This window comes from Gossypium hirsutum, chromosome A05, assembly GCF_007990345.1.
Source record: "Gossypium hirsutum isolate 1008001.06 chromosome A05, Gossypium_hirsutum_v2.1, whole genome shotgun sequence".
In the NCBI taxonomy this organism is placed as follows: Eukaryota; Viridiplantae; Streptophyta; class Magnoliopsida; order Malvales; family Malvaceae; genus Gossypium; species Gossypium hirsutum.
The window spans coordinates 4234059-4351977 of NC_053428.1; the positions used below are offsets into that span (position 1 = coordinate 4234059).

Consider the following 117919-nt stretch of genomic DNA (forward strand, 5'->3'; position numbering starts at 1 on the left):
ATCTTAATTTTGAGTTCTGTAGCTCAAGATAAAAATGATTTAGTGACTATGACACTGATGGACAGCTTGAATATTCACATAAGTAAATAGTGAAAATTATGGATGATGTTACTTACAAGTGTGTTATTTATACTAAGGATGTGGATGGAGAGGAGGAGGAGGAAAAGTAAATATATATATGAATGACTTGATCACATGCCCGATTATAATCGATAAATGTTGAATTAGAAATGATATAATGTTTTATTTGGAATATTTATTATGAAATTATGAATATCGTTATAATACAAAAATCGTACTTGTGAGTTTGTATAACTAAATTTTAGTGACCATTTGTTAATTTTATGAATTTCATGATGTGTTATTTTATATGTATTGATGATAAAATCGCGAATAATGTAAAAACATGAAAATTGAATAAATGATCAAATTGAGCATTACAATTTAGTGACAAGATGAATTGAAGGAAAAGACCATGGTTGGACCATGGCAACAAGTGATAAGTGATAGCTTCGGCTACACTTATCTGATCAATGACAAGTAAAAGTGATAAGTGATAGCTTCGGCTACACTTATCTGATCAAGGACAAATGAAAGTGATAAGTGATAGCTTCGGCTACACTTATCTGATCAAGGACAAATGAAAGTGATAAGTGATAGCTTCGGCTACACTTATTTGATCAAGGATAAGTGAAAGTGATAAGTGATAGCTTCGGCTACACTTATCTGATCAAGGACAAATGAAAGTGATAAGTGATAGCTTCAGCTACACTTATCTGATCAAGGACAAATGGCAAGTAAAAAGTGGTAGCTTCGGCTACCTGATCAATGAAAAGTGGTAGCTTCGGCTACCTGATCATCGGCTACTTGATTAGTGAAAAATGGTAGCTCCGGCTACCTGATCAGTGAATAGTGATAGCTTCGGCTACAAGTGACAAGTGATTTCTCTGTAAGACCATATCTGGGATAAGACATCGGTGTGATATGTGTATAAAATGTAAGACCATAGCTGAGCTATGGCATTCTAGTGAAAAGACCATAGCTATGCTATGGCATCAGTGATTGTCTGTGAAATTCAGTGCATACCGGTGCAGATCAATTCCGTAAGATGTTCACTAATTTGAAAAAGTTTGGTAAGTATTACATGGAATTATGTGACATAAGGAAATACGAGTTGATGAGACATGAGCATAAAACCCGATTAATGAATGAGTTCATTTGTGATTATATATTTCTACGCCTTGAGTGTATTATCCGTATGAATTGGTATTCCAAATGAGTTAATGAGAAAACTTCTAGTATGAAATAATCTGAGTTCGAAATGAAATATCATGAATACGTACATGAAATACATTGGTATGTCTTGTATATGCTATTTGAATTCATGAATGTGGAAAGTAAATGTATGTAGAAATAAGAGATGATGATATCTGTACATGGAATTTATTGATGAATACGTACATCCAAATTTATATGATAGATTTTAGTGTACATTGAAATTGGGCTCAATAAGTGATTTGGCAATTTAAATCGTGATTGGCAGGAAGAGTTAGTGAATTGCATATTTATGAATTGTTACACGTATTTGTCTGAAATACGAGAAAGTGATGGTAATTGATACATGTAAATTTGGGACTATGATATATATAAAAACATGGAATATGTTTGATAAATGTGTTCATTTATAACTACGGAATTATGTACCTCATGTGTGTTATTTGCATAAAGATGATATTTCAAAGACTTTAGTGAATAAAGCTTAAATACGAAATAGTATGAAATCGAGACAAGTTGTTATGAAAATGTATTTAAATTATCTATAAGTGTTTCGTGCTTCTCGGTAATACCTCGTACTCTATTCCAGCGACAGATACGGGTAGGGGTTGTTACATTTAGTGGTATCAGAGCTACGGTTTAGTCGGTTCTCGGACCGAACATAGCATACGTGAAGTCTAGAAATACATGCCATATAAATCTGTGATAGTGTGATGTGTATGATCCGGTCTAATCTTTATTTTACATATAGACAATACTTTTCAATCGAGCTATTTCATAAATTGTTGAAAGTGACACTAAGGTGTCTGAGTAAGAATGTGTTTAAGATGAGTTGAAACTTGAAAAGGTATGAAAAAGAGTTCATGATATGGATGTGATGAGGTACGAAATGAACTAGTCATAAATCGAGAAATATGGGAAAAGTGAAATGAAATGAAAGTTTATCTTGTGATGAGCGCATCTCTGTTTGTGTGACATTCATATGAGATTATGTGCCTGACTTGTTTGATTAAGTAAATGCTATGAGTGAACTTACTCAAAATTCATGGAATATATGTTTAAGTACACTTGTTTAAAAATGATAATTGAAAAGTTCATGTAACATAATTATGTATGTTAATTTGCTTGAAGTGAATTATGTAATTGTAAGGATATGATGTTGATGATAAATGCTAAATCTTATGTATGTATTTATGAGAGTCTAGTTAGAGGTTTTACGACCTCACCCCCTTATCAATGTGGTATTTTATAACGAAAATTTACGAGAATTATGTTGAATAGTTCACAAGTGTGAAACTAAAGAGTACAGTAGTGAAATAATTAATAATGCAGACGGAGTTAAAAATAGTTTGACAAGTGAATACAGTTTTGAAAAAGATATCAGATTATTCTAAAGATCATTCAGATTACGTAATGTCACGGTTAAAGAGAAAGTTAACCTTGGCTAATCGACTTATCTCGATATGATGTCTAAAGTATGTGGTTGCTGAAGTTTTTCCCGAATTGGTTTTCGTTAGTGAATGGAATGATGCAGAGTTCATGATGATAGAATTTGTCAGAGAAATGATAATTGAATAGTAAAGATGTCTCTGTGTGTGACAATTATAGTTGAAATGAATATGATGATCTTTTCTGGGTATTATATATATTCTTTTATCATCAAATATATGTGTTTGGTTGTTCAGTTTTTGATGGAGTTCTTATGTTGTGAGAATGCTAGCTAACTATGATGTTAGACAAAAGCCCTGTTGGTCTGGTCGATTTATGATCAGTATTTCTTCATCTCTTTGGAATTTTAGTCTAATATGTTGGAATGAAGTTGATGGTAAAAATTTATATGAGACTATTCTTATGTTTCTACTGATTATGATTTTATTTTATACATGCGGAAAATATATTATCTTTGTTATGATGTTTTTAGTAGGTAAGCGGTGTTTTTCTTTTGGCTTTCTCTGAGGAATTATCAAGATCTTTATTATCTTCTTGTGTATTAGATGTGCTAGTGATTGCAAGAGCGCTACATAAATATTTTTGAGTTCAAGCCGAATATCAAGAGCATTCAGGATTATTGCAGTCAGTGATAATACTAGTGTGATATGAGATAGAATGGCTATAGATTTCGAATTGGGATTGTCATTAACATCAGAAAGGAAAATGTTATTTAGTTTATGGTTAATCATTTCACAAAGAAATATCTGTATGATCATTTCAGTAGGTACAGAGTTTTTTTTTATTTGACAGATCAGCTAAGTATATGTGTTCCTAAGAGGGTAATTTAGAATTTTGACAATAAGTTCCAACATTTATTCCAGAGTTCAAAGGTGACTGGAAAAAAAAATAATATTCGAGGTTAAACCGAATTGTGATTTTGAGAAGTTAGTAAAAGTGTTTCATGAATATTGAAAGCAACTTTTTCTAATAAAATTTTCGGGGACGAAAATCCCTAAAGGGGGGGAGAGTTGTAACAGCCTAATTTTCCGTGGTGTCAGAACAGTGATTTGAGATCACTAAATCCGACAAATGAGTAGGAAATATTATTAATTTAGTGAGTATAAGTTAAATGTGAAGTTAGGAAAAAAAATTAAAATAGTGAATAGCGTACTAAAAATAAATATTAAAATAATTAGAATCGAAAAATGAGGTATTAAGACCTCGGGAATTTTAAATCGAGCCATAAATATTTTTATAAATATTTATAGAGCGTTAATAAGTTAGTATTAAAGTTTCGTCAAGAAATTTTAAAGTTCTGAGAGTTAATTGAACAAAAAGGACTAAATTGTATCAAATACAAAATTGTGAGAAATAATTAAATAGCTTAAATGATAAAAGAAAAAGGGTTTAAAAGGCAAATAGACCCAAGGTCTCTTTGGGCTGGACGGCAAGGCATGAAATCAGCAAGAAAATAAGGAGAATTAAGGGCAAAATTAGAAAATTGCAAAATTTACTTAATAAAGCTAGGACTAAAGTGGAATTATCTAGATTTTTCTTTATTTTTCTGTATTCTCATCAGAAAAAACACCATGGAAGAGTTCATTCAAGCTATTTTTTCATATTTTTACTTCAATTAAGTTCAATTCTTGATTATTTCTTGAAATTTTTGTGTTTTTGTGACTTTTACAACTAGGTCCACTTGTTGAATTCATTAGTTTTTAATTCTATGAAAGAAATTGAAAGTTTCTATGAATATGTTCTTGAACTATATGATGATTTGGCATGCAATTAGAGCTTTAAATTGTTTATATGCTGATTTTATTGAAAGAATTGAATAGAAAGTGAATGTTTAGGACCTAATTGTAAAAGAGTTTGAAGTTAAAGTTTCATGTGGAAATTCTGAATTTCAATAGTTATGAAATAACTTCAAATGTCTAGGAAAAGTATTAATTGATAAAATTATCTTAATTGAGGGGTTAATTGAGTAAGGACTGAATTGTATGAATTGTGAAATTTGGGGAAAAATAGAAATCAACACTTTGCACTAAAACTGTTTTGGACAGTAGTAGTAGTCTAACTTTTAAAAATCACCAAAAATTTTAGAAATGGAATTAGAGGATTAATAAAATATGAAATTAAAGCTTATTGAGTCTAGTTTCTTATAGAAGAAATTATGTAAGTAATGGAATTGTAAATCATGAGATATGATAAATTTTGTGAGACAAGATCAGAATGATTTCGGGTTCCCTTGTTCTGAATTTGAAAAATCATAAAAATATGGATAAAAACAATTAGGGGCTTAAATTTATATGTTTAGAATCCTGAATGAGTCTATTTTCAAGAGAAACAAACGAGGACATCATTCGAATTCCGTACGAGAAGATAATTAATTTTTAGTGAAGAAGGGTCAGAACTGTTAGACAGCAGAACAGGGGAGACTTTAATGAATAAACTGTATTAATTGGCCCAACCAAAAATTATGAAATTTTTATGGAAAGAAAACATATGAGTCTAGTTTCTGGGAAAATTTATGGATCTTAATTTCGAGTTCTGTAGCTCAAGATAAAAATGATTTAGTGACTATGACACGGATGGACAGCTTGAATATTCACATAAGTAAATAGTGAAAATTATGGATGATGTTACTTACAAGTGTGTTATTTATACTAAGGATGTGGATGGAGAGGAGGAGGAGGAAAAGTAAATATATATATATGAATGACTTGATCACATGCCCGATTATAATCGATAAATGTTGAATTAGAAATGATATAATGTTTTATTTGGAATATTTATTATGAAATTATGAATATCGTTATAATACGAAAATCGTACTTGTGAGTTTGTATAACTAAATTTTAGTGACCATTTGTTAATTTTATGAATTTCATAATGTGTTATTTTATATGTATTGATGATAAAGTCGCGAATAATGTAAAAACATGAAAATTGAATAAATGATCAAATTGAGCATTACAATTCAGTGACAAGATGAATTGAAGGAAAAGACCATGGTTGGACCATGGCAACAAGTGATAAGTGATAGCTTCGGCTACACTTATCTGATCAATGACAAGTGAAAGTGATAAGTGATAGCTTCGACTACACTTATCTGATCAAGGACAAATGAAAGTGATAAGTGATAGCTTCGGCTACACTTATTTGATCAAGGATAAGTGAAAGTGATAAGTGATAGCTTCGGCTACACTTATCTGATCAAGGACAAATGAAAGTGATAAGTGATAGCTTCAGCTACACTTATCTGATCAAGGACAAATGGCAAGTAAAAAGTGGTAGCTTCGGCTATCTGATCAATGAAAAATGGTAGCTTCGGCTACCTGATCATCGGCTACTTGATTAGTGACAAATGGTAGCTCCGGCTACCTGACCAGTGAATAGTGATAGCTTCGGCTACAAGTGACAAGTGATTTCTGTGTAAGATCATATCTGGGATAAGACATCGGTGTGATATGTGTATAAAATGTAAGACCATAGCTGAGCTATGGCATTCTAGTGAAAAGACCATAGCTATGCTATGGCATCAGTGATTGTCTGTGAAATTCAGTGCATACCGGTGCAGACCAATTCCGTAAGATGTTCACTAATTTGAAAAAGTTTGGTAAGTATTACATGGAATTATGTGACATAAGGAAATACGAGTTGATGAGACATGAGCATAAAACCCGATTGATGAATGAGTTCATTTGTGATTATATATTTCTACGCCTTGAGTGTATTATCCGTATGAATTGGTATTCCAAATGAGTTAATGAGAAAACTTCTAGTAGGAAATAATCTGAGTTCGAAATGAAATATCATGAAAACGTACCTGAAATACATTGGTATGTCTTGTATATGCTATTTGAATTCATGAATGTGGAAAGTAAATGTATGTGGAAATAAAAGATGATGATATCTGTACATGGAATTTATTGATGAATACGTACATCCAAATTTATATGATAGATTTTAGTGTACATTGAAATTGGGCTCAATAAGTGATTTGGCAATTTAAATCGTGATTGGCAGGAAGAGTTAGTGAATTGCATATTTATGAATTGTTACACGTATTTGTCTGAAATACGAGGAAGTGATGGTAATTGATACATGTAAATTTGAGACTATGATATATATATAAAAACATGGAATATGTTTGATAAATGTGTTCATTTATAACTACGGAATTATGTACCTCATGTGTGTTATTTGCATAAAGATGATATTTCAAAGACTTTAGTGAATAAAGCTTAAATATGAAATAGTATGAAATCGAGACAAGTTGCTATGAAAATGTATTTAAATTATCTATAAGTGTTTCGTGCTTCTCGGTAATGCCTCGTACTCTATTCCAGCGACAGATACGGGTAGGGGTTGTTACACAAAAAGGTTGGAGGTTGGTCGGGGCATCATCACACTATCCCTCGGCTCATTTTGGTATAAATAGTAAACTCATTTTGGTTATAATGGCATGTATAAGTTAATTAACCAAAATGTTGACATGTAAATGTTTGATATATAATAGCCATTTGTATGGTTTATGTTTGATATGTTTTGATATATATATAAGTGGATTTATCATGTTAGAAGTATTGAGCTTGATTATGCATATATGCATTTGGTTATTTAGGTAAATATGAACACTAAGTAGACATGATAATAAATTGTCGTTTGAGGTGCCTAAGAGCACATTGGTTGTGTGTGGTAATATGTTATGTTAACGCATGAATATGGCTTGATTCAAATATTTTATATTGGATTGGGAATGTGTTTAAGTGTTAATGTAAGTGGAAGACAAGTTTAGGTGAGAAATAAGGCTTGCAAATGACCTTATTTTGTCCAAACAGGCAGAGACAATGGCGTGTGTCTCGGCCGTATGTGACACACGGCCCAGTACATGGGCGTGTGTCCCTTACATATTTAAAATTTCAAAACAGAATGCTCAGGATTGAACACACGACCTGGCATATGGGCATGTGGCTTGGCCGTGTGACCCTTGCATCTACCCACGGCTTAGCACACGGTCGTGTGACTTGGCCATATGACCCAAGTCAGAGAGTTACACGGGTACAGACATAGGTTGCGACACGATCATGTGCCCCATTTGAAATGCCCACATAGCCAAAGACATGGGCGTGTCTCTTGGCCGTGTGAGCCACACGGCCTAACCACACGGGCATGTGTACCCTGCACTTAAGAAAATTTTGAAATTTTACGAAAATTTCTCTAAGTACCCAGTTTAGTCCCGACTTGTTTCTAATGTATGTTTTGGGCCTCGAGGGCTCATATAAGGGACTTTATGAATAATATCTGACTTGAATGTTAAATAATATGAAATGTTTGTATTTGATCTGTTTATTCCTGTAATGCTTCGTAACCCTGTTCCAATGGCGGATATGGGTTATGGGCGTTACAATATTAATTTCATGTAATTATTTTATTTATTAAATTACATTGTAATTAGTATTTTAATCATGTGTTTAATTGTGTAGTTCACATAGATGTTAGATATCACACCGAATGTTGCTTCCGTCATTCCTCCGTCGGCTAAAGCACATGCAACCGTGTGGTGTGTTAATGCACCTATGATCAATTTTCAAATGGTGGAGTGGTATGTCGAGGATCGTGCACTTTGTCAATTCGAGTGTCGTCAACATATTCTGGATGTTCCTATACAATTGGAAAAATATGTCTACGAAATTAACAAGAAGGGGAAAAATGCAAAGAATTGAGCATTAGAGCATTAACCATGTATTGTGTTGTAGAACATCCGGTTGGAGAGAATGCCTTATTTAGAATCATGTTTTCCCGATTTCACTCAATCGGGGGACTACTAGTAGTGGTGCATGTGAAATGGGTTGCCCTACTTATATGGTGGTCGATTGATGTTAGTCCCTCCACATATGGAATTGCGAGATCGCTTAAAAAGCCGTCCTCGTCAGAAATATCCTTCTCCACCACCCGAGTCAGAGTCGGAGCCCAAGCCCCAGCCCGAGCCGATATTTTCATTATCATACAGACACTTAACCGATAGTTCCTATCACCTAGACATAGAGGGTTGGCACTAGAGATGTGTATGGGCCGGGCGGCCCGGCCCTGCCCGAAGGCCTGCCCAAAAAATGGGGGGGTTAGGGTAAAAATATAGGCCCGAAAAATGGGCTTGGACAAAAAACGAGGCCCGTTTAGAAAACGGGCTGGGCCCCGGGTAAGATTTTTTTGGCCCGGCCCGATTTTAATATTAAATTATTTTTAAAATTTTTTTATTTTTAATTTTAAGTAACTTTAGTACTTTGAATTTACTCTTTTTGTTGTTTTTAATGTTATTTTGATATTGTAAAATTTTTGTTATTAATATAATTTGGTTCTTAATTTAGTTCTAATTTGTTTCAATTTTCCAATTTTAATATAATTACTTTTTATTATATTTTTAATTTATGTATTATTTTAAGAATTATTTTAGTCTCATTTTTATTTGTATTTTGTTTTAATATTTGTTTTTATGTTTTTAAATGTATTTGATTTATTATATTTTAAATTTTTTTATTTAATAAAAAATGTAAAAAAATAATATGGCCGGGTCGGGCTGGGCTCGGGCCTACTATTTTTTTTGGGCCGGGCTTGGACAAATTCTAGGCCCATATTTCAGGCAGGGCCGGGCCCAGGCCTTTAAAACAGGTAGAATTTTTTTATGGGCCCGACCCGAATCTGGCTTGGCCCCGCCCATGCACACCTCTAGTTGGCACCAGCCCGAGCCGACACCTTCATTATCATACACACACTCGACCGATAGTTCTTATCACCCGGATATGGGGGTTGGCTCAAGCCCAAGCCGGAACCTTTATTTTCATACACACACTCGACCGGTAGTTCCTATTACTCGAAGAAAGGAGGTTACATTTCTTATCAACAGTCGAGCTCACCAACGATATTTGACATGTTTAGCCCATTCTCACCTCAGTACTATACCCTTCCCAAGCAAACGTTTGCCACCAACAGTTTATCGAGTTTGCTTAATACACTCCGAGGATCGCCTATGGGTGATGAGAATGTCGGTTCAAGTGATATGGACATTGACCTTTGGAAGCACCCGTAACGTGAAAGAAGGCCGCCATAACAATCACCCCACGAACGACCCCGTCAAACCATAGATTTTGATGGTTTTAATTCAAATAATTCAATTTATTGTAATGTTTAGTTAATTTAATATTTGACATATTTTATTTTAAGCTAAAGTTTGCCTCATGTTAACAAAAATGTTTGAAACAAGTTCATGCAAATATACGTGCCCATCAAGTTCATCAAGTTCATGTAAATAATTAAAGTTGATACAAGAATGGAAATTTAATACAAAAAGAGATACATAACACAAATATATGTAAATAATTAAAATTGATACAAGAATAGAAATTCAATACATAATTTACATTCTAGTCAGTCGAGACGACTTTCCCAGGTGATAGTTTTGATGTGGGAATTTGCTTCGATTATGATCGTTTGGTTTACACACGCAAGAATGTTTAGTGTTAACCTTATCCTTATATCCATGTCATTTATTATTCGAGTGACATAAAGGCAACCTCTGGGCTTCCTACGGAGACTGCAGTCTGGGACCAACTCGAAAGTCGTGGGGGAACTTCCTATGTTAACACATCTCGTATTATTGGGATCTCGTTTCCCTAAATACGTAATGTGCGTTCTAATGTGAATACCTTATTGATATATTGTTAGACATTGATAGAGGTATCAACGCATGCTGCAATGACGTGTGCACACGGGTAATGAAGTGTCTAGAATTTCCCACAATCACATCGTCTGTTTAGAAGATCAACTCCGTATGACCTAAGCAAGATACCTGGTCAACAAACGACTGCTTCTATCACTCGAAACATTTCAAAATATTGAGAATATAATTGAACATTCATTGTCATCGCTTTTCGAATGTTGACCATCATTGCCATCCTAACTGCCCTAACATATATGAACGCTTGATTCATTTGATTTACTTGTCTAAGCCCTATTTTTGGCATCAATGTGGCCATTTGGTAAAAAGTAGTTGAGAATATATATGCAATTGGGAGATGTCATGTATTCTTTAATACCGTGTTAACAACCTCTGCCAAATTAGTGGTTATTTGACCATATCATGAATCGTTATCTAAACTTTGAGCCCATTGTTAGGGCTCCATACTCTCAAACCACTCATATAATGTAGTATTCGTTTGACCTTTCATATCAGCTTCGAGGTCGGTTAGTCTCCGTATGAACTGATATGGATCCAGTTCGTACCCTGAACTGTTACAACATGTTACGTGTCGTTTTACAAACTCTAAACATATGGGAAAAAATAAGACAGATAATTACCCATATTCACAACTTGTCTTTGCCAATATGTATTTTTGAATTCTTTGTGAAAGTTCACCGCAATGTGCCTGATGTAGTAGACGGATTTCCACGAAACACTCGAACACCTAATTGCTACAATTAGCCCGTTTGATCTATCAAAAATGATGCAAACGTTGTCTTGAGTGACAACATATCTCCACAAGTTCTCTAAGAAAAATTCTCACGACTCCATGTTCTCTCCTTCTACAATAGAAAAACCTATTAGTAGTAAGTTTCAATTCCCTTCTTGTGCAATCACAATAAGGAGAATCCGCATATATTTCTCGTACAGTCAAGTCTCATCTACTTGCACAAGCGGCTTATAGTAAAATGGTCCGAATGCATTGATCAAATGTCCAAAACACATATTGATAAGTTCTTTTCCCTGGATATAGTTGGTTGTCTTAGTTGTAATAAGGCAACTTCTGCAACTCAATAATAGTCCCTGGAACGTATGAGCACATTGCCGCAATCCACAATTGGAGTTTGTTGTACAACGTATCCCAATTTTTGTACAACTGATCCATGACAATCTATATAGCCAACCATACATTCCGGCATGAAACTCGTTACTGGAACTATTCTTACATTTCTATAATTAGAACCGATACAGTAATGGTGGGGGAGTCTTTAACCATTTCCAGTATGCAGTTGTGGATGATTTTTGAATCAAGCTTGCGATGGTCCTGCGTCATACGAGCAGAAGTGCATATATGAGGCCCAACATATTTTCGTATCTCCTACTGATGGGACCTCTAGATAAATGCAACTCGTACCCGCCACTTGCACTGTAACGCCCCAAACCCGAGACCGTCGCCAAAGTCGAGCACAAGGTGTTAACGGACTTAATTCATTAATTAAACAGCTCAAACAATTTATTTTAGAACTTCTAAACAAGCTGGCTAACTGCGTCATAGTAGCTTAAAAATTCATATCTCAAGTTAAGAAACTCTAAATCCAATTCCATAAATTTTCCCTAAAACTAAACTCATATATCTATCAACTGAATTTTTTCTAGAATTTTTGGTCGGGCCAACTAGTACAGTTTATTAGTTAAAGTCTCCCCTGTTTCAAGGTTCGACTACTCTGACCCCTGTGTATTACGAATTAAATACCTCCCTGTACAGAGTTTCAATTACTATGTCATTTTTTTCTTATAAAACTAGAGTCAATAAGGAATCTGTACATGTAAAGCATGACTTATAATTATCTTTGTACAATTTTTGGTGAATTTCCAAAGTCAGAACAAGGGATCCATAAATCGCTTTGGCCCTATTTCACAAAAATTTAAATATCTCATAAAATATAACTCATATACCTGTTTTGTTCCATCCATATGAAAATAGACTCATCAAGCTTTAATTCTATATCTCATTCACTATCTAAATCCATTTATACTATTTTTAGTGATTTTCTAAATTCACGTTATTATTGCTGTCCGATACTGTTTTAAAGCTAATTTCACATTTTTCATGATTTCCATGGAATAACTAGCATTAAGGCATACATAACACCAAACATGTCCTTGATTAGCCATTCCAACAGCTAATCATTATCAAGCATTTACATACCCTTCATCAGCCATATCATAAGATCATACACACAAAATGGCTACGATGTTATACATGCCATACTCAAAATGAAAAGACTAGCTATACCAAAATAATTCTCGTGATAGTGTGCCCGGACCTCCGACGTACTTTACGATCCCCAAGTTAGCTTGACAAAACTATAAAAAGAAGGAAAATAAAGGGGGTAAGCATTAAGCTTAGTAAGTTTGCATGCAAATAAATAACAACATTCATAAGAATTATCTTACTACTTGGCATGATACTATTTTAAACTTCTTCACTTACTCACTTACTTAAATACTTACTTAATCAAATTTATTAATACATTTTACTTACCTTTTTCCTTATCAAGCATACATGAACATTATGTACTTACCTTTGCTCTTCTAGCATGAACTTGTCTTACCTTTTTAGTATAACTCATCTTACCTTTCCTTACCTTGATATTCTCTTTAAATTTTCCCGTTGAACCACTTGGAATACTAAGGATACGCGGGTACCTTACCATTGCCATGACTTGTCATGGTCTTACATGGTATCCTTTTGAAACTTACCATTGCCATGTCTTGACATGGTCTTACATGGTATCCTTGCCTTATGAACTCACCAATGCCATGCCTTGGCATGGTCTTACATGGAACATTTGCCTTATAGTAACTTATCAATGCCATGTCTTGACATGGTCTTACATGATTTCCTTGCCTTAGAAACCTTACCAATTTCCATGCCTTGGCATGGTCTTACATGGTATCCTTAAACCCTAATGTCATGACATTTGTATCCTACACATTCCTAAGGTTCAATCGGGACTTTTTGAAATTACTTTTCCGTCAATTTATGCTTGAGTCTTCTTTGAATAATTTCATAAAATAAATATACACATGCTGGAAATTAACAAAATTAACATAAAATAATAGAATATTGCATTTATTTACCGCAAACTTACCTCGAAACAAAATACGATCAACTATATCGATTTAGTCCACTATCTTTTTCTTTTCCCGGTCTAACTCTGGATTTTGTTCTTCTTGATCTATAATAAAAAAATTAGCTTATTTAATACTCACATTTATTAAAACAATCCTTGACCCAAACTTTGGCAAAATTATATTTTTTCCCCTAAACTTTTACATATTTACACTTTTTCCCCAAGGCTCGGAATTTAAACTTCATCCTATTTTCTTATGTTTTATGACATGCTGATCATTTTTCCTTTCTATGACAACATCAAATTCTCACTCTAACATGTACTTATGACTATTAGGTATTTTTACCGATTAAGCCCTTTTACTCGTTTTCACTTAAAACCGAGTAGCACAAGTTGTCTAACATAATTTAAAACCTCATATTCTATCATAAAATACCAAAATACACAAATTTTACCTATGGGTATTTTTCCAAATATGAAACCGGGACTCCAAAAATGTAAAGAAAATTAAAAACGAGGCTTGGAATCACTTACTATGGAGCTTGAAAGCTTGGAACAAACCCTAGCTATGGAGAAACCTTGAAATTTCGGCCTAATGAAGAAGATTGACAAAAATTGGCTTTTAATTTTGTTTTTAATTCATTTTAATAACTAAATGACCAAAATGCCCTTAATTAAAAACTATGGTGTTTTATTTTCCTTTAGGTATTTTTGTCCAAACTAGTATAATGGTCTAATTACTATCCAAGGACCTCCACTTTAAAAACCCATTACTCACAAGTACTTAATACCTTTGTGAACTAGAACACACATTTTACAACTTTTGTAATATAGTCCTAAATATCAAATTGGACCCTCTATCGATAAAATTTCTAAACGAAAGTTTCACACAATCATGCAATCATGCCATAGACCTTAAAATGATAATAAAATAATTTTTTTTCTACCTCAAATTTGTGGTTTCGCAACCACTATTTCGTTTAGACCCTATTTCGGGATGTTACATGCACCCTTCTATCAACTTCCAACACTCACCAACATAGATTTTCGGTTTAAAGTCAGCCACCCTGTAGTCGACAGACACCTTCAACCTATAGCACTTAATAACATCAACACACTAGCCTTTGCTCGCGAATCTTTAACCCACCAACAACTCTTCTGATTCATGATCTTCTAAAATCAGGTGAACATGTATGATGTCCAGGAACTCGAGAAACCCGAAAGCATGCACTGCACCAGGATGGACAACTGACATATAGGCTCCGAGATCATTGCGTATGACGATACTATGATATCAATGACGAAGGACTTGATGATAGAAAGAACAAAAAATCTTAATAAAATAACAATAAAAAATAACCATACACAATTATAATAAAATAACTAACTATTCTTTTTTTTAAAAGGAACATCTGACTATTCTTTAAACGATAGCAAACAAAATAAATTGCAATATAAAAAATTAAAATGGAAAAATAATTACTATTAACATTTTAGCACAAATAACATACTTTAATACTAAACTTAATAAACTATTACTAAAATAATATAACCTTTAAAAAATTACAAACAAAACAGTGAAGAAGCTTAACTCCAATTTTTTTTAGGGGAAGGGGTTGTGTACCTTTAGAATTATTTTACTCACTTCAAGTTAAAAACTGATGTGTGGGGTTCGGGACCAAACCAACTCCCATTTATAATAATAAAATTAATTTTTTATGAAAAAAAACCAAACTGGTATAATAATTTTCGGGTATTGGAACTCGAGTCTATGATGGCTTGACGGTCTGCCACGGATGTGATCCGTCAATCATGGGCCCGGATTCTAGTACCCAAAAATTAAAATATTAATTTTTTCAACTTTTAAAAATATATATTTTATTATAAAACAACAGGGTATCACCTGACATATCGACGACACCAATAATTTTTTATTTTGTTATACATGTAAAAAAAATGGTGTATTTTGGGTTTGAAATACGGGTGTCGCCGATTGATAAAAAAATTTAAAAAAAGAGAGGTGTCGTCGATTGGTCAGGCGATATCAATTTTTTATTATAGAATTTGCCTAAATTCGTTAATATTAATGCCCTTATCCTATTTTGGTATTTATTTTATATTATTTACGCAAAAAAACCCTAAATTTAAGTTTTGTATTAATATTTATATTAATTATATTAATATTAAATAAAATAAAAACCGTCCCTCCCCCTCCCCCACCATTGGAACCACCCATTTTCTCCTCCATAGTCATTGGTAAAAAATAAGCAATCGAAACAACCGAGATGAGAAAACAAAACCAAAAACGGATATCATAGTCCCAAAGTTTCAATCTTGTCAAGTTTATCCACTGCCTGTCTAAGCTTTAAAATAGAACCCAGACATCTTAAAGTACAAAGACATTTTCGATTGCTTATTTTTTTAGAAGTGACAGATATAAGGGGGACGGGGACGGTTGTGACTGGTGTAGGGAGCTCCGGTGGGGAGGTGTAATACCCCGAAAATTTTTATAGTAAAATATTATCTGTGATATAGTAAAATAAGGAAATAAAGTGACAAAAAGAGAAATTTTGAGTTATGTCAATATTGGGAAGTATATTATGACATATTGATTCAAGAAAGGATTAAATTGTAAAAGTGAGAAAAGTTTTGTGGCCCAAGAGTAAATATTCAAAATTTGAAGGATTAAAGTGTAAATATAAAAAGTTGAAGGACTAATAGTGAAAATATTTTAAGGGTGGAATGATTTAGAAACCAAGGAAAATTGATGAATTAGGACCAAATTGAATAGGTGAAGAATTATGAGGGACTAAATTGCAATTTTACCAAATTAAGTGATGACTCAAGAATGGAATTTTAAAAGATCACAAAGGGCAAAATGGTCCATTGGAAAAGAGAGAAATCTAGAGACAATGATGATGTTGGAGATATTTAAGATAAATTAAATAAATAAATATTAGTTTATTAATACGTTAAAATTGATTTTTAAATGATATTTTATTATTTTATTATTATTTTATTTAATATATATATGAAAGGAAAGAATGGGGAGGATGATATGATATGATCACATTTCTCATGCAACTAACGTGAGAAGAAGAAGAAGAAAGAAAGAAAGTTTTTCTTTTCTTACAATTTAGTCCTTCCTCCAAAAATTCATTATTTTCACCTACAAATTGAAAGAATTTCCATAGCCATCAAGAGATAAAGATAGCAAGGAGATGATGGAGAGCAAGAATATCAAGTTGGATTCAAGAAATAGAAGCTGGAGCAGAGAGAAAAATCAAGTTAAAGATTGAAGTCAATAAGAAAAGGTAAGTACATCAAGATTTCAATATGTTTTTAAGTTTGTTATTATTAACAAAGCATGGAAATAATGTTATAGTAGAGTTTTCTTACATAAGGTTCTATATTCTTGATATGTTAGTGAAGAGAAAATAAGAGAAAGTGATGAGAAATGGTGTAGAAAAACAAAATAAGGGTGTTATAACATGGTAATTAATATCTTGCACTAAAACAGTTCTAGACAGCAGTAGTAGTCTAACTTTGAAAAATCACCAAAAATTTTAAAAATCGAATTATAGGATGAATAAAATATGAAATTAAATCTTATTGAGTCTAGTTTCTTATAGAAGAAACGGTGTAAGTAATGGATTTGTAAATCATGAGATATAATGAATTTTGTGAGACAAGGTCAGAATGAATTCGGGTTCCCCTGTTCTGACTTTGGAAAATCATAAAAAAATTGGATAGAAATAATTATGGGCTTAAATTTATATTTTTAGAATATTGAATTAGTATATTTTAAATAGAAATAAACAGGAATATCATTTGAATTCTGCATGAGGAGATACTTAATTTTTAGTGAAGAAGGGTTAGAACTGTCAGACAACAGAACAGGGGTAACTTTAAAGAATAAAATGTACTTATTGGCTAAACCAAAAATTCTGAAACTTTTATGGCAAGAATATATATGAGTATAGTTTCAGGGAAAATTAGCGGATCTTAATTTGGAGCTCTATAGCTCCAGATATAAATAATTTAGTGACTATGACACAGATGGACAGTTTGAATATTTATAAAAGTAAATAATAAAAATTATAGATGATGTTACTTCCAAGTGTGTTATATACATTAAGGATGTGGAATGGAGAGGAGGAGGAAGAAAATATATATGAATATTCAGATACCATGGCTAATTTGCATGTTTTAGGCTTAAGGACTAAATTGAATAAAAGTAAAACTTCAGGGGGCAATTTTGTAAAACTGTCAAAATGACCAAATTGAAGGGAATGAATTGTTTTATTATCTAAATTAATAAATTGAATGAAATTGTCAATTTAAGATCGAGTGAAAATTGGAAAAATGGTAAATTACCAAAATGTCCCTGAATCTTAATATTTTTGCAATTTCGCTAGGTAAGTTCGTGTAACTTGAATTATATTCTTAAATGCTTGATATTGTATGTTATTGATGTGAATATGATTTGAATGTTCATTGTATGGAAATTTATGAAACATTGATATATTTGATAAAAGGAGAAGAAATCCCGGTTGAATGAAAGGAAAATTCGATGGATCTCTGAAAAGGAATTGACGGTAAAAAGGATCTAGCCCGGACGGGTGATCCTATCCTGATATAGCCCTCCCGAAGAATATGTGTAAAATGGATTTAGCCCAGACGGGTAATCCGATTAGGGTCTGAATTTAGCCTGGACTGGTAATTCAGATCCAAGCTCATTAGAGTAATTGTCGTTGCAAGGGATTTAGCCTGGACTGGTAATCCCGAAAATACTCTATGAGTTTATATTACAGGGGATTTAGCCTGGACTGGTAATCCCACTGTAAGGATGAGGTTCGCGGGAGTGTGCTCTCTGATATGAAATGTGTAAGACCATGGTTGAAAGATACCATGGCAACCTGATATGAAATGTGTAAGACCATGGTTGAAAGATACCATGACAATGTGATATGAAATGAATAAGACCATGGTTGAAAGATACCATGGCAACGTGATATGAAATGAATAAGACCATGGTTGAAAGATACCATGGCAACATGACAGAAAATGAGTAAGACCATAGTTGAAAGACACTATGGCATCATGTCAAAGATAAATAAGACCGTGGATGGGAGACGCGATGACATCTATTGAACAATTGATATTCAGGTAATATGCATCAGATGACGAATGGTTATATAAAATGGTTGTGTGAAATGTTTACAATAACTGGTCATATGGAAATATATGTACAAAATAGTTGTATGAAATAATTATGAAGATAGATAAACGAAATAAGAATAAGTACATGGAATATAATTTATGTTAAGTTTGATATAAACTTTACCGGAATAAATATACATAAAATATATGGAAATGATGGAGCATGAAATATTGATATAATGAAATGATTGATATATACTTATGAAGAAACGGTAAGAGAATGATATGTTTCATGACATGTACATATATGATTATCTTTGATATGTTGATACAAGGAAATTATGTAAGTAAAGACAATTATTAAACTCAAGTGTGACATGTCGAGAAAATAAGTATATCAATGTTGAATTTATTTGAAATATTTGCAAGTATACTAACAATGATGTGGCTTGACGCTTAGACAAGTGTCAAGGTATTGATTGAATGGTAACATGTTTAATTATAAGAAGCATTGAAATAGTAAGTACTTAGATGAAAATAAAATTTAAGATTTTACGAAATTTTTTTTATGATTCCGATTTAATTTCGGTTGATTTTTAATGTATGTTTGGGGCTTCGAGGGCCCAATAAAGAGACGTTATGATTATTTTCAAAACATGAATAATAAATGACTCAGAATTATCTGAAAATGTTCAGTAAACTTCGGTAATGCCTCGTACCTATTTCGGCAATAGATACGGGTAGTGGGTGTTACATTTAGCGGTATCAGAGCTACGGTTTAGTCGGTTCTCGGACCAAACGTAGTATATGTGAAGTCTAAAAACACATGTCATTATAATATGTGATAAGTATGATATCTCCTGACTCTGATGAGATTTGTTTTACTTATAAAATGAGATGCTTTCTAACCCAAGATAATTATGATAATACTAGAAACGATACTCAAGTATATGAGTAATAGTTGATTAGAATGAATCGGAATTCATAAAGATATGAATAAATACATGTTGATGATGAATGTTATGTGTATTATAAATTATATTGCTACATGAAATATTGTGCTGATGACTAAATTGCAAAATATATAAAAGTGGTATATGAAGTACATGATAAGGATTATTAGTAAATTATGGATGAATAATGAATTTTGAAAAATATTACATGTATTAAAGGTAAAGAAGACATAAATAAATGGATTATTGGCACAAGGATTAAATTATAAAGCATGTAAAAGTATTATGCGAAAGGTGTAAAAGTGATATGCGTGCATGAAATAATTTGCCCAAGTAGACAAGATTAAAACTACTAGGATATTAAGGGACCTCAGCATGCTCTCTGATTATTAGCACATTCAGCACATTCGTACTCTCTGTATAGCACTTCAGTGTTCTCTGTTTAATAATGCATAATAATGCACCTCTGTATAAGTCCCGTATATCCGAAGTGTTCTATCTAGTCTACTAGGCATCTGCTAAGTAAAAGTAAACAATTTTCGTTATGAGGTAAATGATTATCTCTGAGTAAAAATGTTAGTTATGATGAAGCAGAACTCGTAAAAGTACGAATAAATGTTTTATAGTACTTGAGAATGATAAATGTTATATGAGTAAATATATGACAATTAAATTATGAGACTTTATGATCTATACCCCTTTACTAGTACAGTTATATGCAATGAAATTCATGAGATTTATATTGATTAAGTTCAGAAGTGGAAAGTGAAAAGTTCAATGGTAGAACAATTGATAATATAGTCAGAATTGAGAATGAGTTAATAGGCAAAGATGGGTTCTGAATAGATACATCAAAATTTTTCTGAAAACTAGCTGGGATATACAGTACCACTGTTAAATAAAGAGATTATTTATAGGAAAATCGATTTGTTCAAATATGGTATTTACAGAATGGTTAACTGAAAATTCCTTCCCAATTAGTTTCTTCAGTGAACTGGATGATGTGAAACTATTGATGACTTTACTAGTCAATGGATTGTTAAATAAATTAAATATTTGAATATAGCTGTTATAAATAGGTATATTACAGTAAATTTTTTTGGGGATTTTATACGGGTATTTTATATGTACTAATATTTTCAGAGGTATATACAACTGTTCATGTTTGGATGCTATAATCAATATATGGAACGGTTGGATAAATATGCTAATAGACAGAAATTACCACAAGTCTGATTGATTCATAAGTGGTACTACTCTATCTTTCTTTGGTTTTCCAAGCCAATATATGTGATAAAACACTTGATAATAAGATACATATGATATTATCTTCTATTTCTGTTGGTAAAAGCTCTGAGAGGCAAATATGAAATACTGAATTGAAAATAAAATTTGAGATGAAATGATAGAGAATGGATATAAATGATAAACTAGGTAAATATGTGCAAAAAGAAACTATGATGAAATGATAGAGAATGGATATAAATGATAAACTAGGTAAATATGTGCAAAAAGAAACTATAAAATTATAGAAATAATGAAATTCATGATCAAAAGAAAACAAGGAAATTTCGAGGATGAAATTTATTTTAAGGGGGAGAGAAATGTAATACCCCGAAAATTTTTATAGTAAAATATTATCCGTGATATAGTAAAATCAGGAAATAAAGTGACAAAAAAGGAAATTTTGAGTTATGTCAATATTGGGAAGTATATTATGACATATTGATTCAAGAAAGGATTAAATTGTAAAAGTGAGAAAAGTTTTGTGGCCCAAGAGTAAATACTCAAAATTTGAAGGATTAAAGTGTAAATGTGAAAAGTTGAAGGACTAATAGTGCAAATATTTTAAGGGTGGAATGATCTAGAAACCAAGGAAAATTGATGAATTAGGACCAAATTGAATATGTGAAGAATTATGAGGGACTAAATTGTAATTTTACCAAATTAAGTGATGACTCAAGAATGGAATTTTAAAAGATCACAAAGGGAAAAATGGTCTATTGGAAGAGAGAGAAATCTAGAGACAATGATGATGTTGGAGATATTTTAGATAAATTAAATAAATAAATATTAGTTTATTAATACTTTAAAATTGATTTTTAAATGATATTTTATTGTTTTATTTAATATATATATGAAAGGAAAGAAAGGGGAGGATGATATGATATGATCATCTTTCTCATGCAACTAACGTGAGAAGAAGAAAAAGAAGAAAGAAAGTTTTTCTTTTTTTACAATTTAGTCCTTCCTCCAAAAATTCATTATTTTCACCTAAAAATTGAAAGAATTTCCATAGCCATCAAGAGACAAAGATAGCAAGGAGATGATGGAGGGCAAGAATATCAAGTTGGATTCAAGAAATAGAAGCTGGAGCAGAGAGAAAAATCAAGTTAAAGATTGAAGTCAATAAGAAAAGGTAAGTACATCAAGATTTCAATATGTTTTTAAGTTTGTTATTATTAACAAAGCATGGAAATAATGTTATAGTAGAGTTTTCTTACATAAGGTTTTATATTCTTGATATGTTAGTGAAGAGAAAATAAGAGAAAGTAATGAGAAATGGTGTAGAAAAAGAAAATAAGGGTGTTATAACATGGTAATTAATATCGTGCACTAAAATAGTTCTAGACAGCAGCAGTAGTCTAACTTTGAAAAATCACCAAAAATTTTAGAAATCGAATTATAGGATGAATAAAAAATTAGATTAAATCTTATTGAGTCTAGTTTCTTATAGAAGAAACGGTGTAAGTAATAGATTTGTAAATCATGAGATATAATGAATTTTGTGAGACAAGGTCAGAATGAATTCGGGTTCCCCTGTTCTGACTTTGGAAAATCATAAAAAAATTGGATAGAAATAATTATGGGCTTAAATTTATATTTTTAGAATATTTAATTAGTCTATTTTCAATATAAATAAACAGGAATATCATTTGAATTCTGTACGAGAAGATAATTAATTTTTAGTGAAGAAGGGTCAGAACAGTCAGATAACAGAACAGGGGTAACTTTAAAGAATAAACTGTACTTATTGGCTAAACCAAAAGTTCTGAAACTTTTATGGCTAGAAGATATATGAGTATAGTTTCAGGGAAAATTAGCGGATCTTAATATGGAGCTCTATAGCTCCAGATATAAATAATTTAGTGACTATGACACAGATGGACAGTTTGAATATTTATAAAAGTAAATAATAAAAATTATAGATGATGTTACTTCCAAGTGTGTTATATACATTAAGGATGTGGAACGGAGAGGAGGAGGAAAATATATATTAATATTCAGCTACCATGGCTAATTTGCATGTTTTAGGCTTAAGGACTAAATTGAATAAAAGTAAAACTTCAAGGGGCAATTTTGTAAAAATGTCAAAATGACCAAATTGAAGGGAATGAATTGTTTTATTATCTAAATTAATAAATTGAATGAAATTTTCAATTTAAGATCGAGTGAAAATTGGGAAAATGGTAAATTACCAAAATGTCCCTGAATCTTGATATTTTTGCAATTTCGCTAGGTAAGTTCGTGTAACTTGAATTATATTCTCAAATGCTTGAAATTGTATGTTATTGATGTGAATATGATTTGAATGTTCATTGTATGGAAATTTATGAAACATTGATATATTTGATAAAAAGGGAAGAAATCCCGGTTGAATGAAAGGAAAATTCGATGGATCTCTGAAAAGGAATTGATGGTAAAAAGGATCTAGCCCGGATGGGTGATCCTATCCTGATATAGCCCTCCCGAAGAATATGTGTAAAATGGATTTAGCCCAGACAGGTGATCCGAATTAGGGTCTGAATTTAGCCTGGACTGGTAATTCAGAGCAAGGTCATTAGAGTAATTGTCGTTGCAGGGATTTAGCCTGGACTGGTAATCCCGACAATACTCTATGAGTTTATATTACAGGGGATTTAGCCTGGACTGGTAATCCCACTGTAAGGATAAGGTTCGCAGGTTGTAACAGCCTAATTTTCAGTGGTGTCGGAACAGTGATTCGAGATCACTAAATCCGACAAATGAGTAGGAAATATTATTAATTTAGTGAGTATAAGTTAAATGTGAAGTTAGGAAAAATTTTGAAATAGTGAAATGTACAAAAAATATATATATTAAAATAATTAGAATTGAAAACAAGGTATCGAGACCTCAGGAATTTTAAATCGAGCCATAAATATTTTTATAAATATTTATGGAGTGTTAATAAGTTAGTATTAAAGTTTCGTCAAGAAATTTTAAAGTACTGATAGCTAATTGAACAAAAAGGACTAAATTGTATCAAATGCAAAATTGTGAGAAATGATTAAATAGCTTAAATGATAAAAGAAAGAGGGTTTAAAAGGAAACTAGACCCAAGGTATATTTGGGCTGGACGGAAGGAGCATGAAATCACCAAGAAAATAAGGGCAAATTTGGAAAATTGCAAAATTTACTTAATAAAGCTAGGACTAAAGTGGAATTATCTAGATTTCTCTTTATTTTTCTGCATTCTCATCAGCAAAAACACCATGGAAGAGTTCCCTTAAGCTGGTTTTTTCATATTTTTACTACAAGTAAGTTCAATTCTTGATTATTTCTTGAAATTTTTGTGTTTTTGTGACTTTTACAACTAGGTCCATTTGTTGAATTCATTAGTTCTTGATTCTATGAAAGAAATTGAAAGTTTCTATGAATATGTGCTGGAAGTATATGATGATTTGATATAGAATTAGAGCTTTAAATTGTTTATATGCTGATTTTTTTGAAAGAATTGAATAGAAAGTGAATGTTTGGGACCTAAATTGTAAAAGAGTTTGAAGTTAGAGTTTTATGTGGAAATTTTAAATTTCAATAGTTATGAAATAACTTATAATGTCTAAGAAAAGTATTAATTGAGAAAATTAGTTTAATTGAGGGGTTAATTAAGTAAGGACTGAATTGTATGAACTGTGAAATTTGGGGAAAAATGAAAATCAACATTTTGCACTAAAACAATTTTGGACCGCAGCAATAGTCTAACTTTGAAAAATCTCCAAAAATTTTAGAAATCTAATTAGAGGATGAATAAAATATGAAATTAAAGCTTATTGAGTCTAGTTTCTTATAGAAGAAACGGTGTAAGCAATGGAATTGTAAATCATGAGATATAATAAGTTTTGTGAGACAATGTCAGAATGATTTCGGGTTCCCCTGTTCTGACTTTGGAAAATCATCAAAAATTGGAGAAAAATAATTAATGGATTAAATTTATATGTTTAAAATCCTTAAAGAGTCTATTTTCAATAGAAATAAGTGGAAACATCATCCGAATCTCGTACGATGAGATAATTAATTATTAGTGAAGAAGGGTCGGAACTGTCAGACAGCAGAACAGGGGCAACTTTAAAGAATAAACTGTACTTATTGGCTGAACCAAAAATTCTTAAAATTTTATGGTCATAAGATAAGTAAGTCTAGTTTCAGGGAAAATTATAGGATCTTAATTTCGAGTTCTGTAGCTTAAGAAATAAATAATTTAGTGACTATGACGCAAATGGACAGTTTTGAATATACATAAGTAAATAGTGAAATTATTGATAATGTTACTTGTTGCATGTTATATAAATTAAGGATGTGGAATGGAGAGGAGGAGGAGGAAAATATGTATGAATATTCAGCTAGCATGGCTAATTTGTATGTTTTAGGCTCATGGACTAAATTGAATAAAAGTAAAATTTTATGGGTAATTTTGTAAAAAAAAGTTAGAAATGACCAATTTGCATGAAATGAATTATTTTATTATTTAAATTACAAAATTGAATGAAATTATTAATTTAGTTCAAGATCAGGGAAAAACATGTTTTATGGATTAAATTGAAAAGTGTTGAAATTATGGAAAATTCTGACATTTTATAGAATTCATAGGTTGTTATCAATTTGTGTGAGAATAACGGCCGGAAATAAGGATTAAATTGCAATAATTTTATTTTATTTTAACCTAAGGATGAAATCGTCATTAATTAAAAGTTTAGGGGTAAAATGATAATTTTTTTAGAGCATTAGTTGAATGTATTATAACATGAAATAAATGAAAACGACGATCAAATTTCTTTATAAAGATCCGGATGACTTGAATACGAGACTTGAACGTGGAAAAGAAAAGATATCGGATTAATGAAATATCTGATAAATGAATCGGTAACTCCGGTAATGCTCCGTAACTCTATTCCGGTGACGGATTCGAGTTAGGGGCGTTACATTTATTGGTATCAGAGCTAAGGTTTAGTCAGTTCTCGGGCCAAACGTAACATATGTGAAGTCTAGAAATACATGCCATTATATAACTTGTGATAAGATAATTTAATATCTTCCAGCTCTGATGAGATTTATTTTACTTAAAGATAGAGATACTTTCCCAACCGAGCTAATTACGATAATGTTGAAAGCGATACTTAAATATGTGAGCAAAAGTAGATTATGATGAGTTGGAACTCATAAAGGTATGAATAAATGTTATATTTAAATTTATGTGTATAGTAAGTAAAATTTTAAGGAAAGTATCAATATTGAATTAAATTTGTATGGATATATGTGATTGATGTGGAAATAGAATTTTGGATATATGTTATATTTGAAAATTTTATTGATTGGGAATGTGATGAAATTGATATGAATATGTGATTAATTGAAATGTGTATTGATTGGCAACTGGAAAGTGAATTGAATACCCTATTAACTGTACCGGACTGAGTCGGATATAGTTGGCATGCCATAGGATTTTGAGAAGGGATTTGGAGATGAGATTTGGATATGCTGATGTTTATATCCTTCGGATTTATCCGAAGAGGCACTTTGTGCTATTCTGGTGTGTTTTGGATGGATTATATTATTCTGGTGTGTTTGGGAGGATTATATGATACTGGTGTGTTTTGGAGGATTATACTGGTGTGTTTTGGTTGGACATTTTGGTGTGTTTGGATGGAATCCGTGTATCCGTCAAAGTCTGAGTCTTGTTAATAGGGGTAAATATGAATATTAAGTGAAATTGAAATGAGAATTGAATTCCCTATTAACTTGTCGGACTAGTCGGATATAATTGGCATGCCATAGGAACTGGAAGTGTACGGGATTTGTCGGCTTTACTGATCAGGCACTTTATGTGTCGTATTTCAGGCACTTATGTGTCGTATTCTGATTAGGTACTATGTACCGTTTTAGGCACAATGTGCCTTACTGGTGTGTTTGGTGTATCCGTCTGAGTCCGAGTTATGTTAATAGGGTTGAGTAAATGAAATGAGAAAATCGAATGAATTTGATCGATTAAACTATAGAAAGTGTGAAAAAGTGGAATTATGAAAAGAAATGTGAATTGTGAATTGAAATAGAGATATGAGATTGAAAGCTTGAACCGAAGGTTCATGAATTGATTAAAGATAATATAGATGATATATGATGCCATTTGATGAAAGACTATTGCCGAGATATGAAATTAAAGGATAATTAACACATATGACTTATATTGTTACATGTTTGATGTCTATTATTTATTATAGTATTTATAATTTGAATTATGGTAATACCACTGAGTACAAACATACTCAACGTACGATTATATTACTATAATTCAAATTATTTATTATTAAATGTTAAATTTAAATTATGTATATGGTAAGAGAAGTATGAGTTAGTGATATTGAGATATTTGAAATGTGTTTATAATGAGAAGGAACTTAGAAATGTAAGAATAGAAGTTCATGATATGTATGTGAGAATATACGAAATGAGATAATCAAAAGTTGAGAAATGATGAAACGTGAATGAAATGAAAGTTTATATTGTGATAAACTTATTTATGTTTGTGCGGCATTCATATGATATTATGTGTCTGACTTGTTTGGTTAAGTAAATGCTATGAGTAAATTTGTGTCTGACTTGTTTGGTTAAGTAAATGCTATGAGCAAATTTACTCAAAATTCATGGAATGTATGTTTAAGTACACTAGTTTGAAATGGATAATTGAAAAGTTCGTGTAACATAATCATGTATGTTAATTTGTTTGAAGTGAATTATGTAATTGTGATGATATGATGTTGATGATAGACGCTAAGTTATATGTGTGTATTTATGAGAACTCAGTTAGAGGCTTTACGACCTCACCCTCTTACCAATGTAGTATTTTATAATGAAAATTTACAAAAAAAATGTTGAATAAGTTCACAAATGTGAAACTAATGAGTATAGTAATGGAATAATTAATAATGCAGACGGAGTTGAAAATAGTTTGACAAGTGAATACAGTTTAAAAAAAAAGATATCAGATTATTCTAAAGATCATTCAGATTACGTAATATCACGGTTAAAGAAAAAGTTAACCTCGGCTAGTCGACTTATTCAGATACAATGTCTGAAGTATGTGTTTTCTGAAATTTTTCCCGAATTGGTTTTCATTAGTGAATGGAATGATGCGGGGTTCATGATGACAGAATTAGTAAAAAAAATGATAATTGAGTAGTAAAGATGTCTGTGTGTGATAGTTACAGTTGAAACGAATATGATCATCTTTTCTGGGTATTCTATATATTCTTTTATCCTCGGAGATATGTGTGTGTGGTTATTCAGTCTTTGGTGGAGTTCTGATGTTTTGAGAATGCTAGTTAATTATGAAGTTAGACGAAAGCCCTATTGGTCTGGTCGGTTTATGATCGTCATTTCTTCATCTTCTTGGAATTCTATTTTAATATGTTGGAAATGAAGTTAATGGTAAAAATTTATGTGAGACTATTCTTATGTTTCTACTGATTATGATTTTGTTTTATACATGCGAGAAATATATTATCTCTGTTATGATGGAAGTCCAGAGTCGGTAAGCAGTGTTTTTCTTCTGGCTTTCTTTGAGAAATTATCAAGATCTTTATTATCTTCTTGTGAGTTAGATGTACTAGTGATTGCACGAGCATTACATAATATCTTTGAGTTCATGTTCAGATGTCTATTTGTTAGCAAGTAAGCCGAACATTAAGAACATTTAGGATTATTGCAGTCAATGATAATACTAGTGTGTTATGAGATAGAATGACTATAGATTTCGAATTGGGATTGTCATTAACATCGGAAAGGAAAATGTTATTTAGTTTATGGTTGTTCATTTGACAAAGAAAGATCTGTATGATCATTTCAGTAGGTACAAAGTTTTCATTTGACAGATCAGTTGAGTATATGTATCCCTGAGAGGGTAATTTAGAATTTTGACAGTATGTTCCAACATTGTGTTCTAGAGTTCAAAGGTGAATGGAAAAAGATATTCGAGGTTAAATCAAATTGTGATTCTGAGAAGTTAGTAAAGGTGTTTTATGAGTGTTGAAAGCAACTTCTTCTGGTAAGATTTTCGGGGACGAAAATCCCTAAAGGGGGGGAAAGTTGTAACAGCCTAATTTTTAGTGGTGTCGGAACAGTGATTCTAGATCACTAAATCCGACAAATGAGTAGGAAATATTATTAATTTAGTGAGTATAAGTTAAATGTGAAGTTAGGAAAAATTTTGAAATAGTGAAATGTACAAAAAATATATATATTAAAATAATTAGAATTGAAAACAAGGTATCGAGACCTCGGGAATTTTAAATTGAGCCATAAATATTTTTATAAATATTTATGGAGTGTTAATAAGTTAGTATTAAAGTTTCGTCAAGAAATTTTAAAGTACTGATAGCTAATTGAACAAAAAGGACTAAACTGTATCAAATGCAAAATTGTGAGAAATGATTAAATAGCTTAAATGATAAAAGAAAGAGGGTTTAAAAGGAAAATAGACCCAAGGTATATTTGGGCCGGACCGCAAGAGCATGAAATCACCAAGAAAATAAGGGTAAAATTGGAAAATTGCAAAATTTACTTAATAATGCTAGGACTAAAGTGGAATTATCTAGATTTCTCTTTATTTTTTCTGCATTCTCATCAGCAAAAACACCATGGAAGAGTTCCCTTAAGCTGGTTTTTTCATATTTTTACTGCAAGTAAGTTCAATTCTTGATTATTTCTTGAAATTTTTGTGTTTTTGTGACTTTTACAACTAGGTCCATTTGTTGAATTCATTAGTTCTTGATTCTATGAAAGAAATTGAAAGTTTCTATGAATATGTGCTGGAAGTATATGATGACTTGATATAGAATTAAAGCTTTAAATTGTTTATATGCTGATTTTTTTGAAAGAATTGAATAGAAAGTGAATGTTTGGGACCTAAATTGTAAAAGAGTTTGAAGTTAGATTTTTATGTGGAAATTCTGAATTTCAATAGTTATGAAATAACTTATAATGTCTAGGAAAAGTATTAATTGAGAAAATTAGTTTAATTGAGGGGTTAATTAAGTAAGGACTGAATTGTATGAACTGTGAAATTTGGGGCAAAATGAAAATCAACATTTTGCACTAAAACAATTTTGGACCGCAGCAATAGTCTAACTTTGAAAAATCTCCAAAAATTTTATAAATCTAATTAGAGGATGAATAAAATATGAAATTAAAGCTTATTGAGTCTAGTTTCTTATAGAAGAAACGGTGTAAGCAATGGAATTGTAAATCATGAGATATAATAAGTTTTGTGAGACAATGTCAGAATGATTTCGGGTTCCCCTGTTCTGACTTTGGAAAATCATCAAAAATTGGAAAAAAATAATTAATGGATTAAATTTATATGTTTAAAATCCTTAAAGAGTATATTTTCAATAGAAATAAGCGGGAACATCATCCGAATCTCGTACGATGAGATAATTAATTCTTAGTGAAGAAGGGTCGGAACTGTCAGACAGCAGAACAGGGGCAACTTTAAAGAATAAACTGTACTTATTGGCTGAACCAAAAATTCTTAAAATTTTATGGTCATAAGATAAGTAAGTCTAGTTTCAGGGAAAATTATAGGATCTTAATTTCGAGTTCTGTAGCTTAAGAAATAAATAATTTAGTGACTATGACGCAAATGGACAGTTTTGAATATACATAAGTAAATAGTGAAATTATTGATAATGTTACTTGTTGCATGTTATATAAATTAAGGATGTAGAATGGAGAGGAGGAGGAGGAAAATATGTATGAATATTCAACTAGCATGGCTAATTTGTATGTTTTAGGCTCATGGACTAAATTGAATAAAAGTAAAATTTTATGGGCAATTTTGTAAAAAAAAGTTAGAAATGACCAATTTGCATGAAATGAATTATTTTATTATTTAAATTACAAAATTGAATGAAATTATTAATTTAGCTCAAGATCAGGGAAAAACATGTTTTATGGATTAAATTGAAAAGTGTTGAAATTATGGAAAATTCTGACATTTTATAGAATTCATAGGTTGTTATCAATTTGTGTGAGAATAACGGCTAGAAATAAGGATTAAATTACAATAATTTTATTTTATTTTAACCTAAGGATGAAATCGTCATTAATTAAAAGTAGGGGTAAAATGATAATTTTGTTTAGAGCATTAGTTGAATGTGTTATAACATGAAATAAATGAAAACGACGATCAAATTTCTTTATAAAGATCCGGATGACTTGAATACGAGACTTGAATGTGGAAAAGAAAAGATATCGGATTAATGAAATATCTGATAAATGAATCGGTAACTCCGGTAATGCTCCGTAACTCTATTTCGGTGACGGATTCGGGTTAGGGGCGTTACAGCGGGAGTGTGCTCTCTGATATGAAATGTGTAAGACCATGGTTGAAAGATACCATGGCAACGTGATATGAAATGTGTAAGACCATAGTTGAAAGATACCATGGCAACGTTATATGAAATGAATAAGACCATGGTTGAAAGATACCATGGCAACATGACAGGAAATGAATAAGACCATGGTTGAAAGATACCATGGCAACGTGATATGAAATGAATAAGACCATGGTTGAAAGATACCATGGCAACATGACAGAAAATAAGTAAGACCATAGTTGAAAGACACTATGGCATCATGTCAAAGATAAATAAGACCGTGGATGGGAGACGCGATGACATTGTAACGTCCTCCTACCCGAGACCGTCGCCGGAGTCGAGCACGAGACATTACAAAACTTATCTTAGCACTTAAACAGTTTTTGTAGTAAACTATCCATCTGCGTCACGGTCGCTAAAAAAATCATATCTCGAGTTACAAAACTCAAAATATAATTCCGTAAATTTTCCCTAAAACTAGACTCATATATCTACTTACTAATTTTTTTCTAGAATTTTTGGTTAGGCCAATTAGTACATTTTATTAGAAAAAGTCTCCCCTATTTCAGGGTTTGGCTACTCTGACCCTTGTGCACTACGAATCAAATTTCTTCCTGTACAGATATCCAATGACTAAGCCATTTGTTTCAATTAAAAATGGACTCAATAAGTAATTCATACATATAAAGTGTGAGTCCTAATTCTTAATACACAATTTATGGTGAATTTCTAAAGTCAGAACAGGGAATCTAGAAATTGTTCTAACCCTGTTTCACCAAAACGTAAATATCTCATAAAATACAACTCTTTTACCTATTTTAATTCTTCCATATTAAAATAGATTCATTAATCTTCAATTACAAATTTTATTCATTATCTAATTCACTTTATACTATTTTTGGTATATTTTCAAAGTTGGACTACCGCTACTGTCCAAATCTGTTTTAGTATAAAATGTTGATAACTAAGTTTATAACATCTTCATTTCTTCTCTCTACAATATTTACCAACACTTCCTCTTATTACTCTTCACTAACATATCAAAACATACCATACTTAAGGTTTTGGTAACATTTACAAAACATACCCAAAATATCACTTAACAACTTAGATACTTTCAAAATGATCAAAAGACATCCTAGGTACAATGCCATTTTCCAAAAAGATAGAAACTTCACCAATTTAAGTTTGGGGATCGGCTTGTATGCTGAGTCCTTATACTTTCGTACCTAGCCTGCGCACGGAAACAAACCGTACGCTGAGAATACTCTCAGTGGTATTTCTATAAACAATAGCTTAATCAACTTTAAAACATGGTAATTCAAACACATTATTGCTATTATTCAATATCAATCAGTACTTTAATAATCTTTACTTTATTTACCCTTATTAACATAACTTGGGCACTGACGGATACACGGATCCAACCCACACTCCGGGATAAGCACATAGTGCTTCATCGGAACAAATCCGGAACTTTAACATTATAGTACACAAAGTACTTTATTGGAACAAATCCAGAACTTTAACAGTAGTCGACACATAGTGTCTCATCGACTCAATGTCGGAATATCCCAATACTTCCAATTCCTATGACATGTCAACTATATCCGACTAGCCCGACACTGTTAATAGGGTATTCAAAATCACATTTGTAATATCCTGATTTTGGGCCTAGTCGGAATAGTAGTTTCGTGACAAAAAAATTCGAGATAGAAATAATTATTTTATGATTATTTTAAGGTCTATGATATGATTGCATGATTGTGTGAAAATTTAGTGAAGAAATTTTATGCATAAAGTGCTTAAATTGAAATTAGGGACTAAATCGAATAAGTTGCAAAACTTGCATTCTAGAAGTTTTTAGTATGAAATTGTTTTGGAATATTAATGAGGAGGTCTTAAATAGCAATTTGACCAATTTTAAGTTCATGGACAAAATTAGGACATGGAAGGAATTTTTGGAAAGTTTAGTAGTAAGGGTATTTTGGTCATTTAGTTATTAAAATGAATTAAAAACAAAATTAAAAGCCAATTTTTGTCCATCTTCTTCATTAGGTCGAAATTTCAAGGGTTCTCCATAGCTAGGGTTTGTTTCAAGCTTCCAAGCTCCATAATCAAGAAAAACGAGATTCAAGTCGTGATCGAGGAAAAGAAAAGATTGTGGACTAAATTGCAAAATCTTTATATTTTGCTACCAAGGTAAGTTCATGTGTAAATAATGTAGCATAATTGTTATTTTTAAGTTATTGATGTTAATTATATGATACGCTGATTTTTAATCGTGAAATATTATGCTTTGTGGTTAATGTTGAGTAATATGTAAATTATGTTTACTACTTGATAAATATGAATTGCTACCGAGTATCGGTTTTGATATTCCATGGAAGACGGCAAATGTCAGATCGAGGGAAAAAGCCCGTTTGAACCTTAGGAATAGATTAGGATACAAGTGACATGTCACTAGGATGGTTGAGCATCCGAACTCGTTGAGTTGAGTCCGAGTTCGTGAAATGTAACTAGGCATCCGAACTCGTTGAGTTGAGTCCGAGTTCACTTATGGATGCGAACGCCTGAGCTCGTTGAGTTGAGCCCGAGTTCACTTAGGGGCGGGTTACATGATTTCTTGATTACATATGTGGCACTTATGTGCAAACTTTCCATGTATCCGAATTATATTCCGATGTGTTCAACGGGTAAAATTCTACTGAAATGGAGGAATTCTCAAGATGAAAGGGACGTATTGGTAAGTGTTGTGAAATGAATACTTTGAACAGGTATGTACTTAACCCTCGGGTTGAAAACTCGATATAACAACAATATGGTAAGATGATAAATGAAAATGTGATATGAATGTCTCGGTGATGATTATGCAAATGATGTTTTATGTTTGCTTATATAGTTATGTTACTTGCTATTTGCATGTGAACTTACTAAGCATTTATGCTTACTCCCTCCTTTTCATTCCTTGTAGTTTTGAACAAGCCAGCTCGGGAATCGGGACGGGTCGAAGGTTCGATCACACTATCCAAAGGACTTTTATCTTGGTAAATGGCTTGTACAACTACTTAAGTATGGCATGTATAGCAATATACCTATTTTGTGTAAATAATTTTATGATATGGCCATGTTTGGTTGAGAAAATGTTTGATATTGATAAGTCATGGTGATGGCTAATTTAGATCATATTTGATATCATGGAAGTTTAACAGGTTATCTAGTTCATAAAAATTCATGGGAAGATGAAACTTGCCTTAAAACAGAATATTGCTGCAGCAATGACATGAATTTGAAAAATCACTAAAAATAGTATAAATGGAAATAAATAATGAGTAAGTTATGAAATTAAAGCTTAATGAGTCTATTTTCATGTGGATTGAACAAAATAGGCATATAAATTATATTTTATGAGATATTTAAACTTTTGTGAAACAGGGCCAGAGTGATTTCTGGATCCTCTGTTCTGACTTTAAAAATTCATAATAAATTTTAATAAAATAATTAGAAGTCATTATTTATATGTACAGATTCCTTGTTGAGTCTAGTTTTAACAGAAATAAATATTGTAGTCATTGAAATTCTTTATAGAGAGATATCTGATTCGTAATACACAGAGGTCAGAGCAGTCGAACCCTGAAACAGGGGAGACTTTAACTAATAAACTGTACTAATTGGCCCAACCAAAAATTCTAGAAAAAAATTAGTAAATAGATATATGAGTCTATATTTAGGGAAAATTTACAGATCTTGATTTCAAGTTTCGTAACTCGAGATATGATTTTTCTTGTAACTGTGATGCGAGTAGCTAGAAAGCTGTGAATGTAGAAACAAATGATTTGAAGTTCTTAAATTGATAAATTATGTTCGGTAACCCCTCAAGCTCGACTCCGGTGATGGTCTCGGGCATGGGGGCGTTACAACATTCATTTCAATATGGTAAAAATACTTACCTCATTCACTTTTTCATACAATATAAATATCAAATATAGCAATAACGATTAAGCTCGGTTTATAGAAATACAAACCACTATTTATCGAAATTAATCGATATCTTCGTTCACTTTCTCTTTTCCCTTCTTTGATGATGTATCCGGTGCTATGTTTGCAACTAACAATCATACAATTAAAAATCATCAATATATTAATTCATAAAACACATTTTCACTTTCTACCAAACTTTTACAAAAATTCCAATTTCGTCCTTTTTCCATTACTAATCTTTTTTTCTTTAACTTAAGCTTCATATTCTCTTTTAATCAACTCATTAACAATTTCTAACTCATAAAATTCATTATAAAACATAAATTTTGAGCTCTATTCAACTTAGTCCCTATTTAAACCTAACTTAGAAATTTCTTTAACTAATCACTTCTAACTTCAATTTCTATCAATTTAACCCATAAAACCTCAATTTATTCAACTAAATCAATATCTAAAAATTCTCTATTTTTCTTCATTTTAACTTCATACATGTAAAACTTTGAATTAGGCATCCATAAACATAAAAATCATAGGAAAATGAGCTAAAACAACTTACCAATCAAACTTTAGGGCCTTAATCCTAAATTTCCCTTTTTTATTTCTTTCTTTCTTTCCTTCTTTCTTTCTCACGTTTGCTCTCTGTTAGTCTTTCTATATTTCTTTCTTTCTTTCTTTCTCACGTTTGCTCTCTGTAACTTTTCTATTCTTTACTCATTATTCTTTATTCATTATACTATATTATATTATTATTAACCTATAATAAATATAAAATTAACATGTGTAATAGCTATAACATAAAATATCTTATAGCTATTACACATATATACCAACTATTACACATGTTATATCATACATTCACACACATGGCACTTAGGGTCTAATTGCTAGATTAGTCCCTTTTACTTCTTTAATCTAATTAAACTTTTATTCCTTATGCAATTTAGCCCTTTAAACTAAATTCAAGCTACTTCACTTAATTAAACACTAAATAACCATTCAACTATAATTCATAAATATTTCTAATAAATATTCATGAATAAATTTCACGGAAACAGTACTCAAGACTCAAATTTCGATACCGTAACTTTCGATTCATTACAGACATCTATTGAACAATTGATATTCAGGTAATATGCATCAGATGACGAATGGTTATATAAAATGGTTGTGTGAAATGTTTACAAGAACTGGTCATATGGAAATATATATACAAAATAGTTGTATGAAATAATTATGAAGATAGATAAACGAAATAAGAATAAGTACATGGAATATAATTTATGTTAAGTTTGATATAAACTTTACCGGAATAAATATACATAAAATATATGGAAATGATGGAGCATGAAATATTGATATAATGAAATGATTGATATATACTTATGAAGAAACGGTAAGAGAATGATATATTTCATAACATGTACATATATGATTATCTTTGATATGTTGATACAAGGAAATTATGTAAGTAAAGACAATTATTAAACTCAAGTGTGACATGTCGAGAAAATAAGTATAACAATGTTGAATTTATATGAAATATGTGCAAGTATACTAACAATGATGTGGCTTAACGCTTAGACAAGTGTCAAGCTATTGATTGAATGGTAACATGTTTAATTATAAGAAGCATTGAAATAGTAAGTACTTGATGAAAATAAAATTTAAGATTTTACGAAATTTTTTTTATGATCCCGATTTAATTCCGGTTGATTTTTAATGTTTGTTTGGGGCTTCGAGGGCCCAATAAAGAGACGTTATGATTATTTTCAAAATATGAATAATAAATGACTCAGAATTATCTGAAAATATTCAGTAAACTCCAGTAATGCCTCGTACCTATTCCGGCAATAGATACGGGTAGGGGGTGTTACAGAGGGGGAAAGGGAGAGGGTCGGGGTGTGGGGTGTTGGGGGGATTTTTATTTTATTTAATATTAAATTTAAATTATATATTTTTAAAAATATTTATGTATTTTTATTTTTTTTTTGAATTTTTTAGATTTAGAATCAAATTGAGAGCATTTGTAAATTTTGAAAGTTATTTTTTAAAACTTATGACTAAATTGATATATTTTATAAAAGTTGAATTTAAATTTAAATTTAAATTATTATTATATATTTTTAAAAATATTTATGTATTTTTATATTTTTTTGAATTTTTTAGATTTAGAATCAAATTAAGAGCATTTGTAAATTTTGAAAGTTATTTTTTAAAACTTATGACTAAATTGATATATTATATAAAAGGTGAAGGTTAAATTTGTTATTATACTGATTTTAACAAAAATGACCAAAATAACTTAATTGTGAATGCTTAAATTGCAGACTTTTTATTTTTAGTACCTAAAATAAAAAAATAATTTATAGTGAGGTGACTGTTTGTATAGTTTACCTTATTTTTTGAAAAATTTCTATAAATTTCTTACATTTTTATATTTCAGAATTTTTTTATAAGTTTTAAAATATATACCGGTTTTATTTTTTAATTTTTTTATAAATTTTATATTATATACCGATAAATAATATCATGTCAACATAAAATATATTTGGATTGCTACACTATTTAATTTTTTTTAAATGATAACGATTAAATTTTCCTTAAAAAAAATTAGGCTATAAAAATTGAGAGATGAAAGTTTATAATTAACAAAATCACCAAATCAAGCATAAATAAATCCCAAAAATTCTACGATACGCTAAAGCGCACACTAAAATTTTTAACTTTTACTAAAGTTGAGTAAACCCTAGTCGAGATAACAGTAGTGAATGCACTCAATTTCAAATATTTGTACTGTACTTCAAAATTATAATATGATTATGGGACATGAGCCTTCAAAATTAGCTCCGGATAACATAGACACATATACAGTTGGAGAGCTTAATCAAAATGATTTGGTTGCTGTCACTGTCAAGCAGTGTTCGCACGGACCGGACACACTATATTCACTTCATCGCCCGCAATGGGACCTGAATCAAAGCACCCTTGAAACCAGGATGATCTACCCTTGAAATCATTGACTTTTACCCTTGAATCGCATCGTATCTTTGTGGCATTTTTAGCCTAACATCACTTGGGGTTAGAAGTCTTCAACTCCAGTGTTGTAAACGAAACTGGGAAAGAAGGTAGTAATGCACCTGAAGATCGATAATAACATAAACCAGAGAGACGATAAATTACCGGAGATAGGAAAGGGCCAAGGGGTCAATCAAAAAGACTAGATTGGGAGTGCAATACTGGAAATAGTAGTTCATCACGGACTTTAAATGCGGAAGAGTCATGTTCCTCAAGAGGTTGGGATTACGAAGCACAAATGCTTTCCATTCTTCTTTGTTTATTTTACCATCCTTGTCCGCGTGTGCATCATCAAATGTCTGCAGAAATATGAAAATCCTGTAAGCCATTGAACGCTTTACAAAAAGAAATTACAACAGTAAAAGCAAAGAATTTAAACGTCAGGGAGCTCACTTTGTCAATGATTTCCTCGAGAAGGTCATCGGACAAATTCATTTCAGATTCCATCAAAATGGCAATCATCATTTGCTTAACCTGGCATTCAACCAAAAAGTTAATTAGCTAAAATGTGAAAACTGCAGGAAGGCCATTGTCTCAGAGCCATTTATAGGACACTGAACTCAGGTTAGAACTGCTTACTCACTTCTTCTCGCTCAATAAAACCTGTTTGTCTCAGGTCATACAATCTAAATGCAACTGCAAGACATTAACAAGGATGCAGATGAGACAAAGCTATAAATCAATACTTAAATGGTACAAAGCAAATGATTTCCTAAGAACCCTTACAATCAATTTTATCTTCTAAAGGGGCACATGGATGAAACACGTTCAGTGCATGGACAAATTCCTCAAATTCGATGACACCATTTCTCTTTTCATCAAAAAGATCAAAAACCTGCAATAGAAAGGATTAACAAAGGTAGGAAATTCCAGGTAATTGATCAGTCATTAATTACATCACACATCAAGACAAAAAACGAACTCAACTTAGTAAATTACAACAATAACAATTCCCCAAATTCTAGCTGAACAATTCATCTTGTTTTCAAACTTGGTTCCAATATCAATCATGGTATATAGAAGAAACTGGTATTTTTCAAGGAAAAGAAAAAAGAGAGAGAAACTCTTACCCTGTCAAGAAAGAGATTGCTGCCTATGGGTGTCTGGAACAAGGCTAACTGAAGCTCTTCCTATAACACAAAGAAAGAAATTGGAACTTCATTAATATTTTTGACATTTAATTTATGGCATTGCAAACAAATTCTGCTGAAACCTCAACTTGAAGCAATGCATTCATATAAAATTAAGCTATGAAAAAGGAAAAATCATAACAAAGTTTATGACACCAAATTGCCTCTGAATCTCTATTTACCTTGTGAATTAATCCATCATCGATTATTGAGCTACTCAGCTTCTTGAAGAGTTCGTACAATGCCTCTATTTCATTCACCGAAACTGAATCACGAATTCAAAGGAACCAATCAACTATGTTAATTTTCTGGGAAAAAAAAAGCTGGGGAAAAAATGTAAAAGTAAGAATATACTCTCCAGGTTTTAATTTAACAATAGATAAAACCTACGTTACAAAAGTTGAGTTGAATATTGGATCTGGGTATGCATGATGCGTCCAGTGTAAAGTATACTCAATTGTTCAAAAAGATTTTTTATATATTTGTAGAATCAGAATCGTATAAGGCATAAAATTTGATCCAATACCCGTCAAATATACAATTTTACCCCCACTGTTGGAGCAATAAAGACATCGTAACTAAACCTCAATAATGAAAATCAAAAAAATTTTGAAGGAAAAAAAAAGAGGAAGGAAAATCAGAAATACATCGGGATTCATGAGCGAGCCGGGTAAGATCAGTGAACTCATAGATGCATTTCTTGGGTCGGGGCCGGTATCCAAAGCAATTAGACGTTGCATAAATCAAGAAATCGATCACTATAAGGACCGGTAAGAAAGCAGATGCACAGATCCGTTGTCCCGCCGTTAGGGAACTCGACCGCTGCTCATCATAATTAAAATGCAAAGACGAAAGGCACTAAATCAACCACTTGTCACAACTCATTCCAGCAAAAGAAAAAAAAATCCATAATCTCTTATAACAACGAACAAAATAAAAACTCTGCAATTTAGGAAATTATTTAAATGGATAAACAAAGAAGAAAGATGGGTGATAAAGAAGTACAAAGAATTGGGTTTTGCTAGTTGAATCCATAGCTTCAAACAATCACACATCAGAGACGAAGATCCTTATGTCCTTGGACTCTCCTTTCCCAGTATTGTTGCTTCAACGTTAATCTTTTGCTTAATCAACAGCTTGAGAACTCTTTATATCTCTCTCAACGAGATATTCTGATAGGCTTCATTAACTAAAAATTAGAAATAATGAGAAGACGAAACGCTTAAAGACTTGCTTTTCTTTTCTGGCTGACATTGATAAGCATTGACACGTGGCTTTCCAATCATATAATTTATAACATTTAAAAATGTTAAAAAAGTTTCGTTACGTTTTCGTTTTAAGGTATATCACCACAAGAATTGATGTTTGAATTTTCTTTTTTCGATGAAAGATATGACAAGTAATCCTTGTTGGGTTTCTTTTTCAGTTAATTAGATGAATATATTATTTTATTTTTTTAACAATTTTATTATAGATTTTGGTTATATATTTTTAAATAATGTTTAAAATTATTTATAATCTCTCACTAATTTATAAATAAGAGAATAATAAACAGTAACGGAGTCAAAAATTATTTAGGGCGAAATTAAATTATATATTTTAATATTAGTAAAAATATAATTTTACTATTTTAATAATATATATATATATCTTTATAATTTTTAAAAGATTAAATAAATAATTTATGATTGACATAAACCTTCTCAACCAATCATATTCCCTTTGCAAAGTTGAAAAGGGAATCAAATATAAACAAATTGTCTAAATACATATTTTATTAGCAATAATGCAACCATTCAATAATTACGTGGATTAGATTTAAAAAGGTATAAAGCAATGTATGCATTGATTATTCGATCTCGTGGCTAATAATAACCTAGTATTTGTTTAATACTATCATTTGAACAATCTCACAACAGAATTAATAATATTGTAAATTTGTGGATCTACGAACTGGAAATGCATTTTCTATGCAATAACCTCAATGGCCCGACCGTCATTGGGCCAAAGCAGCCAAAAGTGTTGATTATTAATAATATTCTCCTCATAAAATAAAATAAAAAGTTAGGTCATTCTCTCAAATTGATTTCATAATTTAACTTTCCATGTCAAACAAATCATATTCGAAAAAAACCTGATAATTGAGTCATCGGCCGGTCGAGACTTGGAAACTCTGCCCGCAGCAATTTTTTTAAAATTTCTTTTTTGAAAGAAAATCGTTGACTGTTTTCCACCCTTCTTTGGGTCGAGTGAGTAGTAAAATTTGATTTATTTTTGTATTTATATTTTATATAAGGGCTGGACTTAGTTATAAATATTTAAATGTATATCATTTATATTTATAATTATAGTTTTTTTTATCCATTTTTATAATTTTAAAAAATTGAATTCATAAATTAATAAGCTGAAAGTTGTTAATTCCCATTTTCTTGTAAGGCATGATCAGCGGCGGAACAACGTTAAGGCCCAGGGGGCCACTTAGTCCTTTGTAAATTTATAATACGACACTTCCAATAATATAAGTAGCCATTTTTTCCTTTATATATATATTATAGCTTTCCTAAAAATATAAGTAGTTCCCTCCAATATTTTTATAGGATTAAAAATAATATTAAAAAAATTATTCTTGATAAAAATAAAGAGAAAATTTTTTTTGAAGAAGCTAAATTGCTCATGATGATTTTTGAATGATATTTTTGTTAAATAATAATAAATTAATGTTTATTTAATAGTTTACTTAACATAATAATATTTTATAAGTAATATAGTAATATATAAAAAAAGAAAATATGAAGAGACTTTTATCATCTTTCTTCTTCATATTGGAGCTTAGCAAGAAAATAAGAAGAAAAAATTATCATTTTTCCTCCAAATTTGAAATATAAGGTATGTTTTTCTTCAAACTTTTCATAGATTTTGAATATTTGAAACTTGTTTTACATATATGTGCCATTAATTTTTTGTTTTATCAAGTATATTAAAAGATGTCATTAAAGGATATTGATGGAACTTGGAAGCTTATAAAATTAAGTGGAAAGTGTATGTTTTTTTTATGGTAAATGATTAGGAGACAATTTCTAACTTATTAAAAGTATAAAAATAAAACAAAAATAGTTAGATAATGTTATAGTAAGTTTCGGCCAAAGTGAAGGGAAGAAAGAAATCCTTGGTCACTTTATTTAAAATTATGTCAAATGATAGTTTGTGAAGTAATGAACATTCCTGTGAAAACGGAATAAAAAAATAGTTAATCGAGTCAAAAGATAGCTATATCGTCTTAATTGTTAGAATATTGCTTCTTTTGAATATATTTTTTTATATGTTTAAATCGATCGTCATGTTGGAATACTGTTTTTTTTAAACCAATTGCTTATATGTTTAAATAGACTGTTACATAGCACTTCTAATTTTAGCTAGGCCCCCCAGGATTAATATCCTAGCTCCGCCACTGGGCATGATTGCGTCTCAAAATCTCATTCCAAAGCTTCACTACAAATTTTATTATATGAGTGGAAATTATAAATTTAAAATATAAATATGGGTTTAAAATTAATTAATAATAAAATGAAAAAAATTAAATTACAATTATGATACAAACTCAATCAAATACATTAATATATATACATACATAATTGATGGAGGTGATAAAGTATGCATAATAAATATTGAAATGTATAAAAATATCAAAATAAAGCTTTAGTTGAGTTGAGTGATAAAGTAAAAAGCTTTGGTAATTTGCAATTGGTTCTGGTTTAAATCTCACTATATGAAAATTTTTATTGGTTTTTTCAAATAAAAAATCAAATTATCCTCGAATAATATAATTTATTTTAATTACGAAAAAGTATCTAGGTAATTGTCTAACCGAGTTAATGTCTTGATTGAGAGTGACACAAACTCAATAAATACTTAATAAACAATATAGATATAATATATAATATTTGTACCAAATATGAAAGGTCTAAGATCAGTGACGGAGCCGAAAAAAAGATTTGGGGAGAGTCGGAATTAAATTATATATTTTTACGATAGTGAAAAATAATTTTACCATTTTAATAGTCTATATTTTTATAATTTTTAAAAGATTAAATCAAAATTTTATCATTTTAAGGGATTAAAATATAATTTTACTATAATTAATTTAAAATTTTATAAATTATAAAAAGTTTAAAAAAAATCCATTTTAAAAGAATTGGAGACCTTTCAGCCACTTAGCTCCGCGAATCTCTAAGATAAAAAATTGAATACCTTGTAATATATATTTTACTCTCTGGATGATTCTGTATATGTACACAACTATAGTAAATCAACATCAGGAAAGGTTACAACTTGGGGTTGTTTCAAATCTACAATTATTTTTACCTTGAATTCCGTTCATCATATTTCTTTCTTTGCTTCAATTTACTGTACCCTACAGCGACAAAGAAAAAAAAAGCTTGAAGTAATCAAGAATTCCCTGGTACAAGGGGAAAACCGAAAAAGGTCACATGATCACATGCTTACCAAATAATTGGTTTCTCTTATGACCAAACTGATTAGAGACGTAATTAAGTACACTATACATAATCCAAATCTATACATGTTTATTAGCATTAGATTTCATCGTTATTTGTTTTATCATGTGGGCAAGTGAATGCTTCAGCTTCGCTGCCTACAGCCTTGGCAGCTACCATTTGCTAGCCTTTACGGTACCCTCTACTTGTCCTTTTTTAATATATATATATTAATCACCTATTCGTTTTCAGTTTGTTACATTACATGCATGCATGCATATGAAAGTGTTACGGCTCCATGCCGAACCCATAAATGGCCCCTACAATTTTATCATAAAGATTGTTGCATATATAGGGTATTAATTTCAAAGTCACCATATGCCCTATTTCTGGGTAAAAATTTATAGAAGCTTTTATATTAAGAGTTAAATTACATCTTCTCCATTTTTTTAAAAAAATAGATATATTAATTTATATATATTAGATTAAAGAGTAAAGTAGTTTTTTCTTTTCAAAATTTCATTTATTTGTACTGTTAAAAACTAGCGTACTTGATGGAATAACCAAACTATGACATGTGGTGTGCCACGTATACATCATGTTGGCGTAAAGGGACTGATTTGTAATAGTAGAAATGGATAGAATTCTTAACAAAATAGTTTCTAATTTAACGTATAGGTATTGCCCATTTTTTGAATAAAAGGAACAAAATACAATCTGAATCCTACTTCTAAACCTTCATGGTACTTCAGACCCGACCCTGAGGGTAGTTTGGGAAGGGCCCAAAAATACTTTTTCTTGAACTTTTAATGTGGGGGAAAAATCTTCAGCCTTTTATGTTTTTTGATCGACGCTTCACTGCAAGCATGAAAAAGAAAAGAACAAAAAAGAAAATGAGCCTTTAATTCTAGTTCCCAAATTCCAACTCTTGCCATTAAAACTAATGGAGAATTTCAATTTTCCCCAAAAAAATCACGAGTTACTAACATTCAACTTTCTCTATTTTCCCATAACCATGGCAACGGGAGAAATTTTCGAGAAATTAAATAGGACCAAATTTCATTTGAGTAATACATTATTCATCAGTAATTATTAGTATCAATCAATTGAAGTTATTAATTTTTACTTTATATATGATAGATTGAGAGTTTGAGATTCTAAAATAATTTTACTGACAGTAGATGGTGGCTTTGACGTGATAGTTCTTCTCTCTTGAGTTTGTCAAATCTGCAGGTTACTATCTGAATGTTTTAATCGCTTATAATTTTTTTAACGATCCCTATGACTATGGTATCATCTGAAAGAATTTTTTCAAAGCTAAAGTTAATCAAAACCTACTTGAGATTATCAATGTCACAAGAACAGTTGAATGGTCTAGCAATTTTATCAATTAAGAATGATTTTTTTAGAAAATATTGATGCTGATGTTACCATTAATGATTTTGCATATCGGAATGCTCGTAGAATCTATTTTTTATAATTTTTTTTTAGTTTTTTTAGTTTATGACATAGGAGTAGATTGAATGAAAATTATATATTTTTTAATTTTATTAGAAATATATTACTTGTTTAATGTAAAAAAACGTATTATTTCAATAAAATTATTAATATATATTTGTTTTTATTATATTACCTTTTATAAATTTTTTTAATGGAATCCAATTTATTATTTCTTCCCCTGAGTGCTTTTACTCCTAACTCTTGATACAGCATGCATGCGGTAGGAGCTAGCTGTCGTCCCTAATGGATCTGCTTCTTTCTCAAACGAAGTTTGTGATGAAACTAAAACAATATAATATAATATAAGACGTGACAAATTAATCACGAGCTTTGCTTATTTCAACCATTATCAGCAAAATAACGATTACACAGCTTAAAGAGAAGGAAAAAAAAAAAAGGTGGCGATGGGGGGGGGTCCAGCAAACTGCAAAGTGGAGTTATAGATCACACGAGACCGGTTTGTTAGAATTGTCACATGATGCTCGAATCTCCTGCTTTCTTTTTCTTTAACTCCCTTACCTCAGAGATGCTTCAAGAACAATCTCATCTTGTGTTTTGTGTGTTTATGTTTTTTTTAAGGGCAATGAGCTAAAATTTGTTGTTCCCAATCCCAATCCTAATCCCAACTTTGTCTTTGTTTTTGTCAACTTGTTGCTTAGTAACGTTGTGTTTATATAAAGAGTTCAAATTATGATTATTTTAAATTCGTCTTTAAATTATTAACCACGGCTTATTTTGCCTCTTTCCTTTTTTTTTTTTTCAAAAGTAATACAAAGGGATCCATGCATTAAAATGGAAATAAAATTATTAATAATCATTATAGTTGATACAAATAGACTAAGCCAATGGAAACCTTAAATAAAATATATTAATCATAAAAAACACCAAAATTCAATCTGAATGTGAACAACTTTCCAACATTTTATATGAATTGTTTATGAAAATAGACTTCACTTCAAAGCAAGAAAATGTTAATGTTTTAGATATGATTGCCAAACTAAGTTTTAGCTGACTAAAAAATGTAGAGTAGCACGCATAATAATAAGTTATAATATAGTTTCCATGCAAATGTCGCTTCAATACACATTTCATCATAGGAAGCAAATATAAAAGTAAAGCTAAAGACAAAGTACATTCCCAAAATAGCCATTTTATAATGGTCCCTAACTCCAACCAATAAATCTCTTAATTTAGAAGTAAACACACTTTTAGAGAAAAGACAAACAAACACAAACCAAAGTGCACTGCCAAAAGGGCATATATGTCTAATAACAACAACGACCAACGATTTTATTATAAACCCGGTCTTTTTGCCTTTAATGAACTCAAAACTCAAAAGCCTTGATTTTTCTTTATTAGCTTCGTCTTGCTCCGATCCGAGCAACCGTGACAGGTGCTGCCTATGGATAACTCAAGCGAGCAACCGCCCCCTCATTTGGGTCTGACCCGAGAAGAGTATGCGGAGCTGAAGCCTCTCATTGACGCATACCATAATTTTGAGCCGACGCCGAACACATGCACATCGCTGGTAACTCAGCGCATCGATGCTCCAGCTGAAGTCGTTTGGCCTTTCGTTCGAAGCTTTGAAAATCCACAAAAATACAAACACTTCATCAAGGGTTGTAACATGAGGAGCGGCGACGGTAGCGTTGGGAGCGTTAGAGAAGTCACCGTGGTTTCGGGCTTGCCAGCTTCGACAAGTACGGAAAGGCTGGAGTTTTTGGATGATGAAAAGCATGTGTTAAGCTTTAGGGTGGTGGGAGGTGAGCATAGGCTGAGAAACTACAGGTCGGTGACATCGGTGAATGAGTTTCATAAGGAAGGGAAAGTTTACACCATCGTTTTAGAGTCTTATATAGTGGATATACCAGAGGGGAACTCTGGGGAAGATACAAAGATGTTCGTGGATACAGTCGTGAAGTTGAATCTACAAAAGCTCGGGATTGTGGCAATGGGTTCTCTTCATGAACCGAGACATGATTGACTACAACAAGATTGAAATAAGTTTGCTTAGGGTAAGATTCTCTCTGAATGAAAGCTCTAGTTTATTAGTGGGGATTTGACAGTTTGCGAATTGGTTTGTATATCTTAGATTTTGTTGGGTGATAAACTCAGTTATATTATTTTAATCTAGGATTAAATATTTATGATTTTCTGATTCTCTTAAATAAATGATTAAAATTAAGCATTCATTTACATGATAAATTGTAATTAATATTTACAAGAATAAAATATAAGTTTAAATCGATATTGTGAAAAAAAAAAGCAATCATAAGCTTCGACCATGGAATGAAGATGAAGGATAAGAAAATTGTTATATTTATTATTATGACGTAGCCTTCAGTATTAAACATCAAAACAGTTTTATATATCTATTCCTTTTAACTCTCTCCTTTCACAGATTAAACAGACGTGATATTTTCTCCTATAATGTTCAGACAGCTTCCTCTCTATTTGAGTTATTTCTGATGATGGATTTGATCATGAAAATTAAAGTGCCAAGTTGCTATAGATATATTTATATATATTAGTCTGATAGTTTGATATTTGATGCTAGAAAGGGTTTTTTCCTGATATTGTTGTTCAAAGATGCTGGAAAGAGTTGACCAATGAATTTTTCTGAGGGATTACGAAGCTTCAACTACATTGGTGATAGAATTGTTAAGAGGGAAATTGGGAACTGTAAGATTTACGTATGTGCCTATACATATATATATAAAAGTATCCCGCTGAGTTAGCGTGACCAGTTAGTGACGAAATTGGCAGGGGCGAAAACGACCAGGGGGCGGCGGCGGCCCAAAATTGGAAACATTTTTATTTGGGTCCTTTGAAATTTTTAAAATTTTAAATTAGTAAAGGTAAAATTGTATTTTAAGCTCTAAAATGATAAAAATTTAATTTAATTCTTTAAAAATTATAAAGACAGAGACTATTAAAATGGTGAAATTGTACTTTTACTATTATAAAAGTTATAATTTAATTTAGGCCTCCTGACTTCGCCCTTGGAAATTGGTGATTAAAATTTGAGAGAGTTTGTTTAAAATTTCGAAAAATTTAGAAGTCTAATAAGAAGTTTTAAAATTTTTGGGAGTATAATTATTTTTTTTAATTTTTGAAAGGATTAATGAGTATTTTTATTAAAAAAATTATAGGATCAAATTAAAATTTTTAAAAAATAAAAGTTATAATGATAATTTTCAAAAAATTTGCCGTCTCTGAACAATGTTTCACTCCTGCACGAGTCAATTTAAAGGGAAATATCAGAAAAGCCAAATTAGATATACGATATCAAATGCAATTATGGATAGTTATGTCATTTATTATAAAATATTATCCACTAAATTATTTTTTATTTTATCTAAACTAATAAATAGCTACCCAAACAATAACAATATATTTTAAATTTTAATTAATGTTTTATTCTGAAATATATTGATTAAAGGATAGCAAATATACTAATAATTCAAACATAAAAAGATAATAGCAACCACAAACTTCGAATATGTATCATAAAATAAATATTAAAGATATAAAAGAAAAAGAATAAGAATAAGGCAAATCATCAATTAAAGGATTATCTGCCACCATATTGGCGGTATGGCCGCAAAGCTTCGATGGATGGCTAAAGACAAATAGTATTAGGGGCCAGTCACATATTTTCGATTCAGTACATAAAAAGGAGATACCAGGGAAGCCTTGGCCTTTGCAAGAAGATTTAAGAGGTCACATTGAGATGAAGCCACACCTTGAAACTGTAATAAAGCATGGCAGCTGCAAGCAGATTAATATGGTTCCAAAGGCATTGTTTTCCAAGGAAGTGTAGAATAAATTTAGGGGCAATCCAAGTGAGACGGGAGTTTTAGATCTATTTTGTAAGTATTTAGCTTTCAGGATTTCTGGGTAAAGGGAGTTTTGATAATTAATAAGTCTCCAATAACGAAAAGGAATCAAGGCACGTAGGGTTAAACAAGGCTCGCAAACAGAGACAGACAACATGAAAATGACCATATCAAGTTAAAAGGAAAACTACCAGAGGAGCGAAATTTTATTAACAAGCCACAATTTCTAGTATGACAGCACGTAATGGATGGTTGCTTGTTCAAAAGAGCACCAGTTATTAGTTTGAATCAAGCTCCCCTTAAATGCGAATATTCATCGTAACTCTCAAGTAGGAACCCAAGTCAGAACTTGCACCAAAACATCCTTAAGTTACAGACCAGCAGGAGCGGAGGGGGCACACGGCTGCCGACAAAAAGGTCAGCCAGCCACACAACGGGGAGACAAGGCAAACCATTAAAGTTTTGGGCTTCCATTCGATGAATGTCCGGTCCTCTCATCTTTGGTTTAGTGACATGATCTATATATATAGTAGGAGAAATCAAAACTAGTTTCCTTACATCGTTTCAGGTATGATTTGATTGTGGATATCAGATAGGTTTTTTTTTTTTTTTTTGGCTGTGGTTAGCTTGATGATTTTTTTAAAAGTTTAATTTAAGGTCATTATGATTTTTTTTCCACATCAAATTGAGTGTTTAATTTAGTTGACTTAGACCACACTTCAAAGTCGACATCAATTTTTTCAATACCTTGATACTTCATATTATATAAAATTTGTAATTTGTAGGCATATAGTGTCTAAAACTATGAAGCTTAAATTACAATGGTAGGGTAATTTTAGAAATACTTAATCAATGGGAATCAACTAATTTTGACGAACCAATAGTCCAAAATAGATCTATGTCCTCTGCACTTGTTTCAGCTATCTAATTTAATAAAAATGGGGATGTCATCATCATAAGCTCAAATACTAAATATTACAAATAGAAAATGGAAAGCTTAAATTAACTACGCACCCTTTGTTTATCATTATATTATTGGCGGTTTCTCTAGTAAATAATTATTCAATGATTTACATAACTTCACCTTAGCTAAACGTCTTATGATTATAAATAAAAGAATTGGCAATATCTCTTCTTCTTCTTTTCTGTCTCTATTGCTTCTCTATCTACAACCCTAATGCCTTTCTCTTTTCCTTCACCAACATGTCAAAACATGTTACAAAATCACCTTATATAGATTACAAAATGCTGTTGATTTGCCCCCTTTTTTTCCCGTTTCATCTTCCTATCAAACTTCCAAAGAAATCCGGGTTTTAATCGGTTTCAACTTCAACCCCATGCTTTCCGGTGAAAGAAGCTCCGGAGAGATGCAAGATGGACTCAATGGGCTTCTAGGACTAACACTTAGGGTCGCTCTGTATAAACCGTATCCCGTAAGAAAGTACTCTATTGGTATCAACATGGCATGGGGTTGCTCCTCCGTCACCATTGACCCACATGCCTGTACCTGCAGGTTCCACCATTTCCAGGTTGTCAGGTTGTGCTAGCTCAATTTTGATTTAAAAAATTAAATTCTTTTTCGAATTTTAAATTAAACAAATCTAATTATTTGATTTTTTTTTAATTCAACTCAAATAAGTAATTCGAGTTCGAGTTGTTTTATAAATTGAATAACTAGAATAAATACTCCTTTGGTCCTTGTAAATTTTAAAAATAAACAAATTGACTTCTTAACAATAATTCAAAATAATTTTTAAAATTCAAATATTTCTAAAAATTCCATAATTTATATTTTTAAAATATATATAAAAATTAAATATTCTAAAAAAAATCTAATGAATATATAAAAAAGTTAAAAATTTTAAAAGAAATTCTAAAGTAATAATAATAGAACCTAAATAAGATAACCATTCAAGTTTCAAGCGAATATGCATTAACATGAAATTAATTATATTGTAATAAGATTTTAATTTGACATATATTTAAATCAAACAATTTCACTCAATTCGAATCGAATTTCATTTCACTCGACTCGATTCGAAAAATTTCCAAATAAATCTAAAATGATAAAATGGAACTCTCAACTTGATTAATTTAAACTCTTTCATTCGATTCAATCGAACACTCACCCCTATCACCATATATGTGTTTGCAAGCTATATAAATGAAAGATATTATAACATGGTTAGGCAATAAACTGTTTTGCGTACCTCCACTAAGGCACTATATCTTCTATCTAGTTTCGATGTCATGTGAAGAGCCTCGGAATGGAAAGGAGAGTTTTCGCCAACAAATATTAATGAACGGCAATGCAGTTTCCTTAACCCTTCGCTAAGGTCAGGTCTCCTGAAAGACAGTGAATAAATGTTTCATGTTGGACCAAAAGTGGTAACGACATTTATGAATCGAAAAAATTCTTTCCATTTCCCCTGGTAAAGGAGAAAAGATGATCAAACAAGCCATGTGAAACCCGTTTGAAGAGCACTTTCAGAAAGGAACATGGTTCTACTATTTATGATGGGGACAGGCTTACCCGTTCATTGCTTCTAGGAATTGCCAAATATTTATACTCTGCCTTTCATCTAGCAACTGTGGAAAACGAAAAAAATTCCGATTAGTCAGAAAAATGCCATGAGCAAAACAACCTTACTTCATTGTCAATCGAAAAGTAAATAAGAGACAAACACGAGAAGTTCAAGAACTAACTCTTCTGCATGCCTGAACTATATCTGATTCTGGTACTTGAACATTACCACGAACTTCCTGCCATAGTCATTCAGAACCTCATCACTCAACTAGTCTGATTCTAGAACAAAGCAAAACAGCATATGTTTTTGGAGCTGAAAACTACCTTACTAAAGTACCGCTTAAGCAACAACTCCTTCACCACTCCACACATGCCATAGAAATATAGTAAATTTGACATCACCTGAAATAATATGACAATCCATCTAAGCACTAAACTATTTAACCCCCTCTCCCCCCCCCCCCAAAAAAAAAAAAAAGAGAAAAAAATTAAAAAGCCCGGAAGAGGAACCTTATTTAACAACCACTCTGTCCATGAGGGTGCTCTGCATAGGGGCGAAATAAGTATTAACCCAAGGACACGTTGCCGGTATTTCATCTATTAAGCCAATGCAGAATAATCATTTCCAAGAATACAACAGAATATTTAGTTATTTATCTGGAAAATGGGGAAAGGGAAAAAAGGAAAAATTTTACATATGCCTAGCTACTTGACTTACAGCAAATAGGGTAAGAATATATGCTCCAGCTGTAACCCCCATACACATTACAGCACCAAGCCTGGAGTAAAGAGAAGAAAAAAAAGAGTTAAATAATTGAATAAAGCTTGCTTGCCTTCATTCTTTTCCATGTAAATATTTTAATGATAATAACGTATTGATGAAAACGACAGCTTAAGAACCTATAAGTGGGTAGTAGGTGCATCAATTTACATCATTTTCAGACAACTACTGCAATAATTACCCCCCAACATAATAAACTATGGAGCAGAAGGGATTACAGTAAAGTAAAATTCTAACCAGCTGACGCTTAGAAAGAGAGAAAATAAAGTAACTATGAAACTATATAATTACCCAAAAAAGTTGAGAACCTCAACAATTTGATCTGCCAAGTCATCAACGGAAGGCATAAAACCATCGGGACAGATTGGTGGAGCTCCGAACTGCAATATTTCTTGAACAAAGTCCCGGATAAGAAAGGTGTGAATTATGAGATAAAACCACCAAAAGAAATTGATTAGAACAGCAAATAAATGATTAAAACATGAGCAGAACTGACCTCATGCCCTGGAGGACTTATATGATATATGCAAAAGTTGTGGAGGAGTAACGAACTAGCTTCCGGACAAAAGAACAAGCCTTGAAAACAGGATATATCTGCAAGATCTCACACGATCAAAGGTTTAGGTAAGAAACATGAAGAATCATTGGATAAATGGTTTTGCTCATCGTGGAAATCCAACAAATTATGATGTTATGAACTTCAAACATATTATATTGACATTGAAAACTTTAGCTCAAAGCATTCAAGCCTCAAAGTCTCGTGTGTTATGATGAAAACACAAAAGATCTCACTTTTAAAATAATGTCTATGTTTAGGGAGAAAATTCATAATTCCAAAAAAAAAAAAAAAAGAGCAACCCTTTTTAACCAAAACTGTTGGCAAACTTATACACACACGTATCAATTATCATAGGCGAGACACACAGATAAGGAAACAAAGCAGTACAATGAAGTTTCTTGCATTACTTACGATTTAGAGCTAAATCGGGATAGGTAATAAGAGCCGGCTTATCTTGGTCTCCAAACACAGCAACTGAAACTGTACCATGGTGAGTTTTTACTAGGTACTCCTGCATATAGATTTTACAATGAATTGTTATTCATTTAACAAACCTTCTGGAAAGCAACCAAAGTAATCAAATCAAATTACCATCTACGGAACAGCCTGAGAGAGACTTTCAACAAATAATCAATGCGGAGAACCTATAACATATGATCTTGCCAGGCAATAAGAGTCTAACCAACTTGGGTTTCATTTACTTTGAAATGAGAAGTATTCCAAGCATAGCCCAAGCTAAGTATATTCTAGCTAGAGAGAGTTAGCATGTGCAACAGAACTTTTTAAAGAGACCTAACTGTTTTGCACATTTAGGCATATTCTGCATCATCCAAACTCCTAAATTGACAAGCCATTGACATAACACTAATGAAAATTAACAGTCTAAGATTATTTTTTCTTTCCCAGCACAGAAAGCAAATAAGTGAAAATAAATAAAGAAACATGTACTATAAGTTTCAAAATCATTGAATTAAAATGAGAAATAATTAAAGCTCAGAAGTCATTAATTGAATGGACCATGAAGAACAAAATATGTTATCATTCAAAACTAATTATAACATAAACGTAAATAAACTAGACTGTTACAAGAAGAAGAATGAAAGAATAATTTCAATATATGCTTTAAGCTGTACTAGAAATAAACCAAAAAAAAAAAATCCAGCCTATCTAAGCATAAGACAGATAGGTGCATTGTATAGCTTTAACAAGGAAAGCATTTTTTTCCCATTTCTTTTCCTCCTCCATTCTCTCATTTTTCCGGTAACCAAACAAGAAGATAAATGGAAAATGCAGGTTACCTTGCCGCCAAGAGAGATCGATTCCATATCAATGGAAACCGAATCGCTAGAATCTGCCATTTCCCCCCCTCTTTCTCTCTCGAAATGAAGACGTATTTTAAGAGTTGGCTTCCATGCCTTATATACCAAATCTTCCACTCTGTCCCTCCTTTTAGAATTTAGATTTTCTCTCTTTTTTAAATTAAATTAAAAAATATTCAAAATCTTTTTTATATAAATATTTTAAAAATTCATTATCTTTTAAACTGAAAGTTTTAACTCGGACCGAGTCACCGACGCTTCACAAGGGTCCGTACCAGGGGACCTTAACCTGGGACTCGGGTTTACTTAACCCCAGTTAAGAGACCGACAGTTTCTTTAAAGTTACAACATTACCCCCTTTCTCTTTCTCAAATCACTTATTTACCATAGGGATTTATGACAGTTCGTGTATATTTCGTGTCCCGAGCGTGATCAATAATTTCTTTTATAAAATGTATTTTATATTATTATTTGTTATTTTCTAAATATAATAATTTATTGATTTTTTAATTGAGTTTTATATTTAATTGAGCTATGATATTAATTTAATTAAATAATAATTTTAATGAAATTTATATGTATATTCATATATATATATATTCCAGGAGAAAAAAAAAGGAAATATTATTATTATTATTATTATTATTATTAGAAGGAGGCTAAAAAACAATGGGGCCATAACTAAATTGCATCTAATGTCCTTTGTCTGTCATGCAGATACAAAATCGCCATCGCATTTAAATTTGCTAAAGATTTTGTATTTATTTTGCTATTGAAGTAATGAGTGAGCTAAAGAACATTGTCACCAAGAGTATGACATTTTCTTCTTTGTCTTCCAAGCCATGTAATAGTTAGTATTATTTATATGTATAAAGCTTAAATTTTATTATCATTTTACTTGGCACCAATATAAAAATAAAACAGCCTGCATTTTTACATTACATATATATATATTGTTAATGATCATCACATTAATTATTCTAATTTTTTATATATTAAAAGTTCAAAATTGAGATCTTCTTTATTTAACCTCACCTATAAACATATTCCTGGTAATAATGATGTTAAGGAAAATAATTTATGAGCTCAGATCTCGAAAGCTACTGTATATTAAATTCAGCCCAAACATTAATATCATGATTTTTAAATATAACTCAAATAAAATTAGCAATTTTTTTTTATTTGACATGTATAAGTCTGTTTCATGCAGGTTATTATAAAATTATATCCATTTAATGTCAATGAATAGAGAAACTCGACGTACATAACTTAATGAAAACTTTATTTTTATTTATCAAATAAATTCATTTATGAAAAATGATTTTCTTAGGAGTTTAAAAGGTGTATTCTCTTTTTTTACGATGTATTTTTTTTAGTAATAAAAGTGTTTTGTTGAGAAGAAATCAAGTAAATTATGTTGGTTTTTAACATGTACATTTGAATTGAACAATAAATTTGGTGTCTTGTTAAGCAATCTTATGTGAATTGATTCAAAATCAGTCCACATGCTAAATTTATAAGAGCTAAAAATTAATGAAGGAAATGATCTATTTTTTTAAATATGGTGACCATTTATCATCTTACGAGCGAGACTTTTTTAGGAAAACAACTAATAAATCACAAGTTGATCGATTTTTTATTTGTTTTCGTCTTTAATCGAGAGAATTGACTTGGAGAAGATGATATTATGCTAAATATTTAGTAATCATCATTTTTCCCAAATTAATTTTTATAACAGAATAATATTTAAAAAATATATATCCGTAATTTAAAAACAAATTCCACACGTTAACTTTCTCATAATATATATAAAATTTGCAGGTTGTATGAGAAAATCAAATTAGGTGAAGGGTATATTTCAGCCATAATATTGTTGGTTGATGATAGAACTTAATCTCGAATCTTTGACTAAAAAAACGGCAAAGCAGATACATGTAAGTTCTAATGTCCTTTTTATCTTTTTAACCCAACAACCTCGTTTGTTTAATTTTACAAAACATACTCAAATTATATCTTATTTCAAAATTATTCCAAAATATTGGACAGTAGTGTTTTTCTTTGATACGATTAATGTTGTTGGGTTTCTAATTTTCGTGGCCTTTCAATTTCATGCGTTGTTGTGTGGTTTCTTCAATTTGGTATTGCTTCAAGGCATGGGTATTGTAGTTTTAATTAAGCTTTAAAAAAATAAAGCAAATGTTTTTTCAAGGGTGTTTAAGTAATTTCATCAAAATGCTTCAATTTCTCAATCAAATCTAGAAGCTTATTAGATATTTCTTTTTATATATAAAATAAATATTAGGAAGAACACGGAGTTAAATAATTTTAAAAATCTGAATTTAGATATGCCTTTTATCTTTCATTTCTTATTTAATTTGTTTTCTACCTAACATTGATATAAATTTAAATTTAACAATTTATCTAAATATAACTTACCAAAATAATTATCTAAATACAAAATTAAAAGTTAAAATTCATATCTAAGTGTGTTAAAAAGTTTAATTAAAATTTCCAAATTCATTTTTTTATTATTTTAATCGAAATGAAATATGCAAGTTGTTTTTCTTTTCTTTTAATTTGTTTTGTTGCAAAATGTGATTACTTTTTACACGAGATGAAAGTCATGAAAATCTATGAATTACCCTTTTACTTTCTTTGTTTTTGAAATGTAAAGTGAAAGAAATTATTAATTTATTTATAGTAATTAATATGGTAAATTATACCCAAAGATATTAAATTGTTAGTAAGTTTATATTTCAATCATTTAAATTTAAAAAGTTACAAAATAGTCATTAAACTATTCAAATTTTTTTTATTTAAGCCGTTAGATTGTTAAGTTTTTTTTTTAAGTTCGACTAATGAGCTCCAAATGACGATTTAACAATCAGTATGGTAGATTAGTACCTATCGTTAAGTAGAAGAATATACCTTAGATCTAAATCAATCTGATAGTTAATGTCAAATATTGAAGAAGAATGCTATTTAAATTTTAGTTCATAAAATCATGACATTCAGTGGCATTTCATGGAGAAAAAAATGAATTGTAAATGAAAAAGGGAAATAAAACTTTCGTTTGGGGCAAAAATACAAACAATGACGACTATACATCATTTATTTTAATAGTTCAATGATTTAAATAAAATTTTTTAAATAATTTAACAACTTTTAAAGTTTAGTAATAAAAAATAAATTTATTAATAATTTAATGACAGGGTTAATTTTAAGTAAGATAATATTTAAAAACTTTATATAAGTAATAAAATTTTGTTAGTTGAATACGTAATATTTCTCTCTTAGGTAAAATTATCAAAAAGTAAATAATAACAAATTAGCCATGAGATTTTGTCGGCCAAATGATAAGCGGAATGACATTGTAAGCAGTATTAGGATGTTGACCGGAGCAAAAGTTTACAAAAAAGTGTAAGAGTTTTCATACTACGTAGCACCTTCCTAATGAAAAAGAGTTAGGTGATAATTGTTACTTTTTTTTTCTTTTCCTTTTTATGGTTTAAAGTTCTAGAGCCCTCACCGTTAAGAACAGATCGCATCACGGGTTGGTAAGCCACGTGTTAACTTCTCAAGACATATAGATTTTTTTTTCCTTGTATTGCGTTACACGCTATTGAAACACGATGAAATTGAGTGAGATGTTTCATGTGCTGCTTTTACTTCTTCTTCCTTTTTTCCTTCATGTACTGTTTTTACACTAGACAATAATCTGCATAGATCGATTTTTCTCAATAATTTATTTCATAATTTTCACAAAAATATTAGAAGGAATTGGGCCTTGTTTTTGTAGAATACATATATTTTCATGGATGGAGAACGTTTTTGGGTTGGGACCTACAATGAATTACACGTGATGAATTAAAATAAGTCTTCTTTTATGGCCCCCCATGCCCTACCCTACCAAATTTATGAATAATTCAGCGTCGGTGAGATTTGGTTTTAGAGGTCATAAGCTAAATGCCTAGTCTTACCGAGCTATATGGTTTTTCAGTTCATGGCTATTACCAATTAGTCTCAAGATTAGTAGGCTATTGGCAGGCCCAGCCCAAAAGCCCCAAAACAAGGGACTTGCGTCCTGTTTCCAGTGGCCGAACCCGGCACTCAAAATTCAAAACTCAACAGCTTGCACTCCATGCTTTATCTAATTGTGTAATACTAATATAAGAGGAAATATATATATTTATATATATATTGGCTGTTCACTTTAATTACTACATGATTACTATGTATAGATCATACTACAAAGAAATCAGATAATTCTTCTACAGTGCCAATAATATGAAGAATTCAAGTGATAAGTTAGGGAGCCAATGCTGAAATGAGAAGCCATCATCCAATTACTACATGATTACTATGTATAGATCATACTACAAAGAAATCAGATAATTCTTCTACAGTGCCAATAATATGAAGAATTCAAGTGATAAGTTAGGGAGCCAATGCTGAAATGAGAAGCCATCATCCAATGGTAAAATACTTACTTCTTCAGCCACAAAAGCCTTCCAATATACATAAAACTAACACAAACATCATGTGTGTGATTAGGCTGAAATAGTAAACTATGTCCGCAAATTGAAAGGCAGGCCACAAGGCACTTCTCTATGACCATCTGCATGCTACCTACTTCAAAATATGTTATGCATTAGTCAAATGCAGTTGCATAGTGTTCTCATCCACCCTTCAGTCGAAATTGATGAGACAGCAGTCAACATAAACTGTGATGAAGTTGCTGGTCTAGTAAAAAATTATTGTTCCATCTCTCTCATATATTCATCCAAAATCGGACTGTTAACGTCATTCCCACAACTCAAACCATCATCATTAGCCAAAGACAAAAGCTTATCCGTTACCGAGTTTTCACGTAAGTGATACTTGATAAACTTAACAGGTATTTCCTCTTCGATGTTGCTCCCTTCTTTGCGTTTTCTTACACCATCAGCTGCTGCTGTTGATTTCATCGAGCAAGGAGCAGACAAGCGAACCGTATCCATTGAATCAATCATCTCTAGATCATTATCAGCTGTTTTGTCTTCTTTCCTCTCATGAACCATGCAAGCAGGATTCTCAGCTGAATATTTGCCACTTATCTTATCAACTGGGATTTCATATTCAACTCTTGACTTGCAAAGTACAGCCTTGGCATAAACCTTGGAGATGTCACATTCAAATATTCTCACCCCTTGATCCTCAACGATGAGTAGCCACTCTGAAAATGAGACCACTTAATCAGACATTTAAGAAAAGAAAGCCAAAAATAGTATCAGAAAGAGGGAAGAATTACAAATCATGAGCGACACATCCAATGCAGTGGTTGCCGGTCTAGTGATTACATATGCTCCACTTTGGACAATGGTAAGAACAAAATATCTTCATATCATCACATAGCATGTTGACATTCTTAACTGGACCATCCATTGAAACAAGTGCTCAAGTCCCGACAAGTGAGAACAAATGACAAGAGCATAGAGATAGCAAGCAACTCACTGATAAGAGCTACAGGAGTAGAAACATTCGGGCTCGTTGCTTTGTCCACCATCCCAGTCTGACTGGTAACCCACTTGATCAACTGAGAGAGTAGCCAAGATTCGGAGAAAGCATTTATGTAAGAGATAGCTTTGGTCTGGTTACCATTCTCCCTGTGGCATTAGATCATGGCTCGTGAAAATTGCTGGATGGGATATTCTAATATAAAACAATTGCATCGAGCCACGATCTCCACATTCATAATCATACCTCACTGACCGTATGGCATTGTCAGCAACAAAGGACCATGTCAATGCGAGATCTTTTACTTGTCTGCCAGGTAGCAGAATTCCTCCCTCTGGACCAAGGAATGCATGGTCCATCTTTATAACCGCATCATACAAAGTCTCTCTTAAAATAACTTCATTTCCATGGCCCTACAATAAAATGAAGATTTACTAATGTATATTAGGGGCTATCACAATCAAACATTCTTCAAGCATACTAGGTAACCGGAAAAGTTCAGGGTGCAAATAGATAGTTTGAACATTTCAAATGTCTAAGGATTTAAAGCCACAGAGAAAGATAAGTTGCTAGGAAGGTTTTGTTTGGTATTAAAACTAATCTTGAGGGAACTTTTTTAAAGAAAATTATGTTCAAAACAATATATTTTCGGTATTAAATAAAATGCTATTCTAAAGAACCACTCATAGGCACAAATAATGCTGGGTGATGATGTCAACAGATATTTAATGCCCACAAATGATTATCAGTTCATCACTGGTGCTTACCAGCATGTCTACTGGTGGTCACATTGCCAAAGTCAATGCCTTGCTGGTTCTCAGCATCCACAGCCAGTCACCAAGTGGCGGTGGTCATGAAAATAGGCAAATATTTTTGGCTTGAGCCTCTTACATAAAATATGCATCTCGTTCCATTAAATCGAAGCTCATGTATAAAACATGGATTTAGCAAAGTAACCAGAAGTAAAGATCACAATGGTAATTAATGATAAAAGCAGCGCAAATAACTATCATATTGTCAAGAAGTTGTTCCTTGAGTGATGACAAATAGCTATAGATCTTTCCAGATTTATTTCAACATTTTGCCAGTGGAGTTTCGATAGTTTAATCTTCTACTATTTTATCTTCATTCAAAAATGAGAATATTTCCTATTTCATGATTTGAGACCAAGAAGCTGCCTTGTTGAGTAACCACAGCTCTGTCTGAAGCTAAATTTTGAATGGTAATTAGTGACAAAAGCAGACCAAATACTTATCATATTGACAAGAAGTTGTTCCTCGAGTGATGACAAATAGCTATAGGTCTTTCCAGTTTTATTTCAACATTTTGCCAGTGGAGTTTCTATAGTTTAATCTTCTACTATTTTATCTTCATTCAAAAAGGACATTATTGCCTATTTCTATGATTTGAGACCAAGAAGCTGCCTTGTTGAGTAACCACAGCTCTGTCCGAAGCTAAATTTTGAATAGTAAGCATGGATTCATTAAAAAGTAAATAAATAAAAAATAAATAAAAGAGGGGGTGGGGGGAAGCTGACCAGTGGAGAAGTGACAGGTAAAACCGGTTCCAATAGCATCCTGAGAAAGATATCTGTTACACAACAACAATGAATTAGAACTACTAGCATCGGCAAACCGAAGGATAAACAAGGAAACTTATCACAAAAAGGAATACCATGCCATTGCTGGCACTAAGCTAGGAATAAAAGCCTTGCCAAACAGAAGAAGAAATCAGATTCCCAGTAGTGGCTTTATATAAACATGTCAATCAAATGTTTGTCCACGATGGAACAGGAAAAAAATGGATGACACCCATTCTTGATTACAATGTTCTTTAAGGATAATTCGACAAACAACAGGAAAAAATGATTGACACCCATTCTAGATTGCAATGTTCTTTTAAGGATAATTCGACAAACAAGGAGGAAATTGATTGATTTGAACTACACTAGCTTTGGAGCCTAACTTTTTGTGCATGTGAGTCCTCACTTATTACTAGCTCTTACAAGCAAATAACTCATTATGGCTTACAAAAAAGTTAAAAAGCTTATTTAAGTGATGTGAAATTTGAAATACCCTTTATTTCCAACTGTTATGCTAATTAGAAGAGCATATATCCACCATGTTTGGGTCACTGTTATTTATCTGCTTAATTACTCAAAGGTTTAATTAAATGAGATTTTGTTATTTACTTTATAAAGAAACAAGGAAAGAGAAAAAGTAAGTAATATCACGATAACGATACAAGTTGATATCAAAGTCAAAATCGGTGACTCGACAAATTATACGAGAAAAACAAGCCAATTCATCCCTATCAAACTTAGCATTAATAGAAGTAAATGAAGTTTAAACAATTTCAGAACAATTAAGAAGGAAAAGCTTCAACGATACAAATTTTTAAATAAAACTTTTCCACAGAAAATGTTTAGAGAGAAGGGGAAAATACCCAGAAAGTGAAAACTCCGAAACCCAGTTATCATTTGAACGGCGCAATCATGCAAATCGTTTTCCAATTCCAATTTCGGAATCCCATATCCAAATTTCAAGCACAATCTCAGCAGAAAAGCCTGACACATGACAACACCAGCCAAATACCGAACCCTGCATCCTCCTCTGATCACTCTTCGAGATTCTTCACTAACAAGTGGGAAAAACACCTTCAAGTCATCTCTTTTTTCACCTTCCATCCCAACTCTATCTACCATCCAAACGCGCAATAAATCACCAAAACGCGAACTCAAGTCGTCGTTTCCGTCGTCTTCCATACCGCAACATATGCTAATGTAACTCATAATCCCGTCTAACAAACTCTCAACTTCCCTTTTTAACTCTTTTCGGTCGAAAACTAAAGGGTACAGGTCGTAGATTACGGGAGCGAGTACGGATATTCTTTTACCGGCGTTGCAGGAAGTGGAGCAGGAAACCAGGAGCTGGAAAAGGTCTTTGGAACTGGAGACTGGATTTGGGGAGTTAAATTTATTAGTGGAGTGGAACGTTACTGCGGAGTAAAACCAAACGAATTCGAGTGGTGGATCGGGTAGATTCTGTAGCAAGCGAGAGAAAATGGAGGTAAAATGGGAGAAATCGGTTGAACCGCTGCGGTATTCGGTGAAAAACCGGTGGATAGATTCTGATAGCATGAGCTGAAAGGTGTCCGCTGGTTTAGAGTGGTGGATGGTGGTGGCGGAATTTGAATTCAAATCGAATTGCACCATTATTTTTGGAGGGGTGAGACTGAGAAAGAACTGTGGAGGGAAAATGAAGGGAGTTAGAAAATGGTGAAATTGCAGGGTAAGATTGAAGAAACCCTAGTTATTCGGGGGGGGGGGGGGACGAATGCTGTTGTCAGTGGAAATGGCGAGGGATGTTGTGGATATTTTCGTAAAGTTACCCGTTTGAATTGGAGCCAATAGCATTTCAAATAGATAACCAAGTTGGAATTTTGAAATTAAAGGTTTAAATCTCATTATCTATATTCTATAAACTTGACGGTTTGGCTCGAATTATTTATTTAAATTAATCTATAAATTTAATCCGGATTGACTCGAATTATTTACTTAAACTAATCTATAAACTTAATTCAGTTTGACTCGAATTATTTATTTAAATTAACCGTTGAATTAAATTAAATCAATTGTAATTCCATAAAAATATAAATATACTTTAAATATATTGAATAGAAATATGATAGATGTTTTGATGTGATATTTTTATTCATATTTATTTTTTCATTTATATTCAATAATCATGATTCTGTTTTAATAATAGGATTTTTAAGATATGATAATTTTGTATTATGTGGCATCTAATGTGGAATAAATACAAAAAAGAATATTCCAATTTCAATGTTTTGGGTTTATTGTGTTTTTTTTTATTTTTCAATATAAATATGTTTTAAAATTATTTTTAAATATATGTTTTTAATGACTTTAAAATTCACACATGTTAACTTCTATGTGGACTTTTTTTTTAACTCTAACATTAATTATTAATATTTGAGGAATTTTATTCACATCATTAAAACGTGATGATATATTATTTTAACTTTAAACTTATAGGTGTCGAGATCTTTTTTCAAAGACTTTTTATAAAATATTGTACAAACTAACTTTAATCTATAAATACATTCATAACTCAAACCCTTTTTCAAAACTACACTAACTCTAAACCAACAATACTTAATCTTAACCTACATCCCTAAACTTTCAACAGTGGATTGAAATGTTTGACAATCACTATCATCATCCAACCTATTCAAGCTACAATCTTAGTTAATCATAATTGTTCTATTTCATATGTTTTTTTGTGAGTGGCCTTTTGCAAGTGTTTATATTTTTTTATAGGGAAATTTATTCTAGCTAGCCGTAAATAAAGTTTATCATAAATCCTAAATTGTATGTAAGATTAGTCAAAAGGATATTCTTATGTTTGAACAATGCTTAAATACTTGTGAAAAGTAATACTTGCTAACAACATTTAACTCGAGAGAGTTAAGGTTGGCACAAAATTCTAGACCTAACAACATTAAAAGTTAATGCTCAATGGGTCAAGTAAGTTTTAAAGTTTATGATTTGAAGGAATGAACGATTACCTTTTTATTTTTACAAAAGTTGAAAATGTGAGTTTTTTTTTTTTTTACCGCGACACATGCAAGTTTCTTAGTTTTTATGCATGCTACCTGGAACAATAAAAGTTGCTCAAGCTCATGTTTAAGGTAGGCCAAGAAACATGGTTAGTCCATGCAAGACCCAGAGTGATGTTGTTGACGAATTTGAGACACTCATACGACATGGTTGAAGAGAATTGGTGGAGCATGTTTATTTGTGCCATTCTAAGTGGGAATACAAATTTGAGTGAATAATTGATTCAGTATAGACCTTATTAGTTGGTGAAACTATGAAAATAAAATAAAATAAAATAATAAAAATAAAGAACACACAGATTTTATGTGGAAACCCTTCCGGGAAAAAATTATGGGCAAAGGAGAAGAAAATTCACTATGTCGAATTCGAATGATTACAAGAGGAATAGACTATGTCTATTTATAGGCTTGTAAAGCCATATTCTAATAGGAGTGTAGTAAGATTGAAACACTTTATTCTATTCAATATAAAATAGGTGAAATTTAATAAGGTTTAAAAAATTTTATCCTAAAAGAAAATAAAAAGGAGTATAGTTATATATGGATTTTACTTTTATTTTATTTTATCTATATTTTATTTAAATAAGTATTCGGGTCACTTAATTCTAACAATAACAGTGTATGATGTATTGCAAATGTTACGTAAGTAATTTTTCTAATGTTAAAATTTGTTTTCTATAAAATGTAAAACGATATTATGATTTGCTATATGCAAAATGGAATGTGACTTAAACTAAATGTTTGTTATTTTTTATATAATTTCTTACAATGTTCACAGTTTAGGAAACAATAAAATAGAAGTAGTAAAGTGGTATTATGTCAAACAAGTGATAAGAAATTTACCTCATCTCGGCATCTGTAAACATTTGTAAATATTGAGGTCAGTAATAATTTATACAAGATTATTGATAGTAAATCATAACCCAATCTTCCAACATTATAAAAACTCTTAAACCCTTAACATCTTCAATTAAACCTTAATCATGTTTAATATTATCTAAAATATTGCAAATGTAAGCACTTGTTTACATTTATCTATTGTATACTAGATGCTTTAGTTTTTTTAGTTTTTTCTTTTTTTACATGTATAGGCTAATTAAGACAAATTGTAGTAGGTATTTGATGGTGCGATATTAGTATTAGGATCCTTTGTTGTCAATGACATGCTGACAACGAACATCCTATGGTGCCAAAGGTTAACTCATTTACGTTGAATACTTGGGTGTTCTGCCATAAATATTGGATTAATGAATTTAGTTTGATCTTAATATTCATCTTTGTCAAAGTTAAACTAAACACATTAATTCAAATAATTTACAGAAATTAAATCATGTGAGAATATTAGTGGCACCCATGACAATAAAACTTTTAAACTTTTTATATCTTAAAGAGCTTGAAATTCATGAGAAATTAAATGCCAAAAGGATCTTAACATAGATGCCAAGGTCGATAAAAAACATATTTCGGTATAAAAATTTTAAAATTTTATATTTAAATAAAAATTGTTGCTTTTCATTTTCAATAGGAAGAATTACCAACGACTTTAGTGTATTATAGCATCAAAATAATATAGTCTCTCTCAACATAAATTGAGCAATTTACTATTTATAGAATGTGAATAATGAGACAAGTGATGTTGATGTCAACTATTTCCGTTAATAAACTATAGAAGGAAAGTAATTTAGTTCCTATCAAAACAAATGAAGTATTTTAGTCTTTATATTTAGGGGTGTTCAAAATTCGGTTAAAATCGAATTATTCGATTGAATTGATCTAATTCGGTTAACTGATCTAATTCGGTCGTGGGTTGATTAATGATTTTTTAGAAGTTCAGTTAATTCAGTTCAAAATCAAGTAATTTACCGACTTAATTGAACTTATGTAGTGTTTCAAGACTTATAATTTAGTTGATTCGGTTAATTTGGATAATTCGGTCAAATGTATATTATCAATTTGTTTGTTTATATGTTTTATACTTGTTTTAATCAAAAAAATAAAAACATATAAATTCCAGTTAATTTAGTTAACCGATCGAATAAACGGGAATATTTCGTTTCGGTTAATTTAAAAAAATAATTAATTCAGTTAACGGTTAAAATATTAAATAGTTTGATTAATTTAATTAATACTAATTCAATTTGATTAACCATTTAAATACCACTATTTCTATTATTTAAAATTGAGCAGATAAGAACAATTAAAGCAGCGATAATCATTTTTATTAATAAAAGTTAATTTAGACAAAAAATACAGTTATAAATAAATTATAGTCAGTTGTAAATACAATGTTGATTTGAGTTTAAAAATAACATTGAAATTTATAAATTAAAAATTGTATATAAATATTATAATAAAAAATTCAAAATTTTGAAAATAGAGGACGTATATATTGAAATACTTTCACAATTGCATTTATCTGTTTATAATCCAATCTCTAATTATAAAAACTCAACAATGATACAAATCTAAATTAACTCGAAAAGATTTAAATTTGAGATTTAAAATTTAATTTATCAATTCAAAATAACAAGAGTTTGAAATAACTCAAAATCAAAATTATTCAAATTCAAAATAATTCAAAAAATTTATAATTCGTATTAACTCGACTCAACCAACTCGATTTGTCCAAAATCGTAAAAACCTAAAATTTATATCACATTTGACTTGTAAACCTAAAAGACTTTTGAACCCAAAATGACTCGATTTTGATAAAAATCAACTTGAGTGTCATTTAAATTATAGAAATTCAAAATAACCCCAAAAGATCTAAATCCATCATTTGACTTGCAGGAACTACTCAAATGATTTAAATTCAAAGTAGCACAAGCTTGAAACGATACTAACTCAACATAATTCAAACCCAAAATGACCTTTAACTCGAATTTAAAATTATTCAAATTCGAAATGACCCATATATTTTAAAATTTATTGACTCAATTAGCCCAAAATCAAAAGAACCTAAATTCAACATAAATCGACTAAAAAATTCAGCTTATAATTTAGAATAACTTGAGCCACAGCAATTATATATACTTAAAAAAGAGACCAAACTAAAATTGCTACACTTCAAAGCAGTGGAACATCATTCATAGAGTGGAGATAAAACAGAGCTATTCATCAAAGTCTAAGCAAGTTATATATTTTCTTCTTTTAAATTTTAAATTTTTAAAAAAATAAAAAGATCGAATTCTTAAAAATAAAAATACAGCAATTAAATTTTAAATTCACAAAAACAATATAATAGCGTATTATCACTTTTTTCTTTTTTTCCTTTTTTGCTCCCATTCTACTTTCTTACTTATAAGTTTTAACACTGGTAATAACCAATAACCAATCCTCTTAATACCTTTTTGGAATCTTAATTTCTGTTTTTAATTACGCAACACTAGTATATTAAAAGTTGGTGGGGCTAACATTGCAACAACTCCTCCCCAGTAAATCCTAGATAAGTGCTTGTACACATTATTATATCATAATTTAAGTTTCTTAGATAAACAAATTAACAAACTTTGGTATAAGTCGTAAAAAATTCCTTATTTTAATTTTTATTTGGAATGTTGCGTGCCATTTTTTTAAATAAAATCTTCGACAATAAAAAGAAAAGTGGGATTATTTTGTATGTACTTAAATATTTCATAGGATTATATTTGAATTTTTTTTTAAATTTTAATCTAACCAATAATTAAATTTTTTCATAAATTTCATATTAAAAAAACGCAAAAGAAATATATTCAAAGCTTATACATCATCCAATAATATGAAAAGTTAAACTGATACATAAATTCAATGTTTGTTACCATAAAACTCAATGTTTGGTTTTTACTTTTTAAATGCTGCTCTTTTAATAAAAAGAATGAGTCATTTTATTTTTTATTTATTGAAATGAGGTAAATTTTAAAAGAAAAATAAAAGGAGAATAAATAATAGCATGGTAATCTGTGCCAAACATGGCCTTAACATGAAGGATTGTGCATTAAAAATGAGATCACTTACATTCAACCTCACTAAACTATTATCTTTTATTGCGTGTTCACTCAACTTCAAAAAATTATAAAATAATCATTAGATTATTTGAAATTTTTCATTTAGGCCATTAAAGTATTTAATAGTTTTAATTTAAGTAACTAATTTGTTAAGTTTTTAAATTTTCGATAGTTTTACTAGTGAGTTCTAAGCTACGATTTGACGATCAATAAGGCGGAGTACTATCCATATACGAGTAGAATAACATACTTTAGATCCAAGTTGATTTGGTGGTTAGTGTTAAAAATCGAAAAAGAAAGTTATTTAGATTTTGGTTCGCAAAGATTTAACGTTCAAAGTTATTTTATAAAAAAAAAATCAATTGTAGAATAGAATAGGAAGAGAGCTTTTAATTGGTATGTTCGATTTATACTATTAATGATTAATTTCAACCAATATAATCATACAATACGATATAAAGTCGTTTTTGGGTTTTATACAAGTTTACGAATGCTCCAAAGCTAAGCTAAGGTCAACTTGGGATCAAATTGTAAAGTTTTCAAAGCACCGGGTTGACGCTAGTGCCATGACATCGAGAGTTCCTCGTCACGACGTAACATATTTAGTAGGTTTTGTCATGACCTTAAGCACACGTCGTCACAATGTGATTTCTAAGTTGCTCCTCATCACAACATTGGGGTACGTTATCATAACGTGACCACTGAATTCCAACAATGTCCAATTGGTACCTATTCAAACATCCCAAGCATACAACTTATACAAAATTATTGGTCTTAAGATCTCGGTTCAACCATTTACACACACAACATGGTCAACATAAGGATCGTATGCCATTAACAACTCTTATATGCATAAACATTAACCATTTTATTAAATTTACAACATTATAGCCTAACATAGCCATGTGTACACTTGAACAACTAATTTCTAAGTACACGCCTTTTAACAAAGAGAAGAGAACTATACATACCATATTGAGTCATTGGATATAGTCTGGATGTTGACTTCGCTTTTCCAAGACTTCAAGGATACTTGAATTTGCACATGAAATAAACAAATTGTACGCTGAACAATAGGGCTCAATGGTACTTCCATTACTTAAATAAAATAAATAACATATCCATTAGTGAATTATTACGAGGTATATAATGTCAATGACTATTCTAAACATGTTTTATGATGCCAACTAATTCTACTAACATATTCATATTCGAACATACTATAGCAATAGTAAAATCAATTCAACTTTTTTATCCACTACCTAACTTTAATAGGTGCACATATATTATTTCATCTACCATCATCAGCTTGTATATATTTATATTAAATTTCACGGCAACATTTCAACCATTTTTGAGCCTATTGGTTCACTATTATTCAATCGGCTCTCGGGGCTCATTCTCAACTAATACATATAGTAGCTTACATACTTTATCTAGCATAACACACATATAAGCATATTATACCAATTCATTAACATTTCATAACTTCTATACTACTATTGTTATCCTAGGTTGCCCGAAAACGATGACTTTTGCTATCAAGACTCATTATACCATCTCGAGTGGTCCTGAAATAATGGGTTATTCAAATTCAACATTCTACCATCTTGGATAGCCTGACAACAATGGCTTTCACCATACTTATATTTTACTATCCCAAATGGCTCAATAACAATGGTTCTCACAGCTTACCTAACCTACCATCCTGTACGGCCCGACAACAATGACATTTAATATCTAAATATTTTAATATCCCGAATAGTTTGGCAACGATGGTTTTCTACCTAGGGCATGCCAACTAGTTTAAAGATACTCGAGTTTAGCAATGTAACATTGAATTAATAAACATCATAACCATGTGTCGTGCTTTAATCTCATCACTAATTCACCATTTCATCGCATCATATAGTATATTTCAAGACATTTTCATACTAAATAATACGTATCAATCAAATCATATAAATTTTTATTCTATTCAATTTAGTCAATGTCTCAAAAATTTCAATCTCGATCATAACAATTCAGTTCAAATAGCCATTGATAACTCATCTCAATGTCATGTAATGCAAAACATCATAAACATGCAATAATTAAATTGATCCTGAGTCATATAAAAATACAAATCGGGGTCCTGTGTCATTCCTCAACAACTCTCGCTCTTGCTTTCCCTCTTGATGGCCTAACGTCGACATTAGCTATGTACAATCATATAACATATATCAATATTTTACAATTTATTCAATTTAGTCCCCAGACCTGAGATAAGCATAACTTTCAATTCCTAGCTTTTGATTGAAATTCAATTTCACATATATTCATCAAGGACACTCTACTTCCTATTCCTATGTAAATTTTATGAATTTTTTATATTTTATTCAATTTGATCCCCAATGTACGAAATAAACAATTAAGCTTTACAATTTAATCTTTTTCATAAATTAAGCTTAATTTCTATCAATTTCACACCTAATTATTCAAGAAACCAATAATGCAACTTTTTAAAACTTTAACAGTTTTAAAATTTGGTACATGGGCTAGCTAAATTAAGCTCTCATGAGTTCAAATTCATAAAAATTACAAAAAAAAAAACTTGAATTCACTTACCAATTTAAGGCTGTATGTTACAATTTTTTTTTTCTTTGGCAAAGACAAGGATGAATGAAGAAGATTACTTCTCATCCATTGATTTTATTATACATAGTAGGATCAAAGTTTAATTAATTTAGCTTAATTAACTTAAACTTAGTTTAATTAAATTAAGCTAATCTTTAAGCTTATCTAGTGGATATGTGGTCATCATCCACTAGTTTCTATTGTAAAATGGTTCGATTGTCATTTAGGACATTTGTATAATTACTGTTTTAATCCTCAAGCATTTCGTTAAATAAAAATTTATAGCGATTGGACTTTTACAATTTAGTCTATGGGCCCTAATTAATTATAATTTTGGCCAAATTATTTAACTAAATTTCAATTCATCAATATAATAACTCCATAAGTATCCCTATTTCATATTTAATGACTCGGTTATAACAATGACTTAAATAAAAACTTTTGAATAATTTAATAACTATTTTTTAACCTTTTGAAGTTGAGTGACCAAAATATAAATTTATTAATAGTTAACGGCATTGTGGCAGTTTACCCTTAAAATTGAAAGAGAGGATAGTCGACGTTGTTTTGTATCGTATAGCGGACCTATGGTGGCCCACATGAGTTAATATTTTTTCATCTTATACGTCCCTAAGTTGCAAAAATAAACCAAAAAAGAAAAGGAAGAAAATAAAAGAAGAGACAGAATAGAGAGGCAGCGAAAGAGAGATATATATCCCACAATCCGCCAAAAAGCTACGTCGCATTTCCTGCTGCGTCATTTTTCTATTCTCTCAAACTGAAAAAAAAAAAAAAAACTGTGGAAGTTTCAATCTATGGAGAGAGATGAAGGCAATCTACAGTAAAATCTCGTCGCTGTTCATTTTTCTTTAAAAATTTATCTGATCGATGTTCATTACCTGTAAAAAGAAAAAAAAGGCGCGGATAATTTATCATTGTGGAAGCTGTTTTCTTATCTCTACGATCGATTGACAGCTTGCATTTATGAAATGGAGATTGCTTCGAATCAATGAAGTGTTTCGATTTTGTTGTAAATCTGAGTGCCAGATCGGCTCGTTGACGCATTGAGTTCGCTTTTATTTCATTTCTTGAGGTGGAATCTGTTAAATTTCTTCGCTCTTTTTTCTGGGGGGAAAGCAATGAGCAACGGCGGTGCCAAAGCAGCTGTGGCTTCGGTGGGAGCACCACAACCCCTGGACTGGAAGTTCTCGCAGGTGTTTGGAGAACGGACGGCCGGAGAGGAAGTACAGGAAGGTGTAATATTTGGAATTTTGGATTTATTCAATTCGATTCTTCTTAGGGTTTAATTACGTCTAACTGTTTATCAATCATCCAATTGTAGTTAATTTTTATCATATAATCGTTTTTCCTCATTGCTATATCCTTTTTCCATTGTTTAAGTTGTTATACGTGAGTTCAATTTGATATATATTCGATTGGATACAAGTACAATGTTAGGATCTAGTTGTTGCTTCATCACTCAATAGCTTCTTAAAGTGTGATGCGAAACAATGACGTGTAAATTGTGGTTTAACAATCTGTTCATGTTCTATAATTACTGGTTCATTTTGAGATGAGATTAATTGTTATTAACGGAATTGTAGAAATTATTAATCTATAAACTGTTATTCATACATGCCTTGCTGTTTAATTTTGCTAGTTGATCTAATTATACTAGGGTATTGGAGACTGGTGCACCATGTAAAAAGGTATTAAACAAGTCTCTGCTGGTAAGTGTCTCAGTTTGCAAGCGTCATTGATGCTTTTGACTAACATGACCAATATTGAAGTATACTTTCTTCATGTATGAAATTACTGTAGTAGTTTCTTTTGCATTGGAGGTGTTATAGAAAATAGAAAAAAGGTCCAAGTGAACTAATCAAATCATTTGACTTGGAATCCAGTCATGTGAGTTACTAGATCTACAAGCTACTGTTGTTTTGAGCCAGTGGGAAGTATATTGGTTATGTGAGCTGATTTTGACTGAGCTTTATTAGCTTTTCTCTCCATGATGCTTTCCTTTCATTGTCTTCAATGATAAGAGGAATTAATTAGAACTTTTTAACGACATATTATTCTCCATAATGCCTTTTTCTTGACAATTCTGTTTGTATGAAGAAACCAGTCGTGGGTATGAAGTGTTGGTTCTTGTTTGTCCTTCATGTTCTGCTTCATCTGCTCACTTCATTTACGTCCTTTTTTCATTTTCCTTTTCAGTTGATATCATATCTGCTATTGAATTTGATAGAACTGGTGATCACCTTGCCACTGGTGATCGCGGGGGTCGGGTGGTTTTGTTTGAAAGGACTGACACTCGAGATGTATGTCTTCTGACTGTTTTCCTGTTTATATTTCTGAAAGTATCTTGTTTCAGTCACTGTCTTGCTCCATGTTATGTTGCCACACTTTACAATAAAGTTCTCTGACAAAAAAGTATAATATGTAGTATGCTGGACATCGGAGAGATCTGGAGAAGATGAATTATCCAATGAATAGGCACCCTGAGTTTTGATATAAAACTGAGTTTCAGAGCCATGAACCTGAGGTATTTATTACGCAAAGTTTTAGATTGTTCTAGTTTACTAAACATTTCTGGACTTGAATTTTAATTATAGTGATAAACTTTATTGGTTTGATACAGTTTGACTATCTCAAGAGCTTGGAAATTGAGGAGAAGATCAACAAAATTAGGTGGTGCCAGTCAGCTAATGGTGCTCTATTTCTTTTGTCTACAAATGACAAAACAATAAAGTTCTGGAAGGTAGGTAACGGCATCTTTTTATTCTGGATTTTACCATCATGAATTTGTACTCAGACTAGTACCGCGATAATCTCTCTATTTTGTTTTTCCAAGGAACACCAATTTCCCACAAGCAGCAGCACAGAAAATCTAAAAATCAAACCCTGCCGCTATGTTAGTTTTTCTAATGTGATGTCAAATTTGGACAGGTACAAGACAAGAAGGTCAAAAAAGTATGTGACATGAATGTGGACTCCAGCAAAGCCATGGGAAATGGTCCTATTGTTGATTCAAGTATATCAACAAGCTCCAAACAATTCATTGAGAATGGAGGATGCATAAGAAATGACTTTTCATTCCCAACTGGGGGTTTCCCATCTTTGCGTTTGCCAGTGGTAGTTTCCAATCCAGAATGCTTATTTCTAAGAATAACAATTAAACATATTTTGTTTATTTTTGTTATGCTTCAATGGTTTAGGAAATGTTTGATATGTGAATGTTATTGTATATATGATTTGCTAGTCTAACATTTAATACTATATAATCAGGTAACCAGTCTTGAGACGAATCTTATGGCTAGATGTCGAAGGATATATGCTCATGCCCATGGCTATCATATTAATTCCATTTCCAGCAACAGGTCCATATCCTTATTTGATTTAATTTAGCTTCAACCTTTCCTCGCCCTCTCAATCCTTATGGTACATCTGCTTAGTTTCCATTGAGTTTCAACTTTCTTGGGGCTGAATCTTTTTTATTGTTGTGGTTTGAGGATGGTGCTTGACTTTTGAAGTTGAAAACTCTTAGTTTGGTCATGATTTTACCAAATACTTAATTATTCCTTTCTTTTTGATTTGTAGTGATGGTGAAACTTTTATTTCGGCTGATGATCTGCGAATTAATCTCTGGAACATGGAAATTAGCGACCAAAGTTTTAACATTGTCAATGTGAAACCTGCAAACATGGAGGATTTGACTGGTGGGAATCCCTTTTTTGATTGGCAATTTTGGATCCATTTGGATTTTCTTATTCTTTTTTCTTCTATTGCATATGGTTGACTGGTAAAAGAAACTATTCTTTCTGGTATCGCCATCCCTCTTTGCCTTCCTTTCTGTTTTTTGTAATTTGTCTGGAAGTTTTTCTTCCTCTTTTCAGTTCACCACCCTCCTTCCTCTTTCTTTCTCTTCTTTTCATATTTTTTTCTTTTTCTTTTGAGAGGGTAGGAGTTGGGGTTGAAGGGAGGGTCACTCTTTGGGTTTTGCAAACATCATTCCTGTCAGCTTATATTATGATCCCCTGTAAACATACTACTATATGCATATGTCATGTTCGCATAATTTATTTGCTTCAGTTAATACTTGCAGAGGTGATAACTTCAGCAGAATTTCATCCTAAGCACTGTAATATGTTAGCTTATAGTAGTTCGAAGGGTTCAATTCGTCTTATTGATATGCGACAGTCTGCACTATGTGATACTCACAGCAAATTGTAAGTGGCCTGGGGTATTTCTGTTTTTATTGGTTTATTTGTTTTTGTGGTTTGAAAAATCGTCATTAGATTTAGCCACTTATACTGTATTTTCCTTCTGATTTTAAGATTCTTTTATGCTACAGGTTTGAGGAACAAGATGCTCCCGGCACCATGTCTTTTTTCACAGAGGTCATAGCATCAATCTCGGACATTAAGTTTGCTAAGGATGGGAGACATATTCTAAGTCGTGACTACATGAACCTTAAGGTTGATAAGTTTCTATATGAAATTAATTTTTCTCTTTCAAGCAACCTTTGTCATGCCTTCCGGATATGATGCTAGTATAATAGCTGAATCTCTAGATTTATATACTCTTTTCTCTTCTATTGTTCTGTAACAAGGTCTTCATTTTTCGGCTGACAGTTGTGGGACATAAATATGGATTCTTGTCCAGTTGCTACTTTCCAGGTTCATGAACATCTTAGACCTAAGGTAACATATTTGTTTAAGATTCTTCTGATGGGTTTAGATAATATTTAGAAAGGGACACTAAGTTTGTCTCCACACGGTGGATTTGTTTTTTGGGGATCTTGGGCAGCTTTGTGATCTCTATGAAAATGATTCCATCTTTGACAAATTTGAGTGTTGTCTTAGTGGAGATGGACTTCGAGTGGCTACTGGTTCATATAGGTATGGTTTATATATCTTAACGGCTCTCTTTATCCTTTTAAATTAAACATCCACTATATGCCAGGACCTGGACATTATTATACTGTAGTGTCTTTTTTGTGATTTCAGCAATCTGTTCCGGGTATTTGGTTGTTCTGAAGGTAGTACAGAAGCAACAACACTGGAAGCCAGCAAAAACCCCACGAGGTAATCTTTTGATGTTTTTGGCTACTTTTTAATCCAAAAAAAATGAAAAGAAAAGAAAAAGGGAATATATTATTGGCTACTTGACTATCATAAACATGATAACGTGAGTAGCTTCTAAGGTATTTGTTTGACCTTTTATTGTTTTCAAAAGTCCTCAATCAATGTCTTATTGGTTGTCAGAAATTATTCCCCTTTTAAGTTATTATTGAATTTCCAGGAGACAAGGACAGACTTCATCAAGGCCTTGCAGATCCCTTGGTAGTCTCTCTGGTGTTGTCAGACGAGGTATTCTTAAACATCCTTTGTACAGAGTGAAAATTTTGATATGTCCTGATTTGTGTTCCGTCAGTTTACTATTCTTTTCTTGCATAAGAAATTCATTTAATGACTGATTTGTGATTGGTGAATTAGGATTATAACTTTTGCTAACTAGTTCTCGAACTATTACTGATTCATGGATAACATTTTATATATTGTATACATGTCTGAGGGTTATTTATCTATATATCTCTTTCTCTTTGACTCCATTTTCAGTGAAAGGAGCAGATAACTTGGGAGTCGATGCTAATGGAAACACTTCTGATTTCACAACAAAGTTGCTACACCTAGCATGGCATCCGACTGAAAACTCTATTGCTTGTGCTGCATCAGTCTTTACATGTATTATGCATGAAGCTGACCCAACAAAGCTCGAGATTATTTTGCTAGAGATATCGCTACAAATTCTTCCCTAATTAATTGTGGGGAAGAAGCTGCAGCCGATGTTATCAGACAATCTTGGTGATTTATGGAAATTCCCGATCATGTCTTTCACACCAGAGTTCAATGTAGCTGTTGTTGATCTGTTGCCCACTGATTTAAATATTCTTTGTAGGGTTAGACACAGTGTATATCCCTACTTGTTTTGTTTAGGTGGAAGAAAATGAGCACTTCTCCGCAACTTCTGAACTGAAGTCTGAATCAAAAGCTTCTCTAGCTGGGGCTGCAATGCAACGTTGCCTTGCTGGGTTTGAGAGACTCATGGTGTCTTTAACCCCCAACATCAAAGGAAAAAGAAAAGAAGCTATATATATATAGATATATATATACACACATATATATACTGTTGGATCAATTCGCATTGATATTATTATGTGCTTAAAATCCTGTACCATTTTAACTTTAATTTTTCTTTTTTAGAATTTTTCATAATTATGATTGCTGCTATTTAATTTCTATCCATTCTTTACATCAAATACAAAGAAATGCTAGTTCGCCACTTCCATGTTTCAGTTGTATGTAACAGGTTAATCAAGATATAAAATGTTTATCATGTTAGTACCCTCAGAATTTATTAGTCATAATACTTAAATAACTCTTTCAGCTCCGATCAATTAAATTAATATTAGATATAATTATAAAATAATGACCAGGTTATAAATGTTTCGAAGTCTATTTAATATGAAATTTTAATGCATTGAAATTTGTCAGTAATTTTTAAACGTTAAATTATATTAATGTAATATAATTTAAACAGTTTTAATGTTGTTAATGATCGGAAAGTATAGAAACTTAATTTACGTGAATGAACGACAATAAAGTAAGTAAATTCAGCAGATGGTAGAGGGCTCTTTTGGATAAGAAAAGTAAAAGTTACTGTGCTTGTAGGTGATTGTTTAGAGATATTAGTATTTAAAATAATGATAATTTTATCAACTTCTTTTTATAAATAGAGGGGTATTAGCATGTTTAGATGCAAGTGTGCTTCCTATTTAATTAGAGGGATCTTTCGAGAAAGATTGAGAAGTATGCTTATATTCTAAAGCTCCAAACAATTCTTAAATTATTCCACTAAAGCTCCAAACAATTCTTAAATTATTCCAATAGTGGAATAATTTAAGAATTCAAACAATTTTCAGAATTCCTTTTAATATTTTTTATTAAGTTGAATATATCCTTCTAATTTCATTTTTTAAAGTAATTCAAAATATTATGTAAAGAAATATTTCATAAATAATGATGAATAAATAATTCATAAATAATAACAAATAACTCGAAATTATAATTGAAAGTTGTTTTCGAATCCAAACTTTTAAATTTGTCTTACACATAAAAATCAGAAAATTGTGATGTTAATCAACCGAAACACCGCCAATCACTCACCTAACCTCCTCTCCGCACCACTCTCCATTCTCTCTCCTCTTCTTCTTCCTCTCTGACCACATATGCTCTCGCCTTTTTTCTCCCTCAACCCTCATTCCTTTGGTTGGCCTCTCCAAGACTGTTGAGTACATGATCTCTAAAGTCAATGACCTTGAATTTTAAAAATTAGGTTTCCATTATTGGCATTGTTAACTATATGTCACGTGTTATTTGAATATTAAATTTATGTAATTTTAATTTTCTTTGCAAGTTTTAATCATGTTCTTTACATTTTAAAGGATGTTAAAATCTTTTTTTTTGGGAGCATGAACAAATTATTATCCAAGTAACATTGGCACTTTTATTTTTTATTTTTTTATATAGCATGTATAATTATTTGTAAATATAAATTTTGAAATTATAATTATCAATAAATAAAATAATTGTTAGTAGTAAACTATTATTAATTGGAGCGACATGATGTTGTTGCTTTATTGATTAATTTAAAGCTTATGTTTATGTGTATGCAATGATACCCATTGTAAAGTCTCATTGTTTAATATTTTTTAAGTACTAACTATTGTTCTTTGAAGATATTATATTTTCTCATAAAGGTATTACATTTTAAATTTACTTGAATCCTTAAATAAAAAAAATGTAAACTTAATTTAAATTTGTAATTTCTCAAAATTTACAATACTAAATATGATAAATAACACTAATAATTGGTAATTTCATAATGGTACCTATTTATATGACAAAAATACTATATATTTTTTAACAAAGGACTATAAATATTTACTGCAGTAAATATAAATATTTTTCATGACAACTGATTCATTTATTTTAATTTAAATATAATATTGTATTACTAATAGTGAGAGTAGTAATAACAATAATAAATTATATTAACTTGTGCAGAAAAAAAAACTTCATGAGCGACAACTTGTCCAACAATCCAAAAGAAGAGTCAATTTATAAATTAAAAATAGAAATAAATGATATATGAAAATTAAAAAAACACGATTGGTCGCGCACATTGAATCAATACGTACAGTGGATTTTTTATTGGGTAAACTCAAAAATAGTCACTTTTGTTTGCCTCATGTTACATTTTAGTCACTTATGTTTTAAATGTTATGTTTTAGTCACTTATGTTATTATTTTGTTACGAAGTGATCACTCTTCCGTTAAGTTCTGTTATCTCCCTAACGGTAATCCTACATGGCAGTCCAACTAGATATTACTGAATCTGTAATACATACTTCATCCGGATAAAGTATGCATTATTAAATTTAAATTAAAATATCAAATAAGAAATAAAATTATAAAACAATATATTATTTGGAAAATAACTATTATTGTAATGAGATACATGTTTTATTAAGCATAAGTATTTAAAATTTTGTTTTTGTAATGTGATACATGCGTAAATATATATATAATCATATTAGTGAATCTGCTAATACATACTTCATCTGGATGAAGTACGTATTAGCAGATTTAGTAATATCTAGTTAGACTGCCATGTAGAATTACCATTAGGGAGATAACAGAACTTAACGGAAGAGTGATCACTTCGTAACAAAATAATAATATAAGTGACTAAAACGTAACATTTCAAATATGAATGACTAAAATGTAACATGAGTCAAACAAAAGTGACTATTTTTGAGTTTACCCTTTTTTATTTTGTACATACAGAAAAAATGAAAAATCCAATTCACGCGCACAAGAGGAAAAAATATCCAAATCCAGGATTAATATATAGATAATAAAAGTTTTAATTGTTATATTTTCCCCACTCACACTCGCGCTATCCCTCTAGGGTTTCTCTCTCTCTCTCTCAAACTATGGCAGACGAAGGACAATACTCTTCAGGCCCCGACTCAGGTAGCCACAAGCGCAAATACGATGACCAGGGGCCGCCGTCTTCCGTTGGCCGGAGGTCCACAGGGTTCTCGTCTCCAGATTCCGCTCCTCCTCCTTCCTATGACAGCGTCCCGCCACCGCTTGACGGCATCGAGATGGCCAAGCAGCGAGCTCAGGAGATTGCTGCTCGCCTTACGGCGGCCTCCGCTGGCTCTGAAGCCAAGCGCCCTCGTGTCGAGAACGGTTCTGGCGGTGGTTTTGATAACGAGAAGGGATTTATGTCCGCTCCTTCTGGTATAGCTCCCCCATTGTCTCTGTTTCTTGCCCATAACACGGTTTCTTGAATGGTAGAAACTTCATTATTTGAGGGGATTATTGCATCTAGGGTTTTGTATTTAGGGTTTCGAACTTTTAACTGTATATTGACTTTTTTCAGCTGGTAATAGTATAGATCTGATTTTTGAAAGTTGATGCAAAGCGTAATGAAGAGCTCTAATAAATGCAGATATAAAGCATATGTCAAGCTCTGCTCCTTCGGCAATACCTGTTTCATATGGTAGCTACCATGGTACTAGCAAAAAGATTGACATTCCACAAAATAGGGTTGGTGTTATAATTGGCAAAGCTGGAGAAACCATTAAATATCTTCAACTGCAATCTGGCGCAAAGATTCAGGTCCAGCGAGATATGGATGCAGATCCTAATTCCGTGACTAGGCCTGTGGAGCTCATGGGTACTGCTGAACAAATAGCTAAGGCTGAGCAGTTGATAAATGATGTTCTGGCGGAGGTTATTCATCCTTTATTTTTTATCCATGCGAAATTGTTGTATTGACCTGTTGCAGAATTTGAGTGTAGTAATATCTTTTTAATGCTTTGTCCAGGCTGAAGCAGGAGGTTCTGGCATAGTTTCTCGAAGATTGACAGGACATGCTGGAAGTGAGCACTTTGAAATGAAGATACCAAATAACAAGGTATCCAATTTTAAAGTGTTACTCAGCTTTGTTCATTGACTTTATTGTTTCAAGATAATATGTTATTCTGCTTGATCTCAGGTTGGCCTGGTGATTGGTAAAGGTGGTGAAACAATTAAAAATATGCAAGCTAGAACTGGAGCTCGTATTCAGGTTTGAGTCATAATAGTCATCTTTATGTGGAAGTTCTCTGTTGTTGCTTAGCTTCAGATCCATGGATGTGTATTTATTTGAATTATATTCAGCTAACTTTGGATCAGCTTTTATTTATTCTTAAGCAGTTCTGAACTATGCTCTTCTGAACCAGTCATAATTGCACCTGCAAATATGGTTTGACAGCAGTTCATATGCTATTCTTGTGCAGGTGATCCCGTTGCACTTGCCCCCGGGTGATACATCTACAGAAAGGACATTACACATAGATGGGACTAGTGAACAGATTAAAACTGCTAGAGAATTGGTTGATGAGGTCATAAGTGAGGTATGCTTGGATGTGATTCTAGGAGGAAATGTTTTCCTTGAGTTAAAATATTCCGCCCCTCTTCTTTTACCTGGATCGCTTGTGCTTGTTTTGCACGTACATTATGCATGTCACTCCTGTAGTTCTATCCATAAATGTTCTTATTTGAGTGTTGATTTTCTGTGATTTTGGAAGCATCATGCTTTTTCAGTTTGCTGTAGTCATATTCCTTATATTATTAATTGCAGGGTAAAACCATCGTTGTCCATTTGGGTAAAGTAGGGACTAAATTCTTACTCCATATGTTCATTTTTTCCTAAATAGACTGTTATTATGATCTGTTAATCATTGCCTCTGGTCAATGTTTTGAAAATCTTCCCTTTGTTTTTTCAAATTTTTACATTTCCTCGTACTTGTATGTACCAATTGAGAAAGTATATGGTTCTCCCACACAGGTTTTACCGTTTCTTCCAAGTATTCTGATGAATAATTTTAGGTGCTTTTATATCCCCATTTCTGGATGTAGTTATTCAGCCACTTTGAGATATAGATTGGATTTACATTATCATCAATATCTTTCTTCCCTTTGTTCCACTTGTTAAATCTTGAGAGTTGCAGACATCTTTTGCTGGTGATCCTTGTTGCTATGACAGCTGATTGAGAAATTGTCATATTTTTCAAGATGACTAGTGGAAGATGAGCAGATCCTCTACTTTGTAAGAGATTCGACGACTGTTTTGTATCAAAATTTTATGGTTCTAGTTTTATGTTAGGAGCTAACATATGGTAGTCTGAACTGGTTGGTATCCTTCTTGAAATCTTATCCGTGGATTTATAGTATTACATGCCAAATTCAAACTGTCAAGGTCTTATCTGCAGTTGGTTTCTTATATATTATTAAAGTAAATTGTGTGTTAAGGATTCAAACAGCTGTGAGTCACAGATGGTTACTGTTCTTTAGTTCTACTTCAGTTTTGTGCTGATGTTTTATGTTTAGTTTGCAAGGCGGGTCTTGCCCCCTCAGATGTTAGGATATAGTGCTATAAACAAGGACTTCATTCTGGCGATAGAACTCCAATATTTTCGTCATCCTTTGGTTTAGTATGTATTGGCCAATTGATAACACCAGCATTTGTTTCTGTCTTGGCGTTTCCTCTGCATTGTGTGCTATGGTTTGAGATCCTAGCTTAATATTTAGTAATCTTTTATTTTGAGAGAGGCTTGAAGTTGTTGGATATTAAGGTTGCTAAATATTAGACTCTTATATTAAATAATGTTCCTATTTCTGTTAGTCTTCCCACTTGTTAAATAGTTAACGTGGATGCTATAGTTTTTTTGTACTTAATGTAGTGCTTAATTTGGCTTATTCTTTGAATATTTAATCTTTTCAATCTTATTTACTTATTTGAGTGTACCTGGTTTCTTCTCCGTTATCAACAGTGTTGGCTGGGGATTACAAGTTCTCATAACCTTGAATTTTCTACTCTGAAAATTTAAATTACACTCTCTACCTGCTAAAAGATTGTTTTCTCTAACTAAAAGATGTTCTTTAACCCTAATTGCCGGGTTTATTTGCATTGGATTTCTCCTTGTTCATCATTTGGGTTGGATTTTTTTTCATCAGAAAATTCTGACTTTGAGGTGGTATATATGAAGAAAATTTGATGATAAAGGTTCATTATCCAATCTAAATGCAGATAATAATCCTTAAGTGTTTGATCTATATTGCATTTTTCTTTCCTTTTTGGTATATAAAATTTTAGGGTCTGTTTTAAGAGATAATTTGCTTAATTCGTGTTGATTGATCTTTTCTAGGACTGTTAAATAAGATGATATGTAGTGTACTTTTAACTGTGAGTTTCTTGCCTGTATATGGCAATGTAGTACATAGTTATTTTGTCTTTAATATGAAAGCTTCTATTAGTGTTTCTGGGTTTTTTTCTCTTTGCACCCATTCACTTCAATTAAGGAGAGGATGGGCTTCTGCTGGAGTAAAACACAATATTCCTTCCGACCATACGGTATGTAGGCATTTTAAACCCTTCGTACTATTGTACAAACTCGATTAAATCCACTGTGGACATATTTTGTGTATTTTTGCAGTTTTATGCTGATTTTAATACTTGCTATTTAGTTGTTTTTTGGTATATCCCTATTTGTTTATAGATGCATATTCTGTTTCGCTGTATGTCTTTATGTGCCACTGTGCCTGCATCAAATAAAAGTGAACTTGTTATTTGAGGAAATAATTTTGTGCAGAATCGTATGAGAAATCCAGCAATGGCTGGAGGTTATCAACAGCAAGGATATCAAGCACGACCACCTGCAAACTGGGGCCAAGGGGCTCCTCAAATGCAGCAACCTGGCTATGGTTATATGCAACCTGGAGCTTATCCTGGCCCTTCACCACAGTATAACATGTCTCAGCCACCTTATGGGGGCTATCCTTCCCAACCTTCATCTGGTGGATATGCCTCTGGTTGGGACCAGTCAGCTATACCACCAAACCAGCAAAGTTCTTCTGCAGGTGGTTATGATTACTATAATCAACAGCCTTCTTCACAGCAGCAGCAAACGCCTGGTGGTTCAGCAGCTCCAACTGATAATAGTGGTTACCATTACAGTCAGCCACCAGCTTCTGGCTACATGCAACCAGGACAAGGTTATGCTCAGGATGGCTATGGTGGATACCATGCACCTCCACAATCAGGTTATGGACAACCAGCATCATATGAACAAGAAGGTTATGGCTCGGCACAAAGCTATGGCAGTGCAACGAACCCTACTCAAGAGGGTCACACTCCCTCCTATGGTGGTCAAGGAGATGCTGGTCAAGCACCTACTTCTACCCAACCTTCTGCGGTGGGTCAGCAAGGGTACAATACAAGTCAGGTGCCTAGCCCAAATCCTGGCAGTTATCCACCTCAAGGAAGTACTCAACCTAGTTACAGTCAGAGTGGCTATGGGAGTCAACCACCAGCTCAGTCGGGCTATGGACCTGGGTATGGACCACCACAAGGGCAGAAACCACTGGTCAATCACCCTGCCTATGGGCAGACACAGCAGTCTCCTACCACCCCAGGAAGCTATGGCCAGGCAGGATATCAATCACAGCCTCCATCTTCTGGCTATGGACAAGCAGAATCAGGTTTGCAACGGCCTCAATCATCTGCTTATGGTGGTGCTGCAGCTGCGCAGCCGGGATATGGTGCCCCACCCTATGCAGCACAATATAACGCCTCTTATAGCAGTTATTCACAGCCTCCAGCATATCCTTCTGACAGCAATGCAAGTGGGGGCACTCGTGGGACTTATGAGGCAGCGCCAGCTGCTCAAACCGGGCAGCAAGGTGGAGCTGGAAATGCATCACCGCGAACTTGATTAGGGATAAGTTTGTTTTAAGACGATTAAATATTTTGGTACTTGATGCAAATGGTTTTATTGTACTCCAGGTAGATCTAGCTATAGTTTTTGCAATGTGATTTAAAGTAATGCTAGTGTTTACTTCGATATTTTGATGCTGCAAATGGTTTTGGATGGTTTAATTGTCTTGCACTTTTATGCTTGTGTTTTAATCTGAGGACTATAATTGCTTGTTTTAAGTAGTCATTTTGTTCATCTTATAAATTGATATTCTTGAGGAATATCTTTATCCTGTGGAGGTTGGTTATAATGTTATACAAGGCAGATGCTGCAGCATTCCTATCAATGATCGACGAGGGAGCAAGCAATTGCCATCTGGGCCAAACAAACTGAAAATAATAATACCCAAAAAAGTGAAATTTACTGAAATACCCCCTGTTAAATTGGTAAACCTACGTTACCATTTATTATTCCGTTAATCTTACAATTTTCATCTTGTGATTTTCGGTCTCTGACGTTCCAATATTTGCCATTTTTTTTCTCGTGCTTTCGCCTTTTATTTTTCCAAACCTAAAATCCTATCGGTGTGAGACCATGGCTGAATCGAAAGGAATGAGGGGAAAAAAAAAAGATAGAATTTCTCGCTGCTCAGCTCTGTGTGCCGAAAATTTCGCTTCATTTTCGAGCCTAAATATAATGAATTATAGTGGGAGTATTCGATTATTTTTCTTGACAATAATGGTGCCATAATTTAATTCAACTTATGATATCTTTCTGGCAAAATCGTCACAATGAACAAAAAAATGGGGATCACTTTAGAGAGTATGGCCAAAAACAGGAGGAAAATGAGGAGATTGTAGACTAACCAGGTTGTATTCAAAGTTAATTCTTCGCTGCCATGTGTTAAAACTTGAAACTGAAAATTGTATCGTGTTCTTCGGCGACGGGGAGACTGGGTCTCTGACAGATGGCGTAATAATGAATGTTCAAGCTAGTAAAACTCACCAGGAAGGAATTTATATTAATAGGGTAAGTTATATTCTCGGTTCTCAATTTGCTCTCTCTCATCCCCCACGCACATATCGGAAAAAAACTATTCATTTTTTTTCTCTTCACAGGTTCTCACGCGTCACTCTTATTTGCTTCTTAATATTTCCTTATTCAACTTTTATACTGTTGTCTCTTTCTTTAATCTTCATTGTTTACCGACCGAGTTCTATGGAGGGTTTATAGGTTTTTTATGGAACATGTTCATATTTCCCGTCTTTTTCATTTCCTTGTTTTAATTAGTTTAATGCTGCTTAAGAAATTACGTCTCCTCTCTTGTTTCAAATTGATTTGTTGATTTGATCTTTAGAATTTGGATATATGTATCGTGTGGTAATTACGTCACGGTATGATGAATTTAAGACGCGCAATTCTGGAATGATTTGATGGAGAATGTTCAAATTTTACGAACGACGACGCTGAGTTGAATATCTTTTGGTGCAAATCGAACGCTTTATCGTAAAATTATACGGATTCAATCATTGATATTTGGTTTTATTTGTGAAGCTAATGGCGTTGACATTGAAGTTGGCTCAGTTGCAGTCCAAGGCAACTCGAGCATCCCAGTTGGTATCAAAGCACGCTCCTCTGTACTACAAGCAGCTACTTGAGCAGAATAAACACTACATTCAGGACCCACCCACTGTTGAGAAATGTAACCTTTTATCAAAGCAATTATTTTACACTCGTCTAGCCAGGTTATCTCCTATGACCAAACCACTGCATTGTAATTTTGGGTGATATCTTTCCCTTTTTTTTGAGATTCTTTGCATATAGATTGATAGACACTGCAAATAACGGTCGAATGTTAAAGGTCTGAGCTGAAAGCTTATGCTGGTAGTTGATCATGGTGTCAACGGTAAAAGGGCAACGGAGAGGGTTCTTGTCCTTGTTTCGAGTTATTGCTTCGACTTTTGTCTCTCCTATAACAAACAATGCCATGCAAAGCATGGCAACGGGTTGAAACAGAAGGCGTGGCTGCATTTTAGTGTTAAACGTTAGCCTAGACTTCTCCCAATATCGTATATTCGTTTTTCACTTTTTCCTTGAGCCTCTATCGATTGCCCTATGCTTCCCTGCATTGATCAAACCGTCATGCTGATCCATTGGATATTGCTTTGTTTACAGACAAGTTTCCCTTCTTGTATCGTCACTGCTTAGTGTTGTTTGATTGTGATTTTCTGTGCTTGTGATGATATGTACATGTGATTCGATGCAGCATGCCTAGCCGATACGAGGCATTCCAGAAGGAGATGGATTATGTGAAGCTAATGTGGAAGAAAAGGAATGAATGGAAGATTGAAGATGCAGGAATTGCTACACTGTTCGGGTTAGAATGTTTTGCTTGGTATTGTACAGGAGAGATTGTTGGTCGAGGTTTCACCTTCACCGGCTATTACATCTAATTGAGTCACCAATAATGGCTTCTGAAGATGAGCTGGTCTAGCTTTTTACTATATTCGTTTTCTTGAATGTTTCCGTCAAAACATACGGTTTTGCCGTTCTATAAGAAAAATCAGACTGAGCTAGCGATAACCTTTTCTGTTTCAATAATTTTCTTATCTCATCTTCATTCTTGCATAAATATGATCAATCTCATAACAAGATGCATAACCAAACGCTGTGCAGTCAATATGCACAGATATTTCTTAAGGATAGCGGCAGATATACAAAGAACATGTGGTCATAAGCAGCTTTCTGCACCTCTTTGAACATGGAAATTATGAAAGACCAAAAGTGAATGAAAATAAAATCTCAAAATGCCCTCCCTCAATCCTCTTGTTGGTTTTGGTAGGTTAATTCCATTTTCCTTTTGATTCATGCACTTGTATTATTCTCAATTTTAAGATCGCTATCATTTTCACGTTTTCCTATCTCAAGCTCCAGAGAAAAGGGATTTCAGGAATTCAACGGCAGTCGGATTCTTTGGCAGTTTCCCTTAAGATTGATAGGGCTTTTGCAGATGGTAGAGCTTCAACCACAGCATCAGCTAGATCTGTGATGAATGAAGAGGTGCAACCTAGAGCAGGCACCCGACCCCAATTCTTTATACCGGATTTAAGAGCTAAGTCCTTGTATCCCATGTCTATCTCTTCAAGAGTCTCTATGTGCTCACTTACATAGCTGAAATTTGTGATGGAAGTTGAATTAATCTACCACCACATAACCTAAGCATTTTGATCCACATGATAACAAGCCATGTACCTTATCGGAACAGCTAGAAGACTCTTCACACCTTTCCAGCCAAGCTCAACGAGAACTTCATTAGTGTAGGGCTTCGGCCATTGCACCGGACCAACTCGACTCTGTAAGGCAAGCATGGATAAGTTGTCGTTATTATTCCAAGTGAAAGCAGATACTCGGGTTCTAAAACTAACCTGATATGCAAGAGTATGATCGTTTCTGGCTCCTCTAGCTTTCAGCTCTCGCATAATTAAGTATATGCACTCCTCGATTTGATTCTTGTACGGATCTCCAGCATTCTCAACGTAGCTAACGGGCACACCATGGGCACTAAAGAATATAAGGACCTCTTCAGGCTTTTCAAATTTGCTCAACTGTGTCACAATTGAATCAGCTATAGACCTAATATAACCCTGTCGCCGGTACCAAAAGCGGATGATCGAAACAGGTAATCTTGATAAATATGCATTGTCCCTGAAACATAACTTGCATTCAGAGCCGAACGGCGAACAACAATGGAGGGTTTCAAGCTGGAATAGGCTTAATAAAAATGATCTAACACCTACATGAATATTCGCTGCAAAACTCGTATGCTTGACCCAGTTGTTGTGATTGAGAACTGAGGAAACAATGGCAGTACAACAAGCTTCATTATCCTGTCTCGCTTAATCTGCTGCATAAAATAAATAGTGCTTAGAAATATAGAAAAAAAAATGCATTTGAAGACTGAAAACTTGTTCGACCATCAAAAGATATGATTACGAACCTGCTGAATTGCCTCTTCCATGAAAGGGTACCAATATCGCATTCCCACATATACATTGGCATGTAAATTCTTAGCTTCCAAAGCCGTTCTAAGAGCATCTGCCTGCGTGCAACAAAATTTTCGGGCACCGGCACAAAGTAACCGTCTCAAATTTTTAGAATTAAGGGATTTTCATTTTTACCTGTTCTTCAGTTATTCTACGCAAAGGTGAGCCACCACCAATGGCAGCATACCGTTGTTTGGTTTTGGGAGCAAGAAGAATAGATATTAATGATGGCTGTCGATTCCACCAATATAAACCTACACCTAGTTTGCAAATTAAAGCAGTATAGGGAGTAGGGTCGATCCCACAGAGACTGAAATTACTGAAAATTGTTTGTTTCTTGACCAGATTAGTGTCTGGGCAGTTGTCGTGCCCGCGACGTTTGGGGGGGAAATAAAATATGAAACCTGAAATAAACACAAGAAAACGTAAAAAGTAAAAAGTAAAAGATGAAATAAAAATAAATAACGAAATAATTTAAAGGAAAATCAATAAAACTTAGCTCAGCCTTAAGCACGGGTTTTCCCGTCTTTGACCCGTTCCTCGAAATTAGGTGAACTCCTCTTTTCCGATAAGCTAGTTATAGCTACCAAGGACGCCTCAGACACCAACTCTTCCTTGTGTAAATTAGTTATGGAACGTCCTATAACTAACCCTTACCGATCGAACAACCTACGAAACGTCCGTGATTTAGAACTCCGGCAGCTTTGCGTTCTAGAAGAGCCTAGCTAGAACCAATGCCCTCAAACGTTGGGACATTTAAATCCGGTTACTACTTCCCTTGACGGAACCAAACAGCAATCCCCACTTGGCACTCCAATGTGTTCACGGAAGACCAATTAGACAATCGATCCTTTCGGAATTCCAACTGTACGTCTAGCCACACTAACTCAAACGACGTCTTTTTTGACTTAGTATTGACTTGACTTTGTGAGTTGACGAAGTCATACTCTTAATCCGGAGAAATAATAAATATCGAAAGTTGGGAGTTAAACAGCTCGGGTTCGTAACTCACGGGTATTTTGACGGGATTAACTCCGGCTTAAAGCTGAAAGGGGTTTAGTGTGGCATAAACTTAATCATGCTTGAAGGTTATGGAAATGATAGAATATATGAAAAAGGTAGTGGAGATGGATAGGAAAAATAATCTAATGCTCAATTGAATTAAGAAAAAGAAAAAACAAGGTGGATAATGGAATTCCAAAATGAAATAGGAATGTAAAGACAATTGATTAATGGATCATTTCCTAAGAACTAAAACCCCCTATTTATATAGATAGGATTTACTAAAAATAGTTTAAGAAAATTAATATAAAATCTAAAATAATAATAATTAAAAAAAATAAAATTAAAATAAACTTAAAATAGAATTTCTTATTTTTGGCTTTTTACAAAGTCAAATTTATGACTAGTCCTTGGCTTGCTCTATTTTTTCGCTTTGGCCCATTCCAATAATTTCCTTCTAATTTGGCCCCTTTTCAGCTTGCTTTTAATCAATTGCATCCCTTGACAAGAATTAAATCATAAAAACACTTAATTAGCATGGTTCAGTTCATCAATAAACCAAATTAAGCACAAAAAATATGCAATTTGACATGTTTATCAAATCCCCCTACTTAGCTCATGCTTGCCCTCAAGCATGTTGTTCTTTCAAACATTAGAATTAATTCCACAATTTATTAAAAGTTGAGCCCCTTTTCCATATCCTCAATCAATGCAAACAACATAGGCAAAAAGAAATAAATGTTCAAAATATACATTTTAATCAACAAGTGTCATAAAATTGAAAATATGTCAACTAAACAATTTCGCTAAATTGAGATTGAATCCCATAATTTGCATGGCATTATTAATTAACTATGCATCAGAAAATTAATAGACAAGATCAAACCTTTTTACGCGAACTAGGATGACAACCCAAGCACCCTATCCCGGTTACTCAGTTCAAACAGTCTTTATTTATTATGTATTATTTTTTCTCTTTTTTTTTTAATTTTATGGGGTGTTCAGCTAGCGGAATGTTTGTAAGTTATCGACTTGTCACTCGAACCTTTTTACGCGAGACAAGATGACAACCCAAGCACCCTGCGCCAGTTACTCAATTCGGTCACGTTTTCAAAACTTCATTCATAGCCTGAACCTTTATTAATTTATTTATGCACAAGCAAACATATTTTATTCAATCAATCAATTCATGCGAAAAGAATTCTAGCTACATATACCAATTTTAAAACCTAAATGTCAACCAATCTATATACTTAAACATTTAATTCAAAATTTGCCCAATTGCTTAAATCGACTAAGTATGAGGTTTTAAGGCTCAAATGTTGAATAAATTGTCGAAAGAATTTATCGTAAGATTGAACACATGCAAAAGAGAAAGACATGCAGCAAAAATTAACATATCAATCCAACCCCCCCACTTAAACTATGCTTGTCCTCAAGCATGTAAAATAAAGTAAGCAGCTCAAAATAAATTAAAAATGAAAAAGTTCAGAACACTCCCCGTGTATTTTAATGACATCATTGGTGTTGAGAGTCGCGACTTTGCAAGATATTGAGGATGGTGGTGACTTGTGTTTCTATTGTTTCAAGTCTAGCTTCGATTCGACTTAAACGGGCCTCCACAGTCAAAGGGTGTTCCTCTTGCTCTCTCGTATTAGTGTGTGGATGTTTACGAAAAACTCTATTTTCCCGAGCAGCCTGTGTACCTAGAGGAACAAAATAACACAAAGTAGGGGTGCCGGCAAGCAATCCCATAGAATCCAAACAATGTACATCTAGGTAGTCCATACGATATGCACATGTGAAGGTTGCGAAATCAATTTCAGATTCGAAAAGTCGAGAGGCTAAATTTGAAATAAATGATCCAAGTATAAGTGGACGGTTGTAACTCAAAACAGCATGAAAATTTCGTGCAAACCAATATCCTAAATTAACTTTAAGACCCGAATGCATACACCACAAAAAGAACAGTTCAGTTTTAGTCAAAGCAGCTGATGCGTCATTTCTACCTGAAAAACAAAATGCTAAAAATCGGTGTATGTATTTTAAAGCAGGCTCATGCACCCATAAATCTTTTGTGGTCTTTGGATTATAAAGTTGGTCAGAATTAGTTAAAACACGATAAACATGCTGAGCATCGAAGTCATTGGGAACATTTAAAAGAGCAGAATGATAGGCATCGGATTGAATGTCATTTGGGTGGATGAAACCCATGGCAATGTTAAATTCTGAAACAGACATCCGAAAGTCTTTTCCAAGCAAACGAAAGCAAACTATATTTTGTGTTTCAACAGTTTGCAATGCATTTATATTGAAACTAAATGTGGTATAAAACTCATATACTAATTCATAATATGCATCACAAGTAATATTAGCAAATAGAGTCCAACCAATAGCATCAAAATAATGGAGCACTGCATCATGAATATCTAGAAGTTCAAGAGTAGGGAAATCGATTTGCTTACAGACCGGAAGCGAGCGTTGTTGGTTGGCGTTGTATCGTGTTTGCTGTTCCGATGTCGAAAACTCTAGAAATCCTCGCAAACGACTATCGGTAGGAATAAAATTTGCTCGATTACGTCTGTTGCATTGATTTGCTCGGGGTGGTCGAACGTGCTCGTTAGGCGAGTCGGGTGGGGGATTTCGTTCAGCAGCTTCAGTACTGCTGTGCGGGGGCGTCAATGGCTCACGTTTCAACCGTCAATGACTTCGGGTTTGGCGTTGAGAGACTTGTTCAACAACGGTGGGTGTAGGCTCGACATGGATGTTAGAAGTTTCGACTTCCTCTGGGCTGCTTGAAGTGCTTGTGTCGGTCGGGGTTAGACTTCGTCGTCGGCGGGCTCTTGGTTGCGCGGCCGTTCGTCTCGGAAGAGGTGGAGGAGGTTTATCGTCGGTGATATCGACGACAGGATGCGCGGATGTAACATCCCCTAACCCTATACCGTCAACGGAACAGGGTTACGAGACATTACCAGTCAGTACAGTCCAATTTCGATCATTAATTAAAATAAATATTCACACATATCCTAGTTTTAAGATGTCATCCCTTTAATGGGCCCTCGCGGTCCAATATGAACAGTAAATTTCAAAATTCATACTACATACCGTTGCCAACCATAATTTACTCATTTCATCAATACTTCTACAACCTAAATGACTCTCCTTAAACATCCTGGGTACATGCTACTATCAATACTCAACATACTTTACCTTAATGAATTCGGGATCGTCCTGGGATGCTGATTCAACGTACTATCTTTACTTAACCTGCGCACGGAAACAAACCGTACACTGAGTATGGTATACTCAGTGGTATTTCTAAAATCCGAACATTTAATAATATAACAAATACTTAAGATCATAATAACAATTATAATTATGCAATTATTTATTCATAGATAAATTTCAACTACTTACCATATAAATTTTATACAAATCATATAATAAACACAATAACATAATTGTTCAATTCTTAACTAAATCCATTATTATTTACTCCATTCTTTCACTTACTACTCGGTGTAGCTTTCCTTAATTTACTCACAATTCAATATCATTAAACTATATTCAACTATACACTTATCAATCATATTCCATTTTAATTCATTTCAATAACTGTCAATTTCATTTATATCATATCAACTTACTATCCCTGGTAGCTTTCAGTATATACATACGATTCATATATCTCAAATCACATTTCAATTCATCAAGTGGCATCGTATATCATCAATTCGAACTCCAATCATTTCATGAACCTTTGGTTCATATTTTCAATTTCATGTCTAAATTTTCAATTCTCAATTCAATTTCTTGTTTCATTTCAATAGCTTGATCAATCAAATTTATTCGATTTATCTTTCACTTATTTACCCCTATTAACAAACCCGAACTTTGACAGATACACGGATTTCAACCCAAACACACCAGTACGACACATTGTGCCTAAAACGGTACATAGTACCTGATCAGTATACGACACATAAAGTGCCTAAAACGACACACGAGGTGCCTGATACGACACACGATGTGCCTGAAATACGACACATAAAGTGCCTGATCGATAAAGCCGGCAAATCCCGTACACTTTCAGATCCTATGGCATGCCAATTATATCCGACTCAGTCCGACTAGTTAATAGGGTATTTCATTCACTATCTCAATTTAATAATTCTTTCATCAATATACCATTCTGATAATCACATATATTCACCCATTTTCACAATTCATACAATTTCATTCAATTCAACAATATATTTCAATTATTCACATTAATTCATAATTCAATACAATTCAATTCACTTTTCAATATCAAATATTCAATTATCACAATCTCATATATTCATATCAATTTCCTCATATTTCCAATCAATATATTTTTCAATATAATATTCATTCAATATTCAAATTTCTACATAAATCATATATATTATATAATTCAATCAATATAAATTCAATAAATTCATCGCATACCAAAATCAATCCATTCCAATTGTAAAACATCATAATTCTAACACTAACAATTACCATATGTATATAAATATATCAAATAATAACTATGTTCGGATTATAGAAATACAAACCCTAGTTTTCGAGCTAACTCCCGTTGACTTTGTCTTGTCCTTTCTTAGCCGAGATTTCTGGTACCACATTGACTACGAAATTAATACAATTCATAATCATTAATACATTACTAATTCATATCTTGAGTTACAGAATTCTAAATTAAGATCAGCTAATTTTTCCTGAAACTAGACTCACAAATATTCTTACAATAAAATTTTCAGAATTTTTGGTTTAGCCATTAAGTACAGTTTATTCTTTAAATTCACCCCTATTCTGCTGTCTGACAGTTTCGTCCCTTCTTCACTAAAAATTAATTATCTCACAGTACAGAACTCGGATAATATTCCCGTTGATTTCTCCTGAAAATAGACTCATTAGGGATTCTAAACATATAACTTTAAGCCTCTAATTATTTTTCTTCAATTTTTGGTGCTTTTCCAAAGTCAGAACAGGGGAACCCGAATTCATTCTGACCTTATCTCACAAAATTCATTATATCTCATAATTTACAATTCAATTGCTTATATTGTTTCTTCTATAAGAAACTAGACTCAATAATATTTAATTCCATATTTTATTCATCCTCTAATTCAATTTCTAAAATTTTTGGTGATTTTTCAAACTTAGGCTACTGCTGCTGTCCAAAATAGTCTTAGTACAAAAAGTTGATTTACTTTAATTTCAATTTAATTCTAACTAAATTCACTTACTTTTCTATCTTAATTCATACTTTATTTCTACTCAATTTTTAACCAAACTTAGACATAATTATCTATTTTTCATCATAAAACCATAATTTCGAAATTCTTTCAATTTAGTCCTTAAAGCATAAAACTTCTGAATCACTTTACAATTCAATCATTGTATCATTTTTAACTTGGATTTCTATCAATTTAGCCCTTAATTCATCATTTTATTTAACATGGACAATATCTAGAAATCTAATAACTATCAAAATATCAACTTAATTTCATCAAAACTTTATTCTAAAACTTCTAAAACATCAAAATTAAGTAAAAATGGCTTGATTGACTTACCTATTAGAGCTTAAAGCTTCAAACCTTCAATTTTCCCTTTTCTTTCCTTCTTTCTTTCTTTTTCTCCCCTACTCTCCGTTTCGTTTCATTCTGTTTCTATTTCCTTTTTAGTCCTTTTTATTTTCTTTTAATCTATAATTCAACTTTTACACCTTATTCAATTTAGTCCTTTTTCTTAATTACTCTTAATTAAATTAAATTTACTTAATTAAACTCTAATTAACCACTCATTTTACTTCGTAAATATTTTTAATAAATATTTATGAATCCGTTTTTCAGAAATGGAGACCTGAAAATACACTTTTTCGATAACGGTAAAATTCGGGTCGTTACAGCGGAGAACCGATGTCGATTTCGATCGAGTGAAATCGAGATATTGTCTGTCGCTTGGTTTCGAGTTCGGACCATGGTCCCGGTTGTAGCTCCAAAAATAGATGTTTCAGATGGTCTCGGCGATGACGGGTTACGGCGGCGCACGGCGGCAGTAACGGCAGCGACGGCAGTGGTGAAGACGAGTGGTGCGTTTTTGGTCGATTTTTTAGATGGTGATGTTGGAGGTGTCGGCGTTGGCGTCGGTTAATGTGGGAGGTGGGAGTTGGGTGGTGGTTTTGTGAGGTTTAAAGGAGAAGGAGATGGAAGAAAATGGGGGGTGGTTGGCTCTGTTCGGTGACGTGAATGCGAGATCGGAGATGGAGAATGACGGCTTTTGGCGTGGCAAAGAGGGGAAAACGAAATAAGAATGGAGGTAGAGCGTGATTCGTCGGCGGTGGCGCGGTTGGAGGCCGGCTGCGGGTTGCGACAACGGCTTGAGGACACATTTTTTGGTGCATCGGCGGTGAAAGGTGCCGGCGAATGGTGGTGTTGGGTTGGGGTGAAGGCTACGAAAAAGAAAAAAAATGGGGAGTGGTGTGTTGGTGCTTTTGACAATAGTGGACGATTCAATCGGTGAAGGCGTGGCGTGCGACGGCTAGGGGGGCGACGGTGGTGACCGGCGATGAGGGGTGTGATGGTGGCGACGTTGTAGCTTGCTTGGGTTAGGGTTTCTTTTGGTATTTGAAAAGGTTGAAGACGAAGAAGATGAGAGGATTTGGGAATTTAGGGATTTTGGGTGTTTGAATTTATTTTTTTGTTTAATTTTTATTTGGGATATTGGGTAGGGTAATTGGGTTAAGTGTAGGTTGGGCCAACTTTGAGTATTGGGTTTTGTGGGTGTTGAGTGTGTATGGGTATTGGGTTTAGATTTATGTGGGTTTAATGGAAATGGGTAGTTTTGTATTTGGGTTTGGGTTATTTTAGCTTGTGGGTAAATGGGTTTGGATTTGGGTATTGGGTTGATTTTGGGTTTTGGTTTATGTGGGCAATTTGGTTTTTAGGTTTTAAGTATTTAGGTATGTGGGTAAATGGGTTTGGGTAGGAATTTTAGTGGATGATGGTTTTTTTTTTACTATCACCACATTAGCAAGTCGTGCCCACGCCACCTTCATTACTCGTCTTTTTGAAAATTAATTACTTCCACAGTATTCCTGAAAACATCAAATTGACTAAGTTAAATAAGAATTTATCTATTTACATCCTAATTTACTTAAACTAAAACTAAATGAAAATAAATTTGGGTTGCCTCCCAAAAAGTGTTTTTTTAACGTCGTTAGCTCGACGACCTGTTATTCAAACTTTTGGCTCATCGACAACAATCTCCTCAACTGTGTGTATTTGAAAATTCTCGAAAAAGGGTTTTAGTCGTTGACTATTCACTTCAAAGTGCTTTCGTGTCTCTTCACTTTGAATTTCTACTGCACCATTCGCAAATAAATTAGTAATAATAAACGGTCCTATCCATTTGGATCGAAGCTTACCAGCAAAGATTTTTAAAGTGGAGTCGTATAGGAGCACTTTTTGTCCTATTGAGAACTGCTTCCTAGTGATGAACTTGTCATGAAATGCCTTCGTCTTTTCTTTATAAACTTGAGCATTTTCATATGCATCGTTTCTGATTTCTTCGAGTTCCTGGATGTCTAATTTCTGAGATTTTCCCGCAGACTCTATTTCCATATTACATTGCTTAACTGCCCAAAAAGCCTTATGCTCTAACTCGACCGGGAGGTGGCACGGTTTACCAAAAACGAGTCGGTAAGGTGACATGCCTATTTGTCCCTTGTAAGCTGTTCTATAGGCCCAAAGTGCGTCATTCAGTCTTAAACTCCAATCCTTCCTGTTAGGTTTAACCGTCTTTTCCAGAATAGACTTGATCTCTCGATTTGACACTTCAGCTTGCCCGTTTGTTTGTGGATGGTAAGCTGTGGCAATTCGTTGAGTCACTCCATATTTCTCCATAAGTGCACTTACGAGCTTATTACAAAAATGTGTGCCTCTGTCACTGATTAATGCTCATGGAGTGCCATACCTGGAAAAAATAAAACTTTTAAGAAAATCAACTACGGTCTTAGCACTATCATTGCGAGTGACCTTCGCCTCTATCCACTTAGAGACATAATCAACAGCTAAGAGTATATAGAAATTACTGAAAGAAGAAACGAAGGGACCCATAAAGTCGATGCCCCACACATCAAAAATTTCACAAATATGAATAGGAGTAAGAGGCATCTCATTTCGACGACTAAGGTTGCCAACTTTTTGGCATTTTTCACAAGTTTTGCAGAAATAAAAGGCATCACGAAATATGTTTGGCCAAAATAATCCACATTCGAGAATTTTGTGTGCGGTGCGTTTAGGTCCAAAGTGCCCTCCGCATGCATAAGAATGACAAAAAGTTAAGATAGACTGTACCTCTGTTTCTGCTATACAATGTCGTATTACCTGATCTGAGCAATACTTCCAAAGGTAAGGATCGTCCCAAATGTAATATCGTGCATCCTTTCTTATCTTATCTTTTTTAGACCTTGGCAAATCTGAAGGAACAGTACCTGTGACGAGGTAATTCACTATGTCTGCATACCAAGGATGAACTGCATTTGCTGAAAACAGATTTTCATCTGAAAAGTTGTCCTTCAATGGTGTGTCGTCTACTGGAATCGGTAATCGACTCAGATGGTCAGTTACTAGGTTTTCGCATCCCTTTTTATCCCGAATTTCAAAATCGAACTCTTGTAGGAGTAGAATCCACCTGATCAGTCGGGGTTTTGCCTCCATCTTACCTATTAAATATTTCAAAGCAGCATGATCAGAAAAGATAATTACCTTAGTTTCTAATAGGTAAGATCTGAATTTATCTAAAGCAAACACAACAGCTAATAATTCTTTCTCGGTCGTTGTGTAATTGCTTTGGGCAGCATCCAAAATTTTCGAAGCATAGTAGATAACATGAGGCTCTTTCCTTATTCTTTGGCAAAGAACAGCTCCCACACTTTGGTCACTCGCATCACACATGATTTCGAACGGGAAGGTCCAATTTGGTGGCTGCACTATGGGAGCGGAGACCAATTTATGCTTCAGCACATCAAGCGCGTCTTTACAAGTCTGGTCAAATTCAAATTCTTTATCCTTTTTGTAACAGACTACAAAGTGGTCGCGCGATTTTCGAGAAATCTTTCATGAATCGTCTGTAGAATCCTGCATGGCCAAGAAACGAACGAACTTCCCACACTGATGAGGGGTAAGGTAACGAGTTAATAATATCCGTTTTTGCCTTATCGACCTCGATTCCTTTCAAGGAAACTATATGACCCAAAATTAATCCTTTGTCAACCATGAAATGACATTTCTCATAATTTAAAACAAGATTAAATTCTAGGCATCTTTGTAATATCTTAGCAAGATTATTGAGACATTCGTTAAAAGAGTTACCGTATACCATGAAGTCATCCATAAAGACTTCGATGATTTTCTCGACGTAATCAGAGAATATGCTCACTATGCATCTTTGGAAGGTGGCCGGAGCATTGCAGAGTCCAAACGGCATCCGTCTATACGCAAATGTTCCGAAGGGACATGTGAAAGTTGTTTTGTCTTGATCCTCCGGAGCCACTGGAATCTGGAAAAATCCTGAGTACCCATCGAGACAACAATAATGGGACTTACCAGCTAATCGCTCAAGCATTTGATTGATGAAGGAGAGTGGAAAATGGTCTTTTCGGGTAGCTGCATTCAACTTCCTGTAATCGATGCAAACCCTCCATCCATTCTGTACTCGTGTAGGGACCAGCTCACCTAACTGGTTTTTCACCACTGTCACGCCAGTTTTCTTGGGCACGACATGAACCGGGCTAACCCAATTACTGTTAGAAATCGGATATATCATTCCAGCATCTAACAGTTTTTGGATCTCCTTTTTTACTACCTCTATCATGGGTGGATTAAGGCGCCGTTGAGCATCCCTCTTTGGTTTCGTATTCTCTTCAATGGAAATTTTTTGCATACAGGTGGATGGACTTAGCCCATTTATGTCGGCTATCGTCCAACCAATAGCTTCCGTATAATCTCTCAGAACTCGAACTAGACTTTCCTCCTCGTCTTTGGTTAACTTGTTTGACACTATTACCGGTAAGGTGTCTTTCTCTCCCAAAAAGACGTACTTAAGATGGTCCGGTAATGCTTTAAGCTCCAAGATCGGTGGCTGCAAAACCGAGGGTAACATTTTAGTTTGGGAAGGTAATAGTTCAAATTGGTTACTTCGGTTTGTCAACGAAGGTTGCATATCCAAGTGATTGATGATTTCTTGCAACGGATCTTTAATGACTGCGAATTCCTCGAGATGATGTAAAACTTCCATGTCAATGTTTCTGTAAAGGACAGTTTCCAACTCATCAAAGTCATGTATTCAAAATAAGATTGAGTTAAACAATCTAAAATATCAATGCTAGAAATATTTAATAGTAAGTTAGGATGACCTATGGCCTCGTAGACATTGAATTTCACAATTTCGCCATCAAACTCCATGGTCAGCGTCCCACTTCGAACATCTATTTTTGCGCTTGCGGTACTTAGAAACGGCCTTCCAAGCAAAATTTCAGACGAATTAGTTGAATTATCATCTTCCATACTAATAATGTAGAAATCTGCAGGGAAAACTAATTCGTTAACTTTAACAAGGATGTCTTCAAGCAGCCCTTCGGGATAGACGACTGACCTGTCCGCCAACTGGATTATTACTCCTGTCTTTTTTAAAGGACCCGCGTTAATCAGCTTATAAATAGAATAAGGCATAACATTAATAAAAGCCCCTAAATCACACATGGCTTTCTTAATGCCTACATTACCTATCTCACAGGAAATAGCAAACATACCTTGGTCCTTGTATTTGGGCGGAACTTTCTTTTGCAGTACTGCGAAGGCATTTTCTCCTATATTTACTATTTCGTTACCTATTAACCTCCTCTTGCTAGTACACAACTCATTGAGGAATTTTGCATAACGAGGGATTTGTTTGATAACGTCGAGTAAAGGAATATTTACCTCCACCTTCCTGAATGTCTCGAGGATTTCTTTTTCCTCATTCTCTTTCTTATCCCTTACAAGCCTCCCTGGAAAAGGAGGTGGCATTACAACTGGTCTCTGAATTTATGACTCTGGCCTGGTTGTTGGATCGGAGATCTGCATTTCCTTTTCCTTTTCTTGCCCATGACTTTTAGTTGGTACTGTTTCCAGAACCTTTCCGCTACGAAGAATGATTGCACTGGCATTCTGCCGAGGGTTCAGCTCTGTCTGGGAAGGTAATTTACCTTGAGACTCCAAGCGATTAACTGCCATCGAGAGTTTACTAACTTGATTAGTTAACTCTTGTATTGATGCGTCTGTCCTCTGTTGATATTTTGCAGCATCGGCGGCAAGTCTTTCCACAACAGCTTCTAGAGATGTGCTCGGCTTGTGTTGTTGTTGTGGTGGTTGCAGAGGTCTCGGTTGGTATGGTGGATTATGTCGGGGATTAGCTCCGTAATTAAGGTTGGGATGATCCTTCCACCCAGGATTATAGGTGTTGGAGAAAGGATCATAGCGTCTTTGTGGAGGTCCTGGAAAACCTCCGACAGCATCAACATGTGCTATTGAATTGTCGTTAAGGATTGGGCACAAATCTGTCGGGTGTTCAAACGTAGTACAAATTCCACAAAGTGGGGTCAAACTCTTCTTTTCTGTAAGCAAAGTTTGAACAACATTCGTAAGCTTATCCAATTTATCTTCTAAAGTTGAAACGTTTACCCCATTAACCCATCTTATCAGTTCCGAATTTGGCCGATATTGTTGAGAATTTGTCGCCATGGTGGATATTAGCTCTCTTTCCCCTTGAGGGGTCATATTGACAAGTGTTCCTCCGCTAGCAGCGTCGATCATCTTCATTTCCATAGGGAGCAAACCCTCGTAGAAATATTGAAGAAGTGATTGTTCAGTCAACCCATGTTGAGGACAACTCGCACACAGTTTTTTGTACCGCTCCCAGTAGTCGTAGAGCGATTCACTCTCCAATTGGCGAATTTCCACTATGTCCCTCCTAAGCTCGGCTGCTCGTGACGCTGGGAAGAACCTGTCAAGAAATACACGAGATAAGTCATCCCACGTTGTGATAGAATCGGGAGGTAAGTAAAATAACCATTCTTTTGTTGTATCAACTAAAGAAAAAGGAAAGGCCCGAAGTTTGATCTCATCTTCGGGTACTCCCTGGGGTTTCATGCTTGAGCAGACCATGTGGAATTCTCTCAAGTGAGTGTGTAGTTTTGGACAAGCCAGTTCAGGAGTCGGGATAGGTCGAAGGCTCAGTCACACTATCTGGAAGATTTTTGGTAAATGGCTTGTAAATTTAAGTATGGCATGTATAGCAATATACTTATTTTGTGTAAATGATTTTATGATATGGTGACAGAATGGTTGAGAAAATATTTGATAATGATAAATTATGAAAATGGTAAGTTTAGATTATGTTTGATGATAAGGAAAATTATTAAGATACTTAGTGCATAAAAACTCATAAGAGGGATGAAATTTGCCATAAACAGAATACTGCAGCAACACTGATGTGAGTTTGAAAATTTACTAAAAATCATAGAAATTGAATTTGGTGATGGAATACATATCAAATTGAAGCTTATTATGTCTAGTTTCACATGAAACAAATGAAACAGGTAAAGGAATTATATGTTAGAAGATATTTTAATTTTAGTGAAACAGGGTCATAGCAGTTTCTGAATCCCCTGTTCCTACTTTAGAAATTCACCATAAATTGTTAAGATATAATTAGGTGGTGTATTTTATATCCTCAGAATCCTTATTGAGTCTAGTTTTAGGAGAAACAAACCTCATAGTCATATGAATTTTTTACAGAGAGAAATGTGGTTCGCAGTAAACAGAGGTCAGACCAGTCAAGTCCTGAAACAGGGGTAACTTTAACTAATAAACTGTACTAATTGGCCCCACCAAAAATTTTATAAAAAAATTAGTAGATAGGTATATGAGCCTAGATTCAGGGAAAATTTACGGATCTTGATTTCGAGTTTCGTAACTCGATATATGATTTTTCTTGTGACTGTGACGCAAGTAGCTTAAAAGCTGTGAATGTAGAAACAAATAATCCAAAGTTCTAAAAATGTTAAATTAAGCTTAGTAACACCTCATACTCGACTCCGGCGACGGTCTCGGGCGTGGGGGCGTTACATTTACTGGTATCAGAGCAGGTTTAGTTGGTTCTCGGACTACGTGTTGTATGTACGGATTTTGCTATACATGCCATATGTATAAATTGTGATAGTGTGACGACTTCTGACCTTTTTAAATGATTTTTTTATAGTAAATGGATCCCGATCCAGCTGTGGCAGATGAAGTAGAGAGTAATGCACCAGCTCCGGCTGAAGGAGCAGCGCCGACTGAAAATCCACCTCCTACTGTTGGTCAGGGAGGAGGAGAAAGGGGTCGTGAAGCCTTTCTCCAAATGATGAGTGCATGGTACACTGAGTTCGTTCGTACGAACCCAAATGTACAACCTCCCCCACCTCCCCCAATTCCTCAACCTGTACCCCCGATGCCTCAAGGTATGGATCTGATGAAATTTCACAGAACTCCAGTTGATAGAATTCGCAAGCAATGGGCCGAAGAATTTAAAGCAAATATTGATGATGATGCCGAGAGAGCAGAGTTCTGGCTTGAAAATTCAATTCGGGTATTTGACGAATTATCTTGTACACCTGAAGAATGTTTGAAATGCGCTATATCTTTGTTGAGGGATTCAGCTTATAATTGGTGGAAGACTTTGATTTCGGTGGTACCGAAAGAGAAAATAACTTGGGAATTCTTTCAAGAAGAGTTTCAGAAGAAATATATTAGTGAAAGATTTATTGATCAGAAGCATAAAGAATTTCTTGAGCTGAAGCAAGGTAATATGACGGTTACAGAATATGAAAGAGAGTTTGTTCGATTAAGTAAGTATGCCAGAGAGTATGTTCCTACAGAGGCCAAGATGTGCGAACGATTTGAAGACGGGCTCAACGAAGACATCAAGGTATTTGTTGGAATTCTTGAATTAAAAGAAATGGTAGTATTGGTTGATCGAGCTTGTAAGGCCGAAGAATTACTTAAAGAAAAGAAAAAGGTAGAGGCTGAGACTAGAAATTGGAAGAAAAGACCGATGAGCGGTTCATTTTCACAGCAACCTGGAAAGTCAAGGAATATGAATCCTCGTTCCCAAGCTTCAGCTGGGCAATCATATGGGAATTATAAGAAGCAAAATGTGGGTCCTAAATCCCAGACTACTTCGGCAGCCAGTGTAGGGAACTCGAGATTTGTTAAACCTGAGTGCCAGCGGTGTGGTAGAAATCATTTTGGTCCGTGTAGAGCAAATGAATGTTTTCGATGTGGTTCTTCGGATCATTTTATTAGAGACTGCCCAGAGAGAGCTGAGAAAGAAAAATTTCAGAATGTAAAAGCTAGTGGTGCAGATTCGAGGGGAAGATATCCAAGAAAAGCTGGGAGCGAAGCAAGCAGTAAGAATGAAGCCAGGGATGCACCAGTTAGACCTGAAGGAAGGGCTCCGGCTAGAACTTATGCTATTAAAGCGCGTGAAGATGCTTCCTCACCTGATGTGATTACCGGTACATTTTCCCTCTATAATGTTAATGTTATTGCTTTGATTGATCCCGGTTCTACTCATTCATATGTGTGCATGAAATTGGTGTCTAGTATGAATATACCTGTTGAGAACACAGAATTTATGATTAGAGTGTCGAATCCGTTAGGCAAATGTGTGACTGTCGATAAAGTATGTAAGAAATGTCCTTTAATGATTCGGGATCATTACTTTCCGGCCGACTTGATGTTGTTGCCGTTTGATGAGTTTGATGTTATTTTGGGTATGGATTGGTTGACATTGCATGATGCTAAAATAAATTGCAAAGAAAAGATTATAGAATTAAAGTGTGGAAATGGTGAAACTCTGAGGGTTGAATCAGATAAATCAGAGGCATTGCCTAGTGTGATTTCTTCAATGTCGGCTCAAAGATATCTGAGAAAGGGTTATGAAGCTTATTTGGCGTATGTAATTAATACAAAAGAAGTTGAAAAGAAAGTTGAATCAGTGCCAGTTGTGTGTGAATTTGCGGACGTATTTCAGAAGAATTGCCGGGTTTGCCTCCAGTCAGGGAAGTAGCATTTGGTATTGATTTGATACCGGGAACAGCTTCGATTTCGATTGCTCCGTATAGAATGGCACCAGCAAAGTTGAAGGAATTAAGTCGCAGTTGCAAGAGTTGACTGATAAAGGTTTTGTGAGATCGAGTTTTTCACCTTGGGGTGCTCCCGTGTTATTTGTGAAAAAGAAGGATGGTTCTATGAGGTTGTGTGTTGATTATCGGCAGTTAAACAAGGTGACAATCAAAAACAAGTATCCGTTGCCAAGAATTGATGATTTGTTTGATCAGCTAAAATGAGCGACATGGTTTTCAAAGATTGACTTGAGATCTGGGTATTACCAACTGCGGGTAAAAGAGTCGGATGTGCCTAAAACTGCTTTTAGAACAAGGTATGGTCATTATGAATTTTTAGTTATGCCATTCAGATTGACAAATTCTCCTGCTGTGTTTATGGATTTAATGAATCGCATATTTCGGCCATACTTGGACAAATTTGTTGTGGTGTTTATAGATGATATTTTAATTTATTCAAAAGATGATACAGAGCATGCTGAGCATTTGAGGATAGTTTTGCAAACTTTGAGAAATAAGCAGTTGTATGCTAAGTTTAGTAAAAGTGAATTTTGGCTTCGAGAAGTTGGATTTTTGGGTCATATTGTTTCAGGTGATGGTATACGGGTTGATCCTAGTAAAATTTCAGCCATTGTTGATTGAGAACCACCGAAAAACGTAACCGAAGTTAGAAGTTTCTTGGGGCTAGCTGGGTATTATCGGCGGTTTGTAAATGGATTTTCTATAATTGCTGCTCCTATGACTAGACTACTCCGAAAGGATGTTAAATTTGAATGGACGGAAGAATGTCAACAGAGTTTCGAAGAATTGAAAAAGTTATTAACTGAAGCACCAGCGTTGATACAACCCGAATCAGGTAAAGAATTTGTGGTGTATAGTGATGCTTCTCTAAATGGTTTGGGGTGTGTGCTCATGCAAGAAGGAAAAGTGGTGGCATATGCTTCGAGGCAGTTAAAACCTCATGAGAGGAATTATCCTACTCACGATTTGGAATTGGCTGCGGTGGTGTTTGCTTTGAAAATTTGGCGACATTATTTGTATGGTGAAAAGTGTCGGGTATATACCGACCATAAAAGTCTTAAGTACTTGATGTCACAAAAAGATTTGAATTTAAGACAGCGAAGATGGTTGGAATTATTGAAAGATTACGAGCTTGTTATTGATTATCATCCGGGAAAAGCGAATGTGGTTGCTGATGCTTTGAGCAGAAAATTGTTGTTTGCTTTGAGAGTTATGAACACTCAGTTGAAAGTGTCAGATGATGGTTCGATTCTAGCAGAGTTAAGAGCAAAACCAATGTTTTTGCAAGAGATTTCTGAAGCTCAGAAAGATGATCAAGATTTGCAAGCCAAGAGAAAACAGTGTGAAGTTGATACAGAGTCAGATTTCAAAATTGGTTCTGATGGGTGCTTAATGTTTAAAGATCGGATTTGTGTACCGAAGAATGAGGAATTGATTCAAAAGATCCTACAGGAAGCACATAGTGGCTATTTCTCGATTCATCCGGGTATTACGAAAATGTATAATGACTTGAAGAAAATGTATTGGTGGAATGGAATGAAAAGAGATATATCAGAGTTTGTGTCCAAATGCTTAATTTGTCAACAGGTGAAAGCTGAACACCAAGTGCCTTCGGGATTACTTCAGCCTATTATGGTTCCTGAATGGAAATGGGATCGGATTACTATGGATTTTGTTTCAGGATTGCCATTGACTCCGGGAAAGAAAGATGCCATCTGGGTAATAGTTGACAGATTAACTAAGTCGGCTCATTTTATCCCGGTACGTACGGATTATTCTCTTAACAAGTTGGCTGAACTGTATATTAGAGAAATTGTTAGATTACACGGAATACCATTGTCGATTATTTCAGATAGAGATCCAAGGTTTACCTCGCGGTTTTGGCAAAAGTTGCAAGACGCGTTAGGTACAAAGTTAAATTTCAGTACTGCTTTTCATCCACAAACTGATGGACAATCAGAGAGAGTAATTTAGATTCTTGAAGATATGCTTAGATGTTGTGTATTGGAATTTCAAGGAAGTTGGGAAAGATATTTGCCGCTGGTAGAATTTGCTTACAACAATAGTTATCAGACGAGCTTGAAAATGGCACCTTATGAAGCATTATATGGTCGTAAGTGTCGAACGCCATTGTATTGGACTGAACTCAAGGAAAATCAGATTTATGGAGTTGATCTAATAAAAGAAACTGAAGAAAAAGTGAAGATAATTCGAGATTGTTTGAAAGCTGCTTCAGATAGACAGAAATCTTATACAGATCTAAAACGAAAGGACATTGAATTTCAAGTTGGTGATAAAGTATTTTTAAAGGTGTCTCCGTGGAAGAAAGTCCTTAGATTTGGACGGAAGGGCAAATTAAGTCTGCGTTTTATTGGGCCGTATGAAGTAATTGAAAAAGTTGGACCGGTAGCATATCGGCTAGCATTACCACCTGAATTAGAAAAGATTCATTATGTGTTCCACGTATCTATGTTACGTCGGTATCGTTCAAATCCTTCACATGTAGTTTCACCGACAGAAATTGAACTACAACCAGATATGACCTACGAAGAAGAACCGATTAAGATTTTAGCTCGAGAGGTCAAACAACTAAGGAATAAAAATGTTGCACTTGTGAAGGTGTTGTGGCAAAGGTATTGAGTAGAAGAAGTTACATGGGAATCCGAAGAAACTATGAGAAATCAATACCCACATATGTTTACAGGTAAGATTTTCGAGGACGAAAATCCTTAAAGGGGGGAGAGTTGTAATATCCCGAGTTAGGGCCTAATCGGAATAGTGGTTTCGTGACCACAAATCTGAGATAGAAATAATTATTTTATAATTATTTTGATGATTATGATATGATTGCATGATTGTGTGAAAATTTCGTGATGAAATTCTATGCCTAAAGTGCTTAAATTGAAAGTAGGGACTAAATCGAATAAGTTGCAAAACTTGCATTCTAGAAGTTTTTAGTATGAAATTGTTTTGGAATATTAATGAGGAGGTCTTAAATAGAAATTTGACCAATTTTAAGTTCATGGACAAATTTAGGACATGGAAGGAAATTTTGAAAAGTTTAGTAGTAAGGGTATTTTGGTCATTTAGTTATTAAAATGAATTAAAAACAAAATTAAAAGCCAATTTTTGTCCATCTTCTTCATTAGGCCGAAAGTTCAAGGGTTCTCCATAGCTAGGGTTTGTTTCAAGCTTCCAAGCTCCATAGTAAGTGATTCTAAGCCCCGTTTTTAATGATTTTTACGTTTTTGAGATCCCGGTAACTCGATAAAGCTTATGTTAGCAATAATTTAACCTAGGATTTATATTTGGAAAAATACCCATAGGTGAAATTTGTGTATTTTGATGTTTTATGATAGAATATGAAGTTTTAAATTATGTTAGACAACTTGTACTACTCGATTTTAAGCAAAAACGAGTAAAAGGGCTTAATCGGTAAAAATACCTAATAGTCACAAGTACATGTTAGGGTGAGAATTTGATGTTGCCATAGAAGAGAAAAGTGATCAGCATGTTGTAAAACATAAGAATAAGGAATAAAGTTTAATCCCGAGCCTAGGGGCAAAAATGTAAATATGCAAAAGTTTAGGGGTAAAATTGTAATTTTTCCAAAATTTGAGTTAAGGATTAATTTGATAATGTGAGTATTAAATAAGCTAAATGTGTTATTTTAGATCAAGAAAGACGTGGAATCGACCTCAATCGAGGAAAAGAAAAGATTGTGGACTAGATTGCAAAATCCTTGTATTTTGGTACCAAGGTAAGTTCATGTGTAAATAATGTAGCATAATGGTTATTTTTAAGTTATTGATGTTAATTATATGTTATGCTGAATTTTATTATGAAATGTATGCTTTGTGGTTAATTTCAAATAATATGTAAATTATGTGAGCTACTTGTTAAATATAATTGTTACTGAGTATTGATTTCGGCATTCTACGGAAGACGGCAAGGATAAGTGTTCGAGGAAAAATCCCGTTTGAACCTTAGGAATAGATTAGGATACAAGTGACATGTCACTAGGATGGTTGAGCATCCGAACTCGTTGAGTTGAGTCCGAGTTCACTTATGGATGCGAATGTCCGAACTCGTTGAGTTGAGTCCGAGTTCGTGAGATGTAACTAGGCATCCGAACTCGTTGATTTGAGTCCGAGTTCACTTATGGATGCGAATGCCCGAGCTCGTTGAGTTGAGTCCGAGTTCGCTTATGGGCGGGTTACATGATTGCTTGATTGAATATGTGGCACTTATATGCAAATTATCCATGTATCCGAATTATATTCCGATGTGTTCAACGGGTAAAGTTTTACTCAAATGGAGGAATACTCGAGATGAAAAGAGACGTATTGGTAAGTGATGAGAAATGGATATTTGGACAGGTATGTATTTAACCCTCGGGTTGAGTGTTGATTACAACCACGATAAGGTAATAAGATGATGAAAAATGATTAAAAAATGTGATAAGTGTGTTGATGATATATGCTAATGTTGATTAGTTTGATTGTTTGTTATGTTATTTATTATTTACATATGAACTTACTAAGCATTTATGCTTACTCCTCCTTCTTACTCATTGTAATTTTGGACAAGCCAGTTCAGGAGTCGGGATAGGTCGAAGGCTCAGTCACACTATCCGGAAAATTTTTGGTAAATGGCTTGTAAATTTAAGTATGGCATGTATTGTAACACTCCTTAGCCGAGATTGTTTCCAGAATCGAGCACGAGGCATTACTAAACTTAATCTATCACTTAAATAGTTTTAAATTGTTTATTTAAGCTTTTCGGAATGTGCTGCCATTCTGCGTCGTAGTCGCCTAAAAATTCATATCTTGAGTTCCAAAACTCAAAATTAAGATCCGTAAATTTTTCTTGAAACTAGACTCATATATATATCCACTAATTTTTTCATAGATTTTTGACTTGGCCAATTAGTACAGTTTATTAGTTAAAGTTTCCCTTGTTTCAAAACTCGACTGCACTAACCTCTTCTTGCTACGAACCATGTTTCTTCCTGTACAAAATTCATATCACTAAGCCGTTTGTTTCTGTTAAAACTAGACTCAACAAGGATTATAACCATATAAATAAAACCTTCTAATAAGTTTTTTACAATTTATGGTGAATTTCAAAAGTTGAAATAGGGGATCCAGAAATCGCTCTGACCCTGTTTCACTAAAACTCAGATATATCATATAATATAATACCTTTACCTATTTTTCTTATTCCATAAGAAAATAGACATAATAAGATTTAATTTAATATATTATTCATCTTCAAACTATGTTTCTACAATTTTTAGTGATTTTTCAAAGTTACGTCATTTTTGTTACTTGAATTTGTTTTTAGGTTACTTTCACATTTTTCATAATTTTCATGTGATAATCACCATTCAATCATACATATTAATAAACATGCATATCATCGGCCATTTTTATTAGCTAATCACTAGCAAGTATTTACACATCATTCATTGTTCATATTATACCAAAAGTAGCTAAGTTTCTATACATGCCATACACAAAACAAAACATCTAATTATACCGAGTTATTTCTTTGATAGTGTGATCGGCCTCCGACGTTTCCTTCGATCCCCGAGTGGCTAGATAAGTACTATAAGAAGAAAAAAATAAAGAGATTAAGCACTAGGCTTAGTAAGCTTACAAGCAAATAAATCACAACATTCAACATAATGGATAATTATGCATAATATCATCTAACATCATAAATTTCTTTACTTCTCAATTTCTATCTTCTTCTTTATTCCCTTACCTTCTTTCTTACCTGACCTTTCCTTTTCATAAATATAATCTACTTTCCTTTGCTGTTAATTCACTGTAATTTAACTCGTATTCTGACCCGTTGAACCACTCGGAATACTAAGGATACTAGGGTCATTCCTGTCTATCAATACCCTGCCAATGCCATGTCTTTGACATGGACTTACATGAATTATTCCTGTCTCCAATGCATATATAATATGGACTTACATGGTCAATCCTGTCTCCAGAGCCATATTTCTAATATGGACTTACATGGCTCATTTCTGTTCTGTCCTGTCAACCCTAATATCCTAACATTCCTAGGGTTCAACCGGGGCTTTTTAACACTTTTCCTCTATCACTTCACCTTAAATTCGACTTTAAATATTTTCATAACATAAATATATAAATGCTGGAAATTGACAATAATAATGTAAATAAAAGAATATTGCATTTATTTACTGTAAACTTACCTCGATACAAAATGTGACTAAAGTTACTATTAGTCCTTTACTTTTTCTTTTCCCGATTTACTCCCGAATTTCGCTCTTCTTGATCTATAATAGCAAATTTAGCTTATTTAATATCAACATTTATCAAAAAACCCTTTACTCAAACTTTGGAAAAATCATATTTTGCCCCTAAACTTTCACATATTTGCACTTTGCCCCAAGGCTCGTAAATTAAACTTCATCCTATTTTCTCATGTTTTATGACATACTGATCATTTTCCCTTCTATGACAACATCAAATTCACACACTAACATGTACTTATGACTATTAGGTATTTTTACCGATTAAGCTTTTTACTCGTTTCACTTAAAACCAAGTAGCACAAGTTGTCTAACATAATTTAAAGCCTCATATTCCATCATAAAACATCAAAATACACAAATTTCACCTATGGGTATTTTTCCAAATTTGATTCCTAACTTAAATTATTGCTAGCATAAGCTTTATCGAGCTACCGGGACTAAAAAACGTAAAGATCATTAAAAACGGGGCTTGGAATCACTTACTATAAAGCTGAAAGTTGAAGAAACCCCAGCTATGGAGAGAGGTAAGGTTCGGCTGGTAACTTGAAGAAGATGATACAATTTATCATCTTTTTACCTTTTATTAATGTTAATAACCAAATGACCATAATACCCCTTACTGAACTTTCAAAAATTCCTTCATGTCTAATTTTGTCCATGAACTTAAAATGGTCAAATTACCATTTAAGATCTCCTAATTAATATTCCAAAATAATTCATACTAAAAACTTCTAGAATGAAAGTTTGCAAATTATTCGATTAGTCCCTAACCTCAACTTAAGCACTTTATGCATAGAATTTTATCACGAAATTTTCGCACAATCATGTAATCATACCATGAACCTCAAATAATAATAAAATAAATTTTTTTCTACCTCGGATTTATGGTTTCGCAACCACTGTTCCGTTTAGGCCCTATTTTGGAATGTTACATTTCTCCCCCCCTTTAGGGATTTTCGTCCCGAAAATCATACTTGTGAAGAGATATGGGTACTGTTTTCGCATAGCCTCTTCGGGTTCCCATGTAGCCTCGTCTACCCCATGTCTATTCCATAGTACTTTCACAAGTACAATACTTTTGATCCTTAATTGCTTTACCTCTCGAGCTAGAATCTTTACCGGTTCTTCACCGTAAGTCATGTCTGGCTGAATCTCAACCTCTGTCTGAGAAATCACATGTGACGGATCTGAACGATAACGACGTAGCATAGACACATGAAATACATTATGAATCTTCTCTAACTCAATCGGCAAAGCTAACCGATATGCTAATGGTCCGATCTCTCAATCATAAAACGGTCAATAGAACGTGGACTTAGTTGCCTTTCTGCCAAATCTAAGAACTTTCTTCCACGGGGATACTTCAAAAAACTTGTCACAACTTGATATTCGATCTCTTTTCTTTTAAATCGCATACGACTCTGCCTGTCTGAAGCTGCTTTAAACATTTCTGATAATTCATTTTTCTCTGTTTCTTTAACTAGATCAACCTAAATTGGCTTTCTTTAAGCTCTGTCATATAAAGGTGTGCGGATTTACGTCCATACAAAGCTTCATAAAGTGCATCTCAAACTTGACTGATAACTATTATTGTAGGCAAACTCTACAATGGTAAGTATTTTCCCAACTACTTGAAATTCTAATACACAACATCTAAGCATATCTCAAGTACCTGAATAACTCTCTCTGACTGACCATCGGTCTGAGGGTGAAAAGCCGTACTAAAACTCAACTTCGTACCTAAAGCCTCTTGTAACTTCTTCCAGAACCGTGAAGTAAATCTTGGATCTCTGTCTGAAATGATCGATAATGGCACTCCATGTAGTCTAACTATCTCTGAAATGTATAACTCGCTAACTTGTCAAGTGAATAATCCATACGGATTGGGATAAAATGAGCCGACTTAGTTAGCTTAACAATCACAACCCATACTGCATCTTTCTTTTTCAGTGTTAACGGCAATCCTGTCACAAAATCCATAGTAACTCTGTCCCATTTCCATTCCGGAACTAGCACAGGTTGCAATAATCCTGAGGGTACCTGATGTTCGGCCTTTACCTGTTGACAAATCAAGCATCTAGAAACAAACTCTGAAATATCTCTTTTCATTCCTACCCACCAATACAATTTTTCAATCATTATACATTTTGTACTGCTAGATGAATAGATAAAGAACTGCTATGTGCTTCCTGTAAAATCTTTCGAATAAGCTCATCATTCTTTGGTACACAAATTCTGTCTCTAAACATCAAACAACCATCAGAACCAATCCAGAAATCTGATTCTATGCCTGACTCACATTGAACTCTTTTAGCTTGTAAATCATTATCATCTTTCTGAGCTTCACAAATCTCTTCAAGAAATACCGGTTTAGCTCTAAATTCAGCTAAAATAGAACCATCATCTGACATGGCTAAATTGGTATTCAAAGCTCGCAATGTAAATAAAAGTTTCCTCTTAAGCGTCAGCAACTACATTTGCCTTACCTGGGTGATAATCAATCACTAACTCATAATCTTTAAGCAATTCCAACCATCTTCTTTGCCTCAAATTCAAGTCTTTTTGAGTCATCAAGTATTTCAAGCTTTTATGATCGGTAAATATCCGGCACCTTTCACCATACAAATAATGTCTCCAAATTCAATGCAAATACAATAGCAGCTAGCTCTAAATCATGTGTCAGATAATTTTCTCATGTGGCTTCAATTGTCTAGAGGCATAAGCAATTACCTTTCCTTCCTGCATGAGTACACAACCAAGCCCATTCAAGGATGCATCACTGTAAATCATAAATTCTTTACCCGGTTCCGGCTGTACTAAGATAGAAGCTTCCGTCAACAATGCCTTTAACTTGTCAAAACTTTGTTGGCACTTCTCAGTCCATTCAAACTTAACATCCTTCCGTAGCAGTCTCGTCAACGGGTAGCTATTATGGAAAATCCTTCCACAAATCGTCTATAATATCCGGCAAGACCAAGAAAACTTCTAACTTCTGATACATTTCTAGAGGCTTCCAATCAACAATGCTGAAATCTACTCGTATCAACCTTAATACATCACCTGAGACAATATGTCAAGAAATCCAATTATCGTAACCAGAACCATTTTGCTGAACTTGCATACAACTGATTATCTCTCAGAATTTGTAAAACTGTCTCAATGCCTGCATGCTCAGTCTCATCATGAGAATAAATCAAATATCACATGAACACAACTACAAATTCTAGTATGGTCTAAAATTGGTTCATTAAGTCCATGAAAATGGCAGGAGCATTAGTCAAGCCAAATGCATCACAAGGAACTCATAATGACCATACCTAGTCGGAAAGCAGTCTTCAGACATCTGACTCTTTAACTCGCAACTGATAGTATCCGGATCTCAATCTATCTTGGAAAACACAGTAGCTCCCTTCAATTGATCAAACAAATCATCAATTCTAGGCAATGGATACTTGTTCTTTACTGTTACCTTTGTTAAGTTGCCGATAATCTATGCACAATCTCATCGATCCGTCTTTTTTTCACAAATAGCACTGGTGTACCCCATGGTGAACTACTGGGTCCTTACAAAGCCTTTATCTGTTAATTCCTGCAACTGAGCTTTCAATTCTTTCAATTCCAATAGAGCCATTCTATAAGGAGCAATAGAAATGGGCGTGGTACTGGAATCAACTCAATACCAAACTCAACTTCTCTAACAGGAGGCAAACCTGGTAGTTCTTCCGAAAACACATCGGGAAACTTACATACCATAGGCACTGATTCAATTTCATTCTGGATCTTAGTGTTCACACAAAAGCAAGATAAGCTTCATACCCTTTTCTCAAGTATTTCTGAGCAGACATAACAGAAATTATGGGAAATGAACTACTGACTCTTCTGAATTAACCCGAAGAATTCACCATTTTCACACTTCAACTCAATGAATTTCTTTCCACAATTCACTATCACATCATGAGTAGTCAACCAATCCATACCAAGAATCACATCAAACTCATCAAATGGCAATAGCATGAGATCGGCCGAAAAACAGTAGCCTCTAATCATTAAAGGACAATTTTTACATACTTTATCTACTAATACATGCTTGCCTAATGGATTCGATACTTTAATCACAAATTTTGTAGATTCTATAGGCATACTTATACTAAGCATCAATTTCATACAAACATAAGAATGCGTCGAACCCGGATCAATCAGAGCAATGACATTAATATCATGTAGAGAAAATGTACCCGAATCACATCGGGGAAGGAGCCTCTTCGCGTGCACGAATAGCAAAGTCCTTCAGGGCCTAATCTGGTCTCACAGCCGAATCTCTAGAGGGTAGCTATTTCTGGTATCTATTAGCACTCTGTGTTACCTCTCGGCTAGCACTTCTGGACATTCTCGTACAAAATGATCTGGAGCACCACATTTATAGCAAACATTTTCGCCTGCCGACAAGGACCATAATGAAGTCTACACACCGTGGACACCTATTACCCGTCTGACATTACCTACACTCGTAGTCGAGTGGTTGAGCCTTCAGATCCTTAAATCGCTACCTCTATTCTGACTGATTGCCTGCCGAAAAGGTAGATCTGTAGAAAACTCTTTGGGCTCTTGATGTAGCCTAATGATCTGCTCATTTGTCTCTTTTTTGTACTTGTGTCTCTGTCTCAACTTTGCCTTTTCTTTTAATAGCTCCTCTGCCTTACAGGCTCTCTCAACTAATATAACGAACTCTTTTATTTCTAGGACACCCACTGACAGTCGGATATCATCATTTAACCATCCTCAAACCTTTTACACATGATAGCCTCTGTGGACACACATTCTTGAGCATATTTACTGAGCCTGACAAATTCACGCTCATAATCGGTCACCGTCATATTGCCTTGTTTCAATTCCAGGAATTCTTCCTTTTCTGGTCAATAACCTCTGACTGATGTACTTTTTACGAAATTCTTCCTGAAAGAAATCCAAGTGACCCTCTCTTTCGGTACAACTGATACAAGTGTCTTCCACCAGTAGTACGCTGAGTCTCTAAGAAGTGATACTACACATTTCATACACTCCTCGGTGTACAAGATAATTCGTCAAGACTCTAATAGTATTTTCTAACCAAAATTCTGCTCTTTCTGCATCATCATCTTTTGTTGCTCAGAATTCTTCTGCCCATTGTTTCCTGATTCTATCAACTGGTGGCTTTTCTCTTACCAATGTACCTGTGACTGGGGAAGCTTGAGCTGCATGGGTAGCCTGAGAATCATGAGGGGGTGGAGGTCTAACTGCCAGATTCGTACGAATGAACTCGGTAAACAAATCATTCAAAGCTCGGAAGAGAGCTTCTTGAGTCACTCCTCCCTGATCAACTATTACTGGCCTATTCTCAGATGGCGCTGCCCTTCTGTGGAAGCAGGCGCATTACTTTCTACATCATCATCACCAGCTCGCCCGGGATCCATTACTATAAAACAAATATTTATTAAAAAATATTGTCAGGAGTCGTCACACTATCAAAATACAAGTATGGCAATGTATAGCTAGACTTTTTCTCACACTAACTGTTCCGAGACCGACTAAACCTGCTCTGATACCAATAAATGTAACACTCCTTAGCCGAGACTATTTCCAGCATCGCACGAGGCATTACTAAACTTAATCTATCACTTAAATAGTTTTTAAATTGTTTATTTAAGCTTTTCGGAATGTGCTGCCATTCTGCGTCGTAGTCGCCTAAAAATTCATATCTTGAGTTCCAAAACTCAAAATTAAGATCCGTAAATTTTTCCTGAAACTAGATCATATATCTATCCACTAATTTTTTCATAGATTTTTGACTTGGCCAATTAGTACAGTTTATTAGTTAAAGTTTCCCTTGTTTCAAAACTCGACTGCACTAACCTCTTCTTGTTACGAACCATGTTTCTTCCTGTAAAAAATTCATATCACTAAGCCGTTTGTTTCTCTTAAAACTAGACTCAACAAGGATTATAACCATATAAAGTAAACCTTCTAATCAGTTTTTTACAATTTATGGTGAATTTCCAAAGTTGAAATAGGGGATCCAGAAATTGCTCTGACCCTGTTTCACTAAAACTCAGATATATCATATAATATAATACCTTTACCTGTTTTCTTATTCCA

General features: G+C 33.2%; 8 protein-coding genes and 1 pseudogene across 14 annotated transcripts; 4 read left to right on the forward strand and 5 right to left on the reverse strand.

Annotated features, from left to right (window-relative positions):
- Nucleotides 1-37998: 37998 nt before the first annotated feature.
- Nucleotides 37999-40775, reverse strand: LOC107958887 (calcineurin B-like protein 10). Of its 4 annotated transcripts, none has more exons than XM_016894788.2 (9): nucleotides 40564-40774; nucleotides 40206-40380; nucleotides 39741-39823; nucleotides 39499-39558; nucleotides 39155-39263; nucleotides 39012-39064; nucleotides 38822-38902; nucleotides 38591-38727; nucleotides 37999-38490 (listed from the first exon to the last, which is right to left on the reverse strand). In XM_016894788.2, the coding sequence occupies exons 1-9, from the start codon at nucleotides 40591-40593 to the stop codon at nucleotides 38433-38435; spliced, it is 786 nt and encodes a 261-aa protein (XP_016750277.1). In that variant the 5' UTR covers nucleotides 40594-40774; the 3' UTR covers nucleotides 37999-38432. The 4 variants fall into 4 exon arrangements, 3 of the variants coding, with proteins under 3 accessions (XP_016750277.1, XP_016750278.1, XP_016750276.1); XM_016894789.2 differs by having other exon boundaries at nucleotides 38615-38727; nucleotides 40564-40770; XM_016894787.2 differs by having other exon boundaries at nucleotides 37999-38727; nucleotides 40564-40775.
- Nucleotides 40776-46787: 6012 nt separating this feature from the next.
- Nucleotides 46788-47747, forward strand: LOC107961366 (abscisic acid receptor PYL2). The gene has a single exon (XM_016897515.2). The coding sequence runs from the start codon at nucleotides 46954-46956 to the stop codon at nucleotides 47533-47535; it is 582 nt and encodes a 193-aa protein (XP_016753004.1). The 5' UTR covers nucleotides 46788-46953; the 3' UTR covers nucleotides 47536-47747.
- Nucleotides 47748-50387: 2640 nt separating this feature from the next.
- LOC107958888 (protein NDL2) lies at nucleotides 50388-54770 on the reverse strand. Of its 2 annotated transcripts, none has more exons than XM_016894790.2 (11): nucleotides 54556-54770; nucleotides 53669-53768; nucleotides 53195-53292; nucleotides 52990-53078; nucleotides 52636-52696; nucleotides 52428-52514; nucleotides 52242-52319; nucleotides 52097-52153; nucleotides 51924-51979; nucleotides 51601-51736; nucleotides 50388-50897 (listed from the first exon to the last, which is right to left on the reverse strand). In XM_016894790.2, exons 1-11 carry the CDS (start codon nucleotides 54613-54615, stop codon nucleotides 50679-50681), a joined length of 1041 nt encoding a protein of 346 aa, XP_016750279.1. In that variant the 5' UTR covers nucleotides 54616-54770; the 3' UTR covers nucleotides 50388-50678. The 2 variants fall into 2 exon arrangements, with proteins under 2 accessions (XP_016750279.1, XP_040968846.1); XM_041112912.1 differs by lacking the exon at nucleotides 54556-54770 and adding an exon at nucleotides 53849-54001.
- Nucleotides 54771-58834: 4064 nt separating this feature from the next.
- Nucleotides 58835-63503, reverse strand: LOC107958889 (uncharacterized). The gene is made up of 5 exons (XM_016894792.2): nucleotides 62518-63503; nucleotides 61610-61662; nucleotides 60319-60485; nucleotides 60070-60221; nucleotides 58835-59791 (listed from the first exon to the last, which is right to left on the reverse strand). The coding sequence occupies exons 1-5, from the start codon at nucleotides 63284-63286 to the stop codon at nucleotides 59331-59333; spliced, it is 1602 nt and encodes a 533-aa protein (XP_016750281.1). The 5' UTR covers nucleotides 63287-63503; the 3' UTR covers nucleotides 58835-59330.
- Nucleotides 63504-71975: 8472 nt separating this feature from the next.
- LOC107958890 (serine/threonine protein phosphatase 2A 55 kDa regulatory subunit B beta isoform-like) lies at nucleotides 71976-77072 on the forward strand (annotated as a pseudogene). Its single transcript, XR_005926932.1, has 14 exons — nucleotides 71976-72566; nucleotides 73530-73633; nucleotides 73759-73857; nucleotides 73954-74073; nucleotides 74262-74447; nucleotides 74601-74692; nucleotides 74913-75031; nucleotides 75418-75541; nucleotides 75667-75790; nucleotides 75947-76015; nucleotides 76122-76213; nucleotides 76322-76399; nucleotides 76617-76684; nucleotides 76934-77072. The product of XR_005926932.1 is annotated as a serine/threonine protein phosphatase 2A 55 kDa regulatory subunit B beta isoform-like (transcript).
- A 3235-nt stretch (nucleotides 77073-80307) lies between these two features.
- Nucleotides 80308-85370, forward strand: LOC107958891 (far upstream element-binding protein 1). The gene is made up of 6 exons (XM_041112913.1): nucleotides 80308-80686; nucleotides 80898-81181; nucleotides 81276-81365; nucleotides 81447-81518; nucleotides 81730-81846; nucleotides 84085-85370. Exons 1-6 carry the CDS (start codon nucleotides 80374-80376, stop codon nucleotides 85204-85206), a joined length of 1998 nt encoding a protein of 665 aa, XP_040968847.1. The 5' UTR covers nucleotides 80308-80373; the 3' UTR covers nucleotides 85207-85370.
- A 320-nt stretch (nucleotides 85371-85690) lies between these two features.
- On the forward strand, nucleotides 85691-87786 carry LOC107958893 (uncharacterized). Of its 2 annotated transcripts, none has more exons than XM_016894796.2 (3): nucleotides 85691-86217; nucleotides 86743-86933; nucleotides 87455-87786. In XM_016894796.2, the coding sequence occupies exons 1-3, from the start codon at nucleotides 86167-86169 to the stop codon at nucleotides 87639-87641; spliced, it is 429 nt and encodes a 142-aa protein (XP_016750285.1). In that variant the 5' UTR covers nucleotides 85691-86166; the 3' UTR covers nucleotides 87642-87786. The 2 variants fall into 2 exon arrangements, with proteins under 2 accessions (XP_016750285.1, XP_016750286.1); XM_016894797.2 differs by lacking the exon at nucleotides 85691-86217 and adding an exon at nucleotides 86221-86306.
- A 136-nt stretch (nucleotides 87787-87922) lies between these two features.
- LOC107958892 (ferrochelatase-2, chloroplastic) lies at nucleotides 87923-89699 on the reverse strand (the record flags this gene model as incomplete). The annotated part of the gene is made up of 6 exons (XM_041112914.1): nucleotides 87923-88359; nucleotides 88441-88541; nucleotides 88614-88893; nucleotides 88986-89089; nucleotides 89186-89287; nucleotides 89367-89699. Coding segments are annotated over 6 exons (1137 nt in total), but the record flags the coding sequence as incomplete, so codon positions are not given.
- Nucleotides 89700-101350: 11651 nt separating this feature from the next.
- LOC121229188 (uncharacterized) lies at nucleotides 101351-111505 on the reverse strand. The gene is made up of 2 exons (XM_041112662.1): nucleotides 111480-111505; nucleotides 101351-102308 (listed from the first exon to the last, which is right to left on the reverse strand). Exons 1-2 carry the CDS (start codon nucleotides 111503-111505, stop codon nucleotides 101351-101353), a joined length of 984 nt encoding a protein of 327 aa, XP_040968596.1.
- Nucleotides 111506-117919: the final 6414 nt, after the last annotated feature.

What these genes read in the sequence shown, in the direction of transcription:
- LOC121229188 (XM_041112662.1), bottom strand. Translation starts at nt 111,505, where the DNA reads ATGGCTCTGGAGACAGGATTGACCAT. An exon ending in CTGGAGACAGGATTGACCAT is followed by an intron (nt 102,309 to 111,479) that starts GTAAGTCCATAT and finishes ATTTCTTGACAG; the next exon opens with GTTCTTCCCAGCGTCACGAG.
- LOC107961366 (XM_016897515.2), top strand. Translation starts at nt 46,954, where the DNA reads ATGGATAACTCAAGCGAGCAACCGCCCCCTCATTTGGGTCTGACCCGA.
- LOC107958893 (XM_016894796.2), top strand. Translation starts at nt 86,167, where the DNA reads ATGAATGTTCAAGCTAGTAAAACTCACCAGGAAGGAATTTATATTAAT. An exon ending in AAGGAATTTATATTAATAGG is followed by an intron (nt 86,218 to 86,742) that starts GTAAGTTATATT and finishes TTATTTGTGAAG; the next exon opens with CTAATGGCGTTGACATTGAA. An exon ending in TTTTACACTCGTCTAGCCAG is followed by an intron (nt 86,934 to 87,454) that starts GTTATCTCCTAT and finishes GATTCGATGCAG; the next exon opens with CATGCCTAGCCGATACGAGG.
- LOC107958888 (XM_016894790.2), bottom strand. Translation starts at nt 54,615, where the DNA reads ATGGCAGATTCTAGCGATTCGGTTTCCATTGATATGGAATCGATCTCT. An exon ending in CGATCTCTCTTGGCGGCAAG is followed by an intron (nt 53,769 to 54,555) that starts GTAACCTGCATT and finishes ATCTATATGCAG; the next exon opens with GAGTACCTAGTAAAAACTCA. An exon ending in TAGTTCAGGCATGCAGAAGA is followed by an intron (nt 51,980 to 52,096) that starts GTTAGTTCTTGA and finishes CGTTTTCCACAG; the next exon opens with TTGCTAGATGAAAGGCAGAG.
- LOC107958889 (XM_016894792.2), bottom strand. Translation starts at nt 63,286, where the DNA reads ATGGTGCAATTCGATTTGAATTCAAATTCCGCCACCACCATCCACCAC. An exon ending in AATGCCATACGGTCAGTGAG is followed by an intron (nt 60,222 to 60,318) that starts GTATGATTATGA and finishes CTAATGCCACAG; the next exon opens with GGAGAATGGTAACCAGACCA. An exon ending in TACTCCTGTAGCTCTTATCA is followed by an intron (nt 59,792 to 60,069) that starts GTGAGTTGCTTG and finishes TCTCATTTTCAG; the next exon opens with AGTGGCTACTCATCGTTGAG.
- LOC107958891 (XM_041112913.1), top strand. Translation starts at nt 80,374, where the DNA reads ATGGCAGACGAAGGACAATACTCTTCAGGCCCCGACTCAGGTAGCCAC. An exon ending in TAAATGATGTTCTGGCGGAG is followed by an intron (nt 81,182 to 81,275) that starts GTTATTCATCCT and finishes TGCTTTGTCCAG; the next exon opens with GCTGAAGCAGGAGGTTCTGG. An exon ending in GAACTGGAGCTCGTATTCAG is followed by an intron (nt 81,519 to 81,729) that starts GTTTGAGTCATA and finishes ATTCTTGTGCAG; the next exon opens with GTGATCCCGTTGCACTTGCC.
- LOC107958887 (XM_016894787.2), bottom strand. Translation starts at nt 40,593, where the DNA reads ATGGATTCAACTAGCAAAACCCAATTCTTT. An exon ending in TTTAGAAGATAAAATTGATT is followed by an intron (nt 39,065 to 39,154) that starts GTAAGGGTTCTT and finishes AATGTCTTGCAG; the next exon opens with TTGCATTTAGATTGTATGAC. An exon ending in GTTTTATTGAGCGAGAAGAA is followed by an intron (nt 38,903 to 39,011) that starts GTGAGTAAGCAG and finishes GTTGAATGCCAG; the next exon opens with GTTAAGCAAATGATGATTGC.